Consider the following 112,059-nt stretch of genomic DNA (forward strand, 5'->3'; position numbering starts at 1 on the left):
AAGGTGTCCAGTTGTGCTGCTGCTGCATCATGGCATTTCTTCTGTCTGCACTCCTCCCAGTTGTCATTCCTTCTCTGGCCACTTTGTGGATACACAACCTGACTGTCTGTCTTCAGGCACAACGGTCATCTGCAAGTGGTGGGTGTTGCAACCCTTCATGTCTCATTTGCAGACTTCTTTGTAACATGGAGTTAGTCTGGCAGTGGGTCTGGTGCCAGAAGCCACAAGGATGACCAAACCATATTCACATTTGAGGCACAGTAGCACTGGTTACTGGGGAGCCTCGCCAAGCACCCACATAGATAGCAGGAGATTGTACACGGTAAGACAGATGATTGGTATAGCCCAAATCTTGTATTACCCATAATACCACATGTGTCACCAGGAGGCAGAACTTTGATGGGACTTGTGACATTGAAAAGAGCTTGAAAAAATAGAATTGAGCTGTTGTTGGTCTTATGGTCTGCCAACACACACAATGATGATAAGCTAAAGAAAATTTGCAACAAATAACAGGGGGTCACCCAGACATCCTTTTTATTGTGCATTCATGGTTATTTGTGCTCATGATGATATTGGGGTGGTTAGAAGCAAACCCAGTTTCAATACTGTTGGCACCTGCAAAAGTTTCAGGGCTAATATAATGCTTTGTTACCAGTCTGTGGATGCTCTGTAGCTTCCTGCTGAAATTCTGTAACTTTTCATATCACATATGCCCCACCTTTGTTGTGCTACAGGGCAAGAGCATCCCTCTAGATGGCGCTAATGTGATACCCTTGAGGAAGCGTCACAGAATGACTAAAATAGCAGAATGATGTGTAGACAGTCCAGCATAAATTCACTATTACTGTGTCAATAACAAAGCAGTGAAAACCCTCCAGTCCTGAGGGCTTGTGAGTTGTATCCAGCGCTGTTGTGTGAGAGTGGAACAGACTTCTACTCACACAGTGGGACTTTCTTTTCCTTTCCTCCTTGCTTTGCCCCCTGCAGCAATCTCAAATTGGTTTCAGGGGGTTAGGAGAGCCTCCACAGTAGATTTTGGGAGTGTACAGAAGTTTGCAAAGGGGAGGGGAGCAAAAAAGTGAAGCCCTGTCTCAGAGTGGTACTCTGTTCACACTGCTCTGGACTCCACTCAGTTTTCTTTCCTGAATAATGACTTTGCTACTGGCGCAAAGAGCCGAATACATATTTTTGTGTGTGATCTTATTGGACTTATTAGTCACTTGTCATCCAAAGGTCTCCAAGCAACACACAGCAAAAAACAAAAAATAGATATGCAATACATAATACCATGGGGGGGAAGTGGGAGGGGGGAGTCATATAATACACTAGTATTTCATATAACATAACATTCATTAAAAACTTATTCAAATAATACACAAAGCAATACTGTGACCCACTAATTAACACTTAAATAAAAATAGCAAACAAAGCAATACTCTCACCCCTAATTAGCAAATAAACAAAAATAAACAAAACCTCAACCTCCCCCAGTCCAAAAATCATTTACATTGAACCAACAACTTTCCCCTTTTAACGTCCCCAGCCCTCCCTGAAGCCTGGTGTCAAGGCCAGCTGTTACAAATCAGTGGTGGGTGGGTCCAAGTGTCCTCCAGGGGTGGTCTGACATCTTTCTTTCCCCTTCAGGTTGGAGCAGTAGCAAAACAAAGCAGGAAGATGGTGGCAAAAGTTTTACCTACTTTGCAGTTGACCTGGCTATTGCTCCTGTCCTGCTGGTGGTGGTGGTGGGGGGGGTAAGAAGGGACCCCTGACCATTAGGTCCAGTCGTGGCTGACTCTGGGGTTGCTGCGCTCATCTCGCTTTATTGGCCGAGGGAGCCGGCGTACAGTTTCCGGGTCATATGGCCAGCATGACTAAGCTGCTTCTGGCGAACCAGAACAGCGCACGGAAACGCCGTTTACCTTCCCACCGGAGCAGCACCTATTTATCTACTTGCACTTTGACTTGCTTCTAAACTGCTAGGTTGGCAGGAGCAGGGACTGAGCAACGGGAGCTCACCCCGTCGCGGGGATTTGAACCACCAACCTTCTGATCGGCAAGTCCTAGGCTCTGTGATTTAACCCACAGCGCCACCTGCGTCCCTATACAAAGTTAAGGTGCCTATTTATCTACTTGCACTTTGACTTGCTTTTAAACTGCTAGGTTGGCAGGAGCAGGGACCGAGCAACGGGAGCTCACCCCGTCGCGGGGATTCGAACTGCCGACCTTCTGATTGGTAAGTCTTAGGCTCTGTGGTTTAACCCACAGTGCCACCCGTGTCCCTGGTGGTGGAGGGTGCTTTCTATTTAAATTGCACTCTGTTCTTTTGATTCCATTTATTATCCTAAATATAATATGTATTTTATTTCACAACTGAAAAGTTTGTGCTTGATTGTTGGAAAAGCAATTTCAGGTTGCATTTTTTGAAAACAACAACAACAATACTACTTCAGTTCTGGAGTATAATAATGTTGACACGTGAACATTTGCTTCCAAATCCTTATCAATAGCTTGTGTCCCTTTGAATCAACAGGAAAAGACACCCTTTGCACAATGCATGTTGAAGGTTTGAAGAACATGATGAGGACAGACTTGAGCTGATCCAGTTGTGCCATCTTTGAAAGCTACTGGAAGCTACAGCAGCAGGAATTCTCTTAATAACTAGACATGGGCACGAAGGGCAGAAAGCTGAGAAGTAAACAGGGACATTTGGCAAAGACAAATTTAGCAGAGAATTAGCACCAGGCCTAATAAAGAGCAGCATGAAAAGCTGCTGTTTGCCATGGGAAGCATCAAGCCCCGGAAATTAAAACTCTGGTGCCATATGCTGAAAGAAGATCCACGCATATGGAAGGAGCTGGCATTCTCCACAGAGAAACTAGCCGTATCGTTGAGGGGAGCTGGACATCTCCGGGTACCATTTCCAAGCAGAGCCGCTTGAGGGCAGACTTGACACGTGCTGCCTTTCCACACTCGCTTTTTCGCCCGGGGAAGAAGTCAGTCTTTTAATTCCTCCTCCTCCTCCCAGCACCAAAGGGAGCAGGACAGTGACACAGGAATAAGGGGAACTGAGGCGAGGGATAGCATTTGTACAACCTAACGTACTAGCACAGCTGCCGAGGAGCTGAGCCAATGGCTGCGCAGCCAAGTCCACCTATCCAGTCCTGCTCTCAGAGCCTTAAGTTACTGCTTTGAACTACCCTCCTTGCTCAGAGAGGAACATGATGATGATGCTCAGTGTGAGTGGAAAGGAAGACCCTGCTGACAGTTAGATGACATGGCCCCTCACAGGGATTGCTGCTGAGAGGTACGTGGTTTCTTCCACAGGCCGAAAATGCAAAGCAATTGCCTTGGGGATGCAAGCTAAGCGCCAGGATTATTAGTATTATTGTTTTCATTTTTAAAAACAAGGGGAAAATCCAGCTTCATCTAAAAATTATTCATCTTGTCCCCTCACTCCACAGCTTACAGCGCTCAGCTGATTTGTGCATTTCTTAATGTTCCTGGCAATGCTCGGTGCAGAGGCTGAGTAGATACTTCAGGGTACAGTGGGTGGGTACCTGTTAAGGCTGTTAGTTCTGGGTGAAGGTTGGCTTCTGCATGACATGAAGGTTATGTGATGTCCAGGGGTGTCCATGTGTGTAGGTTCTGGATTTAATGCTTTGCACTGAGATCTCCATAGTAAAAAATGAAGAGCATGTGTCCCAGTGGAGGTATGTGTGTGTCCATGGACAAGCAAGTCTTTCTTCAGACGTAGGATTGCAGCAAAGTTTCTATTGTGAGGGAGATTTGCAATGCAGCCTCTTATAAAATCAGCCCAGGGACCCGTGTTGAATAAGCTGTTTCAAATCCTCCTCCTCCCTGCCAAACACAGGCACCAGCTTCCTATGTTTTCTTTCTAGAATGGTGTCCTCTCTCTGTCAGTCTGTGGGACACAGCCTAAATTCCCCTAGCCCCCTCTAAAATGGGTAAGGGATGCTAGTTTATGAGGGCACATATGCAGTTTCTTCAAAACTGCAGCAAGAAGCAACGGAAAGGACAGAGGGATGAAATTCAGCAACAGAGCAGAATAAGACACTGCCATATGGCAAGAAATCACTGCTCATGTTGATGCCATACCCTGCTTCAGGGTCAGAGGAAGACACTGAAGTGATCCCTTAATGTTATTGTTACATGATGGTCACATGACGCATTTACAAACGGCAACTCTCAAAGCACAGAGAGCTAACTCCCTCGGTTATTTTTTTTTTAAAAAAAGGAGTTTTAAACGGGAGATGTGGTTCTTGATTCAATGTGTGTGCTCACTCAGCTCAAGATTGCTGCAGTATGTGTGTGACAGTGACTTCTACACTTAAAGGGTGGTGTGGTAATTGGACAGATTTTGATCTCTGACCCAGATATTGTCATTCTGGTGATGCAAATAGCTATCTCAAACAATCACCGTGTCTAAACTGATATATCAGAAGTTGCATTTGCACATTCTTGCAGAAACTAGTTGGGGCTTTATTGTTGAAATTCTATAACACTTTCTTAGGAGTCACACCCCACGAAACTATCTTCTGAGTAAACACACCTAGGACTGTGCTGGAATGAATCATTATGGAAGGCACATTCAGGTACCCTCTGGACCAGTGTTTTTCGCAGGTGAATTCTGGAACATGTCATCGATGGAATAATAGTACATTGGTGATGGAGTTATACTGGACTCCACATTGGAGTTATACTAGAGATCATTCTGCATTCTTAGTTCTGCAACACTTCTTCAATTGCCACATCCACACCATACATTTAAAGCACTACGATGCCACCTTAAAATGCTTGGCTTCACCCAAAGAATTATGGGAGGTGTAGTTTGTTAAGGGTGCTGAGAGTTGTTAGGAGACCCTTCACAGATTCCAGTTCTCACAGTGGTTTAACAATCAACCCCTCTTCACAAGGAACTCTAGAAATTGTAGCTCTGTGAGGGGGATAAGGGCCTCCTCAGTGCCCTTAAGAAACCACAGCTCCCAGAATTCTTTGGGAAAAACCAACACTGTTTAAAGTGGTTTCATAGTGTTTTGCATGTATGGGGTGAACATGGCCAATGCCAGGACATTATTGCCCTCTGGAGGGGCACTCTTGCACTACAACGCAGCAAAAGTGGACTATTTTTTTTTTAACCAAAACCAAAACCTAGAACATTTGCTGTATGAAAAGTTACAGGATTTTAGTAGGAGGCTACAGATATGTCCCGATTGCACACAAAGCAGTATGACAGTGCCAAAAGTTTTGCAGGCACAAATGGTATTTAAAGTGTGATCGCATCTAGTCGCCCCACATCATGAGTATGAATCATGACGAATGCTCAGTGAAAAGGACATCTGCAGGGGCTCTCAGACAAGACATAAAAGGTACACTGGCATATAGGTACCTTGAAAAGCAATGGAGTAAGCCAGAAAGCACCTGTGTTCAGTTGCTCGTTCCGAGGCACATTTTCATGTGCTTCCAATGTACTTTGGCAATTCATAAAAGCATCCTGTTAAAGCTTCCAGAGATGTTCGAGCCTGTGGGTGGACAAATGGAAAATCCCATGGAAATAGAAACAGGTCTCACACATTCCTACTCTCACACACCTACTCAGCTGGTGCTCGCAGAGAATGCCGAGTTCTGCCTTGACAAGACTTCAGTCTGCAGGAGGTCTGCTTCTGATGTTTGTTCCTCCAGATGGCAGGGATTCATCCTAGCGCCTGGTAGGCAGGGATTGATGCTTGGGGTCAGCTGACTGAAGGCTCAAGCAGACTGCTATTGATAGCACAAGGTAGGACTTTAAATGCACCTCATTTATGGAATCACATATTACAAAATTAATAGAGGAGGGTGTGTGTGTGATGATGATAATGATGATGATGATTTGTCAGCACTACAGCATGTGGGAAGAGGTCCACTCTTTGCTCTCTTGCTGCTTCCCCCACTCTTAGTAGCAGTAACAGGACACTAAGGGGACGGGGGACGGGACACTGGGGGTGCAGAAGAAGATACCAGAGCCTTAAGGACATTTGCAATCTTCAAAAGGAATCCTGCCCAACATAAAGGCCTTGCTTGGGCCAGTTGCAGTCTCTCAGCCTGACCTACCTCACAGGTTTGTTGTGAGGGTGAAATAGAACCAAGGGGAAAGCTGTGTGCACCACCTTGAGCTCATTGAAGGAAAGATGGGATACAAATAAGTAATAATAAGTAATAAAATATTGCAATTCACTTATTATAAATCTATTGTGGTATCGTAATGTATTTATTATACATCTGCACTTGAAACACTGTGTACAGTGGTACCTCGGGTTACAGAGACGCTTCAGGTTACATATGCTTCAGGTTACAGACTCCACTAACCCAGAAATAGTACCTCAGGTTAAGAACTTTGCTCCAGGATGAGAACAGAAATCACGCGGCGGCGGGGCGGCAGCAGGAGGCCCCATTAGCTAAAGTGGTACCTCAGGTTAAGAACAGTTTCAGGTTAAGAACGGACCTCCGGAACAAATTAAGTTCTTAACCCAAGGTACCACTGTATTGCTTACCCCGTCTCCTAGAGCTGGAAGAAGGTGCAGAAAGGGCAACCCAAATGATCAGGGCATTAGAACAACTTTCTACCCACAGCAGCTACCATATTGGGAGGTTTCTTGGGTTAGAAAAAAAGATGATTTTTTTTATGGTGGTGGTGGGGGTTAGGATAGAGGTTTATTACATGATGTATAGTGTGGAAAGACTGGGTGGAGAAAACCTGGATTTAGCCAATGAAATGTATCTGAAGTAGTTTGAGGAGTGACAAAAGCCAGTACTGTATTTATTTGTGTGGTGCACCACTGTTAATCTGAGGAATTCATTGCCACAGAATGTGGTGGTGACCACTTGCTTAGATAGATTTAAAGGGAATATAATATACAAGCACATACATTAATAGAGGAAAATCAACTGTGGACTACTTGCTAAGGTGGCATAGGGTGTGTACATATATATATATATATATCCCATCTTTCTCCCAGTTGGGACATATGAAACTTTCCTTCATATGCCTGTTGCTGTGGAGCAACAGCAGGAGAGGATGAATGCCCTGTCTGGTCGATCACTGTGGGAAACAGGATGTTTGGTTCAGCTGAGCTCTTTCTTATGCTGTTACAATAATGAACTCTGGCTCAGAGTGGCAAGGGGCCTACTCACCTGTTCACACGCTCTCCGTTCCAAGGGTGCAAAGTGTTAGTCTCAATCTTGCCCATGACTAGAGGCATGCCTGGTTGCTTATACGTGACAGGAAGTCCTACAGAATTTGGTGGAGTTTCCTTCTTGAGTAGACACGCATTGCAGTGCAAGCTCCTTCTTGAGTAGACACTCATTGCAGTGCAAGCAGACAGTTTGCTCCCTTCATTAGTACCCCCAACACCACCAGTTGAGGTGGGCTGCCTTTCCCTACCTCAGGGGGCCAGGGAACCTCTCTGTCTGGCTCCCAGGCCACTCCCTACACCAGCCTTGCTTCATACCCTCTTTCAAACTTAACTGGAATGCGCCCTTGAACTCTGATGGTCCTCGCTTGCCTGAAGGAAAGTCAGAAAGGGATGTGGGTAGAAATCAGGCTACTGTACAAAGATACTGTTTGTTCATATTGCTCTATTCACCTTTGCCTCTGGCCTCAACTGCCATGGAAGGGAATTTCCCTTGTGTGGAAAATGGTTCCTCATCCCTGCCCTACCTGACAATGACGCTAAGGCTATTGATGCTATTCAAGAAAGAGCTTAAGATACTTCCTAAAACTGTACAGTCATACCTCATGTTGCGTCTGCTTTAGGTTGTGTTTTTTTGGGTTGCAGACTGCTGAAACCTGAAAGTACCGGAATGGGTTACTTCTGTGTTTTGGAAGTCGCGCATGTGCAGAAGCGCTAAATCGCACTTTGCACATGCACAGAAGCACCGAATCACAACCCACGCGTGCACAGACGTGGGTTGCGAACACTGCGGGTTGCGAATGTGTATCCCACATGGATCACGTTCGCAACCTGAGTGTCCACTGTATAATGAGCAGGAATGAATGCCCTTTGGTTTCCTAGAGGAGGCCTCCTGGCTCTTCAGGAGCTCCCCAATGACTTGTCCTCCAACTGCCAGATTGTTGGTCCCCAGAGTATCTGTTTTCCTCTCCCCAAACCTCCTGGTCCTGCACCTAAAGCACCAGAGACTTTTCTCCTGGGGTATGTGACAGGAAGGGAACCTTTTCAGCATAGTGTGACACTACCAGCACCAGCAGCCACCCCGTTCTGGCGTGAGGGAGACTGTCCCTCGTTAATCAGCATTTAATTAAAGGACATGCTGACATTTGGAAATCAGAAGCAAGTCTCCTGTGTGGGCTGGCTCCCTCTCCTTGCCTTCATCTTGTCTTCTCTCTGAATCACTTGCTGACATTTTGCCAGACGGCCATGCATTTGTCTTCTTCCCCTTTTCAATTTAAAAAATAAACAGAGGAGGAGGAAAGCTGCACTGCTGCTCCTTTGGGAGAGGATGATGCGAGGGCCCAGGAGGCTCTGGCAGTCAATGGCGGGACTGCGCGTTGCGCTCAACAGTCTGTCAAGACAAGGAACGAGCAGACAAGTGCCTAATTACTCCTTGTTGTAAGCCATGCCAAAAATTCCTGCTAGGCCTTGTCTAGACGGGGGTGCAAAGGGCCGCTGTCAGCTTTTGCTACCATTTTCTAAAAAGTATAGTGTAGTGAATGCAAGCAATCCCTGCATGTCATGGCTAAAGCATGATGCTTTCCTTGTTGCTCTTTGGATGCAATCCTTTGTGCACTGACTTAGGCTCACATTCTACTGAACTAGATTCTACACAGCCATACTTTCCCCATCTCAGACACCTTTTCTCCTGCCGGTAAGGTCAAGGCAGTCCCATAATATCAGCTGTGCTGATAATAACTAATGTAAATTCTTATATTGTCAGGAAACTAACCACTCTTGCCTATTTATACAAGTTGCTAGAAAAACACAAATCTAGTTTTGGGGTGGGTGGGTCAACTCCTGTTAATTTCAGGGGCTTTTTAAAATATGGATTGTACCCAGCGAAGTCATCCTGTTTATACCATGATTTCCATCTGCTCAACTGGACTTCCTTTCCTTCTGCCCCCCGTGCATAGGAGCCAGCTCCTAGGGGCCAAGGTCCCTTAGCCCCCCCATAAAATATTTGAGGGCCTGGATTTCCCCCCCCCCCGGTTGGTGGGCATTGCTATTCAAATGGTGTGTGCAGGCCACATCTTATGATCAATTACGCATGGAAGGACTTACCTGGACCCCCCAATATTTTATTCAAGTTGGCACCCCTGCCCCCATGCGCCCCCCATGTGCTCCAGAGAGGTTTGGAGAACCCCCAGAACAGACAGGGAGAAGCGAAGGAGAGGAAGTCCCCTCGTGCAGGCAGAAGGAACGGGGCAACTTTGCTGGATACAGCTCAGTGTATTTATTTTAATTAGTGGCAAAGGGTCTATTGAAGCCTCATGCCCTGGAAAAGATCTTGCTAATTATGAATGCAACAAAAACCTGGCTTCATAAACTATGAAAGGTTTTTTTCTCGTTTGCCCGAGTGAGGAAGACACCTTGAGAGCCCTTCCGCTGCTCATACAGAGGAATGTATAACAGGAGCCATGCATTTATTTCAACACATAAAGCAAAAGAGAACACCTGAACAGTCAAGAACAATTCCCCCTCCTGCAACCGAGTGCCTCAGCGGTGCTATTTATCTTTCAAGTGAACATCTGCAGCAATCTGGGTGAGAACTCATCAGCCCGGCTGCCCTTACCTTCTGAGCGGTAGGCCAGCCGATCTGGACGGGGCTTGAGAGTGCAGCTCAGGGTTGCAACCTGAAGCTTTGAAACAGCTGAGCCACATCCCAAGCACAGTTTTCTTAAACAAAGACTACAATGAATTCTGAAACAGGCAGGTTACTGTTTCCTAAACCAACTCCCTTGGTGTCCTGGCTCCTGCTTGAAACATGCAAACAGAGGCTGTTACTTGTTAGTAAGAAAGCTACGGTATCTTTATCCGGGCAGGCAATGGTACAGGCTCCGCGGCAGATACAGTGCTCAGAAGCCATGACTCTGGGGTTCAAGAACAGGAACTCTTCCAAGGTCACACCCTTGCCTAGCCTTGCTTTGCACCTTCGTCAATGGCCTTTGCCTGCCGAGAATGTGTCCTTGAGCTGCCTCTTGCTTGTCTGGATGTGTGTGGTGTGTGTGTGTGTGTGTGTGTATCTAAAATGACCTAATTGCTGAATGAGGGATGTAAAGTAGAGATGTGGTGAAGTTTCACCCAGGGTTTACAGCAAGGGTCAGCAAACTTTTTCAGCAGTGGGCCGGTCCACTGTCCCTCAGACCTTGTGGGGGACCGGACTATATTGGGGGGGGGGAGAGAATGAATTCCTATGCCCCACAAATAACCCAGAGATGCATTTTAAATAAAAGGACATATTCTACTCATGTAAAAACAAGCTGATTCCTGGACTGTCCGTGGGCCAGATTTAGAAGGTGATGGGGCCGCATCTGGCCCCCAGGCCTTAGTTTGCCAACCCATGGTTTACAGCATCCCCGTTCCTGAGGTGCCTGAAACGCTGACATCACACTGCAAGAGCATTCTAGATTGATGAGCAGATAGACTCCGCAGTCATTTGAGTCAGAAGTCCATCCAAAACTTCAAGCTTGCTGCCATCCAACTGCCTTTGCAAACTCCCAGCCCCCTCCCCCCGCATTAGGTGCTTCCTGCCTCCCATACCTTCTGCTACTTTTGAAGCTGGTCCAGAGTTTTTGTTTATCTCTGAACCCATTCCAGGGACGGAGAAATGCAATCAGCAGTGAGCGATGGGGAGAGGAAGGCGAGGTGGGGGCGGGGGGGGGAGCCTTCACCATTCGCTTCCCCTTGGCTGCTCATTTCAGCCTTCTTTCAAGCAGAAATTACTCGCATTAATCAAGGGAGAGAATGTGTTTGCAGCCCTGCGAATCTGGTGCTGTGGAATCAAATTCCATCAGTGGCAGCGGGAGGACAGGAGCCTCTATCTCTGTCACACATGGCCTAATAGAGCCATCACCAGAGGAAATTGGATGTGAGAATTCTCCCAAATAAATCTGCCCTTAAAAATACCAGATCTACATGACAAATGGATGCTCGTAACAGAAACCAGTTCAGATGTCCAGTGTGCCAAATCAGTATGGATCACCCTGGCATTGCCTGAGGCGGGGGGGGGGGAGGTTTTGCAGAGGAAGGGTCTTCTAAGTGGGATTGTGACAGGTTGCAAGAGGAAAAGGGGCACAGCAGTTTCCTTGATCACAGTGCAGGGTATAAGGATTTGGGGATATTTTTGCTAGGTTAGGTATGTGGATTCTAGGATAACACAGGAGCCAGGACTTCTGGGGAATGTATTGCTGCTGAATTAAGAAGCAGCTCTCCAAACCTTTGTAGGGGGGGCATTTCCCTCCAGTCATTCCTCTCTCCACCTGGTTTGGGTCTTCAGCAGTCAGGTACACATGTTGGCCTATACCTACCCATTCTCTATGTGCATTCCCAGAGGCACTATGAAGGTTCCTCACCCTGCTATACTGCCCTGAATGTAGGTATTATGTTTGAATTTATTCACCTACCCCAGAACACTGAGACGGTACAGAGAGGCAACTTCGTTACATGCAAACAGCACTATTAAGTGCATTGTCCAAGATCACAGAGGGAGGAGGGATGGAGCTCTGTTGCAGAGCAGCAAAAACAAAGAAGTGTCTTGTGGATTCACAGATTTATCACGATGGACCAGAGCCCGCTTCGTCAGAGTAAGGAACTGAATCCGACCTCTCTCTTTTTGCAGCTCTGTTTAGCAGACTATTTTTCTTCCATGACAAGAAGCAAGGGGAGTTAATGTCCCAGGTCTTGCTGCTTAATTATAAGCAACACTGTAGCTTCTGGCAAGTGCAGCCATCTTCCAGGCGTCCTGGTCTGTGCATTTATCCTGAGCTCTCTAGGTGCTTTGAAGGAGCTATAGTGTTGCCACTGTCCAGGGGTGACGGCTAGTTTATTTTTAGTAGTGGGACTGGGAATAAGAGGGTTGATTTGCGCTTTGCCTTAGGGTGAGCCTTTTGCCTGTGTGAGGGAGACACTCATGTCGACTGGAAGGGATGATCTCACCATCTAAACATCTTCTGTGTACCAGGCGGAAAGGTCTCCAGCTGGGGCAAATTACTGTCACTCCTTTCAGATCAACAAAAGGTTGGAGATTTACATCCTGCTCAGGAGATGCAGGTTTGAAGGCCAGAAAGGATAGTTTTGTAGTCAGTTGGATTAATCTGCTCAGTTGCCAAGGCCAGAGCATTTCCACCACCTAGTCACACTTGTGTGAAGTGTGTCTACTTGAGCTGCTGCTGTCTCTCTGGGTTAAGTTTATGGTGCTGTTACAGGGATGAGTGAATATGTCCATGTCAGTTTCTCCCTCATTTTTTCAGTCTTAAATTGGGTTCTCCAAATTTCTCCCATCAGTTTGTGAGTCGTTTTGGGGTTTTTTTTTAAATAAAAAGTTCTCATGAAAATCAACCAGCATTTCAGCATTAATTTACATTAATTAACACACCACATTTTTGTTAGCAATTTTACCCAATGTACGTACTCTTGCAAAAAAATTTTTCCCTAATACAATGAGTTTTTCTATATTATTTTCAGTAATATTTGCATTTATATGCACACTTTACCCTTGTATATGCATTTTTATACACATTACTTGCCTGGAAAACTACATGGCAAAATCCATAGCAGTGCAAGTTTTGAAGGATTGCTGTGTTTCATTTTGCATATTGTGTGGATTAGGTAACTTCTGCTTTAAATGTGAATGGAATCAGATTTCTTCCCCATCTCTTTCCAGTTAAAATGTCGGCACAATTTTCTTTTTAAGAAATAAGGCCCCTACCTACAATCCAGCCCACCTCATAGTTTCATAGTTAATAATTAAATTGGGCTATTCATTTCCAGACTGGTTTCAGGCTTATCCCCCTTCACCTAGCCTGTTCCTAGGTTCCATCTCTTTGTCACACACTAGCGGGTGGGGCCATGCCGATGTCAACACTGGAAACAGCACCTTCTTCTGCGTAGTTAATATTGCGCACTGAATGCTTGGGAACTGCGATATCCCCTGCAGCAAAGTGCAGCCCTGAAGGAACAAGATGGGACTGTGTACAATGAATGAGAAAAACACATTTATTCTGCAATAAGCTAAGGGGCGAAAGCCCCCAGTCAGTTGTTATGTCTCTTGCAAGATACCACATTTTTCCAGCTTCTTTGCCCCATTCAATAGGTGTCCGCTTTGCAAGGAAGTCATAAAGACAAAAACCTGCTCTGGCTTTTGCAAAGGAGTTAATCACTTTCTCCCACATCAGACTGCAAGCTCGTTTTGCCATTGTTCTGAGCAGTGCCCGCCCTGTACCCCTATCTATTCCTTTTCAACTGTGTCTGTGCCTGTGGAGCCACTGAATGCCTTCTGTTCTTTGCTTCATACCCAGCAGCACCAGATGATTGAATCTTGACCTTTATTGTTGTGCTTTATTAACTCTCTGTCTTACTGTGTGAGGACTGAGACCATGGCAGGTGGACAGGGAGACAAATGCCATTTCCAGTACATGCACATACCTGGGGGTTGTTGGACCACAAAACAAAAAATTCAGAATAAGTTAGGGCTGTGGATTTCTCAAAGGTTTTCTGTTAAAGAGGCTTCCAGTTTTTTCTGCCTCATTCTCGGGGCACTTTACAATGCCTTTAGACCATCAGTGACTTTTGAGCTTGTTTTGTTGTTGCAAGGTGGCCAAGAGTGGCGTGTCTGTTTTTCTTTGGTGAAAGCCAGCAATCACCAACATGGCACCCTCAAGCATGCATGCTCCAGCAGAGGCCTTCCCTAGCACTTGCAGGGTGCCTTTGCTACTGCTCAAATTAGGCTTGAAAGAAGCATCCTATTATAGTCAATAAGACAAGTTGTGGTTTGTGGTTGCGCTTTGAGGCCCCCAAGCCCTTCCCCCATAAATAACTTCACACTGACACATAAATTTTAGTTTAAGTTATTGGGCAAAAATTTAGGCCACAACTTTATTAATTATAGCAAAGTGAGCAGTATTGGCTTAGGCATTGGCAACAGACTATAACTGACTCCTGCCTCTCTGGCTAGTAGTCTGAAAGGGTAAACACCAAACGAGGGAGGAACATCGATGAAGATCAACCGAAGTTCACCCCGGGGTTCCTGTGGTCCTAGCATGGCCCTAGCCCCTCAAGCGGACTTCGGACGAGATCCAGGGCCCCCAGATTCCTTTATCGGAATACCCTATTTCTGGAGGGGCAATTGAGGGCCGCACCTCCCCTCCCACATACTTCAATAAGCCAATGCCTAACCGCCAAACCTTACAAAGTTGTGACGATTGCTAAGGGGGTAGGCGAAAACCAAGTGGCTTCCAAGCCAATCTGCCCAATGGAAAAAATTCCTACCCAGCCCCTGCTCCAAAGCAGGCAACCCAATCCAAAGCAAGGCCAAAGACCTAAAATTAGGGAGGGAGGGTGGATGTTCAGCATCGCAAAGCAAGTGCCACCAATCAAATCACGCTGCTGCTTTTATAGGCCTCAGGAATCATGCCACTTGCCCTGATTGGCCAAAACAGCCTGGCGCAATCCCAGGCCTAATGGTTAAGGCTTGGGCCACACCTAGCTACAACCCACCCTACAGGGGTGTCCCGGGGGCCCGAGTGCAACCAGGACCCTCATTAAGGAGGATCCCATTTGTGCTTCGAGGCCCCCAAGCCCTTCCCCCGTAAATACGGTTACTTTACACTGACACATAAATTTGTGTTTGGTTGTGGACTACTTCCTATGTTCAGAATGGTTGAATTGCCCTCATGACAGCAGAACCGGGTGGGAACCTGTGTAGCTACTAGGGCCTACCCTGGTATACCTGATTGCAGTTTGTGCATTGCCCATGATATTTCTCCAGTTTGCAAATATCCCCACAGACTCAGAAAGGGTTGGCGACCCCTGCAGTAGACGTTTCAACAACACTCTCCCGCTTCTCAGTCATGCTTAGTTGAAAAAGCCCCATGGGTGGAGTTAACACAGGAAGGCTTGCCCTGGTTTTTAATTGAGGGGCAGGAGTGTAAAGTGAGATGTTTTGTGGAACGAGAGAAAAGGACACTCAGGAGCATCCCTCAGCTACCTAGCAGGATTTGTGACTGGATGGGAACAAAGAAAGAAAGATCTCTGTCCTCTTCTGCAAAATCTTATTGGGTAATTTTAAGCAATCTGACACAAAAAGCATGGCGCTGTCTTCTTAGATGTTATTAAGGCCCCTTCATGCATTATGCACATGAAAGTGTTTCCATGAGGGAAAGCAGGACCATGCTCTCCACCTTGCCCCCAGCATTGTTCCTCTTTCCACCAGTGCCCCTTGATGTCCGTACCAGACCCATAGCTATGGGGAGGCTAGCCAGGATTTTTGCCCCAGGTGAAGCCTCCAGAGGGGCACCATTGAGGCTTCCAGCCCGTGTGTGTACACAAATGCACATGGGTGGGTGTATGCCAAACTGGGTCTTTGACCTGGGTGAAAAAAAGCCTAGTTTTGTCCCTGGTCTGCACTTTGAGCATGAAAATCTGAAGAGGGGAAGCCTTGCTACTTCTGTTTCTGTATCTGGAATATAGCCCTCACAGGGTTGGAGATGCATAGAGCTCTATGCACATAGAGCTTCTTCAGATGTCGATACTGAGGGCAAGTGGCACAGCCCTCTTCCTCCTCATTGCATGAATCTCCCTTCCTACGTCTGGTGCACCAAGGGGGTTTCAGACCACATCCAGAGAGTAGCTTCCTCCAGAAATCACAGCTCTACATGAGAAAGGGAATCAGGTTTTTCTGCCAAAGTGGTACCTGCCAACTAACACAGTGGTGCTTTTGTTTGCTTCTGTTTTTTGCTAGTAACTGGTTTAGGCTGTGTTATCTGTGCTTTCAGGGATCAGCATAGATTGTATGCAGCTAATGGTGCCTTGGTTCCATGTGCTTGGGACTTTCAAAAGCCTCCCGGAAAAAGCACAGACATTTTCACAGCAAATACAAAGGAAAACAGGTAAAAGTATCGGTAATCAGGGAATCAGAACTCGCTATAGCTCCCTGTCAAGTATAAACCCAGGTTTATTGCCCTGTAATGTGTGAAACAGCCAGCTGTAAGCCAGCCCCAGTGCCCCTGTGTTGCAGATATTAGTGTTACCTTTCAGACGCTTCCTGCACATGTTGGGCTTCTTCTCACATTGTGGACTGTTAATATGGGTCAGGTGAGTCCAATTCTGACTCAGATTTTTTCACCTTTGAGGGCATCAGTTTCATAGTTGGAACCATGTGGAAGAGGAGCAGCCTGTCTGCCAATGGAGCTTGGGCGCCAGCCACATTCAGGGAGATGATATGCAAATTGCCTTAATTATGCAAAATATAATTATATAAAATCAAAATTACATGAAATGGAATTATGCACCTTAGCTGCATCCCTCCAGCTCATGACAGATTTCAGATACGCTTCTCTGTGCAGAACAAGTTGCCCATTGCTGCATTAAACTCCCAGGTTCTTTCTGTTATTTAAAAATTCAAATTTCCCCATGGAGGTTTAGAAGTATTAAACAAAAAAGGGAGGGGAGTGGAAGGTCCCAATATGTTTGGAGTCCCAGGACTCCAAAATCTGAGGAACTATATTTTTAGATGATGCATATCAGATGTGCTGCTTCTGCAAGCCACATCCCCTACACTAGAAGCACACCTATTTAAAAATAAAAACAAAAATTTCCAGCCAGCCGAAATAGAATTGGCCATGTCTCTCATTCCTAGATGCTCTGGGAACCCTAGGATTTTGTATGGTGAGTACTATCCACTCCTCACCCTTCACCATGCTCTGCATATCTCTCTCTCTCTCTCTCTCTCTCTCTCTCTCTCTCTCTCTCTCTCTCTCACACACACACACACACACACACACACACACAGACAGACACCCACCCACACATCCACACACACCCCTAACAGGGAAATGAGAGTCAGCTGGGATTCTTTGAATCTTTTAGCTGTATATGATACCATAGTGGTAGCAATTTCACCATGATATTAGCTGTAAAGTAAACCTGTGCCATGGGATGCAGGTGGCGCTGTGGGTTAAAGCCTCAGCGCCTAGGACTCGCCGATCGAAAGGTCGGTGGTTCGAATCCCTGCGGCGGGGTGCGCTCCCGCTGCTCGGTCCCAGCGCCTGCCAACCTAGCAGTTCGAAAGCACCTCCGGGTGCAAGTAGATAAATAGGGACCGCTTACCAGCGGGAAGGTAAACGGCGTTTCCGTGTGCGGCTCTGGCTCGCCAGAGCAGCGATGTCACGCTGGCCACGTGACCCGGAAGTGTCTCCGGACAGCGCTGGCCCCTGGCCTCTTAAGTGAGATGGGCGCACAACCCCAGAGTCTGTCAAGACTGGCCCGTACGGGCAGGGGTACCTTTACCTTTAAACCTGTGCCACCAGGTTTAAATCTGAGACCATGAGGACTAGAAACTAGGATTTAAAAAATCTATAAAGCTGGAATCTGGGCCCATTTGGCACATATGCTAACTTGTACATGCAGAGTCCCAAGCACTGTCAACAAATCTAAAATTTGACAAATAATTTGACACACACACAAATTCATGAAGAGGCACGCAGACACCTTGCACAATTCTGAACCATCTAACATAACCGTATCATATATTTGTTGGCAGTACTCCAATAACTGACCCAGCACAGTTCCCTTAGTGAGGTACAGCTAAACATAGTCACATACTGCTGATGAGAGGAAAGTGTGTGTGTGTGTGTGTGTGTGTTTAAAGAGAGAGAGGAGTGAATGTGCCTCTGGGAGCGAAGGCCCCATTCCCACAGGCAATACCAAAGGTGGGGTCTACTTGCTAAAGCATGACAGGCAGCTTGCTGGCCGCAAGGGAATATTGATTACTTTTACAGTGTAAACTGACAGAGCCTATTTGGATGATGTAATGAAGACAGATGATTCTGGTCTCCTCTCTGCTCAGCTTGGAGGAGGAGCTGAGGAGGGGGAAAGGAATCATCAATCAGATCCTGAAGACACACTCCATCGCTTTCTCCACCTTTGCTCCCCCCCGCCTGGTCCCTTTCTCCCATCACATTCCCCCAGGCCTCTTTGTTCACACCTCTAGGCTATTCCGCACCCCTCCCTCCCTTAACCTTCTTTTCCATTGCAGCTCATTTTCTCAGAAATGAGCCGGCTCCCTATTAATTGCCCTGCCTTCACCGATGCAACAGCCGCTGATCATTCCATTCTCATTAGTGCAGTCTCTGACCGTGTCTCTGAGAGCTGGGGGGAGCCATTCAAACCCCATTTTAATAAGCAAAGAGATGAAACAAGATACGGCTATTGAACGACTAACCCAAGACCTCACAGCACATGTGTGTGAGAAAGAGGACAGGGACCTGAACATGTCCACTGGATGGCTTTAAATGGGGATTAGACACATTCATGGACTGTCAATGGCTATGTCCTTCCTCCACTGTTGGAGGCAGTATTAGTTGCTGGGAATCGGAAGTGGAGAGAGTGCTGTTGCACTCAGGTCTTGGTCCAGTAATCTGAAGGAGTGTCTCTATCCCCATTGCTCTGCCCAGACACTGAGGTCCAGCTCCGAGGGCCTTCTGGCAGTTCCCTTGCTGTTACAGGGAACCAGGCAGAGGGCCTTCTTGGTAGTGGCTCCCGCCCTGTGGAATGCCCTCCCACCAGATGTCAAAGAGAACAACAACTACCAGACTTTCAGAAGACACCTGAAGGCAGCCCTGTTTAGGGAAGCTTTTAATGTTTGATGCATTACTGTATTTTAATATTTTGTTGGAAGCCACCCAGAATGGCTGGGGAAGCCCAGCCGGATGGGCGGGGTATGTATGTATGTATGTATGTATAAATAAATAAATAAATAAATAAATAAATAAATAAATAAATAAAAATATATAATAATAATAATAATAATAATAATAATAATAATAATAATAATAATAATAATTATCAGGTCCTGCTTTTGGGATTCTATAGACATCTGCTTGGCCACTGTGATAACAGGATGCTTGACTAGGTAGACCATTGGTTTGATCTAGCAAGGCTTCCCTTGTGTTTGTGTATAACCTAGACAGCCATCTTATTTTTGACCAGTGACCTTTTTCTTCACTACTTTGTCACCAATTTCCCCCCCCCCCCATGAGTATATATGTGTTGTTTGTTTAATAATGGAAATGATTTATAGCAGGGGTCAGCAAACTTTTTCAGCAGGGGGCCGGTCCACTGTCCCTCAGACCTTGCTGGGGGCCGGACTATATTTTGAAAAAAATATATGAATGAATTCCTATGCCCCACAAATAACCCAGGAATGCATTTTAAATAAAAGCACACATTCTACTCATGTAAAAACATGCTGATTCCCGGACCATCCGTGGGCTGGATTGAGAAGGCGATTGGGCTGGATCCGGCCCCCGGGCCTTAGTTTGCCTACCTATGATTTAAAGCCTGTGTTTCCACACTAGATGCCCAAGTCAGCTAACATCAATATAAACACAAAAACACACAGCAAAATGAATGAATAAAAAGGAGAAGATTTGGGGAAATGTCCCCTAGTTCAGTGGTAGATCACCTGGTTGCATGCAGAGGATGCCGGGTTTTAAACTGCTGCCAATCATTGCCGATAATACTGGACTAGATGGGCCAGTGATATTTCACAAGGATGATCTATGCCACAAATAAAGTGAGGAGAGGGAAGGTGGCCTTCAACAGGAAAGAGGAGAGTTCCCCACCCTTGGTGTAAATAATGGGAAAAAGATGCTCTACCCTCTCTTGGAAACTTTTGTCTGTTTCCAGCTTAATGAGGAGATGGGAAGAACTGGAGCAATGATGACACCCTTGTTCCACTGCCCTGTGCAACGTGCATGCGACAGATGTTCAGAAAAGTAACAAGTTTGCACATTAATTTCAGGAGCTACTGCCCAATTAATACCTAGGGTGGGTGGAAGGGGTGTGCCTTCAAGTTGGACGGCTGTTCTGCAACACAAAACCTGCTAAGGATTCTGCAGCTTATACTGTGGGGGAGACCAATTCTGAAATCTGCCTTTCCTTCCATTTGTGATGGTCAGTACTGAATGCCAGGGATGCATACGTGACTCAGATAATGTCGACCTCATTGGTGTTCTGCAGTGCAACTTAGGACGCACCTTTTCATTCCAATTTATGATGCAGAAAGAACTATTATTCCTTACTTGCTATCAGCTTCTACCGTGCATGACTGTTAGGACTGAAATTGCATTCCAGCTTCTCCCCGGTTACCTGGGCTTCCTTATTTCAAAAAGACACATGGGAAAAGTTACTTTATGGTGTCTTCCCCTGAGTTTTATTTGAAGTGTGGGAAGCTGGAGCAGCGAGGACTCCTGAGAGCAGCATACTTACTGATTTTGTTTTTAAGTTCTTCTTGGAGTGTTGGACTATGACCTGCAAAACCAGGGTTCCAATCCTCACTTGGCCATGGACTCACTGGGTGACTTTGGGGCAGTCATTGTCTCTCAGCCTAACCTATCTCACAGGGTTGTTGTGGAGATGAGAATAAGTGTGTTTGCCACCTTGAGCTCTTTGGAGAAAAGGTAGGATATAAATGTAATAGCAAATAAATAACAGTGGCAGGCCAACTGTATTATGAAGATGGGGCACTGAAAATTCATGCTATGTGTCACATTAGTGACCTCTAGGAGCAGGGGAAACTTCGTAGGGGATTTCTTAAAGGCCTGGATACCTCTGTCTGTTGTATGCAGGGATTAGGAGGCTGCTATAGCTGTGATACACAACACTGCTACTAAAGCAGAATTATAAAACCAGACGGTTAAATATCTCTCTATTCCAGCTCCTGTTTCAAATAGAGAACAACTAAATATTCATAGACAACTTTCAATCAATCTGATTGCTCTACTGAATTTTCATGGTGCTTCCATCAAGAACTTTAAGTTCAGATCTGCCTCATATGTGCTCATGAATGATGCTTCTGAAAATACCATTATGTTTGCAAATGCTGCTTTTGAAGTTCACAGAGGTGCAATAATTTTGTTGCTCATTAGCTCTCATAGTATTTGAGATGCTTTAATCTGGTGTTGCTGAATGGTTAATTCAGTGTCTACATCTGATTACTTTGGGGACACACAGTCTTGATTATGTACTTTGTGGTAGCTTGACTTCATCTCAGGTGTGCTATGAATATAAAAACAACCTGCCCGCCTTGGTTCTAGGTGATGGGAAGTTCTGAAAGAAAATGAATAGGCCACAATTTAGATTTGGGTACTTGTCAAAGAAAACCACAAACTGCACATCTGTACAGCACATTAAACCTCTGGCTGGCATAGTATCTTAAATTATATTCAAATTAGCTAATATCTGTGCAAATAAAAGACTTTGACTATTTTATCTAGCCATTGTTAGAGCAGATTCTTGGATCAGCTGCAGAGGGGTATCCAGTGTTGTTAGACTCCAGCTCCCATCAGTCCCCGCAGTCTGTGGTCAGAGATCATGGGATCTGTAGTCCAACAACATCTGGAAGGCACGGCCACATTGGCTACCCCTGGTCTGCTATGGGCTCACTCAGATGGTGATTTGCTTCTCATATTGCTGGTCTGGTGTCACAAGCAATGAATTGTGTTTACTTCAGGTCACATGGTATAATTCAGTGGAGAACCTGCTAGTGGAGAGTTTAAGGAAGTTTCAGAGTGAGTCCCTTCACTGAATTCCTGCTCTTTCATTCTTATCTTGTGAATTTAGTTGATCCACCATTGTACCTTCACTATTGTGTGCATCATGCCTTCTGCTTTCTGTGCCCTTGGTGCATCAAACAAAGTCACAGGTGTCAAAGGGTGTGTTTGTGTGTGTTCAGATGAGACCTTTTCAGAAAAGCATTACAAAAGAGAAGAGGTGCTGCAAACCAGCTCACTGAGAAACATGAGACGTGTAGACAACAAAATACAGTACCATAGACAGAGTAAGAGGTCAAAGCCATGCATTGTTGTGGAAGTGTTTCATTGTTGTGGAAGTGTGTGGAACGTGATGTGGCATGATAGCACAATATCCTTCCTCCTACTGGAAGTGTGGCTCCAGTTTTTTCCTTCAATAATACCAAATTTGTGTAATTGTGGCTATGAAATCACACGTTCTTACATAATTTTAATACATTTCTGCAGTGCACCAGGCCAGAGGCGGCAGTGGGGGTGGAGTGGGGGGCAGGGAGAATAATCTTGAACTACAGTTGTGAACTCACCAGGTCCAGAATAGTGATACAGCTGTGCAGAGTTCTAGGAGAGGGTGGTGCCTACCATACAAGTTAACAAAGTTAAGGCATGAATGAGCAGATAGAAGAAGGTTACTTTAAGGGCTTTTTTTCCAGCCAGAACTCACCAGAACTCAGTTCCGGCACCTCTCAGGTGGGTGCCATTGCCATTCTAAGAGAACAAGGGGGAGACGTTTATGGTGAGTTCTAGCACCTCTTTTTCTAGAAAAATAGCACTGGTTACTTCTATTCTGATTCCACTATATTTGGGATGCATCAAGCTTTGGGGGGGGGCTGCATGAGGTGTTAGGTAGCACCTCTCTGGTGGAAGACACATCATGCTGTTTCTGGGGTAGTTTGTGCACCTTTGGTCCCCACCCTGCACTCAACTCTCATCTATGGCTCCTAGAAGTTGCCAGCATACAACAGCAACCACATCCCAGGAATGGCTTTGACTGGCTAGCTATACCGGGTGAGGGTAGCTGATGGGTCTCAAACCTTTGGTGAGTTAGGGACTGCCCCTGCATGTGAAGATGGATTGAGTAGACAAGACTAATAGTGGGTGGTTTCTGCATGTGTTATAGGGGTCAAGTGAGGGGCAGATGGGGCTTGTCAACTTGGGAAGGTAGCCCATCTAGAAGAAGGAAAACTCCACTGCCTTGTGGGATATCTTTGGGAGGAAAAAAAAGGCTAAGGAAGGTTTACACCAGCGGTTCTCAGTCTGTGGGTCCCCAGATGTTGTTGGACTACAACTCCCATCATCCCTGAGCTCTGGTCTTTCTAGCTAGGGGTGATGGGAGTTGTAGTTCAACAACATCTGGGACCCACAGGTTGAGAAAGGCTGGCTTACACAAATCCAGAGTGGAGTCCCTAAGTTGGTTTGATGGTGCCTTGTATGACTCCTTTTGGCAACTCCTGCAGCCAAACTGGTGCCAAACATATTGCTCTGCTTTCCTTTGGACCACATCAGTGAGGCTGAGAGGACGATCTTGTAATCTGGGCAGCTCAGGAGCTCCATACACACTGCCCAGGCTTGTGCCCCGGGGAGGTCACTTTGGTGCTGCTAAAGCAGCAGTTTGGCTTCACCCCGGAGGCACACTCCATGGACTCTTGAGACAGGTGGATACCAGCATGAAGGATCAGTCAAGAGACAGTTCAGCAGGATACAAGCATGGGTGGAGTAAGGGGGTGCAGTGGGGACAGTCTCCCTGGGTGTCACCACTGAGGGGGGTGACAAAATGCTGGGTGGCACTCACTGCGGGGCCTGCAGTGTGCCCTAGCCATTCATCTCTCTTGGGAGTGACGCAGTGGCTTGGGCACCCTCAGGCTCTGCACTGCCCCAAACGGTCTGCCCGCTACCTCCCCCTCAGCTGTAGGGCAGCTGAGTGGGAGCAGGCAGGCAGACTCCATGGAGCATCCTGCCCTGGCTCATCCCACCCCATGTGCTGCCCCAGGCGCCCAATTGGCTTGCTCTGCCACTGGATACAAGATTTTACATTGGAAAAGAGGGCTGTGGACTGAGCATCATAAGCAGACTGCTGGGTGAAATGTATGAATAAGTCCATTTGCTTTTGCAGTTGATCAGTACCAAATCTCACAAAACAAGCTGTGCCATTTTTGGATGCACCCAAAAGTGCCAGAGCCCCTTTTGCAGAGTTTTGCATTTATCTAAATTTCCCTTTCCTATCATTTCCTTTGGGTCTGTGGGATACCAATATTCTGCATGTGCTCAGGAGATAGTGAGATCTGTAGATACAGCCACCAGTGGCAATCATACTAGAGTCTAGACACTAGATAAGCAGCAAACTATATCTCCAAACTGTATTCACCTCTTTGCCAGGTGAGTCATAGGCAGAGCCCTCCATCTCTGGGTAGATCAGCCTGGTTCTGCAGAACTGGACTCCTATTGCAAAACATTTCTTAATGGCAATTCACTTCATGAAAAGAATTACAGAAGCAAATCTTCAGCGGCACAGTTATTTTTAGTGACCATTCATCCACTAAGAACAAAAGTTCTGTCTAGCTCCATTGTGAGGATCATGCAAATGAAAGCCGCCAAGCCAAATAATAACAATAATAATTTTTTTAAAAAAGAAGCCCAGCTAGGAACAAAGTCAAAAAGAAAGATCAAGAGCACACAATGTTTGTACCATCATTGCTGCTTCTGAAAGTTGCACAGATGCTGGCGGGTGGAAGGGGAGCGGTGGCTTCTGTTTTTCTGCCCAGCCTAATAAGAAAAGACCCCAGTGTGCATCACTCAGTCTTGAGTGCTCACTAGAACACCTTTATGTGGACCGATACAAAGATGGACCAAATCCTAGATTCCTATCAGGTCCTCTTCCCATGTTCAACTCCAGAAAAGTGATTTGGATGACCTGTCCTTTAATCAGACCCCCACAAATCTTGTCACTCTTTATAAGCTAGTCTGTGATTGCAAATTGCCACCTCAGAAACGGACCTCAAGGGAAGCCAAAAGATACAAAGGAAGTGCTGGTGGCGAACAATAGATGGCTAGCTACATTTCATAAAGGAGGCGCTGCTCTTTGAGACACAGAATACTATTTCCTGTCGTGTTGAAATCATAAAATAAATTGAGAGTTGTGATTTTTAAAATCTGGTCGCAGGGAGACAGAAATAATATAGTGTGTGTGCCTGAGGGAGAGAGACTGCAAATTAATTTGGTGCTTTTTCACTTTAGAATTAATTAGGTTCTTAATTGAGCTTCCTAACTGGGTAATAATGCCCAGATCCAGGAGCCTGCCCTAGCAGAAGGTAACAGTGTGGAACTGTGCGGTGAATGTAAAGATCTCATCATAACACCATTGATGCAGAAGTCTTGCCTGCGCTGCGGCCCAATGAGGAGAGAGCAAGGGATGGGGAATAATGTATTCAATAACCTCACTTTCAGGTTGCAAAGCTCCTTTCCATAGCCTATGCCAGAGGGAGGGAGGCCTCTTCATATGCACTCGTCCAAGGGCTTCCCTCCCCCCTTCCTTGCACACACACACACACACACACACACACCCCTTACAATTAGGAAGATACCTATTCAACCCTGCTCTTATTGCTAGGCTTTGTCTCTCTCTGTCCTTTCTTTGCTAGCAAGCTCTATCCTGAGTCAATCGGTGTTCTTGCGCTCAACGGTTTGGTTAGTTGCTTTTGTGTAATCTCTGCCCAAGAATTCCAGCTCTGCTGAAGTCTTGAAATTAAGGCACCAGGGAAGAAATCACATAAAGGAGGAGAGAGGGGGGAAAAGTAAGGCAGTGTTCTTCTCTTTCTTTGTTTAAAGTCTTGTCTGGTGGAAGAAAGCATGAGTAACATTTTTGTGAATGTGTGTGCACTGTGTACTATATAATGTTACGCTGTATCTGTGTGTTTTGTGTGTGTGTGTGTGTGTGTGTGTGTGTAGCCCTTTATTCTTATTTTAAGCAATGAATCGAATGCCAGTGCCTGTGAATGATAATCATACGTTCTCATTTATGCACACACCCATTTGTTTGAATAGTGTTTTGTTATACCTGCAATCAGTATGTTCGCATAAATCTGTGGATCGTTGATGAATAACAGGAGATATATTTTCATTCCCAAGAAAGTCACCCTAAGTGGATACGAAGACAAGTAGCTGCATGTGGATAGGGTCCTAAACATACCCATATGTCTGCAGTGGAAAGATAAATAATGTGCATATGCACACACAATAAATCCTATTGGATCAGAGCTCTTTGGCTCAATTTAGATTTGTTTTAAATATAAGACAATTGTATGCAGGCATATGGGACCATTTGCTTATAATATGTTTACTTTTGCTAATGGTTGGACACTATGTTCTTTTCAGATAATAGTTTTATAGGAGTGTGTGTATATGTGTACTAAAATGAATTTGTTTTTAATAAGCTCTCAACTTTTTGATTTTTTTGCACTCTATACATATCTTGTTTATATGCTACAAAGAAAATTCTTATGTCTGCATGATTAAAATGCTGCTGCCATGTGTGAAGTATGCATGCCTTTATAACCATAAGTTTATTTCTGTAGAGACAGGCAACATATACTAGGTATGTTGCTCTTACATACATTTCTTAGAAGTTATTTCGAAATGAATGCAGTTGACTTTAGACTGAGTTGTGCTCATGGAATCAGCCCAATCAGGCACAAGTCCTTGCTTATTGTCAACTGCCATCTGTGTGTATGAGTAAAACCTTTGTTTTTTCTTATGCCGTTTGCAACTAACTGATGGCTGCCTGTATATCTATGTGATCAGATAAAAAGTTCCTTAATCTGTTGCAGTCAAGTATCCCTCTTTGACTGCAGGCGAAAGGGAAAGACACAAGGTTAGTAATTACATCTCTTTAAAGGAGTGTGACCTGAACAATAGATAATGGTAGGTAGCTTGATTTTATTTAAAAAGTAGCGTGTCTTTGGTTACAGTTACAGAGAAGGGAGATGACCACCTCTAAAATGCGACATTGTGCTAAGTAAAAGCTAGAACTTCAGCGTAGCAACTGAGATTTTTTTAAAGGAAGTCTTTATGAAGCCCAATCAACAGGCATAAACAGGAAAGATGAATTAATTCTCAGAAGGGAGAACCTTGATTAAAGTCATTTAGTTATTATAATTACTTCAAGGGTGTACATAAAGATGCATTCTGGGACAGTCTTCACCAGCCAGGTGTTTGGGACTACAGTTCCCATCAATGTTGCTGGTTGGGCTGAGGGGAATTGAAGTCCAATGCAGCTGGAGGGCACCAGCTTGGCAAAAGATACTCTAGGTGTATTCCCAACTGCCAATTTAAGAGATAACAGTTTGGTGCAAAGAGACTAAAGACTTTTCACTGATTTACGCTCCTACCAGTAAAGAAAGATGGTCAACATGAAAGCTCATGAGATGAATAATTGTTTTCTCTATTGGAAGCTTACTTGAGAAGGACACAAAAGAAAAGGGTGAACAGGGAGATAAAGAGTGAAGAGAGAGAATGAGAAAGCAAAAAAGGAATAGAATTTGAGACTGTATTAGTAGTGCATCTTGGAAGTGTCTGTGTGTGTGTGTGTGTGATCTCACCCACCACAACCCCATGGGGATATTGATTCGTGTTAATAGTGTTTGCCAGCTGGCATGATTGTGAGATGAAAGAGTATGTTGAACTTCAGATAGGATCTCCCTTTTCCTTTGATTTTGCCTCACATTTCCAGATCCTCTGCAGGTTCGCCCAGGATAAGATAGACATGGCATTATTGGTCATTGCCTTGCTCCCACTGGCTTTATTTGTAATGAAGGTGGAGAAATCTTGTTTGTACTCCATACTGTGCGATGGAACTTGTCTATTAAAAGCAAGCTAGCTGGGGAGACACCGTAGTCTCGATGCAGACACATCCCTGCTGGGAAGAAATCTGCACTCCCTTTGTTTCTGCCTTAATATTTTTTCAATAAGGAGAAACTGCTAGCCATAGATTGGAGACAGCTCTGGCACACCTCCTGGGTGAGGAGAAGTGCACTGCTTGGGGGTACAAAGAACATTTGCTAACTATCAATTGTTGAGCTATAGGATCCTAATGTGATGGAGCTGGGTGGGTATGTTTAGACTGGATAAGAGAAAAGTAAGTATAAAAGGAACAGCTGAAGATGGAGGACAATTGGTCTGTTTTGCTCCAGAAGGCAGGACTAGACCCAAGAGCTGGAAATGTCAGAGAAGCAAATTTTGGCTAAGCATGAGGAAGCACACTCCCCTAATGGTGAGAACTGGTTGGCAGTGGCCCAATTTGCATGTAACATTGAGCCAAACCATAGCTCAGCAGAAATGAGGAAATACAAGTGAGTTTCTGGAGTGAATATTTCAGCCACCATGTGATCTTTCTCTGGTCCTGTTGCTGCCACGCTACTTGGAACTAGTTTGGCGTAGCATTATGTCCAAGCCCAAGTTAGTGGCTAGTTGCTGAGTCTGGTGTCATGAAAGGGCAGCAAGTTGTGAAATATTTAATTTGTAATTGTTGTGGTTTTTTTACAGCCAAGAAGGAGAAGAGACAGTTACTAGATTTTCTGTCTCAGCTGCCCAAATAGCTTGGCCGGCCTTGGGTGCCATGCACCTTGACTTATGGTGGGAATAGGGCACCATTTGCTGCTCCATTTCAGGCAGCAAAATGTCTTGAGCAGCCGGGGGGGGGGAGGCTGTCCGTCTCTGAGGCATTTAAGCAAGGACTGGGGAGCCTCCTCTCGGTGGTGTTCTGGTTGCACGCATCCTGCACTGCAAATCCTGCACTGAGCAACGGCTTGAACTAGATGACCTCTTAGCTTCCTTCTAACTCCATGTGTGGTATTCAGCTCAGTTTTACCCAGAGTACGACCATACAACTGAATGAACACGACTAAGTTAGGTCCATTAATTTCAATGAGTAAAAATTGGTTGAATGCCACCCTGTGGCTCTGATTCAACCAACCTGGTGTGCTAGTGGAAGCCAGCGCACAAGATCTTGCAAGTGTAATGGGATTTCCCCCCTGCACATCCCCTGCACCTCTCCTAAATCCACGCTGGAGGGTCAGTAGAACCCCCAGACCAGTGCACAGGTGGGGAGAGGAGAGGGGGGATTGTTCCAGCTGGCTAGAGGAAATGCTTGCACTTTAATGTGCAATGCTTGCACATAATCAGATGATTATGACACTGAATTCCACCCTGTGTTTCTGTGATTCAAACTTGGGATACAGATCAAGATAAATGTGAAACTCCCCCCCCCTTTATGCTCAGAAAAGAAGGTTATGAATACTCTAGATTGAGCTAGATTATAGCTGTGAATATCAGCAGAGTGAGCCTATAGATGATTCAGAACAGAGTGTTCATATTTCCAAAACGAAAAAGAGGATTTGCTGATGTCCCATTGCCAGAAAACTGAAATAGCAAAAGATCTCTGTGTGTGTTTTGAAAATGTATTCTGTAAAAGAAAAGGGGGGGATCTCTGAGTGGTGTGAGATTCTAAGGGTTCGTGTTTCCACCCCCTACCCATTTGCAATCTCACACAGCGCCTCTTTCCTTTGCTCCCTTTAATGGCCCATCACCCAGACAATCGCCTCATCAGGAAGCTATCCTGGGTTATATTTGAACACTTGCTTGATCCAGGGGTTAGGAGGGTCTCACATACAGCCTATCCCCACAAATGAATACTACACACACATACACACACACCCCAGAACAAGACATTTGTCCCCAGATCTACAAACAAACAGCAAAATACAGATTCTCTGTAGAAATACAACAGACAAGTAAGCAAAGGCATTAGAACACACATCATTAAATCAGCTAGTAATACACAATTGCTCTTTTAACCCAATGCCTGTGAAGTAACAGCTTATTCAAGCAAGTTTTCAGTCCATCAGGATCCCTTCAGGCCTTCCTCTTTCTCCTTTGTGCACACTCCCAGCCACATTTCTGCATCTCAGAGCTGCTGTCTCCCACATTTGGCAGCTCCAAATGGTGAGACATGTTTAAGCCAGGAAGCAAGACTCGGTCCCAGAGCTGCATTGCTCAAAGGCCTTGCACATTCTTTACACTGCATAATTAAACTGCACTCTTGGACAGTGTTCCAAGAGGGGGGCTAGGGATCTCTGGCAGTGGCGGAGCTTCATGCTCCGGCACCGGGGGCGGAGAGCAGGAGGGGGCGTGGCGCACTGCCCGCAGGGGCGGGGCACATGTCCTGGGGGCATGGCTTGGCATGCCACCTGTTGGGGTGGGGCGCCCAGCGCAGGTGGGTGGGGGCAGCCATGATGGCACCCTGGGGATCGCGCTGCCGGGGGTGTTGTGCTCCCCCCGCACTCCTCTTCCTCCGCCAGTGATCTCTGGCACAGTTTCCTATCACTTTTAAACTACAATTCCCAGCATTCTTTGAGGTAAAGCTACAGCAGTTAAAATGGGACAAAGCCTATGTATGTACTGAAGCCTTGTGTATTCTATCCCTTGCCCCACCCCAGCACTCCTGATCTTATTGGGGGTTGTTTTGCAGAACTGAGACTCTATTGTCCTCACTGATTCCTAAATGAGTTTATCTATCCATCCCTCCCTCTCTGCTCTCCCATCTCACCTGTCATTAGTCTGGGTATAAACCTGCTGAAGCTGCACATGCAGACCCTATTTTACAAATATGATGTGGATGCCAGTATGAGAGGCCTCTCTCTCAGTCTTCCTTAGGGTACTACTTACATGTTGTCAAACAAGAAGACGAAAGAGAATATGAATTTGCTTAACATTTCCACATGCTAATTCATATGCATCAGTGCAGATTTAAAAATGTTTGCTAAAATTTAAATAGAAATACCACATGTCCTAGCATAGTGGGGAAGCCTAGATCCTAGTTACCCCCTGGGAACTGAAGTTTACTCCTCACACAGCACCCCTTAACACACTACAGTTCCCACAATTCTTGGCACGGTTGCATGTTTTAAATGCCTTTTAAGTACATGATTTGTATGCAGCCTTGGACTGGGGTAGCCCTTCAAATAGCAGACTCCTCCCAAGTGAGGACTGTGCTCTGCAAAGTAGGACATAGGTAAAGGTAAAGGTAAAGGGACCCCTGACCGTTAGGTCCAGTCGTGGACGACTCTGGGGTTGCAGCGCTCATCTCGCTTTATTGGCCAAGGGAGCCGGCGTACAGCTTCTGGGTCATGTGGCCAGCATGACTAAGCCACTTCTGACGAACCAGAGCAGCGCACGAAAATGCCGTTTACCTTCCCGCCAGAGTGGTACCTATTTATCTACTTGCACATTGACGTGCTTTTGAACTGCTAGGTTGGCAGGAGCAGGAACCGAGTAACGTGAGCTGACCCCGTCGCGGGGATTTGAACTACTTACCTTCTGATCGGCAAGCCCTAGGCTCTGCGGTTTAACCCACTGTGCCACCCAAAACTACCACCCAAAACCCTTTCCTGCTCCTTCCACACCATAAGAGACAGGTGAGAAGCAGTGCCTAGTTCAGTGCCTCTTGCTTTGAGTGTCTCTTGGTGGTCTCAGTTCAGCCCCGTTACCATCCCAGGTTTGGCCAAAAATGTTCCTGGCTTTTAAAAATTTCCTTAAACCTGGGTATATTTGCAGTAGACGGATATGTGACCATAACAGAGAGAATGGATACAGCTTTTGCAGTTTGCTAACATGCTCTTTGAGGTTCCCTGCACTTATTATCCCTCACCTCCTTTCATCCTGATGCTTCCAGTTCTTAATCCTATCGGGAACTTAGATCTCTTACCACGGATGAAAGAGGAGGACGCTTCTGGTCAGGTCTGCACCTGGCAGGTGCAGCTCTGCTCTCCTTGCATTTCCATAGCATAAATGTCACCGCTCACTGAGACCTGAGGACAAACTGCACAGTATGTTAGGCACACTTTTGAAAAAGGAGCCGCCATTGCTGGTGAGGAGAGATATTACTGTAAACAGAAAACAGTAATTGACAACTTCTCTCCTCTCTTTGCTGCGGTGCTGCCTGTTTGCTCATCCTCTTTCTCTCTAGGCCAGGGGTTTCTAAGCCCTTGTACAGGGGTCTAGTCCAGCCCCCACAATCAATTTTAACCCCCCCCAAAAAAACAACCCACATGATTCGTTTGTTTGTTTACTGGACACAGCATTTACCCCACAAATCACCCCTTTCCTGGCCAGCAAATCAATCACTTGATGAGTGGAGGGGAATTAACAACCCTCCTCCTCAGCTGGTTTGCCTGGATCAGTTGAGGAGGTGGGCTATGTGCCTCTGTCTGTGTGGCAGTATGTGTTCAAAATTGCTTGGACCACCTGCAACACTGACATGGGGCCCTGGGAGAATTGGTGAAGGGTGAATTTGGCTGATAAAAGGTTAGCTATCTATGCTCTCGGTGTTGCACCACAGACAGGTGTTGGTGGTGGAAGAAGCAGCTGCAGTTCCTCCGCAGTCTCCCTCTGGGTGGCATGGTGGAGACTGAACTCCTCATCCAGCCACCCTGTGGAAGCCAGAATGAAGAGGGTTCATGAGCCTGCCAGAGAAAGAGAGCAGCAGGCGAGTCATCAGAGGTGGCAGCAGCCCTCACAGAATCCTTGCTGCCCTTGTTTGTGTTCAGTGGCTAGTCTTATCTGATCCAGCTCCAATGTATTAGAGCCAAAATAGCCTTTAAAAATAGACAAATGTGCCTTTGTCCCTTAGCTCGAGCACTTAGACTTTGTCCCTGCTGATTATAATTACGTTCCACTGATCATCCAGTTATCGATATATCCAATTATTAGACTTACTAAACTTTACATGCCTAGCCAATTATGAATTTCATATGCAGTGCAAGGCTGAGCAGTTCCGTATTGCCCATGCTAATACAGCTCACAGGGGCTACTCTACCTATTTGGGACTTTGCAGTTGCATTTTAGCATGAAAAATTCTGCCAGTGACCTTTGGCTGCTCAAACATCTGCCGAATATTCTCAGGATATTTGAAAGCTACATGTGAGATCCAGTGATACTTGATTTCATTTTTGGATCAAACAGTCAATATCTTATAGTATCTGATAGCCTTTGGCCTACATGCATGCATGTAGTATTTGACTAGGTATGTCAACTTGATATTTCAATGTCATCAATCTGTCTACAGAGAATATAAAGAACCCTTTAAATGTTGCACAGGATTTTAGGATATTCAAATTCAATTTGTGTGGGACACCACTTGTCTTCACCACCAATCACTGTGAAGTGAGAGTATGCTCTAGAGCAGAGCTGTGGTTGGTTTGGAGCCCTCCAATGTAAAGCACACTCTGGCCATGGGAGTTGTGGTCCAACAACATCTGGATGGCCACAGATTCTCCACCCCTGACTATAGTGCACCCAACACTCACCTATAGCTGTGCTTTACATGGGAACAGTGGCAGTGATTAGCTTTCTTTCAAAGAATTTCTTCCATCAACACTAAGCTTCTCCAAAAACCCTACATAAAGCCAAGTTCCCTAGCAAATATGTAGCTTGAAAACCACTGTGTGTGGGGTGTGTGTGTGATGGCTAGACTGCAATCATATTTTCAGTATGCAACAGATGACATACAATGGCCACCAGTGTTTGAGAGCCTATGAGATTTCATATTTTGAATCTTTCTTTTTGCAGCCAAACTGGGTGGCTTTATCTAGCAGTTGGTGAGAGTGTCTAATTTTGGTTTTTTCCCCAAGTCACAAAGAGAGTAAAGGTATCCATGTTGGCTCATCAAAAATATTTCAAATTCCATTTTATAACAATACCTTTATTAGTCCCACCCAAATATCACAAAACAGTGTGCAAACTTTCAGGTTTCACAGAACTCTTTGTCAGGCCAGATGGTAAACATGTGTGGGGCGGGGGAGAATTTTTTTCAATTGATGCTGAAACCATGGAATCTGCATCTGGTCACAGTCTTATGATGGAAGGGGGAAAGAGGTAGCAGACATTCAAATGAGGTTCTTTTGAATGCACACGCAGGGAACAGAATTACTAGGGGAATTGCCATGTGGGTGTTAAACAGCAGCAGTCGGAGTAGGCAAAGGAGGGAGGGAGCACAGCAAAAGCTCAAATCAAGTGAAATGGAGCAAAATGAAATTCATCTAGTATCATTTTAATCCAACGTTCCAGCAGCTGCCTTGGCTAATTATTCTTCAGCCGGTGCTGGTGGAATGTCAGCAGGCAGGCGGTGTCCGCAGGGAGGTTGGTTCGCAGAAAAAGAAGCTCAGAGATTCTGCCAGCATTCTTGTCTTCCCATTTGCCTTAATTTGCTCTCCTTCCTTCTGAAAACTTCTCTCTTTTTTTGGAAAGGATAATGGTACATGAACAGAGGACTTGGGGCCACTATAATGCTGAAAGTTCATGTCATATCAGATTGGATCAGATTTCAGGAAATGGGACCAGATTTGTTTTTGAAACAGGAGGTAAACCACCCCCCCCTTTCCTGGTCAAAGTGGTTTAGTAAAAATGCTCCAAATTAACCTGACTCCCTGTAAGAGCCATAGTTCATCTAATCCAAGATACTCGACTCCAACAGAGTAAATGCACACAGGCCAGTTTCATCCTTGGAGATATGTGTGGGAGCACTTAGTTTTCTCATTATTCCCTTTAATTTGTTAGCATTCAGAATTATAGTAAAGATGTAACAACAGAGAAATCATCTGCTGCACTGAGCGCTCAGTTAATTGCCAGTGTCACTTCAATTTCACTCTGGGGGTGTGCAGCCATGCATATTTTTTGGCAGGGACCCCACCTTGGAAAAGCACTCGCTGTCTTTCTGACAGGGAAGAGGAGCATACAGCTCTCCAGGTGTTGCTGAACTCCCAGCATGGCCAATGGCCAGGGATGGTGGGATTTGTAGGAAGCTGAATTAGCTGTAGAAAGGGGGTAGTCGGACATGGGGCCCTCAGATTGATGTGGGACTCCCAGGAGCCATATTAGAACTGAAAGAAGGGCTTGGATCAGGCCAAAGGGACAACCAGATGACCCAATAAGGAGCTCACAAGCAGGACCTTGTGGAATAGTTGGGGGAGTTGAGTATGTTTCAGTCTGAAGAAAAGAAGACTGAGAGATGATATGAGGCCCATCTTCAGATCTCTGAAGGGCTGTCACCTGGAAGATGGAACAAGTTTGTTTTCTGCTGCTCCAGAAGCGAGGACCTGAACCAAAGGATTCAAGTAACAAGAAAGAACGTTCTGATGGTAAGAACTGTTTGACAGTGGAATGGACGCCCCCAGAAGGTGGTGGACTCTCCTTCACTAAAGGTTTCTAAACAGATTTTGGGTGGCCATCTGTCAGGGATTCTTTAGTACAGTCGTACCTCAGGTTATAGATCCTTCAGGTTATAGCTTCAGGTTACAGACTCCACCAACTCAGAAATAGTACCTCGGGTTAAGAACTTTGCTTCAGGATGAGAACAAAAATCATGGGGCAGTGGTGGGAGGCCCCATTAGCTAAAGTGGTACCTCAGGTTAAGAACAGTTTCAGGTTAAGAACGGACCTCCAGAACAAATTAAGTTCTTATCCTGAGGTACGACTGTAATGATTTCTGCACTGCAGGAGGTTGGACTAGATGGCCCTGGAGTCCCTTCCAACTCTACAGTTCTATGATTCTGTGAACATCTGGAGGGACATGGGTTCCCCATCCTTTTTTTTCAGGGCCAGGAGCCTGTTGTTCATGTTTTAGTAGAAGCCGGATTTGCACAGTGCTGATTTGATTGAGACTGTATTCAGACACCACTTCATTCCATTTTCATGATGTTTCATTACCTCATAATTTCTATGTTTTATGGTCCATAGCACATAAAAGGAACATTAGGAACTGGGACAGAAATGCTACCATTATAATCAGGATAACTAATGCAATAGTCCCCAAGTCTGAATGCAGAGCAGGGCTGTGCACAGCTTTGATTGGCTGGTCTGTGCAACAAACATGCTCCCCCATAAGCAGCGGATTTCAAAGTGTAAAAAGAAGTGAAAATGACAAACAAATAAACATTTGAGCAGATAAACATGCTGTTGCTTGGGGGTGGGGGGCAAAAACAAAATGCCGCCTTTCACAAGGTAGAGTTCATTGTTACTTCTCTTAACTTTCTCTTAGCTTATCTTAACCCAGATACAACCCAAGCCCACTTTTTTTATTGTTGACATTCCTTGGGGGACGAACAACCAAGAAATCCATAAACACACCCTGAGTGAGAATTCTAGGCTGGAGGCTGCAGTGCAAGGGTTATGCTTGTTTTCTTTGTTCCGTTCATGCAAGATGAATGGCCAGGCATTGCTAGGAAAATGTTTTCCCTCATTTCCCTTTCCCTGGACACTCTGGAGATTAAGTTCATGAAAGTGATTCCTTCGCAGTGTGTGCGAGAGTGCAGGTCAGAGGCATCCTCAGAAATAGCTGGAATTGGAACTCGCAGGGTTCGACCGGTAGCGTTGCCATGTTTCCATCCTCTCTCTGGAGTTACTCTTGTTAAGCTTGATATGAAGAAAGGGTCATATGCCCTTTGCTTTGGGAAGTATGTGTTTGTGAAAGGGAGGTGGGAGAGAAGGAAAGAGAGAATGAGTGAGATCTGATGTGCTCCTAGTACAGTAGACGCAGGGGTTTTCAAAACCTTATTTTTCAGCTTCTGAAACGCTTATAACAGAGAAGCCCCAGATACCTCTATCCCCCAAGAAACATTCCACGTATATACAATGTACATCATACAGTCAAATGTTAGGCAGGTCCATATAATAGTTTAGAGTTGATTATATCAGTTAAGTGTCTTCTACTCTCTCTCTTATCAGACTGTCTCAGAGTGAGCCACACTTAGCCACTGGTGAAGGTCATTTCCAGTGTACTGAATAAACATGAACCATACCGTTTTGAAATTATCTTTGGCCCTTGTGTTCCTTCATGAGGTGTTTTGTTAGTTTCTCCACAACAGCTTTGTTCTATAGTGCATCTCACCATACCTCTAGAGACAAGTTAGCAGCCGTTTTCCAATATTGTGTTTATATATTTCCAGCTGTACACATGAAAAAGATCAATAGGTCCTTAAACAATCAGGACTTATGGTCATCTATAAACATATTAAATAACAACCGCCGTGTTCGGCTCCATCCCCGGCTCTTCCTGACGTCAGACACTTGCAACGTTGCCCCCCACCCCATCGCCCTTGCAAGCGGGCGCCTCTGGACAGGTGTAACCTGCAATATATACTGACATTTTGTCAGTTACACCACTTTGTAGACCTCAATCTGACTCCTTCTATGCTGTTCTCCTTCTTTTTAATCCCCTTCTTCTAATCTTCTTTCCTCCCCGCTCTCCTCAGTCACATCCAGATCACTGAAGCATAATTTACAACACTGCTTCTTCCCTCACTCTCTAGTTGCTTGTCAAAATTACTGGGGATTAAGCAGTGACCTAACAGTTTAGTCCTTCTTTGCATTTCTCTTTTGGGCACCTGAAAATGACGCCCCTCATTCCCCAGCTCTTCCTGTCCTTTCCTGTGTTCCTGTTTGACTCCGCTGTGTCACTGTGTTCTCAGATGAGCCACAATTTTCCTTCAGGGGACTTGAAACCCAGACTGTTCAGTTTCATGAGGAGAGGTGCTCTTGCTGCTGCAAGGGAAAGATGGAAAAGTTCTCAGCTTGCTGATAGGAATGTAATAGGTACTCAGAGCAGCTTTTCCTTGGGCTGAATTGTTGTGGTGTTTTGGTTGCGCTAAGTAAGGGAAGAGACTGAGCTGTGTCAACATCAATCATGAGGAGCCTGATGGGCAGGAAATGGGCAATACAACATCCCCCCCTGACCAGATTGGCTTTTGAATCTTATTTCAGCAGCAGGGATGGGACAGCATCTTCCACCACACCTGAGGACAGTAAGCTTCTCAATCCAGCCCGCAGATGGTCCAAGAATCAGTGTGTTTTTACATCAGTAGAATGTGTCCTTTTATTTAAAATGTATCTCTCGGTTATTTGTGGGGCCTGTCTGGTGTTTTTACATGTGTAGAATGTGTGCTTTTATTTAAAATGCATCTCTGGGTTATTTGTTGGGGCATAGGAATTTGTTCATTTTTTTTCTTTTTCAAAATATAGTCTGGCCCACCACATGGTCTTAGAAATTGTGATTGTAGCACTGAAAATAACCTTTACAGAACAGAAAAAAGGTTACTGCTATTGGGGAAAATATTATTTTGAAGTGTTTTATTTGATGTGGTAATTGCAGGGATTTTCACAGAGGAGACGTTTCAGGCAAATGGCTCCCCATATGAAAATAAGGTGGGTAACACCTCATGTGTGAGTTTTACCACTTAAAAATAAATGTGTGAACCAGTCCTTTGCTCTAGTTACCCTCCTAGGGCAGATCCCTCCATATGCCTTGGCTCACATCCCTTGCTTAGTTGCTAGTAGTATATGAAAAAACCAGTATTTATGGCCATTTTCTCCTCTAGGTGGTAAATTTTGCCATCATAATGCAGTGTGCTTCCCAAGGTACCAGGTAATTATTTGAAATAGTGTCACTCTATCCCATTTGGAGCAAGCTAGATTGTTTCATTGGTTGTTTATAGGAGAGTTCTCAAAACTCTAATCTTTTATTGCAGAGTATTACTATCAGTAATACTCTCAGGATGCGGGTGGCGCTGTGGGTAAAACCTCAGTGCCTAGGACTTGCCGATCGTATGGTCGGCGGTTCGAATCCCCGTGGCGGGGTGAGCTCCCATCTTTCGGTCCCCAGCTCCTGCCCACCTAGCAGTTTGAAAGCACCCCTAAGTGCAAGTAGATAAATAGGGACCGCTTTATAGCGGGAAGGTAAACGGCGTTTCCGTGTGCTGCGCTGGTGCCGGCTCGCCAGAGCAGCTTCGTCACGCTGGCCACGTGACCTGGAAGTGTCTGCGGACAGCGCTGGCTCCCAGCCTCTTAAGTGAGATGAGCGCACAACCCTAGAGTCTGACAAGGCTGGCCCATTTTTATTTTTTTATTTACTCTCAGTATTTTTAGGCTGTGTCACAATCTGCAATGCAATTTAGATAAATTGTTTCACCCCAATGAAAGACACTCTAGAAGAAAGGTGGTTGACATTTGCTGGCCTTATACCAGGCATAGGCAAACTCCAGCCCTCCAGATGTTTGGGACTACAATTCCCATCAGCCCTAGCTAACAGGACGTGTTCAGGGATGATGGGAATTGTAGTCCCAAACATCTGGAGGGCCGGAGTTTGCCTATGCCTGCCTTATACATATGCCTTTGGCCAACCTTCTGGGGCCTGCATGCCTGCGGTGGGTATGGCCAGAATGGAGGGGTGGGGAGAATGTTCCATTGCGCAAGCAAAAATATTTGTAGTGATTTGTACAAGGTGCATTGTAGCATGTACCTTCATTCTACATTGGACCTTAGGGGAGTCAAGAAGGTGGAAAGGAACCTGCCTTTTTGTCGGAACAAAGAGAGCTGCCTGACACAGAGTCAGACCATTAGTCCATGTAGCTCAGCATTGTCTGCAGTACCTGGTAGCTTCTCTCCAGCATTTCAGATGGGGAGACTTTCCCCAATGCTACTTGGACCTGCCAGGGGTTGAACCTGAGACCTTCTGCATGCAAGGTGGAGGCTCTTGCACTGAGCTGTGATCATTCCCTTTTATTTCGCAGGGATGGCCCTACGGTTAGGCAGAATGAGGATGTTTCAGAGGCCGGATGCAGGAGTGGGGTGGCAGTGGCTTCCAAGTCTAGCTTGTACAGGCCCTCCTGGCTTACTGCCCTCATCTATCTCAGCACCAGTACTGAAGTAAAGGTTGGTTGCTGAACTGCACAGCCTTTTTACGTGGAATTGAGGGAGGTTCTGGCGCCATCTTGTCCTCCACCTCAGACAGCAAAAGGTCCAGCCCTGAGGAATCAACACAAAGGACCGTGTGTGCATACAACTGAAAACTGAGAATCTGGGAAGCTCTCATTATGCTTAGACCAGGATTAAGGTGCTCATGAAACTGATGCAAATGTGCTTTTGAAGATTTAACAGCCTGGCAGCCTTTTAAGAAAATAATGCATCGATGCCTCCAGAATATCAGCATGTGGCTTCAGGAGTCAGCCAGGCATGGTGGGAAGCGGTACTGGGAAGCCTTCAATCTCTGAAAGAACCAATGTGGCTGGAGGGCTGGACTAGAGTAGACCCATCACAATTAATGGCCCCAGTTTAGGATTCACCTAATGAACCCTGTCAATAGAAGCCCTGAGCAAGGATTTCCGCTTGTGCCACAGCGATTTCCCCATGTCCTCCCTGCATGCTCCCCAAATGAGCCTTGGGGGAGTCAGGAGAACCCCCAAAATGCCACACAGGGGGGTATTGTTCCATTTGACAAGCTGAAAAGCTTGCACAGACAGAACATTCACCTTAGCACTATGATGAATTCCATCCATAGTCGAGTTCATTTCGGTGTGTGTCCCCTGTGTAAAAGTTAGTTGAGTTCCACCCTTGGTGTGGGGAGAGCAGGGGTCAAATCCCCATAGCCCCCAAACTGACTGGGTGATCTTGAGTCGGCCCCTGTCTCTCAGCTTACTCCTCACAGGGCTGTCATAAGGCTAAAAGGCAGGCCATACCGGTAATATGCTTTAGAGGAAATATTGGACACAAATCTAATAGATAAAACATCTTTATCCTCTCTGGCCCCACCACACACAACTCATTAAGAGCAACGTGGGAAACTGAACACCTTCCTCCGCTTCAGATATCTGAGTAATACGTACCTCCCAAGCCACCTTGGTAACGTCAGCATCCCCTGTGCTGTATGCGTGTATTGGGGGAGGCAGGCTGCTTTTCCATTCAGTCCTGGGAGAGCTTGGCTGCCTTGTGTAGGTGGTCTGCTGCAGACAGCCCACCAGTTGATTGTTTAGAGCGCTAATCAAAAGGGGATGCTTTCCCTTGCACAAAGATTTGTGTGAGGCAGCCTCTGACTCCCCTCTCCTCCCCACTTTTAAGGAGCTTAAAATCTTTAGTAGCTCATTGTTGTCATTCTCTGTATTAGAGTCCATTACTCATCAGGGCTCTTTTGTGCTGTTCCTGCAGATCTAGGTGAATTCCCCACTGGTTGTATCATCTGGTATTGCATTTCCTAACTCGCCGCCTAGATTTAATTACAGGCAGTGCTGCAGAGAGATGAAATGTCTGAAAGACAAAGCAGCGCTGAGAGACACTGGGGCATCCTGACAGGCTGGGCCTGAGCCTGCTGCTGCTGCTGCTGCTTTGAGCCGACAGGAAAAATGACAGTGTTCCTTGTTCTTGAAAGCCAGAGATGGTGTCGCTAGGGAATATATACACATATTGAGCAAATATATACACATCTCAGTGCTGATCACTTTTGTGTGATCCTATGTTTATGCTGGGCTGCTATACAGAGTGCCTCCAAGCACATCTATTTATTTGTTTATATATTGAATTTCTATTCTACTTTTATCTCCAAGGAGATCAAGGAGGCGTACATGGTTCTCCATCTCCTGCATTTTATTCTCCCAACAGGTAGATTAGCCTGAGAGGCCATGGTGAGCATCATGACCAAGTGGGGATTTGAACCCTGGTCTCCAAGGCCCTACTCTGGCATTCTAACCACTATATTTGGCCAAAGCAGAACTGTTGTAGTTGTTAGAACATGGCTGACCAACACAGTGCCCTTCAGATATCGTTGAACCACAATTCCCATTATCCCTGATGGTTGACCATGCTGGGTGTTGGTCCAACAACATCTGGAGGGCAAAAAAAAAGCTAACCTGGGTTATGCTGTTAGACCAGGGCCAGGGACAGCCAAGTTTAAATTCCCACTCAGCTGCAAAGCCCACAGCCAGTTCCATCTCACACAGCACAATCCTATGCATCTCTAGCTCAGTGGGGCTTACAACCAACGCAAGTGAGTATAGGATTGTGGCCTTAGCCTAATCTATGGTACAGGGTTGCTATGAAGATGGAACAGAGGTGGGGACACTTTGTCAGCAGTCCTGAGATCCTTGGAGGAAGGGACAGATCAAAATGGAATATTTTTTTGAAGATATACAGCCAAGATACTGTAGAAGTGTTACAGTGGCGGAGACCCCTGGCTTTACTGGTTCGCTAGAGGTGTGCTCTGTTTCACCCAAGTAACAAGCTAATGGTATGGTTTGACCTTTGCCTTGTCCTGTAGGTAAACCTTGAGGGGGAAGTCTCTAAGCATTGTAGCATGCTCTGTTATTTATCAAACAAAGTGTGTGAAAACGTGGAATTTAACACTTCTCCTTGTTGCACTGAAATAGTAACACCTTCAGCAGGCACAAGCAAGTCTACTAAGGCTGCTTTAAGGCATGCCTGATGAAGGCTGAAGAAATCCACACTCAGTGGGTGAGATGCATCTAATGTACACAGGGAAGTTGGTGCTCAAATTAAAGTAAGCAATTGTTTGGGTTTTCATTTAATTGGGGGTGTTGTTCTTTCAGCTTTGACCACAGATTACCAGGAACAACATTTACTTATTTTACTTACTGACAATGAAAAGGTGATTTGGCATATTTTATATCATCAATTATTTCTAAAGGTCTTTTGATGTGGAAATGGGTTTTGGAGGAATGCTCTCTTGGCAGGATATCAGCCAGCCTTCTTGCTCAAAGATCTTTCCTGCAACCTCCTACCCGCCCCACCTCCAAGTGTTATTGTTGGAGCAAAACAGTTTTTACATATGTTCCTCTGTGGGAATTACTTTAAGGCACTCCACTGGAGCAACTGACCTGTGTTTTGTCAAAACACAAGGAACCTGAGCATAGCAAGAGGTTCCAAGTAGAAATCCAATGGCTTGCTCACCCAAATGGCAGAGGTAACTTTAGCAAGTATATGGCAAATAGGTGTCCTGCTTTCTCTTTACTTTTATTCCAAGTTTCTAAATGTCAGGTGGGGGCTAACTTCCAGGATATCCTAGGTCCACTCTATTAATCTTCAGGTTTTGTGAGTCATGCTGCTCTCTTATGCCAAACACCTATTATTGTGCAGGAAAGCAGAGCTCTAAAGCATCTACAAGAGTGCAGCCTGCTGGATATTGTGGACTACTCTCATCTTCCCTGAACGTTGGCTATGCTGGCAGGGGTTGGTGGGAGTTGTGGTCCCAAACTTCTAGTGGGTACCACATCAGCTGCTCCAGGAATATATATGCCATCTATATTTCAATAGTTTGGGAGATGAGAAGAACACTGCTGTCTCAAGCACAACTTCTATTCTTTCGTGCTAATATGAAGTAATTTGTTAGCAAGTGCCACAGGAGCAATAGCAGCTTGCGCTCTGACCCTGGATCACTTGTGGTCAAACTTAGTTGCAAGGCTTCCCTCACTGGCATCTCCTAAGCAGGACCACAAGCAGCTGACAGGAACAGATATCACGGCCTAATAGACAGATAAAGTGTCAGGCTTAGGCAGCATTCATCAACTTGGTGCCCATCAGCCCTGACTTCATTCAACACCTTACCCGGCCATGTTACTCCTTAGGTGAAACTGAGCCACTCACACACTCTCAGCTTAACTTACCTCACAGGGTAGTTATGAGGATAGTATGTTATGCATGCCACCCTGGGGGAAGGATTGAAGCCAGCTAAAACAAGAAGCTCGTTACAAGTTCATTAAGGTTATTGCCACTGTTTCACAGTAACAGCTATCTAATATGGTTTTCGCAATTAGCATACATATCAAACCTCTCAGTGATTATTATCTTTATTGTTCTCATAACATGCACATTTGGGAAAATACTGCATAATGGCTGCTCAGCCTGTGCAGTCTGTACACACATAAGAAAGGTTTGACAATCTTTGAGTGGCCAATGGACCAAATCCTTTTTGACACAATCGAGGGGGCCTCCAAACTGTCCCTATTTTGCATGAGGAATTCAAGTACACACCAGTAATCAACATGGTGCTCTCCAGATGTTTCAGACCATAGTTCCCATCATCTCTGGCTTTTGACCACACTGACTCACACCCACTTGCAAATCTGATTATTTGGGGAGTAATCAACGTGGTGCTCTCATTGTCATCTGATTAGACACTGTGAAAGTAGGATGCTGGACTGGGTGGGCCTTTGCAGACCCTCCAAGTGTCCCTATTTTCCAGGGATGTCCCTGATTTAGAGAAGCTGTCCAGGCTTCTTATTTGATCCTGGAATGTCCCACTTTTCCTAGGACGTCCATTGGAGAAACGTTGGAGGGTATGGAGTTATCCGACCCCCGAGTCGTCTGAAGGCAATCCTTTATAGAGAAGGTTTTTTTTTTAATGTTTAATGTTTTATTAGGTTTTTATAAATGTTGGAAACTGCTCAGAGTAGCTGGGCCAACCCAGTAAGATGTGTGGGGTATAAATAGTAAAATAATCGCTATGGAATGGGACGTTCCCTATTTTCATCAGAGAAATATTGGAGGGTATGCCTTTAGTCTGATGCAGCAGGATTCTCCTTATATTATTATGAATTTAATATAAGGACATGATCCTGCTGGATCAGACCAATAGTCCATCTTATCCAGCATCCTCTTCTCACCGGAGCCAAACAGATTCTTGTGGGAAACCTTCACACAAGAGAACGCTCCCATTTTGTGGTTTCTAGAAACTGGTATAGCAATACTTGGATCTGAGTAGAAGACAGCTGTTTTGGATTTTATGAAATGGGATAGACAATGTACTGGGAATAGCACCTCCTGCCTATTTGCAAGCTTCTGCACCTCATAATTACATAAACGTTTCCAATGTTTACAACCTCAAAGTGATTCTTATTATTTAGCCTGGATTTCCCACGACTTGAGGAAGGGAAACCATCTTTAGAAAGTATATACCTCCCTAAAATGACTTGATGGGAAAGTAATATGGATAGTCAACAATACCACTATTCTATACCACTTTTCAATGTACAGAATGCTTTTCTTTTCTTTTCTTATCTCACCACTCTGTTATGAATCTGTCACATGAACCTTGCAAACCACTTTGCTTGTCAATGAATAATTCAGCTTTGTCAGCCAAAAAGTGGGCATCCCTCCTAAAATAAACAATCTCAGCTGGTTTTCTTCCAATAATAATTCACAGCCTAATGTGTTGATTCAGATCTGTGATGGTGAAATGTGACATTATTATGCTACTGTACTGCAGAATGGAGCGCAGTGGTTCGATAGATCCACTTTATCTTTTGTCAAGTTAGACAGGAGATTCACTGTTGTCTAGGCTCTGTCTGTACTACATTTTTATGATGGATTAGTTATTACTTGAGGAAGGGCTGTCGCTCAGTGGCAGAGTACATGCTTTGCATGCAGAAGGTCCCCAGTATCAGCAGGTATGACTAGGAAAGATTCCTGCCTGAAACCCTGCCATACGGTAGACAATATTGAACTAGATGGACCAACGGTTGATGTGGCATGTGCTAAGATTAAGAAAGATTGTGCGAGGGCATATTATCTTCAGTTGCTGACCTTTCTCCAGGGCCTTCACAAAACTTAGATTTCAAGTAATGCCATCTGTATATCTTGAAGGGAGTAAACAGTAGGAGCAAAAACCTTTTGGGATGTAATCATACCAGGCATATAATTCACTATTTGCTATTCTGTCCCTTATGTGACCACAGCAATATGACAAGTATTTCTTGATTTCTATGTAGACTGACGTGATAATGACGGTACTATACAGATGTACCACAATGCATAAGGAGGAAATTTAGTGTCCTATAATAATAATAAAATTATTTTTCTCTTTCTCCTCTTGCCCTTTCCCTTTTTTGTTATTGCCTTCCTTCTGGGTCTGTCCTGGTTAACATATCCTTACACCTAGTTTACCTCTTGGTTGGAAGATTTCAGGTTCAGATCTGGTTTGCTTAGCCAGAGCTTAGCACAAATGAGCAGGTTCCTTGGCTGAAGATCACAGCTGTTGCACTTCTCCCCTGCTCCTGGGGCTGGTTTGGCTTAGTGTTACTTTCAAAGCTGGGCCAGTGGTTTGTCTCACTCCGAACAACCTGCAAGTCGCCATCAGTGTTTGTTCTTGGGTTATCACTTGTGATTTGTCTGGGAGGACACAAACCATGAGTTTGGGTTCAGATGTAATGCTAAGCCAAACCATGGTTTAACCCTGGGTAGTGAGGCAGCAGCAGGAATGGGGGAGAAGTGCTAAGGGGAATTGGCTAAGGGGAGTGTTGGGGGTGAAGAGTGGACATGGAAACATTGCAGCTCCTCTTATTTACAGCATTTCTGCACCACAGTGGAAAGTTCTGCTTAATTTTTTTTAATCAATAAAATGTTAATAATAGCAACAAAAATCAAATATTTTCCCACAGTATTGGGTTAAAACATAACAATCAATTATTTGTAAATAACCAGGTTTATATTACCTATATGTTGCCAGGAAACTATGCATGCTTTTTAAAAATATGAATTCTGTTAATGGTTTTAACTGAATTGGCTTAATTGTGTGGTAAATATGTTGGACATGGCTTTTCTTTATAATAGATGATTAACAAATATTGTAAATCTGCATTATATCTTGCTGTTTGCTAGTCGGTTCAGGTTTCGTCTTTCGTTAGATGCAATAAAGTACATATCAAAACTGACTCGGTCCAAGACAGCCTCCTCGGTTTAATGTACTCCTAGCTTTTGGAGACTAATGTGTTAACTTGCGCTTCCTTGATGTGGCGCTGTAGAAGTTTTTCTTCATCCACCTCCCATGCTTTAAAAATTGTTCTGAACATTGGTTTTAGATTTCCCCCACCCACCTTGATCATGTTTTGTGCAGCTGCATTAATTAGACCCCAATTGTGAGCACCACGAGAGATTTAAATATAAAAGACAAAGAAGCATGTGACAATACATTTTGCTGTGTAGTTGCATTCCCCCCTTCCATTTCTTTGTCTTCAATATATTCTGTGTTTAATTGGTTAAATATATTCTTTGTTTAATGCTTAATTTCCCAGATGTTGGGACTCAAGCCTCATTCGAAAACTGTACTCTTTGACATGCAATCCCTTTTCTTTAATCCTAGATGAGAATGGGTTGCCTATGATGATTTGGAGGGTGGAGGGAGGTGAATATGGCCTGCCCTTTCCCACAGTGTGTCCTGTCTGAACACTGGCATTGAAAACCAGTGAGCCCAGGAGGGACGGGTTATGACTCAGTGGCACATCTCCGGGTAGGGCTGGAAGAGAACCCTGTCTGAAATCCTGGAGACCTGTTGCCAATCAATTTTATCTATTTATTTATTTCATTTATACCCGGTGTTTTTCTCTAAGGAGCTCAAGACACGATTCTCTCCCTCCTCCTTTAATCCCCACAACAACCCTGTGAGGTAGGTTTGGCTGCAAGGCTCTGAGTGGTCCAAGGTCAACTGAGGCGTTTCATGGCCGAGTGGGGATTTGAACCCTGGTCTCTCAGCTCCTAGTCGAACACTCTAACCACTACACCACTCTGGCTCTCAATCAATGTAGACAATGCTGAGCTAGATGGACCCAACAGTCTGACACAGTATAGAGCAGGTTCTTGTGTTCCTATTTTCCTATCCCCTTTTGCTCCCAGCTTCAAGCTCAGCCTTTTATCGTAAGAAGAGAATACAGACGGATTCTTCCCCTCCCTTCTAAATAGATGTCTCCCCCCACATCCTTTTCTTCTGAAGCTCAGAGAGCTCTACAGCCAGAGGAAGGAGCTCTGGTGGGTGGCTTGTGATGTGGGCCCAATACGACTGTCAATTGCGTTGCCAGGAGTTCTTTTCCTTCCTTGGCATGTACTGTTTAACCTGCCTCTGGATGGTAACAAGGGTCTCATCAGAAGCTCAAGAATGTGTGTAGTCATGGTAAACAATGAGCTCTCAGAGGGGACAGAGCTGGGAGAAGAATGGGCATTCTGTCACACTCCCTTCAATCTCTCAGCTCCTTGGAGACCAGGCGTAACCTGTGGAATGAAAGCACCTGAGAAGCTGGAGGTGGAGAGAGCAAAGGGAGGAGGCATCTGGGGGAGAAATTAACTGGTGCCTCACAATATTAGGGGCACACAATAGGACATCTCCTACGACTTGAGTTTTAGAAACTAGAAACTCACACCCCCAGCTGCCATGGAACAAAACTGCTGGGGGCTCACGACGTTCTTGCTGATTGAAGGCCTCACAAAAGCCTTATAATGTCAGAGACTCAGAGCACGTATATAATCTGTGAGATTTTTGATGTCCAGTTTTACACACAGTTTTGCTATTTTATATCCCAGCCCCTCAAAAGGAGGCAGTGAAAGCTTGTGGATGCCCCAAACCTAAAGGCTGATAAATCACCTGGGCAGTTTTCAAAGCACAGGTACTTTAAGCTCATAAGGGTAGGCCAGCCGGGTATTTCAAATACAGTGGTACCTTGGGTTACATATGCTTCAGGTTACATACGCTTCAGGTTACAGACTCCTTTAACCCAGAAATAGTTAAAAACTTTGCTTCAGGATGAGAACAGAAATCGTGCTCCGGCGGCGCGGCGGCAGTGGGAGGCCCCATTAGCTAAAGTGGTGCTTCAGGTTAAGAACAGTTTCAGGTTAAGTACGGACCTTTGGAATGAATTAAGTACTTAACCCAAGGTACCACTGTATACAGGAAGCTGCCTTATACCAAGCTAGAGCACTGGTCCATCTAGCTTAGTACTGTCTACACTGGCTGCCAGCAGCTCTCCAGGATATCAGGCTGGAGTCCCTTCCCACCCTAACTGGAGATGCCATGGGTTGAACCTGTGGGCTTTTTCAAGAAAAACATGTGCTCTACCACTGAGCTATGGCCCTTGCATATACAAGTGAGATTGCCAGTGTGATGCAATTTTACTTTTCTTTTTTAGCGGACAGGAATTATAGCCAAATTTCCCTAAAGGGCATCTTCATTGCATCCTGAGAATAAAGCTTGGTAGCGCGTCCTCCTCTGACAGCCAAAATAGTGGATAGCAAGCTATTTAAAAAGTAGGATTTCTATTTCTCCTAATTTTCATGCTGTTTTAGACAATAGAAAACAGTCCAGCTCAAATTATCTAGCTTACCGTATTTTTTGCTCTATAAGACTCACTTTTTCCCTCCTAAAAAGTAAGGGGAAATGTGTGTGTGTGTTATGGAGCGAATGCAGGCTGCGCAGCTATCCCAGAAGCCAGAACAGCAAGAGGGATTGCTGCTTTCGCTGCGCAGCGATCCCTCTTGCTGTTCTGGCTTCTGGGATTCAGAATATTTTTTCCCTTGTTTTCCTCTTCCAAAAACTAGGTGCGTCTTGTGGTCTGGTGCGTCTTATAGAGCGAAAAATATGGTAATTATAATCTTCTGTACTGAGAAGGTAACTGGGAAAATGGATAAGAGCCTTTCTCTTCTCCTTTCAGTTGCAGATGTATGTTAGGAAAAAGCAATGGAATAAATATGCAGAGAATCCTGCAGCTGAAGTTGCAGATTTTATTCCATTCTTTTTTTGGACTATGCACTATTCTCCTCCTCAGACTAGCCAAGTTTTATTTAATGCTCCCACTTGAGATTTGATACGGATGTTTTGACTAGGGATATGCAAGCTTTCTCTGGTTCACTCAAAAAATGCCTTGAGCTTTTGAAATGTTCAAGCTGAATGCCGGGGGGGGGGGGGGAGCCCTGAGGTCTCTTCAAGCATTTAACTTCGAACACTTGAAAAGCCCAATATCCTCCTGCTCTGCCACCCATTCTGCCAGTCCTCCCACCCATGGTTGTCCATGGGTGTGGAGAGAAGACAAGGAGACAGTTGTTGCCCCCTCCCAGATTTCAGGACTCTTCCTCATTGACTGAAATGGGGAAATCAGCAAATACCTTTAACTTTCTTTCTTTCTTTTTTTACAGAATTGGTCAACATTAGCAGGCATGGCAAGGCCTTTAGAGATCATCTTATGAGATCAAGTCTGTCAAATTCTACACAACTAGATACAAAGTGTGTTTGTTTGTTTGTGTGTGTGTCTGTGAGACACCTTGACAAAGTTTGAGGCATTTTAAAAAAAAGAGAGAATAAAATAAATGACTGCAACTTTTTTAATGAATCAAATAAAATGGTGTCAGTAATGGAATAAACAACCTGGATACAGAAAATTTCAGTATGTGACATTTTAGAACGTTCTTGCCACCATCCATTTTCTTCACTACCACCACGAAGGAACTAAGGCTGCAGCCCTATGCCATCTTACCTAGGAGTAAGCCTAGCTGAACTTAATGGGCCTTCCTTCTCAGTAGGCATGTATAGGAATGTGCTTTGAGGGGCAGCAAGTCTATCCAACCGAATCATGAGAAAGTTTTCAGGCAGACACCAGAATTGTGAAAGGTTGTCCTCAGCTTAGATCTGTGAACTTCATGGAAAGTGGATCAGTGCCAGCTCTTCACAGAGTTTAGTTCTGATGACATAAGCTAGGTACTTTCCATGCATTTTCTAGGAATAAGAGAATTTTTAAATGGGCCTAATTTAGCCTAGCAATGAGTAGGCTTTCTAGACTTCACATCCCAATGTTACCAAAATCCCCTCTCCTCAGACAGGTTTCTTATTTCCATAGCTGAAATTGTGGGGAAGACATTATGGACTCCCAGCCTTCCTTGCCTAATCTGATTCTTTGGGCACATTAATGGTATATTTTCCGTTGTGGGACTTAATCTTCTTGGCCAGGCTGAAGTGGTGGCAGCATTTCCATCTCTCACAGTGCAATGCAGTCTACATGTAAGTGCATAAGCTTTTCTTAGAGCACATTGGCTACAAGCATTACTTAAAGGTGTATTGGTGGTTCAGTGGTAGAATTCTTGACTGCCATTCGGGAGGCCCAGGCTTAATTCTTGGTCAATGCAACTCCCATTTGAGCGACCCTCAACTGGCACAGTGTGACGGTAGATGTGGCTATTAGCCAGAAGTTTGGCAGTTTGAGCCCACCCAGGGACAGCTGTGGGCAGGGAGTTAGACTAGATGACCATTGGGGTCCCTTCCAATACTTCAGTTCTTTGATTCTGTGCTCCTAAGATCACTGAAATAAATGGGCTTGGATGCACCTGACTATATGTTGAACTGAGACATCCAGGTCAACAGAGTTAATGGAGGAATTAAGTGTTGTGGCTGGTAGGAGTGGGAGGTTTGGAAGACACATTCTTAACCACATTCTCCTCCAGTTCTGTGGGACATCTTAAAAGCTGTGTGCAAAAATAAAAAGTATGCGCCCAAGCAATCCAAATCCTGCACCAAGAAAAACTGAATACGTTTAGGGTGCAGTGGGCCCAAACCTGTGGACCTTCTTTCATGCAGGGACTGTCCTTGCTGAACTTCAGACCCATGACTAAGACCTGCTTGTTCCAGCAGGCATGTTAATGTAGTGTTCAGTTTTATGATAAGTTTGCATTATTCTGTTATTGCATTCTCTGTATGTTCTGTTTTTAAGTACCCTGCTTAGAAATGTGAATGATTAAGTGGTATATAAACATCATAAATAAATACAATATCCCACCTTTCTGCCAAGGAATTCAAGGTGGCCTGCATGGTGTTATTCCCCTTCTCGTTTTGTCATCACAACAACCCTGTGAGGCAGGACTAAAGAGATCAGGGTTCAAATGCCATGCTCCGTCCCACAGCCTAACCTACCTCACAGGTGTGCTGCCAGGATAAATGCTCTCTTTGAACTTTCTGTTTACTATTTTAAAGCACATTTTATACCATCCTTCCTCCAAGGACCTCGTGGAATTGTTCTTTCCTACCCTTATTTCAAAGGGACACAGGTGGCACTAAACCACTGAGCCTCTTGGGCTCACGGATCAGAAGGTGAGCTCCCGTTGCTCAGTCCCAGCTCCTGCCAACCTAGTGGTTTGAAAGTACGTGAAAAAGTGCAAGTAGATAAATAGGCACTGCTCCGGTGGGAAGGTATACGGCGTTTCCATGTGCTGCTCTGGTTTTGGTGTTCTGTTGCGCCAGAAGTAGCTTAGTCATGCTGGCCACATGACCTGGAAAAACTGGAAAAACTGTCTGCAGACAAACGCCAGCTCCCTTGGCCTCTAAAGCGAGATGAGCGCCGCAACCCCAGAGTCTTCTATGACTGGACTTAACGGTCAGGGGTCCTTTACCTTTTACCTATCCTTACAACAATCCTGTTAGGTAGATTAGGTTGGGAGACAGTGACTGGTCCAAGATCATCCAATGGACAATCCAGATGTCATCCAGATGACATTCTAGCCACTATACCAGCCTTACCTAACCTAGTGCCTACGAGATGTTTAGATGGGACTACAACTCCCATAACCCCAGGCCAACATAGCCAATGGTCAGGGATGGTGGGAGTTGTAGTCTAACAACATCTGAAAGGCACTAGAGGTTGGGGAAGATACTAGCTCTCTGTTTTTCTTTTCTGCACTGGAAATAAGACCATGTAGGAGGGTGCCAGAAGAACAGAATAACTTTAAAATTCTGAGAGACTTGCATGCACTTGGTCAATGGAAAACATAAATGTTTTCTCAGTCATTGACAATACGCTGATCTAAGCTATTAAGGCATTTGTTATCAGTGGGGGGAAATTCTGGTAGCTGTTGGAGGCTAGCTCTGCTTCTTGGGTCCCATAATCCAGAGACCACATCCTCTTAAGATATATCTCCCCACAATGCCTCTACCCCCCCCAAAAAAGTTTTTTTTGTGATAAAGGAGCCACAGCAGAGGATCTTCGCAAGGCAGGAGTTTAAAAAGCACATTCAGTACCAGAAGATCTAGGCATCCAGTCAAATATTTCCTTTGTTTGCCCCTTGTCCAGCTGCCAGTAAAGCCCTTTTGGAAAAAAGAAACGCATCCACCAGCTTCAATGTTCTCAGGATGCTAAGCCAGGACTGAATGGATTTTGCAAGGTGCTTAGTCACAGCAAGGGGGGGAAAGCTCATAATAAAAGAGGGCTCTAAGGCATAGCGGAATATTGATGCTGTCACTTCAATGGTTGGGCGAGTGATAAAAGGCAGGGATAAGTGTCTGTATCTCATCCTTGAAAATCTGGAGGCTGGGAAGGCGCTGCCTGTTTGGGGCAGGGAGAGGCTGTAGGGCAGGGAAACAGCTGTGACCAGACAGGGATGGGTGAGCCCTTTCTGCCATGCCTCCACAGAGGAGGAGAGGCCTTCCAAAACAGGGGAAGGTGGGGAGGGGTGGAGGGGAGCTTACACCCCAGGTTCTTGGCTGCAACAGCTTAGCAGGAGGGACATGACTAATACACATCCCACTGGGGGAGTTAGATCAAAGGCAGTGAAGTAGATACAAGAGGTTTCTGCTTCACAGGATCTGGTTAAATAGAGCCTTTGTTACCAGGGCCCTCCAGAGTCAGGAATGGAGAAATACCTGATCTCTCCGAGCCTCCCCCCACCCGGCCGCCTCCACCACCGCCAAGAGCCTTGATGCGGAATCAGTTCAAGTATGAAGCACAACAGTAGCTGCTTGGCTACTGCCGGAGGAACCTAGAGGGAGGGGAGAGGAGGGGGGAGATGACGGGAAGGGAGGGGTCCGGGGCTTCACACACACACACACAAAATGAGTCAGGTTTAGTTGGACACACAGCTCAGATTTCCGAAGCTGGAGTGGGAAGCAGCATGCTCAGGGCTAGCCACCAGCTGGATTGCTTGGGTGCTTACAAGCGGGACAATCTTTTCCTGAAGCTTTGATGGGAGGTCTAGGAAGGACAAAGCCTGGCCTGGCTTCTTGTCACCAGCTTGAGGGCTTGATGCTGCTACCTGGTGCTGTCCTTAAGGCCTGCATCCTTCTCACCTGCCTGCCTTGGCACCCTCTCCGCTACCAGGGGGTTTTGTCTGCTGAAGGTGAGATCCTCTGCGTCTAGTGGTCAGACCAGAGACTTCAGAATAAGTCTCAGGTTCGGTCCTTTTAATTTGGAGAGGGGTGTGCATGTTGTATGTGCAGCGTGGCGAGGAATGGTTTGGCAGCAGGGGGGAAGTGGAGGTGGTGGTGAAAGGTGTGAGCGCTTAGGGAGCACCAGGTTCGAGATCACTCTGGTTCGTTTATGCCTTGACCCGTTCTATCTACCCTTATTTGCAACTGCACAGCCAATACATGGGAGATGAAGTGTGGCAAAAGAGCTGGAGGGTTTGTCGGCTTTCTGTGTACATTTAGGTGCAGAGCGTGCACCTATTCTTTTATTCTTTTTCACACAAAATATTTCTATACTGCCTTACATTTGAAATCGCAAGGCGGTTTACAGTAAAAAGAATAAGAACAAGTAAATATTAAAATTACGATACAAACTAAAACAGCAGCTGGCAGACCGGGGAAGGAATAAAATTAAGAAATACAACCAACTGGTACAAATGACCAGCAAACATCAGAGAAATTAACTGAGTTTTTAGCAAGTGCGAAAAGGCCTTTAGAGGGGAGATGGCTCCATAGAGAAGACTAATCTGTGTTAGTGATTGAACATAGAGTTGTAGGTCATTTGAAGCTAATCAATCTGGAATAAAAGGCTATGACTTTTGGTGCTTTCACAAATGATGCTAAGATGACTTTTTGTGCATTGAACAAGCTGTATGTCCCACTAAATCCAGTGGTCTTTATTCACAGGTAAGTATGAATACTGTTTGTAGTTTAAGGTTTTGAACACTTACTTGGGACTAAGCTCCAATAAACCTAGCAGGACTTTCTTCTGAGCAAGCATAGATGATTGTACTGTTAGCATGAGATGTCCTGTTGTGATTAATGGTGCCAACGTGCCATATTTAATATATGAGCTCAGTCAAAGCAGGTTTTTAAATTTGGTTTATAGTGGAAAATCCAAAAATGTTCAAGCATCACTTGTGAAACTGGCCTTTATGTATGCATTGCTGAAATTCCCTTCAGGCTGTATCTATGCATGTACAATTGTTTGTCTGAAAGGGTGTACACTTGATGACTTGTACAGCCAACTGTTGAGTACACAGACTGCACACCCACTGAACATTATGTTACATGAGAATAACTGTGAGCATACAGCTCAGCTATTTGTGTACACAGGTACACATATAGTACACCTGATGAAGGTAATGCTTGAACACCCCTACTGAGTAGGCAGGAGGAGCAGAATGGGAGGCCTCCATTTTTCTTTTCCCCTCTGTACAACCATAGTGCAGAATACTGCCATCTTTGACTATGCAGGCCGTAAAGTAAAGGAGCCATTTCCACTGCCATACTTGCTCCTGGTGGTTGCATGGCTGGTAGCAGTGATATCATCAGAATGCCCCATCTCCCTGGGGCAGAAGTCCAGGACACCATGAATCAGAATGAATGGGAGGGGAGGACCCAAAACACTGTGGGCTTAGCTAACCACATTTTATTTTATTTTATTTTTTAAGTAAGGGATATAACACACATCACCATTTAAAAGAGAGCAGTCCGCCTAAATACATAAAGTTCAGAGTCTAAAATTACCTAACTGCAGTATGAGCTGGTAGAAGTGGGAAGTTTCCAGAGAGACCTCACTTTAAGCTTGCATGACTCTTCTGGAAAACAGGAGCTGCACTCTATGGTTCATTCCCATGAGCTTTTAGTGGGGGAAAATATATTGTACATATAGCATATTATGCATGCCCTGAGGACACTGCCCATACAAATGCAGCTAGACATGTAGCTTTCCGGACTGTGTAATAGGAGAGAATAAAGTTCACAGATGTTGCAGTGAAATGGAAGGTGCATATATAAGACAGAGGTCCTCTTAGCAGCCGTTGGAATTATGATTGGACATATAGTTTGAAACACAAAGCATGCACAGAAGATTACAGCTTTGTACTGACTGTTTTATAGGACATTGTCCATGATACATGACCTTATAAAAGCATATGGTGAGGGCACTACCAGCCGTGTCTCCTGTGATGGACACAACCAAACCACCCTAATTTCTGCACTTAAATAAACTATGCACTAATCAAAGTTTTAAAACAAAATGTTAAACAAGAAAGGGTATTTTGTGTTGTGTTCGTTCATGATCAATTCAGCTTTCTTTAGCACTATGGAGTGAGCTAGTGAGAAGCACCCACTGCAGCTGTGAAAGGTATGCATATTTATTTATTTCCCTATCTTCCACCAAAGAGATCAAGGCATTGTACATAGTTTTCACACACACATACAGAGAGAGAGAGAGAGAGACAGAGAGTTCTCACAACAATCCTATAAGGTAGATCAGACTGAGAGACAGTAACTGACCTAAAATCAACTTTGGCTGAGCTTCATGGCTGAATGGGGGTTTGAATCCAGGTCTATCCTCTTAAGCCAAACACTTCATCTACTGCATCATACTGGCTGTCATGTATTTGTGATGGGTGTTTATGGGCGATGGGGATCATTCATCTGAGCTTGCCTAGATTTTGCAGCAGGTCATGCACTGGACATCTACACACACACACACACACACACACACACACACACACACGGCTGCTTATTGCTCTCATAGAGATAATGACTTTCCTATAAATACACACATATACATACTTTTTCTGATTTTGGAAGGGAATAGTTAGGTCAGAATTGAGAGCCCATGTGATTCGATAGCCAGCAATGTTAGGCAAAGTCATACCAGATGTTCCACATTGTAGGCTGCAAGGTTCACTGCCGAGACAGACAGACAGACAGACAGAGCACACTAGCTTTCTGAGGTTGCTTGAAAATAGCAGTTTCAGAAGTCTTGGGGAAGGAACAAAAGATGGATGTGGAAGTTCTTCCTCTACCAGCCATCCTCCTGTTTTGGTTAAGTTAGTAAATAAGCACTGTTGTTGAGCAAGCATGAGTCAGAGCAGTGTTTGTACAGAGAGAAAAGTAAAAGGCAGAGAGCCAAACCTTCAGCTGGCCAAACTCATGTAAGTTCATTGATTTCCACAGGCGCTCGGCAGATTTAGCCCACAAATCCCATCTTGAGCACAAGGTGCAGACACATTCATTAAAGAGCAGGAACTGTTCCCATCTGTAGGAAGGAGCACTGGGGAGATTTTGTTCTTCTCTAATTAAAGCATTTCCCTTATTCCAAGAGCCCTTCTTTCTTTTTGTAGTTTCCCCGGCCTAAGCACCGAGAGAGGTTCCTTTGAAAAGGCAGCTGAGGAGAGAGACCATCCACCTGAAACGCGGGAGGCGGAAATCGTACACTCAGTGCAACTCTCTTTATCCCCTTTGTCTGGCAACTACAAAAAGAGAGAGAGAGTCTTGTTTTGTACACCTTTCAGAGCTCCACAGGCTGGCATTCATTCATTTCGGGCCATTTTCATGAGTGATGCTTAAATCAGGTCTCGCATTTCTTGTGTCTGTAAATGGAATTAAAACCTACATTGACTGGAAAATGTACATTTGGTTTAAAAAAAGTATTTCCCTCTCCCTTTCTGACTTGCATAACATTCTCAGAGGACACATTTCAGACTGAAAGGCAAGACTGCATATTTGTGCAAACACTCAAGTTGTGGGCTTGTATTCAAAGTTGCATTTTTTCTTATATTCCTGCTGCCGGCCATGCCTACAAAGGGGCATTTGAAATGCATGCTTATGGGAAAATGCTGGAAAATAATTCACTGCTGAAAGAATAGCAAGTGGCTTCTCTTTCACTGATGTATTATCTTTCCGTATCTTACGGAAAATTGCCAGCAGTTGTGCGCCTCTGCATGAGCCGCTGAGCATCATACACATAAAACCTACAGTTGTGAGCATAGGGAGTGCATATCTGAAATTGGCCTTGCTTGCCTCACTGTGTCTTGTAGGAAAAATACAAATGTGGAACAATTGGGCTACAGTAAATTTTCAAACTCAATTTGGCATATCCTGATTTCAGTGTGCAGCATGGTGCAATGTTACTCAGATGTCCAGCTGTGACTGGTTTGGGGGCTATTTGTCATATAATACTTTGAGAGCTGGCTTTTTCAGAGGCTTGGCAATTCCTCTTCCCTTTGTGTCACAGTTAGCAAACAGATCCCTTGCTGTGATATTTCATGAAAGGGGCAACGATCAAGCAAATTATACATGTTTATACGTGCAAATGTTTTAAATGTAAACTTTTAAATTCTTAGGAGAGTTTTTTGAATTGAATTGGAGAATCTGAAGTGAATACAAAAAGATTTGAAGGTTGATTACAAATTTAATTCATCCAGTGAAAATATCTGGGCTCAGTCCTAGAGACTTGCGCTATATGATCTTTGTCAAATCCATTTTACTCCTCTTCTTGCAGGATAGCTTGGAGTGCATCATTATTTTCAGAAGTTCTTCAAAGTACAGCCAGTTTCCCAAGTGTCTAGCAGTCAACATGCTCTGCTGATCTATTAGCCAAATCCTAGCAGTGCTGGATACTTTTATATGGGCTGTGCTACCTGGCTCCACATGGGGCTTGCTGGAGCAATCAGGAACTTGTGGATTTCACTTTTGAATTTATTGAGACTCATTCTAAGATATCCCCTGCTCTGCAAAAGCAGGATGAGGCCACTAAAAGCTTATCTCAAGAGATGAGCACAAACAGACAAAGGAAATTTCATTAGGGCTGAGCTTAGAGTAGACTGGAAACTATCAAAGTGGATCAATTACTGAGGACATGACTAGCCAAGGTAGCATTTCCTGGAATGCCTCTGTAATGTGGAACACTGGAGACACAGTCAAGGTGGCCCCTTTTCTTCCCCTTCTTTTGTATTTTTCTAAAGTCGTTCCGCTTATCCTCTTTAAGCCCTCTGCTGTGGTCTATGGCTTTTTATTCCTATGTGATTGCTTTTCATAACTCATGTAGGGCTAAAAGCCATGGGCTACACAGAGGAATAATCCACTTTCTTGGGCACCTCAGCAAAGCTGTGTGAAATACAGATTCCTTAATGCTATCCCTCCTTCATTTAATAAAACCAAACATCCATATTTATTTTGTAACCAACGGTGAATGAAAAAGAGGCTAGGGTATAGCGAGACTTAGCTGGGTGAATGTGGCAAGGAATACTTAGCAAATGAACGTACAGAGGTGAAGGGACTGGTCTCTATACTTCTGGGCTTCTTCTCTCCATCCAGAGGTCAGAACAGCCACTGCAGTGCTCAGGATACAGCTCAGTTGTTGTGAGATGTTTCCTTTTTAAAGAAAAACACACACCAGACCTCTGCTTTCAAACCCAGGGCCCAAAGATTCCATTGCCTTGCAAAAAGCCCATCATAATAAATGCTCTGAGCAGAATGCAGGGCCATTTCCATGAAAGATACACCGAGTGATGGTAGTTAACTAGGCGTGCCGAGAGCAGCTACCAGGTAATTAGAGACAGTTTCTCACAGTCAGGTTCCACAGGTGTCCCAGCCAACAGCTGAGGGAAGCTAAGAAATCGAAAAGTTTGACTTCTCAACCCACAGCACAGTTACAATAGACCAGCACTCCGGAAGACATGGATTTCCTGCCACTAGGGAATCTGCAAATGAAGTCTGCTTCCTTTTAAATGTGCATGGCAGCCACATAAAAAGCCCTCCTCCTTAATATGTATGTGGTGCCAAATTCCTGGGTACAAACATACATGTGGCGTTCTGTTTTCTGATGACACTCTCACAGCACAGTCCTAAACATGTTTCTTATGTCCCACTGAGTACAACGGATCTCCCTCTGCTTAAGAAGGATTGTTGCTTTTAAGCATATTCTGCCAAAAAGGCAATCAGCTGAATTTTGATAGCATATTGTTGGAAAGAGTCACTTCACAGGTACATTTGGAGAGCCTGATATGCCAAAATCTGGGCATTTCAGCATGGTCTTATCAGCTTCTCAACCGGCCTCCCTAGCTGTGCCTTTGGCAGCCGTTGGGTGTCCAAACACCAGCAGGTGATAATATTTATCTACATGCTGTTATATATATAAAAAATCACCTGCTGATTTCTGCAGACAGGAGCAGCCGATAACACTTTCCTCCGGGCTAAAAAAAGTTCCACCTGCTAATTTTGGCAGATCAAGCAGCTAATAAAAGCAAATATGGCAGACCAAGCCAGTTTGGGGTTTTCTGGTCAGTTGGCAATCCAGCTGTGGTTAGTGCCTCTGAGAAGCGCATGTTGCTGTAGCAAGGAGCTCTACATTTTACTTGCTGTAAACAGCTGCCAGTCTTATCACTGAATGACTGGGTAGTTGTGTATTTGTGTATGGATAGGTTATTTTGAAAAGTGGGTGGGTGGAGGTCATCCTCCACCTCCTACTCCTTTATATCTAGGCGTATGATATCTGAGACTTCTTTCTAACACGACCACCCTAGAAAATGCGCCTCTGCTCCTATGGCAGACACTCCCTTTGTGTGCTGCAGTGCCAACTGCAAAGGTCATACCACACACCTGCTTTTCTGATTGTATTTCTCGTAGCGGTGAATGAAGGGGACTTGGATGGCCAGTGCCTAATTAACTAGCAATAATAGGAAAAGGGATGGAGGGGGATAAAGAGCCCATTTAACCAGCTTCTTTGTTGCAAACCAAAATGTTTTCTTGTGCTGGGAAAGTAATGAGCAAAATCCCCTTTGCCTTTAGCCGAGCCTGAATTGGAACAAAACCCCTATGGAATGTACAGGCCTGTTTTCGCTTTTTCCGCCCCCCCCCCAATTGTATCTCTTAATGATCAGGGCAGCTGCATCGGGGGCCCAGGAGCTTTGGAAGGCCAGACTTTTAAATGGTCAACATTACTGAAAAGGATTGAGGAGCAGCTCTTCTCAAACCCTCAACCTTCCCTGTGTGGTGCTTGCTCACTTCTGCTACTTTCTGATCCCCAAGTTAGTTCATCTGGAAGAGGTAGCCAGTACAGTCCATTAAAATGATGATGATGATGATGATGATGATGATAGAATCCATAGGGACAGTAATCCTTTTACGAGGATCAAAGGGGCACTTCCAGACTGAATCCCATCCCAAAATAATGACAACCACATACCAGCAAATTCAGGTTGTGTAATTAAAGCTGGTTTAGAGCTCTTGTGGAACAAACTTGCTTTCCCAAAAGACTCTGCAGTAAGGGAAGGGATGGGGAAATGCAGTGGAAAGTGTGTGGCAACTTTTGCTTTGTCGCAATGTCATCGAGCCTCTCCACAAACCAATCAGAATGAATGCTCAACAACTAGGTTATCTAGAAGCACCCTAGAACTCTGTACAGTATGTATTCTGGGGCTTGACAGCTGGCCAGGAAAATGCCCCACTTGGCCAACTCTTATGTCTTTAAAGACAGCTAGCTGAGTAAAAATCAGTAGGTGAAGCTTTTCATGACCATCAGATATGTGTTATTGGTGTTTCATGTCTGCTGATGAAGGTGCTGTTAAATGCACAGGAGCAGTGGCCAGTAAATAAGTAGCAATCCTGGCTGGAACAGAGTAGAAAGGAAGATCTTCTCCTTGGGGTGGGAGTGGGGGAATATATTAGCTGAATCTGTGTCTAGCACTAAGCAGGACTCACAAAACCCTTGTAAAGCAGACAATAAACTAAACTGATAATCTGGTGATCTCTGTAACAGCCAAGCGAGATACTGATTTTAGAAACAACATGCTAAGCATACAGGGACAATAGAATCGGAATTGAGCAGTGTTGCTGAGTGGTTGCAGGACTGCATATAGTTCCACCTTAGACAGCCCCGTCTCAGATGGCAGAAGGTCTGGACTGCGTATTCTAATTGCTTGTAATTGTAATGCTTCTCCTGCTAATCTAAGAGACAGGGATAATTTGTTTCTCTGTTTAATTAAATATTGAACGCCCAATATCCTTTTTTATATTCCAGACACAGGAGACAGGCAATTGTTTGTAAGAGCAAATTTTTATATTCGTATATCAACAGATTCAAGAAACAGTAAGTGAAGTTGTCCCCAATAAATATTTGTTTGTTTAGCAGAGAGGCCCTGAACAAATTTATCACCAAGTTTTTGTAATGTAGGTTAGATCTTTGTCCCTCACACTTTGTGTCGCTCTTCTTTATGCTATTGATTTTCCTTTTAGCAAAGCAGATACCAAAAGAAGCACTCTGTTCCTGCAATGCTCCCATCGGACAGCAAGGACGACAAGAGAAAGCGTTTCGTTTTGTGTAGGGCTTTGTCAATAGGATGGATAAATTAGTGTGACAATGTCATCTAATGGTTGAAATTATAGGGGGAAAGGAAGGGGGACCTTAATGGAATACGTGAGCCATTGCCCCCGACTCTGCCAAATTGTACCCAAACCAGAAGTATATGAAAAAGTCCTGCTGGATCAGACCCAGAGGCAATCTAGTCCAGCATTCTCAGAGCTGGCACAAGGCTTTAGGGGCCCCTGCATGGTGTTGCTGGAGGGGCCTCTCATTCCCTCACAGCCATGACTGCACAGTATTTTTCTGCAGTGGTAGCGCCACTGCTACCCGCCATCTTCCCCACTGGGCGCTCAGATGGCATTTTAGCAGTAAGTGGCAATGCCACTGTTGAAAGGGGTGTGTGTGTGAAGCTCAGCTGAGAAAAAGAGCTTAAAGCAGCATAGTGAGGCAGGGTGGGCTTAACTTAAGGGTAACAGACGTCCCCGTTTCCCAGGGACAGTCCCCAGATTTACAAATCAGTCCGAATACAAAATCCATTGAAGTTGAAAAGTGTCCCCGGATTCACTGAAAAAAATCTGGTAACCTTTGCTTAACTCTCTGTTTGAAGGTGCTCTCATTGGTCTGAATATTGACCCTTCCACCAAGGCTGGACCTGGGCAGCTTGCTGCTTGAGCCCCACCCCCCTTGCAGGCACAACATGCTGTTGCCTCCTTCGCTGTGGGTGATCCACATCACCGCCTCTTCTGTGTGTGTGTGTGGTGGCAAGCAGCATGTTCCTTGGGCCCAGATCTGCCACCTGAGGTGACCACCACCCTTCGTGTCATGGGAAGGCCAGCTGTGCCTCTCACTGGTGCCTTATAAGCCATTTGAATGAGCACATGTATAATTAGCAAGTCTATGGAAGCGCTGGTCTAGTGAAGCTAAAAAAATGAACCAGGGGAGTCCCCACATTTAGTGGGGATCCAATAGGGGTCCTGTCTCACAAACTGTATACAGTGGTACCTCAGGTTAAGCACTTAATTTGTTCTGGAGGTCTGTTCTTAACCTGAAACTGTTCTTAACCTGAGGTACCACTTTAGCTAATGGGGCCTCCCGCTGCCGCCGTGCGATTTCTGTTCTCATTCTGAGGTAAGGTTCTTAACCCGAGGTACTATTTCTGGGTTAGCGGAGTCTGTAATCCGAAGCGTCTGTAATCTGAAGCGTCTGTAACCCGAGGTACCACCGTACTGGACATTGCTCTTGAAATCTCTCAGGAAAGCAGGGCTAGGGAACCTTTATTTTCCGACAAGGGTTGCATTCCCTTGGGCAGGGGTGAGTGGCCACCCCAGCTGGAACAGCAGGACTCCACAGCGCAACATGGTGTTGCTGGGCCCACTTTGTTATTACAGACTCCCCCCTCCACTTATGCACAATGCATAACATGCACAAACACCGGGGAATAATTCAATAATTCAATTCAAACCAGGAAATGGTGGGTGAGAGCTGGAGAGTCCTCATGGCTCATGAGGAGACCCTCCCCAGAGCCCAAAGAGGACATCAGCGAAGGCGGAGGAAGTCTTGAAGAGACTAGAGGTGCAGGGGGCCTTTGTTTAAGCTGCTCAGCCTTCCCTCTAACAGCTGGCATGCGGGGCAGCGTTGTCATCATCACCGCTTTCCCACACATCCTCCAGCCTCCTTCAATTCTAGTTGTGGATATTTTTGGTATGGATGGAAGAGAAAGTGGCAGAGAGGGTATTTGGCAAGTACTCCTCACTTTACATGATTTCACTTATGCTCACAGAGGCCCCAAAACGTAACCCCTGCATAAGTATTAAAGATACAGGAGCCCTGCTCCTACAGGAAACCTAATCACAATAGTGATGTACTTTGCTGCTTAACATGGAAGCAGATGTCTGTTGTTTGAAAATGTAGCTAGTAGATACACTACATTAACCAACTTCCTTATGCTCAGCAATATCTCAAGCATGTCAGGCTTTTATTTTTACCTCCTTGGAGCTGACAGTTAACAACTGTGCTGTCCCTAGTTGTAACTAATGATACATTGGATCTTTTTGTCATGTGTGTGTGTGTGTTTTTAAGCGATCTGGCCAAATTGTTGCAGGTGGCTGTGTACATTGGCCTGTTGGCTAACATACAATCTGGATTGCCCTGCCTCATTCTTACGCAACTGGGTCAAGCAGGTGTGTCCAAATGGAGATTGTTCTCTGCAAATTATTTACTCAGCTCTGTCTCTTTTTGGCAAGTGAGACGAGAGAATTCTGGTTGTGTTGAACCATAGCTGGGTGGGTCGAACCCTCCCCTCCCTCCCTTTCAGTTAGTTAGAAAATGGGTTATTAAGTAACAGGCTACCCCACTGGTGCTGACTCAGGCTGAAACTAATGAACACCCTGGCTGGCCATTTGAAATTTATTGCACCTATTAATTACAACCATTAGCTGCAGCCAGTGAAATTTTTATAATGAGGACCCTTGCGACTTTGCTTTCCTAGCAGCAAATTAACTGTGTGTATATGAAGGCTGAGGGGGGTTGGGGTTGGGATTGGAATCAATGGGATCAGCATACTTTACAGAAGCAATGTTTTAATTAGTGGTTCTCTGCAAACACTGCAACCTGAAACGCCAGCTGTATAGGCACCATTATTTCCTTTTAAAGAGCCAGTGCTTCCCTTTGCTAATTGAGTTTATTTCTTTTTAAGGCTTTTTTTTTTAATGCAAGAGGTGGGTGGTATGTCCTTTTGTGATATATGTGTGTGTATTTCTTAGGCTGGTGGCTAATACAAGAAGGCCAGGAAAGGAATGGGAAATAGAAATTAAGAATAGGAGGGTCGGGGAAGGGGAAAAAATGTTAGCACTGTAGCCTTCCTTGAAGGAGCTCAGAGCGGCATATGTAGGAGTTATCTCATGGTATCATCGCAATGATCCAGAAAGGCAAAATTAGACTGAGAGGGTCTCCCCCATTGATCTAGCCCGCAAACCACTATCCCTGCAAGCGTGTCCAGACACAAAAGGAAGCTGGGCTTCTGTACCCTGAAGACTTGTTTAGAAGAGGGGATTTCAACAGGTGTAGCTTTTATTGCTACATCTATTGGATTTCCCTCTTCTACACACATGTTTAAAGTGCAGGAGCCTGGCTTCCTTTTGTGGTTGGCGCCCACTCACCCTGACTTGGATAGTGCATTGTTCTATCCTCTGCTCCCTATTTCAGACTGAATAGAATCAAGGTGGTTTGGTTGTGAGAGCTTTTGTTAGTGCCACTGGATAGCTGAGAGGCTGGGTCTCCTGCGTCACAAATATTTATTATCTGCCCTTGACCAAAAGGTCCTAGGGTGAGTTACATGGCAATCAAACAATAAAATGTGATACATAAATAACCAGCAGACTAAAATGGCAACTAATAAAACCGCTCCTATTATTACACTGAATAGGGGTTTTTTTTCTTTACCGCTTTTCCATTTAAATGTACTCAAAGCAGCTCACATCAGGGGTGGAGTAGGGAAAGCAAATCAGTACAATTTCATCTCAGGCAAGTTGCAGCTGGCAATAATGATGATGATGATGATGATGATAATAAATTGCATCTAGGTACCTTAACTTTGTATAGGGACTCAGATGGCGCTGTGGGTTAAACCACAGAGTCTAGGAGCTGCCAATCAGAAGATCGGCGGTTCGAATCCCCGCGATGGGGTGAGCTCCCGTTGCTCAGTCCCTGCTTCTGCCAACCTAGCAGTTCGAAAGCATGTCAAAGTGCAAGTAGATAAATAGGGACCGCTCAATCAGGAAGGTACCGGTAAATGGTGTTTCCGTGTGCAGCTCTGGTTCACCAGAAGCGGATTACTCATGCTGGCCACATGACCCGGAAGCTGTACGCCGGCTCCCTCAGCCAATAAAGTGAGATGAGTGCCGCAACCCCAGAGTCGTCCACGACTGAACCTAACGGTCAGGGGTCCCTTTACCTTTATAGTACTTTGTATACTTTTTATTATCAGTAGCCATCTAAGGGAGCACATGCTCTTTCTTGCAGTAGAATCTACCACAGTTCTAGAGGTGCCTAACATCTCACTATCACTTGACTTTCTTGGTTAATATTCAACAACTGAGCACTGGAGGAGGTGCTGTATCTCAGTGGCGGACCACATATTTTTCATGCCCAAAGTCCCAAGTTCAGTTTCTGTTTCCTCCAGGTAAAGCTGGGGGAAATTCCTGATGGAAATCCTGGAGAATCAGTATAGACAATGCCATTCAGAATAGACAAGGCTGAGCTAGATAGACCCAATAGTCTGACTCAGTGTCAGACAGTACTGTACCTATTTTGTCTGCAATTTTCTTGGTCAAATGTTGATACAGCTAAAGTTTATTTTGTGTTTCCTTTATTGCTTGGCAGTTCAAACATGCAGGTTTATAGCCCCAGTTCACATGCCATGTTAAACCATGCAGGTGAGGAAACAAGCCCATGGGCCTATGTAGGCATATCATTTCCTTCTTTCCAAACAAACCCTCAGCCCAGGTTTGCACACGGTGACAATCTTGACTCTGGCTTGTGAAGAGCAGGACAGGAACAAAAGTGTATGTGCTCATTAAATCATTGTTTATTTTAAATGGCGGTGTGATGTTATGTACCAACAACCTCATATTCCTGGATTTTTAAAATGGCATCCAGGCATAGAGATGCACCCTTAAATTATACAGGCCTGTAATCACCTGATACAAAACAATCATTTCTGTGGTTGAAGATTTGATGGCTGGCTAGTCTAATCCTTTCAGTGTAGATCTTAGAGAGATTGATGCACTCATGTGATCAGGACTGTATGACTATTACCCATGATTTGGTCAGAGCAGGCTCCTTTGAAGGAGTCCATTTATATTCTAATGTTTGCTCCTGCACTTTTCCTGGACACATATTAGATATGCCCTAAGAAGGCATACTCCAAGAGAATAGTTCCCTTACCAATATACTCTTTTTCTGTCGGTTGTCGAAACGGGAATTAAAAATCAGTCAATTTCCTTGCTCTTTCCATGGGACAATTCCCCTCTAATTCCTTGTGTAGGGCTTTAACAAACTGGATCTCCTCCTTTCCTCGTGGCTGGGAGAATGTGTGAAAATGGATAAAGATTTCCAATTTCAGCAGCAGGGCCCTAACTGTTAAGAAGAGCAAAAACCTGGTGAAATCGGTAATTGTTGGTCTAAGGAATTGGTTCTGTCCAGCTGGTTCAGAAAGACATTTATTAGAGCTCAGGGAAAGTGACATTATTAAAGTGAGCATGCTGATTTCAGACAGCTCCCAATTCATCACTCTGACAGTGACAAACACAGTCTGAGGTTAAGCAAATGACTAAAGAGAATTCTTTGGCTTTACATTTTTAATGCTCACCACATTTTCTTGGCTGCAGAGGGTTCTATTCAAAGGATCCTCTCCCTTGAATAGAAAGGGCAGAACAGGGCCATGAAACATGCTTGGATTTTGCAAATCAAGTAGGGCATCTGTCACTCCACTAGCGCTAGTTCATTTATTTTTTAATTATTCCTCACTCCTTAAAAGATCCCTTTTCTCCATTTTCAAGAAGAACAGGAGCATTTGACTCAGCTGTGCTGCCTCTGTTCTTCCAGGCTCGTTCATCATTGTCTGCCCCCTGAATGGAAAGTGGAGGGTCAGTTTTAAAAGGCTCCATGCTACAAGCTTTCCTAAATACATCAATAGCTCCCTAATGGAATTGGGGCTCTTGTCATTCAGACCACCCAGGTCTTCCAGCAAGCAAATGTACCTCAGGTACTTTGGTATACTCCATCCCATTAGCAGGCAATCTCATGCTACAATGTAAGCAGATTATTGTCTTTGCCGTGGCTTCCCTTTCGACAGTAACATGATGTTGGACTACTGTAAGGAGCTCTACATGGGGCTGATCTTGAAGACATTTCTGAAACTTCAATTGGTCCAGAAAGTTGCCACTAGGATGTTAGCAGGGATTGGAAGATTGGTGCATATAACTTGGGTGGGATGCTTTTAATGCATTTCTCTTTCCTTATGGCTTTGGGTTGCGACTGACACACACACACACACACACACACACATATATGAATGATTGTGTATCAACTACACTTCTTACCAATTCAAGGTGCAGCCTAGGAACTTTAAAGCCTTAAATCACCTATCACCTGATGCCAGAGTATCTTCAGATTTGCCACTTCTTTCCCAAGAATTCCATTGCACTGTAGCGTAGCAGGTGGACACAAAAGAGGGGTCCATCAGTTGTGGTGCTCAGGTTGAGGAACAGCTTACTTACAAAGGTTCACCTGAGCAATCCATTGGCCCCAATGAATGGCAATGAAGGCAATTCATCTAAATACATTTAATTAACATATGTATGTTTCTAATCTTATATTTATATTTTGATTGTTTTATTGATTACTTTTATAGTGAGTTGTCTTGAGTAGAAAGTGACAAATTTGTCCATTTTGTGTTGTTCAGTTTTTCATTTTTCTCATTTTGAGTCCAGTTCATCACATTTCCACATTAGGCTATGTAGAATCCTTTTGATCTTAATCTATTTTTTTAAAAAAAGAACCATGGCAATATATATATATTAAAAAAATAATTATTGTCTATATGTCATAGAGTTGGAAGGGACCAGAAGGTGATCCAATCCACCCACCTGCTCCAAAACAGGAGCTGTAAGTTGTTTTAAATTGTTTTTTAAATTGTTTTTAATGCTGTAACACACCCTGGAGGGAGGGAGGGAATAAAATAAAATAAAATAAAATAAAATAAAAAGTCTCTTCATCCAACCTACTCTCTCACACCAGATCACAGTGTTCTACTAGCACTATTTAATGAGCCTACGAAGAAAATAGTTTTAGGTGCTCAGGTAAAAGTGGAAAGCCACATTAAGCTGGGGAAAGCAAACACATAAAATAAAAATACTTTTCCTCTTTCAAATCCAAAAGCAGCAGGGCATCTATCCGGAATACTTAGTTGAAAAATATATTAACTTTGGAAACCAAAGCTTCCAAAATTATTTAGCAGGACACGTTAGCATTGAGCCCAGTGGAAGCAATTTGTTTGCATCATTTACGTGCCAGCCAGTTCTGATGAGTTGTGCTCTCTTATGACACTTGATACACATGTACTTTAAATTATATATTTATTAACAGCAGGTGCGTATTGTAGGCCATGGACAACTTGAAATCCACAGCCCTTCAGACTGTCAAATAAGGAGATGAAGACCAGATGGAGAGTGCCTGATATTGCAGGTGCAAACATGACATTTTCAAGTATTTTACTTTTGTTTTTTTAAAAAAATAAGATCTTATGCCCTCTTTTAAACAGTGTTATGATTTTCAGACATTTATAGTAAAAGAAGTTTTGAAACCATTTCAGAACACAATAAAAAACAGTATGTGACACACTTTCTTCCTGAGCGTACACATGGTATTTAAATACACTTTCTCTTATGCTATGTATTCAAAATATGCAATAAAAAACTTAAGAAAATAAAGAAAATGGCTTTAAAACTGTGATTTTTCTGGTGATTTGTGATGTTTGGTATTCATTTTATTCCTCTACTTTGCTTTTAGCAATTGTTTTTGTTTTTAACATGAAAACCTTAGGGGCGGGGGGAATATAAACACAGAAGCTGAAAATTTAAGGATGTCCATAGAAAGTGGGTTTCCTTTTTCCTATTTCCTTTGCCTTCCTTTAATGGAATCTGGTGTCGACTAAGGTATTCTAACACTTTCTGACAATGCCATTTACCTAGAGACGATTGGCAGCAAAATTGCAGGCTGAAATCGAAGAATGAGTACACTTTTGTGGCTGCATAACTAGCCTTGCAACAGCTTCATTTGGTAGAACTGGCTCTCTCCTGGCCATTACCTCAGAAAACTCTTTTGCAGGCATGCAATATAAGCAGCTGAGAGAGGCACAGAGCTGGCGGTCTGCTCACAAACCTTGCAGACAGGAAGACTCATTAAGGAGTCCCTAGTCATTGCTTTGTGAGTCTCAGAGGAAGCATCAGGGGCCTTATTTAAACTAGGTGTCTGGCAGACAGGTATACCAAAACCTGTCAAATGAAACTGGAGGTGGGGGTGGTGAGCGTGCAGCTGAATAAGTGAGTTCAATGGGAGGTGTGCATTTGTCTTGCTTATCTGCACAGGGACTGCTTTGCGCTGAAGGCAGGGCCTGTCACTGCAAAGACAAGGTCAGGCTGAAACAGAAAGGATAAAGCGAGCCTCCTCTGGTTCCCAGGTTACAGGATGGGAGGGATGCAATTTTTATTGCCATGTGGAACTGACTGTTCTGAGGTGCTGAAGGGTTATTTAATGAATGCCGAGCGGCTGTGTTTGAAGTTAGAAGGTCAGTCAAATATTCCCTGTAACCTTGGAGGGCTTAATCATGCCCTGAGTGCTAGCCGAGCTATTGAAGAGCAACCATCGCAAACCGGGGGGGATTTTGGCTTTCGCCTTTTCCTTTTCATCTGGCTGAGGTAATTCGCAGATTGGAATGCTGTGATTCGGTGGGGGCAGGAGTGCGAATGGTGGCTGGGGGGGCTGTCGGGGAGAAGAAAAAAGTCATTTGGACTCCGTATGTTTGATTTTACTTCACAAGCTTTGTGCAAAGAAAAGAATTGTTAGGGCTTTGCTGGAGTCTCTATGATCCCCAACGAGAAGTTCAGGCCCTAGACATCTTTTCATCTTAAGATGAAACCTCATTTTAAAAACAACATCACAGAGATGGAGTGAGGGAAATGACTGGTGCCCACATTGCTTCACATTGCTCTGCAATAAGGCCAACCCCAAAGCTGTCACTTAGTTCATATTCTTCGTTGTTAAGTTGGCCTCCAAGCCATTGCTTAACGTTGATTCATGATCATGCTTTTTGCTTGTCTGGATGGAGGATTGAGAGTTGGGAGGGGGGAATGCTGTGTTATTTTTCTAGAAAAAGAGGTGTCAGAACTGATTATGAACAGCCTCCCTCTTATAATGCAACGGTGCCCACCTGACAGATGCCAGGACTGAGTTCCACCAAGTTCTGGCTGAAAAATAGCCCAGGGGGATGTACATGTATGTCGAATTTAGCCTCCTTTACAAAGGTAACCTTTACGCTCATTGCTCCACCTATCTTTTGAGGTGGTGTTATTGTTTTATTGACTGGTTTCATTGCATCTTTTATTTGAGTGTGACCTGCCTTGAGATAATTTGCGAGAAAGGCTGGGATATAAAACGTGTGAATGAAGGGATGAATGAGTCAATACGTACCAAATTCATGATAGCAATTCTTCATGCTCATTGTGGGGCTCAAACCTACAGTGATGAAACTGTGCTCTGCCACCTCAGCTAGCCACACTGGTGTAGGAAAGGTGAATGATTAGAACATTGCTGATGCCAAATGGAAGCCAGAAGTGGATGAGTGGCTTTGCAGCAACAACCATACCACAAAGATAACATGTGAGTCACTGGACCATAGTCAGAAACAATGAGGCGGAATGATGGAGATGAGGGGCAGCCACCCAGTGCTTAATTTCTAATGTGAGAGACGCAAGGCGACCCATACCTAAACTGTGTATTCATGAAAGGCATATGTGGTTTCAGGTGTGCAGGGGGCGGGGGGTGCCACTGGCAAACCCAGCCACAGTGTGCATTTCAGTGTGCAAAAGAAATCCTTTCCACATAATATTATTTACAGAAACAGCTTTTTCAAAGATGAGTTTCTGGTGGCCTTTGTTGGGAACAATACAACAAATAAGTGGGGAGTGTCAAAACTATAATTTGTGGGGAGGAATCATGGATTGAATCCAGGGATAGATCTACTATGAAACTCATGAAGCTTAAGCTTCAGGGCCCTAATCCCAGAGAAGCCCCAGAAGCGACCTTAGTCCACATGGCTTTAAAAATTTGCTTTAAAAAGTGCATCATGCATATATGTAACATTTCCCTAATTTTCATCCCCTCCCTCCAATAACTCAAACTATAAGACATGGGACATTTTTGTTCACGCCAGTGACTTTGGCATGAGATAATCCAGTACAGGAAATTTAATGAAAAACTGAGATGTAGTAGTTAATTTAAAAAATATATGTGGTGATGTGTTGTAGAATAACCCAATTAAGAAGATAGCAGTGGTTACCCAGACCTCATTGCTGGTTGCGAAGGGCTCCCCCATAACAGTTTAAACTACAGGGCCCTCCAAATGTAGGTCCACCGCTGATTGAATCTGATTGTGGATGGCAGCAGCTATCCATGTTCAAGGAACATAGGGCTCTGCCTTCTACCAACCAGGTGAGGCCTTGCCCATCTGGTGCAGGACGATCTTCTCTGATGGTTTGCAGGGTCTCAGGGAAAGATGTTTAACTGGAGATGCTAAGGATTGAACCCTTGGAACTTTTGCTTGCAAAGCATAGGCCTCACCACTGAGCTCGGTCCCCGGTCTTCCCCCCTCCCCCCACAATATGTAGAGGTTTTAGGTAGGGGAGCCGAGATTCATTCTAGGTGGAAAACCTGCCGTTCTCTAATGCACTGAGCATTTGGAACGCTGCTCTAAAGTGAAAGTAAGAAATGTTCTGTTGGAAAGCGGGGAAAGAAACCCAAGCTTTTCTCTTCTCTCACCTTACTTTGTATAGATTTCCTTGGATGCTCCTGTCCTTTGCTTGTCCCAGGGGATGCCCCAGTTCACCTTTGCTTGCTTCTGTGGGCTCCATGGCTTCTGCAAGATGAAGAGGAAGAAGGAAGAGCCCAGCGCTGAGCAAGAGACAGCGGTGTGACCTTTCCTTTGTGCATCACCTTACATCTCTCTGTTGAGTTGGAGGAGCACAGCAACTGTGGTATGATGCTGTTATCCTTGTAGGCTACCTCCTGCCCACTCTCATGGCTCTGCTCTGGGGGGGGGGGACTGAAGGGTGCAGCATTCACCAGCACAGGGATGCATGTGGCCTCCAGACAAATTTTCTAGAGCCCTTAAGTCAATTTCAAAAAAGCCCTCTGCAAGGTATTAGTTTAGACCTCTGGGAAGAGCAAGCTTTCTCTCCACCAACAGCCTGCTGTGCAGGGAGACAGGACAGAGAGAGAGGATGTCAGAAAGTGAGTGAGAGAGAAAGGGGTGCCAGAAAAAAAGGGAGAAAAGGGGGTAACCCCACTCATTTTTTTGGTCTAGCCTGTTCTGGCCCTACCCACAATAATCATGTGCCCCTGACAGAATGTGTCCCTCAGCAGAAAAAAGGGTTGCCCACTCCTGCACTAGCATCATCATAACTATTTTTAACATCACCACAGATTTGTGGAGGTGTCAACGGAGAGGTTGGAGCAAACCAAAGGAATGGTCTTTCTGGTGGAGGCTGAGTGGGGAGAACCTAGCTCCATGTCTCCCACAGAGATGCTGCCCCTCTGCTTTCAGCTCTTCCATGGAGCTTGATGGATTAGCTCAGGAAGGAATACTGGCAGGAAGAGATGAACCCATTATGTGAATGATAGCCTCTCTCATCAGTGCCGGCAGTGGGAAGAGGAGAATGTGGAAGACGTTAATCTGCTTTATTACATTTATTTCTCTCTCCTTGTTTTTCTCCCCTAGAGACTTTGCAGGCTTGGGGGGGGGGGGAAACCTCGCTCTGTGCAGACAGGAATGTAACTGAGGATCCAGAAACCAAGCTGGGCAAAATGGCAATTCTACACGGTGTCCTATTTGGAATTACCCTGAGCCTTAGAGACGGTGGGTATCCTGACTTAAAAGATTCTGTTAGCTTCTTAAGATACCACTTTACTGGTTTTTTTTTGTCTATTGTGTAAGAAAGCTGCCTGCAAAATCCTCTGGATATAATCAAAATTAATTTGAAAGTTCATTTAGAAACAAAGCACTAATGTGCTTATATTGGATTATCTTAATGAACATTCTGTCATAGACTTTCATATAAAATCTATTGAAGCGTTGCCACTTGCACATTGAAAAAAAAGAAGAAGAAATTCATAACAAACAAACAAATATAGAAGTGGTAAGTACAGCTATTTAGAGATGCAATGCACAATGGGAAAAACAGTGGCCAGGTGACCTTATGTGCCTGCTCAGTCTGCTGTCCCAGGTCCTCACACCTGAGGGGCAAGTTGAAGACCTTGCAGCTCCTCCTCCTTATGGTTTTAAACTTAACTTGGACTAGATAGTCCTCCCAAGAGAGGATGTCCTCAAACAGAAGATTGTCCTATGTAAAGTAGGACACATGGCCACCCCATTAATTGTTGAGCCCATTTAAATTATTGAATAAAACCAAAGAAGGCATGAGGGAGAAGGGAGCCTTTTAACTATATAAATATACTTGTTTTAACTGATTTTTATATTGTATTTTTCCATTGTTGTAACCCAGCTTGGGACCTTATAATTAAGTATGGGATACGAGACCAAATTAATAATAATGAATGAACAAATACTACCACTATTACTACTACTGCAGGCCGCCTGACGCTTGACAGTGTAAAATTTCCTGCGCTGGAACTATCATTCTAATGCATGGTGTTCCAGTGTGTTTATATTAGGGTTGAGGAACTGGATCTGGCTAAAGGGTCAGATGCATAGGGGCCAATCCTCCACGGGCCACTTGGGCAGATGGGAAGGGGTGCCTACCTGTCAGTCACCTGACATCAGCTGACTGAAACTGCAAAGGAAGATTGTTCCTTCATTTGTGACCCTGAATTGAATTAGATACTTTTAAAATTCAAGCTATGGTTGCAAAGGAAGACTTAGGAATGCACCCCTCATGCTTTCTTTGTAGCCTTGGCTTGAATTCTGCCCTTTTTGAATATAACACCTTTTTCTGTCATCAGGCACAGGAAAAGTGGGCATGGTTCACCCAAGACCACCTGGTGGGCTGACTTCTGAGACCATTACTGCTTTTTTATCATGAGGGCATAATTTGATGGATGTCATGTCACATATCTTTATTCTATGGGGCACAGGAGATTAATAAATCTAGCCCTGGAAGTATCGGATGAGCTGACTGTGGATGGCATGCAAGTTTATCTTATGATAAACTCTCTTAACCTTTCCAAGCTTCTCATCTGTGCCAAGAGACCAGATTTGCACCATAGTAGCAAAGCTGTACATGCTGGTGACTTGAGCTCTTTTTAGGAGGACTTACAAGTCTGGCTGATTGCCGAGAACCACACAGCAATTGTTCTGTTTTCTTACCCCATAATGGGAATGTAAAATTTGTGTCCAGTAAAGATGACCCACTATGAGCTAAATATGATGTCATTCCAGGGAAGGGGTCCCCCCATTTTTGTAAAGAAAAAATAGAAACTAAATAAGTTTTAATCAATCTTTGTCAAGTTCTAGAGAATGATGTTGCTGTAGGAGATGGCTGAAATGTTCCAAACCTGTAATTCTAAAGAGCAGTAAAATAATGGGCATGAAGCCACAATGAGGATTCATCTCCTCACAGAATCAGTTTTAAAAGTTCACAGGAGTCCCTTTCTCCTTCTCATTGCCATGGAGCTGAATGAAGACACTCATACAAGACTTTGGCTAGTTCAACTGTACACAAAAACTATGCTAGGAAAGCAGCCTAACTCATCTAACAATGGAAGCCACCCTGGTACAATTTGGCCATCGCAACAAAGAGTGCTCTCTGGATACCACCACCTTATACATGGTTACTTTGGACCAAGTCCCACTGAACTCAGTGGAAGCTTATTTCTGATGTAGGATCCATATATTTTAGATTCATTGTCTTCTCAAAGAGCATTCAAAATGCATTCTAACCACATTTTAGCCACAAAAAGTGTGCAAGTCTCATCTCCATAAAATAAGTGTTAAGATTACCTTGTTGCCATTAACCCCCCCTGCTTTAAGATGTTGAACTATCTATGCCGCCTTGTACAAATCTGGGGGTACTAGCCAACAGGCATCCACCAGAGCTGACATTTCTGCAGTTTAGATTGAACCATGCTGAAAACTGCATAACTGGGTTTTTTTTCCTCCAAAGCTTGCACCAGGACAAACATACACCATTACTTGGAACTACCAAACCATCTCACATCATGTTTAATAATCCCCCCCATATACATAACTATATAGCCCTTGATGTTTTCCAGATGAACTGCTCACCACCATTTTCAAGATAAGTTCTTCCCCTCTAAGGAAGCCATTTCCAACAAAACTTATTTAATATGTTCATCCCTATGGAAGGTAATAATGTAAGCAGAGTGCACTATCCCCAGTTTCCACATACATGTACATTCAGACAAGGTTGTATCAGAACTAATCAAGTGACATTGTTTTTGCCCTCATCCTTGTCTCTAAAATTACATTGGCAGGCTTCAGTGTTGACTCTAAATCATAAGGCTTAGAGCTGCTTAACCTGCTAGTTTATATTTTCCAAGTATCAATACAGTGGTACCTCGGGTTACAGACGCTTTAGGTTACAGACTCCACTAACCCAGAAATAGTACCTCGGGTTAAGATGAGACGAGGATGAGAACAGAAATTGTGCGGCAGCAGTGGGAGGCCCCATTAGCTAAAATGGTACCTCAGGTTAAGAACAGTTTCAGGTTAAGAACAGACCTCCAGAACAAATTAAGTTCTTAACCCGAGGTACCACTGTACTGCAATCTATGGATACAAATGACTCATTTTTGGTTGGAAACATGTGCATCTGAAAGAAACATAATAATATTTGCAGTTTTTTAACTTTGAGAAAGATGTTAAAAAATGAACGAGCATCAACAGTCAATATAGGTGAGTGGGAAGTTAGTCGGTGTGTGTGTGTGTGTGTGTGTGTGTGAGAGAGAGAGAGAGAGAGAGAGAGAGAGAGAGAGAGAGAGAGAGAAGATTTTTACCATTAACACTAATTGCCTACAACTTTGCTTCAGGGTATCTTTCAAGATAGATAATATATTGTCTGTCTGGATAAATATTAGTCTTGCTCCGAGTCTTGCTCGGAGCCAGAATGTCTCCCAAATGTTTAATGGTAGGGTAGGAAACAAAACTGTATGTGTGATGAAGCTTTCTTCAAAGTTGTGCTTTGTTTTGATCTTTTGACAGAGGTGATGCTGCCAAGACAACTTTCATTGCACCCGTTTAAGGTAAATGACAAGTTTTTGTGACCAGCTGGATGGGTGCAGGACATGCACAAATTGGAGGAATGAAGCCAAGGAAGGGAGAATGAGTCAAATACCTTGTTGTACAGCTTCCCAAGAAGAAACTGTGCTAAATTATAAATATGAACATCTTTCCCAACCTAAACCACTCTGCTATGTACACTTGCACTACTAATCCTAGAATCTTAAACTGTGAAATAGGAATAAATCCAATAATTGTGTTATTTCTGACTGGCATTTAAAGGTATTACAAAAATATAAGTATCAGGTTAATTTCAGGTTGTACAGTTACTGCATTCCAATATTACCTAAAGTAGAAAGGATACTTTTAAAAATCATAATACAGTTGTATGCACTGAGGCTGATATGGCTATAAGAAGCACTTTATTTCTACAGGGTCAGTAGATATATGTTTTGGGCTGAGGTAGACCAGCATCTAAACATTCATGGCTTTGTTGCTTGCAAGGATACAGTCCCTCAGGAGATAGAAACAAAGAAAACCAAACATCTACTCAATATCTCTTACCTTCTACTTATAGCTTATGGCTATAACCATCTGATGTGCTCTCTGAATTTCAAAGCTGAATGCCTGGGTGGTCAGTGAATTTATAAATTTTCCAGAGGGTGGCTGAAAATGTTTTATATTATTTTGTCTGGCCATAGAAAATACTGCAGTGACCAAATCTTGTCATAATTATCATTGTAAGCAATAGGCACTATTTTGAAATTGGTTGAAATCCTGTGCATATTTATGTATGCAGTATACAAAACTGTGGGCTGGAATGATTCTGCATCTCTGATTAATGGAAAGAATTGTTATCTACCCCATCTATTTATTGAATGTACCTGCAGTCAATTCGCACAGTCACATTTATGAGTGAGCACACGTGTATATAGACCACTAATGATTCAAGTAAAGTCTATATAGATTTATATTTTTATCTATATACAAATATAGTCTAAGTTTACTCTTAATTATGCTGGAGCCTAGCTAGTGCACAGCAATTTATTTTTATTTCAAAATGTCCTATGTTCTCTGAAATACCTACTGTATTTTTTGCTCTATAAGACTCACTTTTCCCTCCTAAAAAGTAAGGGGAAATGTGTGTGCGTCTTATGGAGCGAATGCAGGCTGTGTAGCTATCCCAGAAGCCAGAACAGCAAGAGGGCTTGCTGCTTTCACTGCACAGCGATCCCTCTTGCTGTTCTGGCTTCTGAGATTCAGAATTTTTTTTTTCTTGTTTTCCTCCTCCAAAAACTAGGTGCGTCTTGTGGTCTGGTGCATCTTATAGAGCGAAAAATATGGTATGTGTAACCTAGAAGTGGGAATTGGTCAAACCCACCAACTTTGAGATCCTTGGATGTACACACCTTGAACCTACCAGAAACATTACAAGGCAATTATATATCTTTGTGAAATAAATTAGAAACTCAAATGTTTCTTTAGTTAGGCTCATGAAAGCTGTTTTTTCCACAGGGCGGAGAACTTGCTGAGAAGTTACAAAGACACCCAGATAACTCTTTCTGTCTTTGCTATATGACTCCAACAAGTTCCTCTTCTGGGAACAATGACACTGATTGTGTCATTGGAGATAACAGTAATATTGTATATATTCAGGGTCGAAGGTGCTATACAAAAGCTAAGTGTTAGCGATAAAGCACAAGCTCCAGTCCATTCCTTTCAACAAACTACTTAAACACCTACTTATGTCTAGCTGTAGGCTTTGAGAATCACAGCTACCTTGGAAGTTACGGTAGTTCCTTTGAACAACTTGAGCACAGAATTGTTGAAAAGGGATGGAATTAAGTGTGCCTCCAAACACTTGCTAGGCCAGACCTAATGATAGTGGTCCATATTCACCGTTACTGTAATTCCTGAGACCTCTATGGATGTTCAAAACTCTCCACATTTAAAGGTACTGATGTGTCCATATCAGCCACCCAAACCTCCTCTGAACAGTGCATGAGATTCCAGGGGTCTTGGCACTTAAACAAGGTTTGTGTTTCATTTGGAAAATTAAGGCACATATGCAGTGTATTGACATCCTGAACAGGATAAGCGGCATAGCCTGTATTTTTACACTGCTCTTTGTATCTTCCCTTAATACTCCAAATATGAGCTAAATGATAACATTTACTAATTTAAGAGTTTAGGGGGATCTGCCTGACAAACCCATGACAATATGTCTACTGCCATTATCCGACAACCAGGGTATTGAGACTCACTATATAGTCATTTTCAAGCCACCTGTATTGATTTAAAACACTGGGGAATCTAACTCATCCAGAATGCATGTATCATCCATGGGGAATATGCCTGCGGAAACCCCTGCAGTTCCTAGATGTAAATCTATGTCATGGGCATCAGAAATGGTAGCGATTGTGGTATTGGAATGTCTGAGGAAACAAATAAAAGCATTGCCTGTAACGAGGGGAGCAAATAAGAGCAATTAAGGGCACTGGCAGAAATACAACTTGGCATAGACCTTGATGCCTTCCCAAGGCACTCCAGTGTGGTGTAGTGGTTAAGAGCAGTAGACTCGTAATCTGGTGAACCAGGTTCGCTTCCCCGCTCCTCCACATGCAGCTGCTGGGTGACCTTGGGCTAGTCAGGGCTACAGGGAACCAGACAGAGGGCCTTCTCGGTAGTGGCGCCCGCCCTGTGGAACGCCCTCTCATCAGATGTCAAAGAGATAAAGAATTACCTGACATTCAGAAGACATCTTAAGGCAGCCCTGTTCAGGGAAGTTTTTAATATGTAATGCTGTACTGTTTTTAACACTGATTGGGAGCCGCCCAGAGCGGCTGGGGAAACTCAGCCGGATGGGCGGGCTATAAATAATAAATTATTATTATTATTATTATTATTATTATTATTATTATTATTATCACACTTCTCAGCCCCACTCACCTCACAGAGTATTTGTTGTGGGGGAGGAAGGGAAAGGAGAATGTTAGCCGCTTTGAGACTCCTTCAGGTAGTGATAAAGCAGGATATCAAATCCAAACTCTTCTTCTTCTTTTTCTTCATCTGAAAAAGTCTGATGCCTCCAAGTTCATTATAAAGGATGTCATGTTAAGGGAGCTTTCTTCTGTCATAATTATGGGTCATGCCCCATATTAAACCTGCACCTGCCCCCATCAGTGGTAGCTGTTACCTGTTACACATGCTCTGTTCATCTGCGATACTTTGGCCAACTTTTAGAGCTGACAAGACCAAACTGTGTAGTAGTTAACAAGAGACAGTCAGTTGGGTCATGTCAGGACATATCTCTGCAGTGGGGACAAGCGAGTCTTAAATGTTCCTAGCATAGCCCCACAGTCCATCCCCCTCTGCTGCGGACAATTTGTTCAGATCTCACTGCATGGACAATCTTGAGCCTATCTTGAAGACTGAATGCCTTCTGTGTCTTGTTTTGTTTGCTCACATTGCATTCCCCCCCCCTAAAACTCCGAAATGTCTATTCAGGCTTCTTTGTGGGAAACCCCCTGGACATAAGGGTAGATGAAAATAGATGCTGTTATATTAACTATTTTTAGATCTCATTGTAATTGTGCCTATCGTGCAGAAAGTTCTTGCCTTGCTATGCCATACTGGTTGGTCTGATCTGGATCTCCAGCTCTTGTCAGTAAAAAGGAGTCTTACTTGAATTGAGGACAGGGAAACACGAAGGCAGAAAATGTCCCTGAAGCAGGCTACATTTGTTTCTTCTCCCCTTTTTGCTCTCTGGATTCCATCATATAGGAACCTAAATAGAAATATTCCTCAGTAGTCTTCCAGCCTCAGTAGCCATAGAAACCAGCTATTTTTATCTATTTTGCATGATATCAATAAATGACTTTTTCTACACTGGATAGACAGGTCAACCCAGCTTCCTGCTAACTGGATGTCCTTAATAAGCCATGCATATCTGTTGTATAATATTGTACACTGAGAAGGGAAAACAGGATTGTTTGTAAGTGCACAAAGGATTCTGCTATGTAGATAATTCACATTCTATTACATACCCTTTCAGAGAGAGCAAATATTTATGAGAATTTTTAGAATACACCCTTTGTAGTATTGATTTTTTTTTAAAAAAAATGTATTGAGAACCAGGTGGTGGTGGTCATTTATCCTTGATACACAAGTATTTGCTTTTAACTAAGATGCCAGCTTTTTTTTTTAAAAAAAAGACACAGCACAGTGTCTCCTTAAGATTAAATTAATTACTGTGAGAATATCATTGTAACACTAAAGAAAGCCAGCCAAAAATAGTGTAATTGTTTTATGGAATCCAGTCTGTATTTGCTAAAAGAGGCTTTTATAAAGCAGGATAAATAATCAAATTTGTATGCTCAATAATCAAGTGCACTTCACAAAAGAACATAATTGCAATTTGTAATGCAGGATGCTTCTCCTAGGATTTCCAGTCCCACAATTGGATGATTATGGTAGTCTGCCATATCTCTTTGGAGTCCTAAATGTTTATCCATTTATTTACATTGCAGAGATGAAGGCATTGCAATACATGTAAAACGTTTATTTGAAACCTATACAGTAGAGTCTCCTTTATCAAAACCTTAATTGAAAACTTGTTATCCGAATTCACTGTGTACTTCAGAACTTTTGTATCCCTCTGAAAATAATATTTCCATTTATGTGGCCCACTGAGTATTTGAATGCTTTAGATGACTCCAGAGCCATTTCAACACACATATCTGTACAGAATTGCTGTATGTGCCCTTAAAATCCTATGAGCCTTTTGGTTGGGGAAATTTTTCTGGTGAAAAAAATGGTGCTAAAAATACATATTCATGGATTGTATGTGATATATATGATATATATTGATACAAAGTAAGGCTCATTGACATCTTGCTAGATGTTACTGAGATTACCTTGCTAAAATGAAAGAGAGCATTCTACATGCCCCAAAACCTTAGCTAAGGTAAAATCAGAGAAGCCCCACTGACTTTATTACTGATGCAAGCCTGCTGAGCATGTTATATATACATTCCAGTGCTTTTCAACACTGACACAGCAGGACCCTCTTCCAATCGGATCAGTAAACCCCTCACGGCACAGCTGATTTTCTTTTAGCACTTAACAGATATCTTTTGGGTTGTAACAACATAAAGCCCAAAGACTTCTGCTCTAACAAGGTGGTTTACAAGGTTGTATTATAAATTATAGATGCCTATCATGTCTGTATCTTTCACTGAAATACTTGCCGATCGATTGGCCTTCTGGCTGATTAATTCCCTTTTCTTCCCAATGCCCGTTTTCGAACCAGCTTGCTTGACTTCCGTTCCTTCCTTTGTATTTTCTTTCTGTAAACTATGCACTTGAAGTAAGCACTTTTTTGCTCTAACTGTGAAAGCATGCTTAGGAGAGCAGATATGTTAATTGCTGTAATAAACAGACTTTATTATTACGTCTCTGTGCAGTCTATAAATTACATCTGCTGTTGCTTGATGCTTTCTTTATTGTTACTACGGATGAACTGAAATACACCCCTAACCTGAACCACTGGTTACTTAAACAAGTGAAAGGAGCACAAAGGTAGAAACACTTGCTGACTATGATCAGGAATAGAAAGCAAAAGGGTGGCTGAAAGAGAAGGCAAATGAAGCCGCTTTGCTGGAAAATGAACTGTCCACCCTCCTTTTTATTATTCAGTATGATGCAAACAACACAGAAATAGCACAGCCATTACAATGTTTTCAGTTAACAAGTTTTTAGATCTATATACACTACCCTGGCAGCCTAGAATATTCTAGATGTTTGGGCCACTGGGCCAGGAAATCCAAAAGGTGCCCTCCAAAGTGGCACATGCCTAACATCTTGCTGTTCTTTAAAGCCATCTCCAAATCTGATGCTTAATGGTAGGATGAACTCTGCATGACAATGTGGAAAGGAAATAGAATGAGTGGGAAGGTCCTCTTAAATCCCTGCTGATGTATCTAGGCATATCCACCCTGGCACCTCCAGGCAGGGATGAAGAAAAACCTGTAGTTAGTGTAGACCAGTGAAAGCCAAACTTGGCCCTCCAGCTGTTTTGGGACTACAATTCCCATCATCTCTGACCACTGGTCCTGTTAGCTAGGGATGATGGAAGTTGTAGTCCCAAAACAGCTGGAGGGCCAAGTTTGGTGTAGACTGGTGTAGACCAAGGATGAGGAATCACAGGCCTGGAGGCCAATGTAAAAGCCTCTTTCAAGCCCTCATGACTCTCCCTTGGCCATACATGTTTTCCAGGCCACAGCCCTCACCAGCCCTGCTTTGTACTCTCCTAGGGTGTAGTTGCCTGGCTGGAATATGTATGTAAACTCGGGTTAGGATTGCCTGGATGGAAGACTGAGGGAGAAACTAGTCTACCATAAAGGTAAAGGGACCCCTGACCATTAGGTCTAGTTGCAAACGACTCTGGAGTTGTGGCACTCATCTCGCTTTATTGGCATGACTAAGCCACTTCTGGCAAACCAGAGCAGTGCACAGAAACGCTGTTTACCTTCCCGCTGGAGCGGTACCTAATTATCTACTTGCACTTTGACGTGCTTTCGAACTGCTAGGTTGGCAGGAGCAGGGACAGAGCAATGGGAGCTCACCCCATAACGGGGATTCGAACCGCCGACCTTCTGATCGGCAAGCCCTAGGCTCTGTGGTTTAACCCACAGCACCACCCACATCCATACAAACATAATAAATTCACATTTGCTGATGTGCCCACTCTTGTCTCTGGTCTGTGACATTGGCAATGCTTTTTACTAGAACCAACTAATATGTCACCAAATCATGACAAGCTTTCCACTTCTACAGAAGTCTATCAGGCAAGATGCTACACAAAGTATGGGGGAAGGGAGGAGGAAGTACAAAAACTAGCCTGGGTGTTGTAACCAGGTCAGCTTACAGATTCAGTTCCAAGATGGAGATTGCAAAGTGACTGGCCTCTCCCAGGTGTCAGAGCCATGAGGACCCCCCTTATCCACTCTCTCCTCGTATGTTGTGTAACATATTTGAGTCACAAATTTGTTAGAATTTTGACATTTTGGTTGGTCCTAAGACAGCTATTGCTCAGGGAGATCTTGAGATGAAGACTGAAACCAAAGAAGCATCCAAAAGACAAAATGTTGTAGTTACAGAAAACCTCAGCTACCCTCACAGGTCTAATTCCAGCATTTAATCTAGTGGATAAATGGTTCTCTAGTAAGATGGGTGTGTTCCCTAATACCTTTTATTGCCTTAGATATTCCAGGTTCTAAAAATAAAACTGCAAAAGTTGTCACCAGTTTTAAATAGATTTAAACATGATGGTTTGTTTTATATATATATATATTCAAGGTCTAGGCCTTCATAAGATCATAAGACATACCTGAATGTATTAAAACAATACAAATACAATAAAAAAATCAATAGAAAGATAACCAACATAAATCAGATTAAAGCAGCAAAAAGAATACAGAGAGCCTCCTTTTTTAAAAAAACAAACAAACAAACCCCAATCCAAATAAAAAGAAACCAGCCTTTTATAATATTTCTAGATCACTTGTCTTTTTTGTTATTTCCCAAAGAGAGCAACCCTAGTATGAGAAAAGGACATATGAAACACTATCATCTATATGTAGCCTATATCCAAAATCCAGGAAGGTCACTTGAAACTCTAGAAGAGATCAATAAACCTCAGATTTAAGCCTTATTTGATGTGGAGAGCTCCAAATCTAGTAATCTAATCCAAAATGAAAAATAAATGTGTGAACCACCCTAAAGATGAAGTGTAAAAGAACCACAAAGCCTTTTACACTCAAATCCCTTTCTCTGCTTTAATGGTAAGATATATTCCTGTGAATTATTAGATCAGCTTCCTATTCCTTAGGTAAGATATAAAGAACAAAGTAGCAGCAGTCTGTATCAAAACAAGTACATACTTCACAAAGCTTTTTCCTGGGATATAAAATGTCAATACAAACTTTATTATCTATTGCAGTGGTGGGCAGACTTCAAACATGCAATATCTACTTGTTTCCCCCCTAGAACTCAAGAGCTGGAGCGAAGTGCAAATTATTGGCTTAGAAAGATGGACAGACATACACTTAGAACTAACAAAGAGGGCACCTCTGGAACAACCCATCCCAGAATATTTTTCAGAGTCGGTTCACACAAAAATCCATTCTTGGTTTCTCCCCCTCATCTATGCTTTTTTTGTTTTTGTTTTGTTTTGTTTCAGTAGCCTAATTTCAGGAGGAAAGCTGAAGTTATGGGAGTCAGAAATCTTTGCTAAGGACCTGGATCAACTTTTTGCCTACCCCGACTATTGTATGTGCGTCATTAAAAGTTGAATAAATTATACCGGAAACTTCAACAAACATGTTTAAAAAAACCATTTATTACAAGATACAAGGCATTTAGAGATATCCTAAGGTAAAACTTCAATAGGGGCTCTTCCAGAAATCAGCTTCCATAGGGACAGCAGCTGCTGATCTGAAAGTACATTTTAACAAAAATAAAAAGTGCTGGTAAAAGTGCTAAATAAGTATTTAAAAGCAAAGAATTCAGAGAATGGGCACATAATAGCATTAAGAAGATGAGGTCTGCATGGGGCAACTGAGATTAGGGCCCTGAGCAGACTCTTTCAGAGGTCCTGACAGGTCCAGGCTGCTTCCAGCTGTTGAGGATGCTAGTGATAAGAACAATAAAAAAAGATGACATATGAAAACAATTAGACACCAAAAACTGGTTTTGCTTATATAAACAGCAGATCTCAGAAGACATGTTCATCAAGGCCCATTTTGTGCCATCAGAACCGATGTATTTTTCCGAATATTTGTGAGCATTTTAAACTTTTTAACAGGACAAAATCTGTATCAGTTAACAACAACAAAATTACATTTAATTTGCTTAAATTTGCAGCCCTAATCGGACAAAGTGCGCCACTTTTTTGGGGGGGTGGTCTGATGCACATAAAGACAAGTTGTGAAACTTATCTAATGCCAAAAAACAAACAACTGTGTGAGGTCCCCACCCTAAATCAATAAGTGTCTAAATTTAATGCCTTGGCAAAATGGTCTTCCTGGGTCCCCCTCTGCTTGGTCATTGCCCTGAGTGCACAAAAAAACATGGCCCTGGAACCTGTCTTTTACTTCACAAAACAGTTCGAAAGAAGTGACTGATGCCAAAGCTTGATAAATAGCAGCTTAGATAAGAAAAAAATTAACCTGAAATGGAGTCAGTGGAAGCTATTATTTCAATGGCATTTCCATGTAAGCATTTGTTGGTTTGTACCTTTATTATAGGTATTTAGGGATGCGGGTGGCGCTGTGGTCTAAACCACTGAGGCTTAGGCTTGCTGATCATAAGGTCGGTGGTTCAAATCCCTGCAACAGGGTAAGCTCCCATTGCTCGGTCCCAGCTCCTGCCAATCTAGCAGTTTAAAAGCACATCAAGTGCAAGTAGATAAATAGGTACCGTTCCAGCAGGAAGGTAAACGGCGTTTCTGTGCACAGTTCTGGTTCGCCAGAAGCGGCTTAATCATGCTGGCCACATGATGGGACTGGCGAAAATGACTGACAGAATCCGAGACCAGGGGAAAGAGTCAGCGGAAGAAGATTGGAAGAAATTCAAGGACTATCTACAGAAATACTTTAAAATTAATGAAAGATAGAATGATGTTGGACAGAAATTAAATGGTTACCAGCTGTAATGTAAAGGTGGAAAAATAAGCTAAGATAAGTTATATTAACGTGGAAATAAGGACTTTGTTGAAATTTAAGTTTAAACTGGAATACAAAAGGGGGAGGTGAGAGGAAGTCCATATAAGGTAATGGAGATAAGATTTTGGTAATTATATCTGTTTTGTTTTGTTGTTAAATGTATATTTATGTTTTCTGTTTATGTTTATGTTTTCTGTTGTGTTAATTGGATTTTTTTTTGTTTATAAAATTGAAAAACTTTTAATAAATATTTATATATATATATAAAAAATCATGCTGGCCACATGACCCAGAAGCTGTCTGCAGACAAACACCGGCTCCTTCAGTCAGTAAAACGAGATGAGCGCCACAACCTGCAACTTAATTGGTCAGGGGTCCCTTTGTTGTTTTTGTTGTTGTTTAGTCGTGTCCGACTCTTCGTGACCCCATGGACCAGAGCACGCCAGGCACTTCCACTGCCTCCCGCAGCCCACTTCACATATAGGTTAGTTTTCATATATCTTTTCCCCCAAAACACCAATGCCTCTTTGGTCAGAGGTCTGCACATTTAATTTTATGGCAGCCAGCAGCAGCAGGCTGCCCTCAGTTTAAAAATAACTATTTTGACAGTTTTGATGCAGCTATGTGAACTACATGATTTTTGCATTCTGTACTGCCTGGAGCTATATGAGCTGAGAATAAGGCAGTAAGGAAAAAGATCAGACAGTGCCATCTGCAGGGCTTTCCCTCGGCTTTTTTTCCCACAGAACACAGCAGCTAGCAAAGCAGCACTTTGGAAACTTAATTCCTTCCACGAGGGCACTTTGCCACAGCAGGAGTCTAAGATCCACAGTAGGCTGAAGATAGGCCAGGTTTTTTGGATATAAGTGAAAGCAATGAATGGTGTCATAAACATCAATTACAGAGATCCCTGATGAGGAAGAAAGGGTAGAAGGGAAAATTGTCACTTAACCCTTGGGTTGCAAGCTTATTGATGAAGCCGTTAAATTAACCTTTTAAAACTAATTGCACAAGCATCCCTGTTTACTCAGACAACATCTGGAGAAAAGTTAATGATTTTGGAGATTTTCAGTGCAAAAAAATTAAGTATAAATTTCATACAGAACCATCTTAGAAGTATTCTCTTTACTAAAGATCCACCGTCTTCAAATGGGCTGTATGGGGTGTTAGGACAGGAGTAGTACCTCTACTGTTGGGGGACATGTTGTGCTCCTTCTGGGGTAGTTTCTCCATCTTTGGTCCCCACCCTGCACTCAGCTCTCATCTGTGGCTCCTGGAAGCTGTCAGCATTTGACAGCAGCCATACCCCCAGGAACAGCTTCAACTGGCCAGCTAAGCCAGGTGAGAGTAGCTGATGGGTCTCAAACCATCAGTGAGTTAGGGATTTTCCCAGCATGTGAAGACAGGTTCTGGCAGACTGATGGATGAGACCAATAGTAAGTCCAATGGTCAAGACGGTGGTTTCTGCACGTGCTGTAGAAGGGAGGGGCAGATGGGGCTCATCAACCTGGAAAGGGAGTTCATCTAGGAGAAGGAAAACTCTGATCCTAGATCTCCGCTGCCTTGCAGGATACCTTGGGGGGGGGGAGGCAAAGGAGTAAACCCTACAAAAATCCAGAGTGGAGTCCCTAAGACGGTTTGATGGTGCCTTGTAGGTCTTCTTCTGGCAACTCCAGCAGCCAAGCTGGTGCCAAACATACTGATCTACTTTCATTTGGACCACATCAGTGAAGCTGAGAGGAGGGTCTTGTCATCTGGGCAGCCCAGGACCTCCATACACACTGTACAGGCTTATGGCCTGGAGAGGTCATTTTGGTGCTACTACTGCAGCAATTTGACTTCACCCCTGGAGGCACACTCCATTGTGTCTTGAGGCAGAGGGATGCCAACAGCCATCTTGAAATAGTGCCTGATGAGAAATATGCAAATTGCTTTAAAAACAAACTAAAACACTATTCCCCCCCCCCTTTCAGAACCATTGCCTCATGCAAACTGATACAGATTTAGTCAATCTGATCCATTATTTTATCAAGTAGCAACCTGATCCTGTTAGGTGAGCTAAAAAGCACATTGATTTGGATGGGTTGGTGTGTGCTATCGCTGCCTAGAATGCAGTTTCACATATACACAGGATTTCTGTGGTGACAATCCTGTGCACTTACTTGGTAGTGGTGATGAAGCAGACTCAGTACACAAAGAAGCTTGTACCATACTAAATTTGGGGTCAGTCTTCAAGGAATTACAGCACTGTAGCTTTTACTTGGGAGTAAGTCCCATTGAACTAATTATTTCCTTTTGAGTTCTAGTTAAATGTGCTTAGACTGCAAACAGTCTATACCACTATTTATATTTATACCACTATATATTTTCTAGGAAAGCAGGAATTTGGTGAAATGCTGGCTCTCCTACAGGCATGCACATGGATGGTTTTGGCTGGACTTTAGTTGGCAGGTGGCAGCTATAACATTTATTGGCGTGGGTTACGTGGACTCAAGTCTTCCGTGGCATCAATGTTATCGACCTGTTGTGTGTGAAAGTGTACGCGGTTTACATCTTCATTAAATTACAGAGGTGAAGTCAATATGGAGACAACAAAATAGGAGAGTCTTGTTGTGCATTAAAGACTTTAACCATTCACGAGAGAGGTAAGAAGTGTTGGTCTGCCAACTGAGGACTTCTCATGCCTCAGAAGACTCGGTCCACAAAATAGCTACACCTTTTTAAAGTGACACAAGGCTCTTTGTTGTATTTTCCTATCAACAGCGACAGCTCGCTCTGCAAGCACCGCGTTCCCTGCCCAGAGACAGCCACTTCGAACCTTACAACTTATTGCCCCCCTCCCCGCCCGCAGGACCTTTAGTGGACCTGTCCAGTAAAAGTATGTTCCTCCCCAAGGTAGAAGCAGGTGGTAGCTTCCGGCGTAACTGCCTTCTCAGTGTCTGTTTCCCGCGTAGGTTCCGCCCATAAGAGGCGTGGTCTGCCTGGTGGTTGGCTGGGTAAGCACATAGGGGCTGTCCTTCAAAACGGCGGTTTCAAAACAGCCCGAGAGGGCGCGAAGCTGTTGCTCCTCCTACTAGCTGCCTTGACATCTCTTTCTGCGGGGGGCTTAGAGTAGGGTTTTGAAGTGAAAATAAGGAAGGCTATGTAATTTCTTTACTTCCTTTGGCAAAGGGTAGCCAGTCTAGGAATGCAGAAAAAGCAAGGTCCCCCACCTCGGTGAGTGTGTATTTAAAAAAAAAAAACCCAAACAGAGCAGAGCGCATGCGCAAAGAGGAAGCGGGAGGGGGGAAAAAAGCAAGCCGAAGAGCGGCGGCAGACTCTTCAAGCTGAGCTTTCGAAGAGCTTCCTAAGACCTCGTGGCGCAACGGTAGCGCGTCTGACTCCAGATCAGAAGGCTGCGTGTTCGAATCACGTCGGGGTCACGGGTCCCCGGGAGGGGATTTATTTTACCCCTTCGATGAAGTTGTAAGCAAGCGGAGTCGAAGGTTTAAAAATACCTTATGTTTAGAAACACGCCGTTCTCTCTACGCCGGCCGTTTAAGAGCAGGGAGGGCGCCCCCTCGGGGTTTGCAGTGCAGGGTGAGGAACCCAGACGGGGGTGAAAACGGGCGTAAAAGGCGCGGGGGTGGGAGGGGCGTCGCGTTCCGCGTGGAATGTGGCGAATGGAGCGCGACAGCTTCGTGAGAGCGAAGGTGGGAAAGCGAAAGGGCGAGGCCCAGTTTGCTACCGTCCAGGACGAGTTAATAGGGCCGAGGGGCCATCCAGATTCATTTGCCTTTCCTTTTCCAAAGGAGGGAGGAGGCAAGTTTGAAAAGTAATAGCCCTTTAGGGAAACTACCTCACAGAGCACTGTGAATTTTTGTAGGGCATTATTAAAGCCCCTCAATGAGGTAAATATAGAGCAAAACAAGGTTCAGGAGATGCTTTTGGGGAGGCCCTAAGGAGTGCTTTTTTTCCTTTAAAAATGTTTAGGGGTACTCTTATTTTGACTCAAGAAAATCGATTTATAGTTCAAATCGGGGGAAATAAATACAGAAAATAGTACAAAGTAAAAGTACAGTGCAAATACAGTAAAAGTACAAAGATTCACAAAATGTTTAGGGGTATGTGTACCCCCAGAAAAAAAACACCGGCCCTACCCCTTTTTACACTGCATTCTGTTACTTGCTGTTTGTTCACAATATTGAAAACGTGGCCATTTTCATTTTTAAAAACCCAGGTGTCCTATTTTCTATATCCCTCAGAAAAAGAGAAGGGTGAATCTGAAATTTTATCCTCTTTCCAGCCCCTCACTTTCACATACATTTTAAAGAACATGGCATTCAGATTTTTTTTGAAATGGAAAATTAGGGACTGAGAGGGTCGGCTCCAGATTTGAGAAACTCCAGGGCAAAAGTGCTTTGGTGGAGCTGGCCAGGAGGCTTACCTAGCTGTTTGTATCAGCTGGTTGGGATCCAGCCTCCCTTTTAATTTTTCACAACATCTGTGATCTAGCATTACTCTGGGGGAATTGTGGGGAATTAAAAGTGTGTCCCCATACAGCTGTACGGACCAGATGTACTGACACTGCTGCATGTGGGACACCCTGACCCACATTGCTCAGGACCTCCTCAGACTTGGAGCTGGTCCTATCATTCCCCCAATTTTTCATCCCATAAAATGTGTTCCTAGCTGCCGCAACCCCAAAAAAGGCATGGGGACTTGGTGTGTGTGTCCGTGTGATCTGCTGGCTTCCGAAGGGTGCCAAACGCTTGTGCCAGTTCTTGGGGTGATTTAATTGGTAACACCTAAAAGATGTGAAGATGCTCACCTCAAGGGTATTCCTCCTGGGTGCCTCCTGACTTGCTGCTTTGCAGAAATAATTCTGGAAATACTGGTTTCTGCAGTTAAAAGTGTTCCATTGTGCTAGTGCAACAAATCCACTTTCTTTTTTTAACCTGGACTTCTTATGGTTAGGAAAGTATTCAGAGTGTAGCAAGAATGAATGATTGACAGGAAGATGCGTAAACATTCCACAAACAAATAACAAATGGTCAATTATACACACACACACACACACACACACACATACATACTGTATATTTCACAAAAAATATAACAAGGTAGTGTATGACATAAAAGCAGAATACTGCAGTAACAACAGTAAAAATCGGTGAAAGCCAATTGGTAAAAATATAAAAAGCAATAAAGACCAGAAATAGTCTGCTCTCCCTTTAAATTTTGTACAAGTAAATCGGGAGGAATGCTCAATAAACAGGTTGTCTGGAGGAGCCCTTGGTATGATTTATATGTGGGGATAATAAGAGTTTTGAAGACAAAATGTATTCTGAGAGCGGATTTTAGAATATATACTGATAGATCTTATACAATAAAAACTCGTGCCTTTAATCATTTACTGTATTTTCAATTGGGTTACAATAGAAATAAGGTCATAAAACAAGCTGGAACAGCACATTGATGCATCTTATAATATTGGCTTGAGAGCAGGAAAATATGTATATGTAAATCTGAAAAGCAGTTTTGTTCTTTGCAATGCTGTACTGCAGTTAGTGGTTGGAATCTCTTTTCTCTACTTAGCTGTGTTGTTACTAATCGGATCATACTGCTATGGGGGGGGATGATGTAATTCTAAACACCAGTTTACTTAAGAGTTTTCAAGGGCATGCAGTGTGCCTTCCTCTCCAATAGGAGGTGCACCGCCTCTTTTGGCTCTCTCTTTTGCAGAGAGTGCCAGGAAGACAATGAGTTTTTTGCACTGTGCCATTTCTGCCCACCTTCTCCTTGCACACACAGTTTATCTTGCATAACTGCAGTCCTGTTGAAAGAAACGTTTCTTTGCTTCTATAGGGCAGGCTACAATTATAGCATGTTACTTGGTGAGCTTCACAAGATGTGGAGGGGAGTATTAGACATGGGACAGTAATCCCTCCTCTGCTGAAAAGTCTAGTTTTGCCCAAAATATATCCATTCATTCTGGCAGTCACTTTTATTGGTTCATCATGATTCCTGACACTCTTTCTAGTTATATATACTTTCATTTTTGGAGCACTTAAACTGAAATTTTGGCAGAATCATTTTTGTTGGTGTTGTCAGTGAGATATGTCACTTTATACTTAATTTGCTTTCTACATTTTTATGAATATGCATATAAACATTGCAATACTGTTCATCTCATCATTCTTTTAAGACCATAAGAAATCATTCCAAAGCTGGCACAAATCCAGATGCAGCACTTAAACTAATTCATGTTTACTTGTCTGATTCAAAAGTGATTAATGGGGGGAAATACTGCAATAAAGAGAGTATTCTTAACCAGTGTTGTGTTTTTTTCATAGACCCTACCATTAGGAGATATGGAGAAGGTTACTGTTGATGTGCACATTGAAAACAAGGGAAAAGATTCTCCAGAACAAGGCTCTGTGGAACAAGACTCCAAAGATGAAATTGATGTTACAGCTCTGAGTGACACTGAGCTATGGGAGCTTCTCTGTGCATATGGAATCACCCCTGGACCAATATTACGTATGTTTCAGAAGAGTGATCACTAAAACAGTGATATAAAGGGCAGTTGAGTCTAATGTAGTGAGGAGTTGAATTTGCAGTAACAGATGAATGATTTCCAGATTAAGGCAAATAGTTGTCAGTCCCAGCTAGAGGCAAGCCAGTTCTGGACAGGGAGAGTGTATGCAATTGATTTGAGGTTCTTTTTTTCCTTTTTTTTGTTTTGGACAGAATGAATGTTTGGTTGCTGCAGGTCAGCATGGGCACATGGCTCCACCGCTATGCCCATGGTGCCTTGTCCTTGCAACCACTCTCTTGGTAAATGGCAGCAGCCTCTGTGTTGGGAAACTAGGTGAGCAATGCCTCTGCCCTGCCAACAGCTACTGCATAGGAGAGGGCAAAAATACTGGATAGTCCTCTGTTGGGAATCCCCCAGCTCTAGATTTCCATCCAGCTCTAACTATGATTATCAACCATTCTGAGTATGTAAAATTTCCTGTTCAATGCAAACAATTTAATAACACTTTGAAATGCAGCAAGCTATTGCTATAAACATTTGTGCACTGGCCTGTTTCTTTTAGCTTCTACAAGGACCATTTATGAGAGCAAGCTCCTGCAGTTGATGAAGCAATGCCCAGGAACAGCAGCTGAGTTGAACAGTGAGGTTAATTCTGAAATTGATGGAGAAGGTAGTACATAGTAATCATTCCTTAAATGAAATGCTTTGAGCCCCCACCCCCAATATATAGTACAGTCCTAATGGCTAACATAGATTTGTTGTAAATTCAAATGATGACATTCATAATTAAAGTAAGCATGTTGTGGGGATCTCATTCTGGAGCAATCTCATAAAGGGTTGGTGTGTGTTTGAACCATTCTTGGGATTGAGTTGTGTGTGTGCTTTTCAGGTTTCAACCATGCACATTATTTGCATGCATAGTTCCCCATCGTGTTAGGGATGCATGTGCAGAAGACTACTGAGCATATGGCTGGCACAAGGCGCCTGGATTCTGTAAATTCAGAAAACAGGATTGCTGAAAGTACAATGGCTTGGGAAACAAAGAAATGCTTTACCTATTTGAATAGTAGAGTGTGGGGAAGGATGTTCTAGAAATCTACCTGAGAATACTTCAGGAAAGCATATCACTTTCGTAAAATCCCATATCCTAGCATTCTGCACAGTAAATTCAGCTACTTCAGAGCTCTTGAGTTTGGAACTCCATTTTTGAAAGTATTGTGTTGTATAATGTGGCATAGATGAATCAGTGACAGTTACTAAAAATAATAATAATATTCTCACCTAGGAAAAACCACAGAAGTAGTCATCCAAACAAATGGCCTCACAGTGACAACTGAACATACCTCTGGGTCTGAAAATGTAAGTAACCCAAGGCATGAATATTTTATGGCTATAGCTAAATTGTGAGCTAATATAAACTGTGATGTACTTTGTGTCAGACTCCTGACAAGTGAAGCAATTACTCCAATCACATAATTAGAATGTTCTTCTGTGGCTTCTGTTGATGCACTAGAGCCCTAGGAAATCTGATGCAAAATAGATTTCGCAGATAGTTAAGAATATTCAACTTTATTTACAGACAGAAAATACACATCAGAGGAATTATAACTGGGAATGTAGACGAATTTCGGGTATATTTAAACGGGACAGAACAGCATTCATATCCATGCAGTGAATTGTTCCATGATAGATCTTCTAATAATCAAATTGGCTACTTTTGGTTGTTAGCCTAATGAAGATAAATTTTGGAGAAGCAATCATGGCAGAAATTGATTTTCTGGCAACCCACCAAACCCCCTAGGAATGCCAACCTTGCACTTAAGCACTGGTCAGGTCCAACAATGTGTGTGTAGGGGGGAATTGCTAGATACAAGTCACACCTCAGACATGCTTATCTAACCTGTTATTCTTTCACAAAGAGTTTACAAACTCAAGAGTAACCTGTTACAATGCCCAGCCATATTTCACTCCCTCACTTGATTTCTCCTGAGGTCAGCTGCTGGGTTGTCTGCAGGAGCAGCACTTGAAACACAAACCTTTAGTCTCTTTTGGAAGAGTTTATTGGCCAAAGGGGGCAACCCCAATATTCTGTGATGTTTATGATGCTATTAAAAAAAACAAAAAAGGCTGCTTGCTAACTCAGGAGTTACCCAGATATCCCATGCTAGTAATTTATGGGTAGGAAAACGTCTCTTTAAAATTATGCATTAATTTTATTTAATCCTACTATTGTATAGAGTAGTTGGTCTCTGTGCAAGCACATCTTTTGGTTTTTCACCTGTCCAAAATACTGCTGAGAACTCTCTAAAGTAAAAGTCTATAAACTGATACCTCCTCTCAAGGGGGAAAGTCCTCCCACTACACTTATCTCATAGGGCAAAACACACACTATCATTCTTGGGGTTTTTTGGTCCACTGAAGCAGCATTGTGGAAATGTTTATTTCTTAGTGAATTTTGTTAGCCATTTTTCATAGTTATGGGCTCATTTGTTTTCAGTTTCCTTTCAGTTACAGTCTCTGGCCTGTTAATTTTTATCAGGATTTGTATTTTACTTTTTATTTGCTTTTCCTCCTGCCCTGGTCACTTACTGTGCATCAGACTTCATTTAAGAAATGTCCTGGTAGAAAATGTCCAGTCAACAAAGAACACAATAACTACCACCACTGTTTAGGTAAAGAACACAAAACTGATTCCTGCCTCTTATTCAAAAAACTTACTAAGCATTCTGATCTCAGAACTCTGTAGAGCAGCCAACTGGTTGCATAGTTTCATGTTTATAAAGCAGTATGCCCATCCTCACCCACACGTAATATCATATGACCTTCTCTATCTTCAGTTTCAGTCATAGTTTTTATGGTTTCTTTTTTACTTCAGAAATCACCTGCAGATGTGGCAGAACGTCAGAAAAAACTCTTGTCATCTGATGTTGAACACAGTTTAGCTAAAATAGTGGCAGAAGTAAGTAGCTACTGTTGCAGCCCATTGATTTAGTCAGGCTGATGCAACTTTCATTGTCTGGGTCATTTAGCTTAGTTCTTCAACCTTGGGTCCCTAGATGATGTTGGACTACAGCTCAGATCATCCCTGACCATTGACTGAGGATTATGGGAATTGTAGTCCAACAATATCTGGAGACTTAAGATAGAAGAACATTGATTTAAATAATAATCCTGCGATACTCTTTGTTGTAGTACTTACTTTCCATGGATGCTAATTCTGAAGGATTGCAACTTTGATTTAACTATTTTATTTCCAAATTAGTTTTTTTTATCCTCTGTGGGGGTGGGAAACTGATTCTCTTATTTTCCTAAAGAAAAAAATAATTTTCAAATTTTGGCCAGACTTGTCATATGTTTAAGTTGGCTGCAATTAATGATAAAGCTGGAGTTGCAATGTCTCTTTTACATCAACAGTTTCTCCATTTTTAAAACTCTCAGTGTGAAAGTGTGGAGTGACTGCTGCTAAAGGAATTGTAGCAAGCAGACATTTTTTTTAGCAGACTTGCAATTTACAAATGAATGATACTGTTCATGTAATATGCCTGAACTTTTGCCAAAGACGATAGATCATCTTTGCTATGAATGCTTCCAGCTTTCATCCTTTTTTTCTTGCCCACACATCTTTAATTAATGTCATCTTGTGTATTAACAGCTGCAGGAAATATTGCCAGAGGGTAAAGTGGCACTGCATCGGTCACAAGGACCAAGGAAGAAAGCTGGCAGTCCTGAAAGGAATTACAGACAAAAGGTATTTTTGAAGCGATGGTACAACACACTCAAATGTTAAACCTGGCACTAAATGTGCCATTCTTGAAAGCAGAGTTCTGGAAGCAAAGACATAAAATATCACTTGTGAACAGCACACCACTCTAATATATATATATATATATATATATATATATATATATATATATATATATATATGCAGGTTTTGGTGTCCTCGGGTGTCTTCCCGTGTAAAAGTTGGGGTGTCTAGGCGACGTTTCGACGAGGTCTCACTCGTCATCTTCAGGCTGGTGCTTTCGGCTTCTTGTTACTGGAACAGAGCAGGATCTCAGTGTTTGAGTTCCTATAAATACTGTTGAGGGGGTGTGGTGTATAGCCTCCAATGTTCTGGGCAGAGAGGAAGTTCCCAGGCTAGTGTGCCTTTTCTTCTTTTGTTCCTTAATTACTTGAGGGATATCTTGAGTGATTTCTTGAGTGATATCCTGAGTACCACTTAGGTGGGTCATTAGGTGTGGATTAGTTGCTAAAGTCTTTGTGTCTTGACCTCTTGAACTTTGTGAAGAGTTTTTCTGAGAAGATGGCTGTACTGCACTTAGTTGTGCTCTGGCTTGGCTTCGTGTATAGGGGCGAGCTGTGGTTTTGTGGCCTGTGTCAGCCAGATCTGTGTAGGGATTGCAGGGGGGTGCAGCATCCGGAGGTGCCACCATGGTTTGGCTACTGGATGGTGTCTGTAATTTATCTGTGGAGAGGGTCTGGGTTTGGGTCTGGTGTGGTTGGTTGGTGATGGCGTTCTGTGTGCCTCTGGATCTGGTGTCAGTTTTTGTGGGGAGGGCTAATTTCCAGATGTCTGGCAAGCGGGATGTGTCGGGATGACGAGTGAGACCTCGTCGAAACGTCGCCTAGACACCCCAACTTTTACACGGGAAGACACCCGAGGACACCAAAACCTGCATTCCTGTACCCGTGAAAATCTACGAAAGCAAATATATATATATATATATATATTCATTCTCTTGTTCTTTGCCCAGATACTGAAACTTGATATATATTTGCTAGACCAAAGTTGTCAAATGTTAGATATCTGTTCTTGCTGTAGATGCTAGCTAACCATGATTGCATTGCTTATTTGTGGATGAACTAGAATTTGACTTGCGTTTTTAAAGTCAGAACCTTTTTTTGAACATGTATTTAACCTTCAAGGGTGACATTTCTGAGAAGTTATTATAAACTGTTAGGACATTCAGTTTATGTGTAAGACAGAGTATACAACAGGCAACCAGCGTTTTTATTTGAATTCCTGGGTTGCCATAAATGTTTCACAGGTTTTCATCTGACTTCTTTACTTCCTTTTCACTTTATTGGCACATAAGCGTTTTGATCACAATGTGTCAGATGGCCTTCTAAAAAAGTATGAAAAGGATTCTTTTTCTTAAGATGTTGCCTGTTGTTAAACAGATTTTTAAAAATGTATTTTACTTCTAGTTAAGGCTGGGCAGGTTGAAAAGTTTTGTAGAGGTGCAGCAGGAAGCACACAAGCTCTGCTAGTTTTACAGTAATGTCAGTCTACGTCCCCAGAGTACAACTATGCAGATCATGTCAGTTGCTCCTCCAGATTTCCCTTAGCAAGTAACATGCCCTCTGACAGCTTTCAAGGTAGGAATAATTTAGGTTGTGGAGGACTTAAAACCAAGAACTGGCCATAGTTGTATTTATAACCTCAGAAAAGCAATTCCTGTGTCTGATCTTCATGTCAGATATGTCTGAGCATAAAGAGAATATGTAACTGGCCTACATGGACGTAGGCAGGAGAGGGCAGGTGCCCCCCCAATCAAGTAAAACAATAGAAATAACTAACTGACAAATCACGTCAGTTCTGCCTCCCCAAGTCCTGCCCTTTCCCCCCCCCCCCAATGAAAATCCTGGCTACACCCATGATGGCCTATATGCTTACCATTTCATACTTGCTTAGAAGCAAGCAGTTTCATTAATCAAAAGTGATGCACATATGTGGGACAATGAATTTGGAAACCTGGGCACTCTGGAAATTGCCTCTGGTTCAACACATCAAACCGAGAAAGCCAAATGTTTCACCTTCCCCATATAGAACTCAGGGAAAGTTGTGTCCAGACAATCCATGATGAACTAACACATTTGAGTTTGTCTCTAAGAAGATTATAATTAATAAGAAAGGAACACAATTGTTTTTTTTTTTAAGGGCTTATGCCAGGAACCATTGGGAACAAGAGAGAGAGGTGATATATTTGGCTATATTTAGAGAATCAGATTGATAAAAGCAGAAACCTTATAGTGGGGAACTTTCACATAATAAGATCTAAAATAGAATATTATCCCTACATGACAGTACCATTCAACTACAAGCTTTCACCATAACCACAAAAGGAGGTAACTGCTAGGATGCCTATGAAACAAACATTTTTCCTTTTTGCAGACAAGTGATCTACCACACCAAGACTTTGGCTATCCTGATGTTAATGTTACTGTAGGACAAAGGTAAAGCTCTTCAAAAACTGCCTGACAAAGGATCTCTCTCTCTCTCTCTCTCTCTCTCTCTCACACACACACACACACACACACACATGCACGGAGACATTTCCTTAGAATTCCTAGTCTTGGAAGCAAACTGAAGAAGTTCTGTTATGGCTTTCCATATGTTGTGGAAAAGAAACTCATTGAACATACTGAGTTTGTGAATATTTACAGTACAGCAGAGGTAGAGAACTGGATCAAGCCATTGGACCAGGTCTTTACCTTCACAAATCCCTGTGGGCCAAGTTAGACTGGTGGATAGAACCCGCCACCTATTAATTATTTGATGTTACTATGATGTCAGATGACCTGTTTGTTTCCCAGGAGAAAAGGGTATATGTCCCTTCCCAGGCATCAACAATCAGCTGATTGTTGGCACTTGAGAAGCATCTGTTGAAGGCCTGTGCTTGGCAGTTGAGATTATAGGGGTTTGGGAAGCACTTGGCACAGGACCTGCAAAGCCCTCCTACACAGCACTCTTCAAGTACCAATAACCAGCTGATTATCATCACTTGGGAAGCATTGCACTGGGGGCCTTGGTTGATCGTGGATGCAAAGCCCCTTTCATCAAGCCCTGCCTTTACCTTCCTCATGCCTGCTATCATATATATGGGAAGTGTAGAGTAGATGGATGTGGCTTGGCCAAAACAGCCTTGTGAACCAAATGAGGATTCCTGGAATACCTGATGAGGCTCATGGGCTGGAAGTTCCTCACCTATTTTAGAGCTTACTGGGTTGCATAGGTCAATAATCTTACTCTGCAGATATAAAACAATTGTGTGTTATATTAGTTTCAAGGGAGGTCAGTAGCTTAACACTCTGATCCATGGCTTAGCATAAATGAGCAAACATGGATTCCCAGAGTGAAGATGGGGACTTCAGCACCTTCCCCCTGGTCTTGCTGCTGCTGTTAAGCCATGATTTGGATTAGCATTATACCCAAACCCTAGCTTGTGGTTTCTCTCCCAGACAAGCCTCAAGTGGTAAACCAAGAACAAACCTTGGTTCTAACACCTAAACTAGACAATTATTCCAGCTTTTCTTCACAATTAGTTTATTTGTGGTGCAAGCAGGTGGTAATACTTTCTGCTTTTCAGAGCACTTAATTTTAATGATAGAGGGCAGAATTCATCTAACCAGCCCTGTCAGTCAAAACCTTGCATAAAGACTGCTGCTTGCATTATGGGGATTCCCTCCCCCCACTCCAAAAAAAGAGGCTTTTGGAGGGGTTGGGAGAACTCACAGGAGAGTTGGGAATCATTTCATCTGACAAGGTGAAATGTTTGTGTAGAATTGGAAGAGTGCAATACTTAAATAGGTTAGTCTGAAGGTAGGGAACAATTGATTGCTGGGAAGGGGAAAACAAGCAACAATGGACTAAGCCTTTGGAAGATATATCTTTGTTGGGATGGGATTTTACTAGTAGTTCATCAGTTGGCCTAACAAATGTGCTGCTAGAAAGCTTGAATGGTTTCCAGAAAAGTTAGGACAGAGAATTTTCAACAGCATTAAGCTGTCCAGCCCCTGCCATTCAGAATACAAAGTTCCCACCCAGTACCACTCCTGCACCTGTTCTATACAAAAATGTTATTCTGAATTATAGTGCTGCAGTTTAGTAATCCTGTATCCAATTTAGTAATTCTAGTTTCCTGTTTTTCTAGGCTAGGATGCTGATCTAGTGTGAGACTACATGTCTTAATTTGAAAAGTGTTAGGCAATGTTTCTCTTTTTAAAAGTATGATCAGCAATATTGCTTCTTGTGTTTCTAGTGCTAGAAGAAGAAGAAACGCAATAAAGGAGAATCCTCCCTCTGTGAAACAAGATCCTGAAACCAAATGCCATGTAGTACCTGGGAGATCAAGAGAAGGACGTATACCAATACGTGTAAAGATTGCTGCTTTTGCCATCTTCATGTTCCTTCTCTTTGTGTATGTAACTATGGAAACTAATTTTCATAATCCATTCACAAGCTTTGCCAAGGGCAAATGAGTGTATTCTGTCTTTTAGAAATGGAGTTGTTAGACCAGACAGGGTGGTTCTGTCTAGCTGCTTATGAATTAAGTATTTGGGGGTAGCTGATTAAAACACAAAAAGAATTATCCTGTGTGTGTGTTTTTTTCCTTTAGAGTTTGTATTAAATCAGTTTCTCTTGACTTAAACATCTGGTAGCATCACCTTTCTTTATAATACCACTTTTCATTGTTGAGTTCATATATGGACATTTCTTTAGAAGGTTGAATTAAAATTGCTCACTTTGGCATGTTGTGCCATTTTAGGGGGGGGGGGAATCATAGAAAGTTGCATTATCTCTTTAGCAGTCAATTTTCCATTCTAGTTACTAGACCATCTGCCCAGAAAATATTGTTTAAGCTGATGAACCAAGCAGTAAGAGTTAGGAACCCAGAAAAGCAATATGCCAGCAGTCTTGCTCCCCCAGTATGTATTCATGCCTATAAATTTTGTTGCAGAGTGGTTCTCTGTAGGTGCTGAGCAGGACATGTGTCCCCGTCCATACTGATGAGCTGAGGTCATGTCTGCATGTTAGAGCACAGCCAGACACTTTACCTCAAGCAGAAGCCCTTATTACCTCATATAGGACAGGCTTGCAGACTTCTCCCAGGAGGAGATGGACCACACAGAGAGCCTGAGAAGGAGCAAGCTACTAAATGGTCCAGGGCAAAGGACAGGAGAGCTCCTGCTTGTGGTAAGGTGTCCATCTGTAATGAAATGTGGGTATGCAACTGTAGCTCACTCAGCTCAGAATAGACTGGTTTTATTGCCATCTTTCCTTCTGATTGGCATTCTGACATCTGGGTATTGAGAGTTTAATTACACCAGATTCTTTTTGTTTGTTTACACAAATTAGACCAAAGCTTTTCTTATATAAGGCTTTGTTTTGTGAAGTATGAAAGTGATTACATTATCAATTTCAACTCCCCTTGTTATAGGTTGAATACTAAGAAACTACAGTAGAATACTGGGTTATGGAGTCACAGCTTTTGTAGTCATGGTTTTTAAAAAGCATAAAGTATCTCAAATGGTGAAAGCTCAAAAGTTGCTTTAAGACAAATTTTAACTTTTTAGCAAATGCCAAGTTACCTGTGCAATTTCTACAATCTTTGTTAAAGTGCTTTATTTCATTTCTGTCATCCTAAATTGTACACCTTATGATTTTCTTCTGTGGTAACAAAGGGGCACAAGCAGCAATCAAGTTGTCATTCCTCTCATTCAATGAATGTTTCCTGTGATTACTTCCTGACATATAATTTAGTAAGAATGAGAGATGGTTTGGTTTGATATCTTCTAACATATCCATGAAAATGATATTGTACAATTACCTATAATAATGTGCAGGAAGCCCAGGGTAAGGAAAGTTGACTACTGAAGCTCAAAATCTTATGGGGGTTTTTTGGGCAGGGGGTATGAGAAATCTTTTTATTGTACATTCATGATGATTTTATACTTGGTATCTTGTTGGTTATGTGTCATCCCACTTTTAATGCTATTTGCACCTGATAAACTTTCAGGTTAATACAGCTTCATTTCCAATCCTGTAACATTTAGTACCAGAAATGTGGGTGGGGTGGGGGGTTGTTCTGATTTAGCTGTGCTATAGTGCAAGAGTACCATTGACATAAGTAGATGGAGTTGGATTTTGGGGTACCTGAATTATTTTCTTTTTTTTAAAAAAAGTTCCTATGTGCTGTAGTTCAAAAGACATAAGACAAAATGTGAGCTCTCCACCCCCAAAATTTCTGTAAAATGCTGGCTGATAGTCCCTGCTTGAGGGACGCGGGTGGCACTGTGGGTTAAACCACAGAGCCTAGGACTTGCCATTCAGAAGGTCAGTGGTTCAAATCCCCGCGATGGGGTGAGCTACCGTTGTTCAGTCCCTGCGCCTGCCAACCGAACAGTTCGAAAGCACGTCAAAGTGCAAGTAAATAAATAGGTACCACTCCAGCGGGAAGATAAATGGCATTTCCATGCGCTGTTCTGGTTCACCAGAAGCGGCTTAGTCATGCTGGCCACATGACCTGGAAGCTGTACACCGGCTCCCTCGGCCAATAAAGTGAGATGAGCGCCGCAACCCCAGAGTCGGTCACGACTGGACCTAATGGTCAGGGGTCCCTTTACCTTTAGACCCTGCTTACAGGGTTTCACCCAGTGAGTGAAGTCAAAGCTGGAATTGGTGAGTGACCTTTTTGGACAACTAGAGCTAGGCATTACTAAGTAGTTGCCATTTCTGAATTTATCTCATTGCTGCCCATCTCAGGCATTGCATATTGGGCAAATCATTTCTAGAATGTCTTCTTAATTTCAGGACAGCCTTCAAGTTTGAGGTGGTCCTGGGCAGTGTGTTAGCTTCCATTCATGTATCTCAACAGCCTCAGTTCACAATATCTATACTCTATATAGAGTGTAGCGCAGCTCTCTTTTTCTTTGACTACAAAATTTTTCAACCTATTTTGTATATATTATAACAGTGAGGCCCAGATTTCCCCCATGTTCTTGAAAGGGACTGGTTGCCTAAGGCAATTTTTTTACTTTCTTAAATTTGGTATCACAGCTTTCCACCAATGTTCAAGGTGGCCAAGAGCAATAAAATACAAATACAATAAGACAACATAAGTTCAAAGCCAATGTGAGATTTGAACAGATGGTGTCTTTTAGCTCCATACCTCATCTTAGCCACAGCACTGTAGAGGTCTAAACTTCTGTATGGCTAGCCAAAATTTTTTATTCTAGTTTCTTTATGAAGCAATGCCAATATCCAAGTTAGAGTTTCACCTGCCAGAAAAAGAAGGCTTCCTTTTAATATGGGAATGGATTGATCTCATATAGTTTCCCTTTGTTCATGTAAATGATCAAGGTGAATTATTGGCTTCCTGAATGTCTAATGAACAGACTTGTCAACTGTGCCTGGCTTATTTCTCTCTGCTTCCGTTGGTCTGGAAAAATACATGTGAAACAAGACGGAATTAGGGGTTTCTTTTTGAGATCAAGTAGCTTATCCTGGTTGTTAATAAAGACATGTGGCTCCTTTTTCATTCCATTAATACCTGCTACTTTGAATACAGCTTTAAGCTCTTCTGTGTCTAAACACCCAAATTACTGCTGCTAAGGAGTGTGTGCATGCGTGGGCCGGCCTGTGCATTTTCTTTTATTTTTCCCAGGCCTTGTCTTTTCACAGCAGCTGTCTTTTCTGAAATGATGCCTCTCTGTGTTTTGTCAAATGGTCAGGCACAGCTGGTGAACTTCTTCCCTTGGGTTATGTACCAGTCAGAAACTCAGCTCGATCTGCATCTTCAGATGTTGACCTGACTCAATGTGGCAATAACTGTCAGAGCACATGGTAGAATTCCATTTATCAAGTCCTTTTTTAAATCAATTGTGCCACAGGACTAGGCTAAACCAGCAATTATCAAGCCTTCTAGACTAACAGAATGCTGTGCCAAATCTCTGTGGTATCACTATCACGAGAGCATGCTCTGTATTCAAATCCCAGCTAACTTTGAATTTGAAACTGAGACACTAAAACCAGATTGTTCAGAGACCAGCACAGTATAGCAGGCAATCTCATTTCACAAAACAGCCATGGACAAGATTCAGAGATGGATCAACTGCCATTGCCTCCTTTTTAAAATAATAATTAGACTTTCCCATTACATTAACAAAAAACCCCCCAAAGATGTGAGATCCTATCCTGGAATTTCTGGTTTGCATCTTGGTGCATAAGCTGAACACTGGAGATAGAACTGTTCGGTGGGCTCAGAATAGCTTTTACAGTAGCTTTCCCTGAATATAAATCCTTAACCGTCCTGTCCTCATGGGGCTTGTAATCTATTATACAAAGAAACTTTATACATTCAAAGAGGAAACAGCTTGCCACCCCTTCCCGGTGCCAGTAGCTTCTGCAGCCTGAAAACCATTTTGCACCTCACTTGGTCTAAGTCTGCAGGTGAGGAACCTGCAGCCCTCCCAATGCTGTTGGACTCCAACTCCCATCAGCGATTGTGTTGTCGGCGATGATGGGATTTGTAGTCCGACAGCACCTGGAGTGCCACAGATTCAACTTTCCTGGTCCTAGCTAATTATTGCCACGTGACTGTCCTACATTCCATCTTAAGACGTTTACAAGCAGCAGGGGGTGGAACTTTTTGATCATAACCTGAAACATCTCTGCCTCTAGCACCACATTCTGTACCACTTCTGTCCTGAAGCACAGCAGCATTCACAGTTCCTGTCTCATTTCAGATGCATGGCTCCAGAATGAGAAAGCTCATGTGTAGCTATTAAGAGTGATGGACTAGGATTGCGGAGACACATGTTCAACTCCTCACCCAGCTTTGAAGCTCACTGGTGAACTTGGACCAGCCTAGTGTACCTCACAGGATTGTTGTGAGACAGCAAAGCAAGACATATTGCATTCCTTCGCTTCATTTCCATCCCAGCTATTCAACGTAACCTGCTTCACAGCAGCCCTGTGGGGTAGGCCAGCCTGAGCTCCTCGGAGGATGCTTGGGGTGGAAATGTAATGCAATCTGTCTTGTTTCACTTAAAATATAGACCTGCCCACAAGATGGTTATAAATAGCTTTCATATAGTGCATTTCAAATGTTTACATCATGTCACATATATTATTCAATAGTCCTTACAACAGTCCTGCAAGGTGTGGTAAGGTAACTACTTTTGGCAGAAGTGGCAGATACATGTGTGTGCGTTTAACATAGTGGCAACTGGGAGGAGAAATGGACATTCTCTGTTAATGGCACACATTCTACTCCAGCTGTACCATCAAATGCAGCATATTCTGTGGGGAAAGGAATATGCAGCATGCAGCGTTCAAGCCATGTTTAATTTACAAGTCCCAAGAACCTTTCCGCTCTTGTTCCCATGGAAACAGATGCCTGTAAAAAAAATCCGTACAGCTGTGTGCTTTGCCTTTACACCACAGCTGCTTAAATTTATCTGTCATTTTTATCTGAATATTCAGAAATCCATAGATTTTTGCCCACGGCCTGTTTTACAAGGGCTAGCTGTGGTGATTGCCGCGCCCCTTTTTGTGCAACGGGAGCATCTTGCAACACATTTAGCTCTGCCTCAGTGTCACGAGGAAGCAATGCCCATCTGCAAGACTCCAAGCAGCAGCTGGAGTCCAGAAGGCCTGCCCTTTTAGCTGTGCACAGCTCTCTCAATTATATTTCAGCTTAATAAGCTGCTGCACAAACCTCTCTCTGCCACAAACATCTTGTCCCCACCCCCCTTCAACAGTCTGCAACGGTCTGACTCCTTAAATCTCTTTGATGGGGTTGTTTCCATGGCTTTAACTGCATCTCTCTTTGTACACAAAGCAGCATTCCCCCCTCCTCCCCCAGCCGTCAAGGTAGAGGAAGCTCTGGAGACACTCGTTTGGCTGTGTGTGTGTGTGTGTGTGGCCTTTTCAAACGGACCAGCTAGACAAAGCCAACTTCTGCCCCCACCTCCTTTTTTTTGTATTGAGAGCCTCGTATTATATAAGTATGGCTCTGAAGCGTCAATTCGTATCCAGCTTGTCAGCTCTGAGCTGAGCGCCAGGGAAATCATTAACCGTGCACACACTGTACACCTTGGATTTTGTATTGTGACAGAGATTATCGTCTTCCTCTGCTATTCAGTCCTTCATCCAGAACCTCCCTACCCTTGATATGTCCCTTCTTTTGTATTTTCCAGTTGATAGTCTGGGGTCCTGCCTTCTCAGTGGTAAGGTAAGCCCATTTAAATGAATCTTCTCAGAAACTGTTGCCCTTGACGCAAATGACTGTAAGATTTAATTATCTGTTTTTCAGTGAGGTGAACTCACTGCTTAGGAAGGCAAGGGATATAAATTCTCTTTAGCATCTGCTCAAATTAGACCCTGCTAACAAGTTTACTCACATGTGTGGCCTATAGTTTGAGATGCTGGGGAATTGGGCAGACCTTTTTTTGTATGAGCTGCAGGGAAGATTTCTGGCCCTACTGACAGCTTAACAATGATGAGGTTTTGAGGATGCCATTGGTATGTGTTTACACCAGCCTCTCCCTATTTTCCATTTGTGCCAGGTTTTCAACTGCATGTATAGCTAAAGGTAAGGACAGGTCGTCTGTCCATTGCAAATAATGGAGCAGCATTTTTATTGCACAGCATGTTTATTTCCTGCATTGCAGCGGGTTGGACTAGATGGCCCTTGGGGTCCCTTCCAATTCTATGATGCTAGGGATAACAATGACCACAGCTTCTTATAGTCTATGGTATAGACTGAGCAGTTGATTGTGGCAATGGCCTATTTCATCAGATGCATGAAGTGGACTGAGAAAGTGTAGGAGCATATGCCTATATGCTTATAGGGTAAGATGCAATTCTTTGTGAAGGATACCTCCATACCCATGGAGCATAACACATTAACCCAGTGCGTGTTAAAGAAAATGGGTATGCAAAAACCACATCCTGGAGGTTGGTAGGCTGCATGGGATGGTGGTGGTAAGACATTAAGTCCTACATTTCATTTTAGGGAAAATTCTGTTATGTTTAATCTTATGGGTGTTTTGTCCACCTTCTAAAATCTTAAGCTGGTGCTTACAATGTGCTGTTCTTGCTTTTTTTTTTTAATCCAATTTTTTCTCTGGGGACTAATCCAGGGTCTTCCCTCCCGCCACTCTCTTCAGCAGTTGGGAAATTTCATTCAAACCCTAATAGGAATTTGGTGAGACAACTGCACATTGCACACTGTTGCTCATCTGTGGGAGAGGTACTTTTGCAAATAATGATTATAAATGGTACGAGTTTGGCGGCTTGAGCAACTTGGCATTATTCCTTCCTACAACATCCCTTGTGGTGCTTGTTCAGAGTACCCAAAAAGAAAACTGGTGAGTTGCATCTTCATATGGTGGGTTGCAGCAGGAATATCTCCACCTTTTCCTAAGAAAAAGAAAACACCAGTTTTCCTCCCTGTTCCCTATCAATCCTTGCATGAGTGGGTGGGCTTCCTGAGAGGTCCACAGGAATACATCTTGTCCAGGGCTTTCTCAGCCCTGGTCCTGGACAAGAGTCCACAAGAGTCTTTGCTTCCTCAGTTCTTGGCATGGTCTGTAGGAGCTGTCCAGCAGTCCTGATGCTGCCTTGAATTCTATGCCAAAAGACAACTCAGAATTTAAATAGAGATACACATTTACACCAGTCATTTTGTATTTCAGTCCAGCTCAGGCTTGTAGCAACAACTATAAAGAGGTTCACTCCAATTTAATGTTCTTTTGGCTAGTGTATGAGGATCCAATGTGCATGCACACAACTCTTGAGTAGTCATTCGGTTTAGTGTGCATGTGATATGTATACCACCTGCTTATACATATCTATATATCTGCACAGATATGCCTGCATAAGCCCATGTAGAACTGTAGTGTCAATAACATCAAAACTCTACAATCTACCCTGCCTAAATGCAGCTGGAGAGTTTTAAAATTTTATTTCTTAAGCTGCAAATGCACTCACTTTAATTAGCATTTTAACATTAGATTGGTTCGGTTCCTAAACATCCTATTTGTATGCAAATTAAATCCTCCCTTTGGATAGTTAGGAGATTAAAATAGCCGTTAGGGGATGGAAGGTTGCCCTGGTATGGAAAGTGCTGCAGACATCTTGCTTATTGACTTGCACATTTTTCATGACCTGCTTTCCTTTTAAAAAACAACAGCAGAGCAGATCTGTTTTGAACTCTGCAACCAAATAAGCCTCACTGGGCAGAAAACAGAAGAGAGCTGGTGTTATATTAGCTCCTTTAAAAACTTGCCCCTTGGCAACTGTAACTGCAGAGTGGTAATAGTTTATTATAGCATCTGACCTCGTGTTCAGTCCGGTATGACCACCCTCTAAAAAACACTCAGGAGACAATCTGTGGCAGGTGGGGAAAGCGGTCACAACAATGGTCATGCTGGACTTACCCAGTGATCAAAAACCATATGCTGCCCTGTCTCCATGCCCTTAAAGCTACAACATAGTGTGTTTTAAATGCAGGCCTCAGTGACCCGTGCAGCTCCAGATATTCCTAGACTACAACTCCCATGCCGGCAGAGGCTGATGGGAGTTAGAGTCCAATAACACCCGGAAAGTCACACATTCTATGGTCTTGTATAAAGTGATTACTCTGCCGCTTGCTGGGCTGAACGAAAACTATTTCCACTTCCATTTTTAGTGCATTCATTTCATTTTCAGCGTACTCATTTTTATCCTGCTCTGCAGCCAAAAAGGGCGCCTCGGGCAGCTTGCAGATGTGAGTGGCGCAAGATAAGCCCTGCCCCCAGGCTTACAAGCTGAAATGCATGACACAAAAGGAAAAGAGATTGAGAGGAGGAGGAGGGGAGAAGGGGGGAAAGAAGGGGGAGAAGGGGCACTAGTTCTTAGTTCTTGCAGTCACTAGCTGGGATGAAAACGTTTTCTTAAGAGCAGAAGCCAAAAGTTCCTGAGTTGATGGAGAGGCCCTGTTCCCCCGTCTCTTGCCCTCTATGGTTACTGAAGACAGTTGAGAGCAGAGACTGATGGTGCTTGAGAGAACTACTGTCAGTGCATGAAAGTGACAAATGAGGGGGCGAAGGCAGGAAACCCTCTTCTCCTCCCACACCTGCTGTTGCAGATCCTGCTGCCACCTCCACTTGCCAGGGAAGTCAGGGGAATCGGGAAGTGTGTTCTTGGGGCTTGGGTGGTACAAGCAGTGTCTTTCTTTTTTTTAAGTGTCTATTTCAGTTTTTATAATAATGTTAAATAACCGTACAAAGTCACAACCATTCAGTACAGAGCAGTCTTCAGATTGACTTAGAAAATGCCATTTATCCCCTCCCCCAGGAGAAATAATCTAAGTCCCAAGAGAAACCAAAGTGAGCATGGGAGAACTCACCCCTCTCCAGTTTCAACAGAGATTGTAAGGATTATTGTGGTAATGTAAACTAGTAGGTTAATTTTATCCCCATACTGCAGATGTGGTGGTGCTGGCAAGGAACGGCTTTCTTAATGCCACTAGTGAGTTCACAGCATGGGTGACAGCCAAACCAGGGACATTCTAGTTCACAGCCCAGTCAGAATTGGATGTATCCCTACCCTCTACCTCCATATCGTAAGTGGCATGCAGAACATTTCCTAGGCTGCATAGTGGAAAGCTGTATATGAATAACTTAACGGGAGGCAGCTGCAAAAGGGGAAGCTTAAAAGCAGCCATCAGATGGGAGCCCTTCAGAAATATAGAAAGCGGCCTTATACTGAGCCAGACCATTGGTCCACCTTAGCATTGTCTCTGTTGACTTGCAGCAGCTCTCCAGGATTTTGGACCGGGGTCTCAGCCAGCCCTAAAGATGCTGGGCAGATACTCTACCACTGACCCACAGCCCTATCCATTCATTGACCTCTGGCCCTCAGTCATCACTTAAAACTGCCATGAAATTGATTTACATTCAGTCACAAGCACTTACGTACATTGGCAGGTTTTTAACAAAGCTGCCAGTGCAGAATTCCCTGAACGAAAGGCTTGCTCTAATATTTTCCTTAAGTATGGTTCAACATTTTCCCCATTATCTTCAATATAGTAACTGCTGTGTGGATAATTTGAGTAAGTGTCATGAAATCTTTGCTATCAATCACTTATTAGGCATAATAACAAGTATAATATTATTACTTAGTATTGGGCAAAAGGGAATTACCGTATTTTTTGCTCTATAAGACTCACTATTTCCCTCCTAAAAAGTAAGGGGAAATGTGTGTGCATCTTATGGAGTGAGTGCAGGCTGCGCAGCTATCCCAGAAGGCAGAACTGCAAGAGGGATTGCTGCTTTTACTGCGCAGTGATCCCTCTTGCTGTTCTGAGATTCAAAAAAATTTCCCCTTGTTTTCCTTCTCCAAAAACTAGGTGCGTCTTGTGGTCTGGTGCGTCTTATAGAGCGGAAAATATGGTACATATGCACTGGGGAGAAAGGCTTGCTGAGTCTCAGCAGGAGACTATGCCCCTTGAGGAATGGAGGTCATATTGCAAAAGATAAACATTGCTTGCTTCTGATCGTAAGTTAACTCAGCTATTTCAGTTAACTTGAGTGTTATAGCCTCATAAAGTCTATCTTTGAAGCAATCCGATCCAAATGCGACAAATTCTCCTATCCCTCAGCTGTGGCAGACAGACATAGAGTAGACTGTATCCATGCCAATGCGGATTCACCAAATGCAAAAAGTGAACACAATAGCTGAAGGCTGCTTGGTTATTTGACTGTGATTTCATGATCTACAACAGAACCAACTGCAAGCATTTGTCTTAAGAGCACCATCCCATAACCTCTTTCCGAAGCAAGTTTCATTGACATTACACCCAGGTGTAAAGCATTGCAGCTTATTCTAATTTACCATATAGGGGCAGTATCTGGCAGGGAAAGCTGAAATACCAGTCAAAAGGACAGTATATAAATTGGTATTCCCCACCCACGCAGTCCATATTACAGAGGGTGTCATATTCAAGATTGGTTCGTTTTTATTTCTTTTTACATGAAATGTGGCTTCAGGAGGGAAATGCAGAACAGGTACTTGTTTGTATCACATCCATGGTGCAAAGGGCAGCGTGTCTTGCCAACATATATTGAGAAGCCAATATATTGTACTTGGCTCGGCATATGAATTCTTTTTTTTTAAAGGCATTTGTTTTCAATCACCATTCATGCCTAGCAGGGCCCAAATTTTTGTCTTGATTCATTTTGTGGTGGAGAAAGGAACATGTGCTGTATAGTGAGGCTGGCTCGTATGT

General features: G+C 43.6%; 2 protein-coding genes across 10 annotated transcripts; both read left to right on the top strand.

The window, feature by feature from the left end:
- Positions 1–3,001: 3,001 nt before the first annotated feature.
- Positions 3,002–77,836, top strand: BLACAT1 (BLACAT1 overlapping LEMD1 locus). Of its 9 annotated transcripts, XM_081916497.1 has the most exons (6): positions 53,266–53,557; positions 68,336–68,391; positions 68,872–68,970; positions 72,336–72,536; positions 73,280–73,417; positions 76,739–77,836. In XM_081916497.1, exon 4 carries the CDS (start codon positions 72,375–72,377, stop codon positions 72,474–72,476), a length of 102 nt encoding a protein of 33 aa, XP_081772623.1. In that variant the 5' UTR covers positions 53,266–53,557; positions 68,336–68,391; positions 68,872–68,970; positions 72,336–72,374; the 3' UTR covers positions 72,477–72,536; positions 73,280–73,417; positions 76,739–77,836. The 9 variants fall into 9 exon arrangements, 7 of the variants coding, with proteins under 7 accessions (XP_081772624.1, XP_081772625.1, XP_081772622.1 ...); XM_081916498.1 differs by lacking the exons at positions 53,266–53,557; positions 68,336–68,391; positions 68,872–68,970 and adding an exon at positions 3,002–3,307; XM_081916499.1 differs by lacking the exons at positions 53,266–53,557; positions 68,336–68,391; positions 68,872–68,970 and adding an exon at positions 25,288–25,608.
- Positions 77,837–89,715: 11,879 nt separating this feature from the next.
- Positions 89,716–101,373, top strand: LEMD1 (LEM domain containing 1). Its single transcript, XM_081916493.1, is given in 9 exon segments — positions 89,716–89,768; positions 89,770–89,848; positions 92,817–93,003; positions 93,564–93,671; positions 94,287–94,360; positions 95,877–95,960; positions 96,654–96,749; positions 99,177–99,238; positions 101,044–101,373. Coding segments are annotated over 9 exon segments (936 nt in total). The 5' UTR covers positions 89,716–89,742; the 3' UTR covers positions 101,264–101,373.
- Positions 101,374–112,059: the final 10,686 nt, after the last annotated feature.

This window comes from Podarcis melisellensis (assembly GCF_964234715.1).
Source record: "Podarcis melisellensis genome assembly, chromosome: 6".
Classification (NCBI taxonomy): Eukaryota; Metazoa; Chordata; class Lepidosauria; order Squamata; family Lacertidae; genus Podarcis; species Podarcis melisellensis.

What these genes read in the sequence shown, in the direction of transcription:
- BLACAT1 (XM_081916495.1), top strand. Translation starts at nt 70,782, where the DNA reads ATGTCGAATTTAGCCTCCTTTACAAAG. An exon ending in ATTTAGCCTCCTTTACAAAG is followed by an intron (nt 70,809 to 72,335) that starts GTAACCTTTACG and finishes TACTTTGTATAG; the next exon opens with ATTTCCTTGGATGCTCCTGT.